We start from the raw sequence: 144,179 nt of genomic DNA, 5'->3' as shown, positions 1-144,179 counted from the left end.
GATTAAATGATAGTGGCAACAACTTAAAAAAACTGGAAAAGACTGAAAGTAATTGCTATAGAGATTTTTCTTTTGCAAGGTGTTACATTATCGGACTCTTTCATCCAACATATGTAACATAAGGCTGCTGAATAAAAGATACATTTGCTATGTAAACGTGCAGTTGTTTTGGTCAGCACACATCATATTAGTGGATAAAAGTGGGTAGTGAAGTATTTTATCCCAGAGAAAAATTCTAGCAGACTGTCTATTTTGAGAACTGTCATGAGGCACAGCTCATGCATAAATAGGCCCAACTTTAGCATATGCTTCACTTGCTACGTTCAGGTTTGGAGATTACAACAGTCTGAAACTAAAATAGTAGGCTAATTAGGAACCGTCATGAACTTCCTGAGTCAATGAGTTCATCAACTCCAGGCATTACTGGCAATGTTATATAATGGCGACATAAAGCAATTGAGATTCAGCTGAAAAATTACTCACTTTTTGTTGGTCTTCCCACACAAAGGATTTCCACAGCTTCCCTTCTCTGATGGTCAATAATTTTTCTTCTCGCCTCCTGTCTAATATTAGATTTAGTTTATATCTGTTTGCTCTTCTGTGAATACTAGACTTTTGAATATATGATTCTTTTCTCCCTCCACTCTTTTTTCTCTGATTTATTTTAAGAGAATAGTTATATGCCTTTTTGACCTTCATTCTGTTAATCTAACAGAGCAAGGCTTTGCCAGTTTCCTCCTGGAAGGCAGTCTTTTTCTCCCCTAATTCTCTCTGCAACTTCTTTGTACTTGCTCACCTTTGAATCTCCCCTTCCTGATACAGGCTGATCAAAATAGTACATAGTAATCTGAACAAGCCTGGCTAAATTTTGTAGTAGAATGATAATACTTCTCTGTCTCTGCTAGGTGTTGTCTTTAAGTCTGTGTCATGTTGGTTAGGGTAAGCAGTAACCCTGTAAGACATTACTATGACTATGCATTTTTCCTCTTAACCCATTTCATAGAATCATAGAATTACTCAGATTGGAAGGGACCCCAAGGATCATCAAGTCCAACCGCAGCCTAACCATAGTACCCTAACTCTAACAACCCTCTGCTAAATCATATCTCTGAGCACCACATCCAAACAGCTCTTAAACACATCCAGGGACAGGGACTCAACCTCCTCCCTGGGGAGCCTATTCCAGTGTTTAACCACAATTTCTGTAAAGAAGTGTTTCCTAATGTCCAACCTAAACCTACCTTGGCCCAACTTGAGGCCACTTCCCCTCGTCTTCTTCCTAGAGGTCATTTTCAGTATATAGAGAAAATCTTGGCATTAATTCTAAACAGTATGGTGGCTGTGTACATGATATTATTAAATTTCTATTTCTATTACATCAACTCTCAGGGTCATCCCAATTATTCTAATACTGCTGTGTCATTTCAGTTCTCTTTGGTATTAAAAATGCCCCTGCAAGCCTCTAGGGAGAGTCTGACATGAGATCAACCCTCAGCACCAAATCCTCAAGGAACCATACTTGTCTGTGGCCATCTAAACATACGATTTTATTTGCAGCACCAGGCATGGTTGCCTTCTCTTTTCATTACATACAGCTCTTGTATGTATCCTCATCTCTCCAGTCTTAACTGTGCTGCCAAACTAACTGGTTTGCTGAGGTCCAGAAATACAATACCTGTTGTATTTCTTTTGTCTCAAAAGTCAACTGTCATATTACAGAATAATGAATATAGGATAATACACCACTAGAAAATTTACATTGAAAGTATTTCATCTCATCTTCAACATACTTGATTCTTCCTAGTGCTCAACCATTCATTCTTCAGATCAAGACATACTGAAACACTGCATGTAAAAAACTTTCAGTGGCTACACCTGTTTTGCAAAACTAATCAGAGTAGTAGGAAAGAATTACAGTGCTAAAGATTTAGATAGTTAGGTTTCAAAAAAAAATGAAAACTTCCCGAAAACTCTCTATTTTTTTAATTCACAACAGACTTTACATTTACAGGAAACCACTTCTAAAATGCACCAGATTGCAATATTTTCTGTGTCAACTATTTCAAGTGTTCCCAAGAGCTTTCCCTTTGCCTACCCTCCAAACTTCCCTCTCCCAGTTCAGCCTGAAATTCCATTATAATTGAGCTGATCCAATTTTTGCTCAAACCACTTTCACCGCTGGCAGTCTCTAGCCTCATATGAAATAAGTTTGCGAAGCTGACAAAACTGGAATTTGATCTCCTATGCAGGTCCATGCTTTCCAAATGCATTCTGGTAAAAGTAGGAAGAGATTGCATCACTAAAGCCTGCAGTCAATTCAGAAGATTTTTCTCAGCTCTGCATCGCACTTTGTAACTTTGCAAAGAAGTGTTCAGAAAGTTCACACACAGTACAGACCAAAGTTACCCGTTTCCTTCATCATCATAGGGTAGAATTAAAAACATTTGGCCAAGCTGCCTAATAGGCAGCTGCTTGCAATTAGATGGAGCGTTACATTTATTTCTTAACTAACTTCACAACTGGATAACTACAGTATGAGCAATATACCGTGAAAATTTGCTTGCATGTTTGATTTATCTGCATTTCTAGTGGTTTCTGTACCTTGCCCTCCTTTTTCCAGTCTGCCCGCATACTGTCTGACTCTCAGCATTCCCATCCTGTTGCAATATGGCTGCTTAATGGTTTAAGCAAGATTTTTGTCACATTTTACGTAGATGTGCATCTCTGTGGTAGGACATAGGTTGCAAAACTAATGCATTTGATCTTACTAAAATTAGCATTAGTGTCTGAGCAGAAAGCCAGCAATATCTTTTTTTTTTTTGTATATACTGTACTTTCATTTCCCCTGCTAATCTGAGGTTAAGTCCTACTCATCTCCGTTAGACAAATAGACCTACTGACGTGGTTTTGCATAGAAAGTTACCACCAAAAAAACATTTTTACTGTTTCTTCCCAGAGCAGAAACAAAGTGAACAGTACATCCAAAGACACAGTTGCACTTGCTACTCCTTATAAAAAAATGTCCCAAATTAAGAAAGAGAAAGCCTATAACAGAAAACACATCTAAGTGTAATGGTATAAACTCTGCAACTGTATGGATACTGAAAAATAAACGAATAGAATTTCTGTTTCCCATTAATTAATATTAGAAAGCACTGATGTGTCAAGAAACATATTATTAATGCAAGTGGCCTGAAGATAGCCTCAAGTTGAATTTCTTCTCTTTTTCTGACTAAGAAAAGAAACTCAATTAACGTCTTGACAATTTTGTTATTTTTGTTGGAGAAATGCAGAGTGGGAAAAAGATGATTACAAACCAAGGTCGGGGTGAAGGCTGGCAAAGATCTCATTCCTTCTGTACAGTCAAGAGAAGCACTGGAGAGGAGACCAGTTCAATTAGGAAGCTGAGGAAAGAAGAAGGAAGAAAGATAACACCAGAGTGGTATAAAACAGGGTAGAGGAAGATCCACACATAGATGTCCTCGGTGGCATGTGAAAGTTGAGAATCTCCTGTATGAGGGAGGAACACTGCTAGGGACCAGGCTTATTGTTAGCCACAGCAAAAATCCTGCCTGGGGGCCAGGCTAGTGAGATAAAGGGAAGAATAAGTTACTCTAAGATGCTGAACAACAAATCCTGGACCATTAATGTGCACCATGGGTTGGCATGCACCCATTCCCATATTGATTCCTGCTGCTTCTGTTGTTGTTTTACTGCTGGGCAACGGCCTTACTGATATGTGGTCATGAGTACTTCTCACGTCAACAGATCTGGCCAAGTGACAAAAAAAAAGGACAAGTCTACCCAGATTTGTCTTGCGATAGGCAGCACTGCCCCAAATGATAAAGACCAGTGGGAAGAAAGAGATAGGACAGGTGAGCTTTGTACACCCATCAATCTCAGGTTTTCAAAGGGGAGTAATCAAGGAAGCATAGTCAATAGGGTAGAAGAACAGGAAACCTTGAAAGCAGGCTGATACTCCTTACAGTTACAATGTTTATTCTCTTATCATCTTTTCTCAAAACTACTCAGGATCAGAAAATTCAGCCTACCTTTGCAGCTCACCTTCTAGGCAAACACACAAGTCACTGAGCACAGCTGATATTTTCAGAGTGTAAAATGTATTTCTGGGGCTATGTGTGGCAAAGGGGAAAGGGAAGACAGCCAAAGCTGTGAGCATTTATTGGTCTCTCATTCATAATTTTGAAGGTTACAGAATAATTCAAAGATAGATTTCCTAAAACTTTCATGTCTAAATTATATCCTTAACTAAGGATCCCAAATATGAGTTCAAAATTTCACCAAATTGGATAGTTTTCAAATTTTAAAGAAATTACCAGTATCCAAACTGTCATCTAAATTAAGTCACTGACAAGCTTGCACTGACAACAATAGGAACAGGAATTAGTTTTTCTAAGAGAACTGGGACAAAGAAACTCTCATAAAAGAGCTAAATTCAAAGGAGGGAGGTCAAGTAACCTACTGTTTCACAATGCATCATTATGTTGGCATTCTCCTTGGTTCTTGAATTTAAACTTAGCAGAAAAGATAAGGATACTAAAAACTAAGACCTTGAAGTTTCCACTTCCTATTAGTAACTGAATGTGCTTTACTGGAAGGAATTAATACCTATGAATGTGTCATGGGATACAACATTAATGCAGCTGGAACAAACCGTCACATGTTTTTCCCTCTCCCATCCTCAGACATGTATGCAGTGTGACAGAATTTTCTTTCTTTTCCTCTATTCAAGAATACATTAAAAGTACTGAATGTTCAGAGCTTATTGGTTCGCTCTAAGAAAAGTCCAGTCTTCAGAGGGGTGGTGCAGAAAAATTTTTAATAATCAGACTGTATTAAAAAGCTTTCAGAATAGCACTCAAAATCACTAACCAACATAGAAAATTTAAAGCAAGTTTCCTTCAGACAACCTACCATGCTCCTCTCCCAGAAGGTCTTGGTTGTCCTGACTTAAACTAAGAAAATTGGTGTCAGCACTTATCTCAGAGGTGAATTCATGTGGCCAAAATGGAAATATATCTCTTTGAACATACTCCTGTGGCTCAGAAAATTTGTATTTTCAGCACTAATCAGACTGCATGTCTCATAGTCTTCCATAAATATGATCATGCCACACTCAGTCCAGCTGCCCAGCAGCATCAAGCTTTCCTGCAAAGGAGCATTAGACAGATAAGGTTAGTATCACAAGAGGGTCAGGCAGTGTATGGCCTCAGTTTCTTAAATTCTATGTCCGGCTTGCCTGCTGCCACCAAAGACACAGTGGCTGAGAGAAGTCCTGTTCTGCTCATAGACTCAAAGCATCAGAACTGATGCCCAGGCATACTCCTTTCACTGACAAAAAATACTGGAGGAGGAAAGTATTTTTCATGCCCATTCCCACTAATTTTAGTATCGTAAGTGCATGGCTAGGGCGTAGATGTAGACTGAGGGTAAGGATACCACGCTGCAATCTGATTCCTGAGGACACTTAAACCTGTTCAAAGCAAGTGCCTAAACAGTGTTCATGGAGTTATTCTCACATTATGGCTTGATGAAAATACATTCAGATTAAAGTAAGAGACGCAACAGGAAAAATAAAAAGATTACCAATGCATAACTTTAGCACTTCATTACTGGCAGCCTAGATAATTTGTTCATGTAACATACAGTGTGCTATGAATCCCACCAGTGCAAGAAGGCAGAGCAGCCTCTGTATTTAATGCCCTACTACAGTCTCACCCAGGGAGACTCTACGGGAGTGGAAGGGGGGTTCTGTTGTTTGTTTCCCTTTAAGTATATGTTCTGACAGTACATATAAGGGACTACAAAGATGTCTGATTTTGGTGTGGAAACCATTACTGTGTGTGTGTTAACCAAACACACAAGCAATGACATATCAGCAAGCTAAAATGCTGTCCAATTGGCTATGGTTCTGGAATGTTTCAATCTCTAGTGTGAAAAAGAAAATGTGCAAAACAGCTATGAGAGAATAAAAGCCAGGGTCAGCTCAGTCCCCATAAAGCTCTCCCTATTTACAAATATAGAAGGAACTTGCAAAAGCTGGAATGAAATTAAATTTGCATTAATGTATCTGGGATTGGAAACTGGCTGTGTATGCACCTCTGTAGAGACTAAATGTGAGGAAAAATGCCCTTTGATAATTATCATCTCTTTGTCAGGCAGCTGATTTCACCACAAAACGTTTGATGTTTGTCACTGGCAAGAAAGATTTATCCTTCTCACATGATGTGACACAACCTTTGGACTCAGACTCAGAATATATCAGCCGATGTCAACACTTTCTCCTTCCACTTTCTAAATACTGCTGATCAGGCCAAGTTTCATTTCACTGAAAAGGCAACTTTCTTTGCTCTTTGGGTGGAAGAGAGAAACTTAGAGGGGCTCAGACATGATAGCTGGGTCTCTCTCTGCTTAGATTGCAAACTCTGCATATTTCAGCTGAAGACTTCCCTTGATCACAAGCATGCAAGGCAGCAAAATCCTCTTCAGGATTGAATCTGATGCTCAGGTACAAGTGCTTGGGCTTATGGGAGATGCTTACATATCTCCCATCCTCTCACTGCTTCTTGATCAGACCTATTCTGCCAGAAGAGGTACTTCTGAAAAGAAGCACAAGAGTGCAAGCAGAAATCTCTACAAGCATTTTGGCGAACTACAAAAAAACTTGATTTCAGGATGCCATGTGCCCACCAGCTTCCTGTGCAAAAGTGTTGAATTAATGTTTATGATAAACATAAGTAGGATAAACATCTTTCAGTTGCAGCTGAAACAGAGCTCAGCCATGGTGATTAATGAAGCTGGGTGCGTATGATACAACAGGACAGCTGCTGGCTTCCAGCTCTTTAGTTCCTATCTAACATGTGTCCTATGTAACATGTGCTCCATCTCAGAGTATTCAGGCCATGCTTCTTTCATGTTGTTAACATACGTATTTTGTTCTTTAACACATTTTGTCAACTAATCTAAACCAAGAGATCTTCAGGAAAAAATCAACAAGAACTTTCTGTACATTTGAAGCTACATGTCACTGATAGCTTTTTTGACTTGAAATTCACGTTATTCATGTTCTCGGAGTGCCTACTTCACACGACCTCTTCCAAATCTTGCTCTTCTTTACTTCAAGTTCTGTCATCTCTTCAGGAGTTACTGGCACTAAAGTGATCTTATTTTTGTCATGACACGAAAAATATTGTGCTCCCCATGGAAAGTCCTTTTGAAAAGAGAGAAAAGTAGGTTAAAAGAGTTAAAAATGTTGGCCCTGGTAGCTCACTAACCACAATGAAGATATAATGTGTGTTGATTGTAGAAATGGTAGTCTGTTCTGAGAATATTTCTGTCCAAACATTTCAAATGGCAAACTGAACATCCTCTAAGTGGATAGAGGACATCCATTCTAATTTCACATTCCATTAAGCTTTTTATTTCAGACCAAAGAGAAAATGTGATTCCATTCAGAGAGTCTTGAGTTGGTCCCTTTGTTAGAGCTGTAGGCATGTTCTGCTCTTGGCAAGAACAAACATGAAGGAAGAGAAATGGGATAGTACAAAAAAGGAAACAGTTTTTGTTGTTTCCAGAAACAAAGGAATCAGGTCAGATACTCTGGGATGGCAGGTGAGCAAGCCATGGTGGGTTTTGCTTTAGACCCTGTGCTGATCTGGGATGTTATCCATGCTGAACAAAATCCCTTCACCATGTAGGCATGGGCAGCAGGGATTGTGGTCTGGGGCTGCGTAACTCGGTAGGCCTCTAAAACATGGCAGAGAAAGAGACGCAGAGAAAGAGAGATGGGACGGCACACAGAAAGTAGGTCATGATGTATGAACACACACCGAAGCAGAGGAAAGTGGCAGGCAGAGTGCAGTCACAGGCATCTAAACTTGGTCTGGGCCCATGGGATGGCTGAGGGGGTGTGTCAGCCAGGCTCATCTGGATCCTGCAGAGGGTGAGGCTTAGTAATAAAGGAAAAAGTCTCTATGGCAAAGGAAGCCTTCCACTGGGGAATTCCCTAAACGTCTATTCTGCCCAAAGCTTCCCCTTTCTCAAGATGCCAAAAAAGGCAGAGAGGGGGAAGGGAAAGGCAGACTTTCATTGTTTCAGTCACCACTTAGGACTGAAGTGCAATATCCAAATTTTGTTCCAATTTCCAGTTTCCACACCTTTTTGTTTGCCAAATAGGAACTCGAAGCTTTGGTGCTATCAATAAATGTTCTCATCTGCACTAATTTCAGTATTCTGGATATAAATCAGCTCCAGATTCAGGCACCTAACCTTGAGCAACCTTCCACAATATTCACTGGAGATCCAGCCAACAGTCAGTGGGGCCTATAAAAGCAGACAGCTCCCCATCAAATGCCTAGTCTTGAACACATCCTTTATCTGCCTAAGCATGCAAGATAGACAGGCAAATCTTCATTGAAAGAAAAAATAAATAAAAATGAAAAGGCAAGTTCAGATGGTTAAGCCTTATCTCTAGTACCCATGCACTCTTACAACTACCTCATGTAGATGCACTCAGCTGTTAAGGGAAGAGAAAATTTCTTCTTCAATGAATCGAAGTACAGATATTCCCTGAACTAGTGCTGTAATCTTCACTGCTTACCTCCCGTCCTTCAAATCAGCAAAGATCAGGTCCACACACATTCCAAGTGTTTTAGAAGACTTACATGCTTTCCTTTTCCTCAGAGTGGCAGGTTTGTTTGCAGTCTCCACTCCTTATAGTCCACCCATACCGCTGAACCACGGACCACTGCTCTGATGGATGTTCAGGATATTACAGACTAAAGCAATATGAGCATTTATCTCTAGTAAACAGGCCTTCATTTAACAAAATTGCATGAGAACTATAAAGTTTTAAAAGGAAATATAAGAAATATATGTTGATTGAATTCCCTGAAGACTAACACACATGTCCAACTTTATTATTCCTGTGTCCAGAAACTACAGTTCAAACTGATCACTTCAGCGAAAACTAAATCCCTGTTGGAAAGTAATCAGCACTTGTTAACCAGCTAAACAAGTCCCACATTTTATTGATCAAACATGTCTGATTAGCCAAATAAAGCTTTTTTGAATTAACTCTGGTTTGGGAAAGAGAAAGTATTTAAAAATGTTTGTTTGTTTGTTTTTTTCCGAATAACATTTACTCCAAAGTTGAAAACAAGTAAAGGGCATGCAGAAGTTATGTTGTTATTCACATTGTGTTTTAATGGAATTTCAGGGGTATTTGTGTGATTGATTTCAAGGCCCAAAAGATCAGTGCTGTTCTCACCTGGTTTTAGGCTCACAGCTGATCCCACCTTTGTGCCTGGGCAGATCTCCTTTCTTTTCGTAAAGCTGCAGGGGAAATCCTGGCCACCCACCAGGCTCTATATAGCCATCCCTACTCCCTCAAAGGAGAGTTTCCCATACCAGGCCCCGGAAGAGAAATGCTAGGAAAAGCTGAGATGAAGAAAACAGGGCTGGAAGGCTGGAATTTGTCATGAGTTTTTATGGACTTCATTAACAAAGCCAAGGCCCAGAAAGGCCAGTTACAGGACCCTCTGCAGAATACATAGCTTATTTGAAGCAAAGGAAGTAAAACACGAGCTGGAAAGTGTTCCTAAAGCTGGGCACATAGAAATGTATAACTGGGTAGCCACTTGACTCTTTTCTTAATAGAGCATTATTTGGTTGTCAAGTGGTAACTAAAAAAGATCTAATGGAGTTCCCTGTATTTTTGTACTGATTCGGGGAGATTTGACAAAATCTCTTAAAGCCATACTTTACAACTGAGAATATCCTTTTCTCAGAGTATTGTTTTTGACAGTAATTTTATATCTCTGTGGCTTCCAAGTCTGCCTCTTTGCCTTTAGGGCAATAGCTATGCTGACTTAAAAGGAATAGTGAGGGAGCAAGATTAAACTTCAGTGCTTTTTTTTTTCTTCTTGTATGGGTAATTTACCTACTTTAAAAGTCATTTCAAGTTGATCACAATGATCAGATTTTTTCAGATAAAGAATTTAAAAGAATTCTTTCAGTCTCTTAAGTCAAAACATTCTGGTGTTCTGTTTCCAAAGAGCCTGAAACGAAAGGGAATTTTGATTGTAAACTACGTCAGGGTTGGCCTGACATACATATGGTCATGTCAAAAAGCACTCTTGTTTTACAGGAGAAAAAAAATGGAAGTATTTTCATAGTGGTACCAACATGCACATTTCTTTTGAGGTATTAACTATTACTGAAACAAAAAAAAAAAAGTGTATGAATAATGAGAGCACGGTTTCATTTTATGCAGAATAATTACATTTGCATTTGAATGGCATCTACTCTTTATGATAGGTGCAAGTTTCCTTTGGTGCAAATTGTAGTTGCACAAGAAGTTAACTAATTATTTCAAACATGTGGTGGGTAAAAGTCTTCCCTTAATTAACAGTATGCTCTATGAAAAGAAAAAAGAAAAAAAGAAAAAAAGGAAAAAAAAAAAGAGATCTTCTGTACTTCCCCCAAATAGCTGCTATACCACCACTTCCATGTCAGAAACATTTATTTATGGAAATTTTCCTATATCATTTCCTATGACTGTAGATGTGTGCAAAAGTTAGGGTTCCCCTACAACAGAATATTTTCCTTTCCAAAAATGAGAACTAGCAGACCTTTGCTAAACAGAACTCTCTCCCTAAAACGCTCTCTGAGGCCATGGGAGAAAGGCATTTTTTTAAGTGGCTTTTTTCTAAATCTTAAAATTTAGATGGAACAAAAAATAGAACCCAATTCTAATTAGGGTCTAATGGCCCCTTGCTGGCTGCAGGAGAATTGTTTCAATTACACTGTGACCAGTGTCATTGCATATCAATAGCTGGAGCCTCTAATAATGCCAATAAACTATTTCTTTTGTTTCTCTTGTTAAACTGTTTGGTTTGAAGCTATAAATTGGGGAACAACAACATCAACTGTCAGTCTATGCTTGTGAAACCATTATAGGACACAGAATGCTCTGGGTTTTTAAATGTCCATTTCTAGTAGGGTCTTTCAGTATTCCAGACAGCAATCTCCTCCTGTTCCTGTTGCTGCCAGTGTTCACACTCTAGGATGGAGCGGAATAAAAAGATTACAGATCCAAATAGAACACACTCTTTTCTCCCATTTCTCTGACTGAACACAGTACTTGAGTTTTAATCCAACCTTATATTGTGACTTGTTTGTAAGCAATTAGTAAATCAAAGTGTGACACATCACAAATATCAAAACCTTAAATAACTTCAGTCACCTAAAAAAAGAACTGATAGGTTTTCCTAAGGGGGAAAAGTACTTACTGAGAAAGCTTAGCCTCCAAGGCCAGTCTAGCTAACTATGGCCTTAGGGCCTAATCCTTGCAAAATCCGTCTGGAGAATGTCCTAATTCTACCGCTTGCTCTTCCCGATCATCCTCCTGCTTTTTTTTCCCACCCTTGCATCCGTTTTGTGTCCTCATTAGCCTTCTAATGACTTTCTAAAGTGAACTCAGCCTTGGTTTCTTTCCCAGATCATTTTTAGGTGGCCTTCCTTCCATGCTTTCTGACATCACCTCATTATTTAATGACCGCATACTCCAAACTCAGAGCACATAACCAGCAACAAAGCTGAGCCACATAGAACACAAAAGTAACTTCCCAAAATGCAGATGGAGCTGGGGTCACATCTGAACTGCTTCTCTTGTGCTCAGAAAATGAGCTGAATGAAACTGTGACCTGTGCTTGTGTGAGCTACTTCCAGTGTACCTTCCTGTGGAACTTGCTTCTTTTCTGAGCCTTTGATAACACAACCTTGTGCTTTAAGACTCAGAGATGAGGCTGTGACTCCTTTCTGGACAAAATCTCATGTTGGAGCAAGGCAGTTTCATATATTTCTCTTTTACCAACCTGTAGGCGCTGTGAAGCCCATCTTCTCACAGGACCCATCATTCATCGTCCATAAGAAGCATCATGTACTTATCGCAAAGCTACTTTCATCAGGAGATAAATGTGACAATTAAAGCCTGCTTTATGATATCATGCTTATTGTTTTACTTTTGGTATATTTCCACTGTTGCTTAATTCCAGCATCTGATTTGGAGATTTTTGTCCTTTTATTCCTTTTCTTTTTCCTGAGAAAGACATGAATGCAGAAGGCACAATGTGCACTCCTGTGTAGTAAATTTCAATCCTGCCACAAGTGGGTGCTTATCTCTTATCTCCCAGCGACCCCCAGAGAAGTCCAGTGATCTCTATTTGTGTTTGGACCATCAGCTGAAAAGCAGGAAGCCAGAAGTGCTCATAGAGGGAAGTGAAAATACTGCTGTGTTGTAATCCCTGTAACCTTACACATACATGAACATGAGGTAAATGAGACAATTTGTCTGTGCTGTGATTCCTTGATACTTACACTCTGGCTTGCAAGTGCAAACTCTTTAAGTAATTAAGTCTTGCAGTTAAAATAGCTTGTTGAAGAAGTCTTGTACTAGCATTAATTCTCTTACGTCCTGACACACTGACCTGAAATACTAAATTCCCTTTATGACATCAGGCTTCTTACTGACCAGGAAATCTTGTTTGATACTGAGGATTTGACAACCTGATCATGCAGCTGGGTTTCCAAAGTGAAACACTCCCTGGGTAAAAATATGGTGGGTTAAATAAATACACCTATGCTGATAACTAGGTACCTGTTTACATTTATTTGTCACCTCATTAAAAATATTAATCTGAATAATATCCTAGTTGTATTTGTTAAACTCATCTCACAGGAAGCTTAACTAAAATGGAAAGAGTCTAAGGAGCAGATTTTAACCTCTGCAAAAGTAGATGGCTAATCAGCATCAGAGCATCTCAACAAGAAGAGCAGAGACTAACAGAATGGGGAATACTTTTTCCTGCTGTGGGAATAATACTTTTCTCCTTATGGTGAGGCTCTTAAAGTATTTCAGTATAGGATATTAACAACTTTGTTTTTTTCTGACTGCTGGTCCACATATGTGGTGCATCTGCAGATACCGTGTAAGTTGTTCCATCTGCCCTCATCCCTGCCAGGGCTCTTCAGTCCTGACTTGCACACTGTCCTATTCCATTTCTTTCCCCAGCAGAGGTTACCAGCTGTGGGATGCACTCTTACATTCTAGGAACTATGATGTTATTACCAAATTTATTTTTCCATGTAATTTGAGAGAAGAATAAAAAGCAGATTCTCAGCTAGCACAGATTATCGCAGCCCATTTATGATGGGGGAGGTTAATCATACAACACAGAAAAACGCTGATCTCTATCAAATGTGAATTTGACCCTCCAAACCCAGACACTGACAAAGACTCCACCAGCCCACAGTCAGCCCACGTCTCCAGGACATCTAGACAGGAGGATAATTCAAGATAAAATGCTTTGGGTACGACATGGGTTGGACCTCTGTTCCATATTCAACACTTGTTTTCTTCAGAATCTTGAACCAGATTCAAAAATGCCTTAATGGACACCAAGAGACAGAGATGGAACTGCAGTCACTAGTCCTGCCATTTCTGCAGCTGTGAGCCGAGCTGTTGGCCAGCAGCCCCATATGGGTCATTGCTTGCAGCATTCCCATTCCCCTCTCCCCTGTCCCTGGTATGCTGCCTGGTCCTGCCCCAAACTGCTTATTTTACTCTTGCAAGGTAAAATTTCTGCTAGGCTATAACTTGCATTAGTTCAGAGAGTCTGATAAACAGCAGAAGGTAAGCAGAAGAAGCATGTACTGAGGATGGGAAGTGGTGGGCGTGGGGAGGTTCAGACAGAACTTTTCCTGATAGTAGTGCTGAGCTGTTATGTTGGCTCCTGGAGCCATAGGCCATATCCAACACTAACGTTGTAAGCTACTTTTCAGCTGTCATTGAAATCATGAGAGGATTTTGCTGGTCTAAAGCTTTGAGGCCTTCAGCTTCAGGTCTCTGTGCAATGCCAGGATTGTTCTGATAGTGAAAGCTGGGCAACCTTGTGCCTACAGCACACCAATGCAAGTAGACTACTGCTTCTGCTCACAGAGGGCTTTGTTAGTAGGGGAGAGGGTACTCTATCCTCTCTTCCACCTAGTTTAGTGTAGTAGCTTTTTAGTTTGAGCAAAGAACTGAGAGACATCTTCATTTTAACTAAGGCAGGAGAGATTCAAACACATCTCTCTCTCATCTTAACAACTCAGCTGCCTGGAAGCCACCGCAGTGCCTGTAAGAACTGGGGAATTCTCGAGCAGGAGAAAACACAGCATCAAACATTGGGGTCAAGAAGGAAGATAATTCAATTCTTGTCTTTGCTCCCAGAACTGTTTCATCATCACTGGCAGAGGAGGATATAAGGAAGACACTGGGATAAGGGATCTCACAGCACTGAAGTGCAGCACCTCATACCTTCTGCAGAATTCTAGAACAAAAGAACCCCCCTTGATCAGCTGCATGAGCCATCACAGGCACCTTACATACTTCTAGATCCACATCCTTCCAACTCTAAGGATTCTATGATTCTATGAACTATGCATGGTGTATTGGCAATAGATGGTCATATACACCCTGTTCTGAGGGCCTGTTCAGAGATGCCAAATCCTCCCCAAGGACTCAAGAAGCAGCCTAAAGCCCTCACCCCGGGGTTCAGAGCTCTGTTCAGGAAGTCAGACATCAGCAGGTGCTGTGCCATTTAACCTGTGGGCAACTGTGCTCTTTATTGGATTGGAACTGTCAGATCACATCTTTAAAGTTATTTGTGTTTGTGCTTTGCTCAGCAGTGTGTGCAAGAGAGCAGAAATGCAAGCTATGTAGATCTCCATCCTGTGCAAGTGCGCAGCTGAAATAATTACCAGATGGTGATGAAAGTGGCCCACAGGAGAATCATATAACTCCATCCTAAACAAGCAAAGATAAAATTATTGTCTCAGAGGTAAAGGGGTAATAGCAGCAGCCTTCATTAAAGGAAAAGGAGGCTTTTAATCTCATGTACAGGGACTAGTTTCTCTTGCTAGAGATAATACCTGTAGGAATAGAAGAATCCTAATGTTCCCATGCTCCCTTATGAAATACTTTAAAACGTGTTGCTGGAGACTGACTTTAAATGCCTGTGAAGACAGCTCATAAGGAGTATGAATCATTCTGATCTACCAGAACAATGAATGGAGATTTTTTTTTTTCAAATGTAGTTGGTTTCTATAAAATTTAGCTTGTTTATCTCTAAGATAGATCACACACGTTTTAACAAATGGAGGCTTCATGTAAGCTGAAACAAATTATTTGTCAATTTATTCTATAAATACTCAAAGTAATTTGTTTCAGCAGATTTGCAACAGGGAGAAAGGTATTGGAATAGCTGAAAGTTTACAGATACACTATATTACTTGCAATCACCCATTTAACTTAATGAAATATCTTAAGTGTATGTGAGTAGCAAAGATGACTTTCTCATTTTCTAAATGGCATCTCAGTGTGTGACACTGCCCATCTGGACACTGCCTTTGCTCTCCAAAATATGATAGAAAAGAAAAAAAGAGACATATAATTATTCAAGAAGACATGGGAAGATGAAAATCCAAAATATCTCTGAGTCTGTCTCTGAAAAAGGTGAATTCAGTAGAGACTGTGCTGTCACTGTTGCTGGTTTTATGTAGAGCATAGTCAGATGGGAACAATGAGGACAGCGAGATTATAAAACCCAGATAGGTACCTAGATAATCAGACAGACAGCTTATTTGTTTGCTTGGTTTTTCTTTTTGTTGATTTGAAGCCAAAGATCCAAGCTAAGATCTCTGCAAAGGCAGAGCAGTTTGTAAGTGGCATTTTCTCACATAAAGTTGTCTGAGAGGCTACGGAAGAAAGATGATGAGAAATGGCACTTTTAGTGCTTTTTTTAATAAGATGTATTTGGACTACATTCTCTATTCATTGTGTATGCAGATCAGCCTAATAATAATGTACATCATATTTATAAATTTCAAAGAAGAAAATACTTCAGAGAAAGGATAGGTAAGTCTAGGGAGCCTTAAACAAACATCTTTACAAACATCTTTCTTTCAGAAGTTTTTTGGAGAAGACACTGAATTTCATCATTAAAACCACATTTATAGAAGTTGACAGATTTAATTTCAAATGTGGTTCTGTCTCTCAGTCCAAGGGCACACACGTACTCATGGTAAATAAGCATCTCATTATTTATTAAATCTTGAACTGTGCAAAATGGGTAAAGATTCAGACCTTTGTTTAAATTTCCCTGTAAGAATTAGGTCACTTCTAATCTTCACATTTTAATGACTTCCTCTTCAGATGAAATTTAAATTGCTGAGAACTTTTGTGGGGGAGAGGATAACTCCCATAATCCATTCCAAGCATCTCATTTGAATAACTTGAGAAAAACAGCATGGGTTCAAGGATCACTCGGTGCAGGGGAGCAAGATTCTGGTGAGTGGCCACAACTAAGTGAACAGTCTCATGTTGTACCACCAGGCTAAACCCAGCTTGCCTTAGATTTAGGGCTAGAACAAGTAGGAACAGTGACACTGAGTAATTCAGAACATCTCTCTGCTAGGCATGAGCATAGATGGTGCATCCCACTGAGGCATCTCAACAGAAACAAGTGGAGAGTTGGCTGTCTCTATGTCTCTGTTATGAGCGTACCATTATGCAAGAGATGGATGAAAAATAAGATCCCCAAAAAGACAATAGTAGATGCGCTTTGGTAATGCCTGGGACATGTAACCTGAACTGTGTGTTATTCAATCCCATTTCCATAAGGAAAATCCACTGTGGAAAGGTAATGACAACAGGGATACTAGCAAATTAAATATTATTCAGTGCAGAGGTCTTCCTCTTGCAGAATGTCAAGGTCTTCAATCAGCCTGGTGTGACAGGTGAGGAGAGCAATGACTTCCCATCAGCAGTGGGGGATGTGGTTCAATTCCTCACAAACTGGTACTTTCTGAACCAGCAAACCTGCTGGAGAAGTTGACCCCATCTAACTCTGATTTTGCTGCTAGGAACCATGTAGCTTTTCCAGTAGCTTTTTTTTCTTGCAGTGCAGACCTTCTACTGTCCCACCAGCAATGGCTGATAGTCACTGAGATTTGCAGTTTCTCTCCCACTATATGGTATTGTAACAGAAAACAAAGCAGCTGTAGCTATTTGCATCTGAGGAAGGTGGACTACATCCTTGTCTAGTCTTGACTAGGGAGAATCTCCACTTAAGCTGATGACTAACCCTTGTCGGGCAGGCAGAAGTGTGCAGCTGAGCCAGCACGTTTTCCCATATTGGACTCTATCTCATTTTAAAAAATTATAAGCAAATTTCACAAATTACTCAGGGAGGAAAAAAAAAAAATCTGCATTAAAGAAGTTCCAATAACACCAATGCCAGCTTGAGGCTCAAGCATGATGTATGTGCTTTCTGAGCACAGAGTGCATTCATCTTTTTCTTCCAGGAAGTTGGTGCTGAAAATAAGTGTCTTACAAAAAACATGGCAACTGCCTCAGCATTCAAATAGAATGAATCAGAAAGAGTAGTGTCTAATTCAGTCAGTTTTTCCTAAATATTCACTCAGTATTCCTTTTCCCATGCTTTTTTTCATTTTTTTCTGTCGAAGCATTTTCTCCTGTTAAACACTGAAAAAAAAAAATGCACATGCTTAGGCTGTCAAAATCTCATCAATCATCACTTTGTATTTATAAAAGGAGAAGATACGATGGATCAAATTCCTTGGAGGCCTTCTGGCATGCTGTCCCTAAAGCCCCCACTACCAGATTGACTACAGATTTTCACTACACATTCTGGAGCATCATACAATCAAGAGAATCATAGAACGGCTTAGGTTGGAAGGGACCCTAAGGATCATCAAGTTCCAACTCCCCTGCCACAGGCAGGGCCACCAACCTCCAGATCTGGTACCGGACCAGGTTGCCTAGGGACCCATCCAGCCTCGTCTTGAACACCTCCAGGCATGGAGCATCCACAGCCTCTCTGAGAAGCACCTCACCACTCTCTCTGTGAAGAACTTCCCCCTGACATCCAATCCAAACCTTCCCTCCTTGAGCATCCACAAGTTGGACCTCATTACTTTATGGGCTGAAGGCTCAGGGAGTGGGGCTCCCTCCCCTCTACACAGGAGGGCCATGGCAGCCTCTTGCCAAAGGAGGAATACTGAAACCTGAGGAGTATGAACTCAGAGTTGCTCTCCAGCATAGGTTACAGGTGAAGTCCATATTGATGGTACTAAATCTATGCTGAGGAACATGATCTATCTAGAAAAGACCATGTTAGAGCAATATCTCATGTCCAGTTCATGTAAATGTGACAACGCAAGTCACTTGGAAAACTTGGAGCAGATGTGCCTTTTTCCACTACCTCCATTGGCTCCAAAACAGCTAACAACTCTTGATTATCAACCTGAGATGCCTTATTTGAGACCTTGCAAAGCCATCAGGACTTCCTTGCAACCTGGAAGCTCTTCTGTGTGATCAACACTGCTACGCAGATTTCAGACTACCTACCCAGCTCAAAGAATGCCCTTCCTGCTTTGTCCCTGTTCCCATCTATTCCAGGGCTTGCAAGGCCTACTTAAATCCCTCAGTCCTCTGGGATCTGCATAAGACCTGCAGTATTCTCTTACCTTGGCTAAGTTTACAAGCCTTCCCAGGTGCTACATCACAGATTGCTCTAGAAGACATCACAATATCCCAAGAGACAATCTTTGCACCACTCTTTGGCAACATCATTATGATGCTTTTTCACTCCTGTTTCATCAGTCCATCCCACTCAAGACACAAAGTGCTAAGATCCCTACACACCCCCAGAAGGCAATGTTGTTGGTGATCCTCCACATTTTCTGAACTTATCTGGTGTCACTGGGAGACTTGGTAGGTAAAGATTATAACTCCTTTTACAAATGCCTGGCTCTGCCACAGCTCCTTGCACAGTACCATGGGTCAGTAGTCAACAGCTACTTGGGCATCTCAAGGGAGCAGTGAGGGTGCCCTATCCCCTTCTTTTTTATACACTGACTCTCCTCTATATCTTTTTTTAATCATTTTTCTCACCTGCAATCACGGCGATCACATCTTTTTTTCCCCTCTTCAGTGTATTCTCTTTGCCTCCCTTTTTTTTCTTTTCATTTTTTGTTTTGTTTGTTTCTGTGTTTTAGTATCTGTTAGGGATGGGCTGCCTCCCATACCTAAAGGGAAGAAAAACATGGGCACAGAGGCCAAAAGTAGATAATTTTGGAGAAGTACAAAACAAGAAAAAACACAGCAACATTTTCCTGGTATGCTTTCCCAGCAATCACTCTTGTAGCCTCCAGCAACTTGCAGATCAGGGATGTAAGCAAACACTTTCTTCAGAAAAACTGTTCACAGAATTCTCCTTCTTTAGTAATTCACAATGGAGCATGTTGTATTATCTCCCCAAATAAATGAATATTAAAGGTTATGTCTGGCTATGGCAAACATTACTGGGTGAGTGAGGCATGCTGCACCATGCCCATAAATGAGAGAGACCCATGATGTCCTTGGAGAGAGAACAGAACTTTTATAAAGCCATGGAGGTTCTTATAACAAGCTTCATTACCAATGCAGACAGTCTGCCCATAAAGCAGTCAGTTCCTGCCAATTTCCTTGTATGCTTCTAGTTCCTGGTACCTTGTGAACCAGAGATGGGTTTCCTTTTAGTAAAGAAATGGAAAATGAAAGAGCATGAATGGGCAGCAATGGCGTGCTCTAACAGAATGATAAATACGAAAAGTAAAATTCTTACCTTCTTGAAGTTAGCACGATGTTAGCACTGACTTCACGGGGCCAAAATTTCACTCTGATCTGTAAAAGCTGGCAGACAACCTTATCAGTCTTTGGAAAGTGCTGCTACGCTTGTTATTTGCAGTATTTTCAGCAATTTTAATGACATTAAGCCCTAGGGGGTGAAACCCCAGGAAGCAGAAGGATGCAGACAGCCTGAGTAATAGTATCATGAGCCCCGCTAAGCCTCCTCACTCCAATCAATACCATCAACCGCTCCATGCCGAGCTGCAATGAAAGGAACAACACAAAGCTACCAACAGGATCCTGAAAGTTTCTGAAGGAAAACAAGCAGAGATCAGTCACAAACAAAATGTTCCAACCAGGCCACTTTTTTTTTTTCTGCCTCGGGAAGTACTGAGAATTCACCGCTGTGTGACATTCTCTGTATCACTCATATTATAATTTATCTTATTTACATTTCTATCATAACCACAATATCTACTCTAACCACAGCTTGTTAAGGAATTGTGGGCATGTTACACACCAGTGTCTTACTGCACTGTAAATATTTACAACAGCATTGCCACTTCAGACTTTAGGCAGTCACTTACATGTGTTTTAATTCTTCTGATATGTTAGAGCATGCAGGTTAAATTTCTCTTTAAAGGTACAAACAGTGACATCAGGTAATGCCTAAATGCTTCAAGTAATACCCATGCTGTGGTGGGATCTAAAACTTTACATATTCTCCGCCTGACTCCATTGTCTATCTTTAGATTTCTGCAGCCCAACACATGGGCTGCTTTCTTTTTTTTTTAAGAAAGTGCTTCCACCTTTTCCACTTCATCCACTGGCAAAAGACTCAACTGAACCAAGTGGAAAAAGAAACCAAAGACAGACTGCGAAGAGAACATACAAAACTGCTTTAATCTTAAAAAAAGAAAGAAAGAAAAAAAAGTGCACACAGCATTTATTGTGTGAACAGAGCTTTGTGAAGGGGCCCTTTTATTATTTAAATTGAAGTGAGATTTTAACAAAACCTTCTGAAGCGTTAAGAAGTGAAGCTGGTGATGACAGAGATTAATGTTCAGTTTCAGGGAACCCACTTATTAATTTTGTCAGGCTGAAAACAACGGTTAACAGTTTCCAAAATAGCTGAACAATGTCAGCAAACATTTGCTTTGACTGAACCGAGACCCTCCCTTGCCCTAAGATCAGCTCCGGGACATTTTCAGAAAGGCTTTCTTTATCTCTTGACAGTGTGAAAAAAAAACTTTACCTGCAAATTGACTTGTGTGTAGAAGGAAGCTATCATTCATGCTAATGGAGCCCATCAGCTTGCTTTCACTGTACCATGATACCCTGAAGCAAAAAAAATGTGAAGCCTGTTAAGCCCTGGGCTTAGCAATAGGATTTAACAACTCTAAAATGCCTACCTTCCTCTGTGCACATACTGTCCACCACTATCCCACACATTTCTCTCTCTTTCTGTGACAGCTGGTCAACGTAAACTAGCTCTTAAAGATTTTATGTTGATTTTTATGCTCTGGGAGCTTAAATAAACCCTAACAAAACTTAAAAAGCAAAAGCACAAAGAGAAACTGGAAAACTATAGTAGAAAACTGAGAAGAAGACTGTGCAGAAAATCCTTTACAAAGGATTTGGATTACAAAAGGATGGTAATGCCATGCATCTTCCCTGCTTGCTGTGTTTCTCGGATAAAATAGTAGTGGGCATGTTCTGAAAGCTTTAGAGATGGTGGGTCCTGCAATAACATCTATTTTATAGAATGTGAAAGTATAAGAAGGGTTAATCCCAGGCCACAAAGTCAGGGAATAAAAGCATGAGCTATCTGGTCCCAACTGCGCTTGATGTAAAGGCTTTGACTCTCAGATGAGTTAAGATGTTCTAGATGCCTCCAAGAGGCAGGCAGCTACTTAGTTAGAGATAATTAACCAGTTAATAGTATCATAATGCTAACACACGAAGAAGCTTGGGTTGGGGACAGAAAAGGGGTGGGAAATGGGTTTAAACCACAATCAACAAACAGGGGGCATCAGGCTGCTCTAAGCTTGGCCTCCTGAAAGCTGGAGCCATGCCAGCCCTGGGATCCAGCACACCCAGTCCTTGGCAAAAGAAGGGTAGAGAAAAAGGGCTCATTGACAGGCGTGCATCTCAGGTCTCCTCTCCAGTAAAAGTAACCTCCCAGAACTGGTCCCATTGGCCGTCCTCAGAGTCCAACCACTTGCACCCAATCAAGCCATGGGGTGCCTAGAAGAGCCAAAAGAAGGGCTGCAAGCTCCCTGCATGAGATGAGCTGAGAGTTTGCTTTCACGTGATAAAAGGGGCTCAGAAGGAATCTCTTTCTGGAAGTGTAAAAAAAAAAAAAAGCCCCAAAGACACAGTAAGTTAAAGGACAGGTAAAAGAGGGTGAATCAACATTTCCAGTTAACAAAAAAGATTATCTTTCACAGGCCACATTTACAATGAGTGCTAAGACCAATTGTAACTTGGTAGTGGTGAAAAAACAATGCTGTCGAACCACTAAGATGCTTCAAATCTCTCCTTACACATTGGTAAGTTGATGGAAAAAGGGAAGCATCTGTACAGAGATGGGACAAAGGTGGATTGCTTTCATGGCAACTGAGAAAGTGTGGCCATGTGCAAATACTTACTCATACAGAAGAAAAAATGCCTACCTGGGAGTATTTAGTTCAGTCACACCTCTCAGTTAAGCCCCACTGAATACACGAAAAGAACAACCAGCACCACAGTATCATCCACCATAGTGTGGCCTGTGACTGACATGGTGCTCTGGTTTCATTTTCTTCCACTGGCATGCACAGTCCTCATCTCCTTCATCTGCTTCAGACTAAAGTGCAGCAGAATGTTGTTAGAGTGAAAACAGAAATAGCAAGTTTTCCAAGGTCTAGAAGTTAAGAGAAAATGTCTGGAGAATTTCTTCACTTGGGATTTTATAGCAATCACCACTTCACATTAAACTTCTGGATGTGTTAATATTGGATCATTGATTACACTCTGGATATCTCAATTAATTCTTAGACCTATGTAACTCCTAAGAGGAGAGCCATTAACCAGGAGATTGGCTCCGCCAGAAACATCTACATTTGTTAATCATTACACTTCTCTGAATACTCAGGATAGCTCTACTCACCTGCAACATTTCTTACCTCAGAAGTTCTATTTCTCAGCTATGAGTATAGATCTGAGAGACCTCCAAGCCCTCAGCCCCCACTACATGCAGTCTCCTGTTTTCTGGATGTGGAGGCACACAGGGTATGGGTTCAACATGTTTTTGGTATTCCAATCCAGGCCTTTCTCAGACAGTCCTATTGTGCTTCTTACTCCATGGTGACTCACCTGTGAGTCAATTCAGTCTGGTCTCAGTTCATCTCATGCAACTGTGTTCTTTTCAGTAATAATAAGTCTTCCCTACAGCTGTAGCCAGCACCTCCATTCTCAACCACTCAGCCTTGGACTTTCGCTTCAGTGCCCATTTCCCAGTGGGTATGGCACCAAAGGACCCTCAGGTTAGACAGGAATTTCAAAGGCAGATTCATAGTGCTTGATGAAGACTACAGAAGTAGTCCTACCAGGAGGATAATAAGTCTTTCGAAAAATGATTTCTTTGCATCCTGTTGCACCATAAAAGTATGTTACAGCCCATAGATTGTCTGGACTTACAAATGAATTCCCAATGTTTAATCTATCTGAATTTCTTTCTTGTGGTTTTTTACTTCACTGTAATCCTTCACTAAACATTTTTCAGCCATTAGCTCAGGACTATACATTTTTCATTATTAAACTGCCTCATGTTTTCATTATATCTGCATGTCAGATTTTACTTAGTGATATATCAGCGGGATCAACTCTCTTATTACTGTACTTGAATTCCTCTTCTGAAAGAAATAGTTATTTCACATGAAAAGGGACTCCACAAAGTTACATTTCCATGAAGCATATTGTCAGAACAGCTACACAGATAATTCTTGCCGGACCCATGACAATTTTTATGAACTGAAGTAATATCAAAGTACCATCAGTTATGAGATGGAAACCAAACCAAAAATGATCTCTTTGGGATAAGGTGCTACGTGTAGTGGGAGGAAACACCTGCTGAGTGGAAGAGCAGTCTAAGTAGACAGGAAGGCAAAAGGTGTGAGAAAGGCAGTATTGCTGCCCCACATTACAAACTGGGACTTGAGTCATAGGGTGAGTAAGTGATCTGGTGAAGGTCACACGGGAAATCTGTGTCACGGTTGGTTATTAAACCCAGATTTCCTGATTTGCCACTGAATCCCATAATTACAAGACCATCCTTCCTGTCCAAACTCTATCCATAAAGTACCTCACCAGTTGGGCAATGCTTTACAGGAAGAAAAAACCTTCCTTATATTCTGCAGCAAGTCTTCCTTACATTCTGCAGCATGATCTCGGGTAATTCCCACCACGGGGTTTGAACCACTGGCCCTAGAAACAGGTTGAGAAAATGCATTTCTTTACTCCTGTTAGGCTACTACCTACCCTCGTGCAGATGTCCTCCCAAACTGGGTCGTGATCCCTCACACCAACCTTCTCTGCTCCATGGCCACAGCTGCTCTCCGTGCGGGTGTCTGAACCAGCCCTGCTGCTTCCTCCTAGTTTGGTGGGCTGTTCTCACCACAGAGATCCTTAGGACTGGTCCTGCAGCATGTACAGTGATTCCATTTGAACCAAGTGAAATGGAACCATAGTCAGCACAGGCCAGCTAAAACCTCACTCCTTATTCTTTAATAAAAAGGAGAAAAAAAGAGAACAGAAAGCTGTCTTGGGGTGAGAGAGAACCTACCCGGAAGATTTCTACCAGCAGGGGGAGGAGACCTGAGGTTGAAATTTCCTGGAAATTTATAGAGCTTCTGGAAATCAGAAGACAAAGGACTTGGGCTGGAACTCTTGTGAATAAGAGGTGGAAAACAGATGTGAGATGAAGCAACTGCAAGTAAATAGTAAGTTCTGAAATACTGAGTTTAACAGGAAAATAATTATACAGTATCACATATTTCCGTAATTTGCTGAAGAAGATTGTTCAGATCTACAAATGAATAAGAATTTGGCTTCATTCCTAATGGTCTTTTGAGAGGTTTAAAATCTGCTTTTGCAAGTGTTAAAGAAATAGGTAGTAGAAATAAAGATGCAGACAGACAGCCTCCTCTATTGAAGGAGCAGCAAACTCATTTTCAAGTTTAAAAAAAACAGTGCCATATGGCTGGATGGTAATGCTGGGCTGAACCCTATTTAATATCAGCATTAACACTATAGAAGCTGTTGCTATAGTAGTGACATCTGGAAGAAACCTTCAAATAGATTACTCCCTAACCTGGATGAAGGATTCTGCCAGCCTGTCTGTCAAAGAAAGCCTTCAGAGCAAATCAATAACAAAGATCTTGTTACCTGAATGTAATGTAATTTAGTGGCTAATCAGTTTGACAACATCAGAAATATAAGGAGAGAAGAAAAGAAGAATGGAAGGCAGGAGTAATTAACTGCTAGGAAGGCAGCAAAGATTCCAGTAACACAAGGAGAAACATTGGACTTTTGCATGCTACTGTCCACTGAACTTGATGAGTAAAATCACACCTAAACTTTCTAAACATACCTGAATACTTTGAACTGTTCCCAGTCTAATCAACACTTAATGTTCACAAGCTCCACTTAACAAGCCATAGCACTGCCAATGGATAGTATTACCAACAGATACAAGAGCTGCATGCACAAAATACTGCCAGTTGCCAGGCCAGTGATGGGTACAATGTCCCGTCTTTGTTTAATGCTGGTTTGGATACCTCTTTTTGTTTGTCCAAGTGAGAAGGTTCTTCTTGACTAATTAAAATGAGTCTGCTCAGCAGAGACTCCTGTCAGCCTCTGGAAATTGTATTCCTCCTTGTAGCTGGTCTCTCTAGCTGAAACAATATATGAAATTGTGGCGAGAAAGAGGATGTTGGTTGGTCTATTTATTGGTTTATATTATACTTACACAAAACCATTTTGGACCTGAATTAATTGTTTTAATACAGAAGAGATCAATTTGAAGTTGATAGGATCAATTCTCATCACTGCTTGCGCCTTACGTAGTCATTGAAATCATAAAAGTGTGCAGGACAATTAATAGTGCAATTCCCATTTTCTTGCAAATTGTACAAAATAGCTACATGCCAGGTGCTCTGATGTGAAATTATGCTTGAATGATAGTGACCACATGGTTTTGGAAGGTAACAGACTCTATGTGGAGAAACACTACTCAACTCTAGAGTTGGCGCTAAAAACATCATGGAAATAGTAACTGACATTTTTCACACTTCTTTCCAAGAATATTGTCCCTGACATCCTTTAATGTAATTCACCTGCTTGCTTCCTGCAAGGATCAAAACTATTCACTGAATAGATCTTGACATTCATTGGAGATCCTATCCCAACCCCTTCCAAATGAATACCTGGCTAGAGTCATTGTACCTCCTGCATTCAATGGAGCAGATCTAGAGGAGAACAAAGGCGTGATGCAACCCCTGACGTGCAGCCTGGGGAGAAATGTTGAGTCCTACCCCTCAAGGACAGGCATGGGTCCACACTTAATGTGCTACATGTATTTACCCATGAAAATAACTGAAGTCTGGTGGGAGAAGATTCTTGCAGAGCTTCCTTATATCATCCAACATGCCCCCTGCAGATGTCTCAGAAAATGAATGTTTTAATAGTTCTCACTGTCCTGATTGTTCAAAAACACATGCAAGTGGGTGCTCAATACACTGTTTTATATCCATAACATTTAATAGCAGTATTACCTAGATGTTAACACAAAATGTGCTATTTCCAGTATGCTGCAGTCTTCTGGCAAACACCAATGGTACTTGCTCATAAAGCAGGCTTAGAATGTACAAGAATGTAAAAGATGAAAATAGACATTGTATTTAGACCAGAAGCCTAATAATCTTTGCAAATTTGTTTTATTCAAATATATATGGGTGATTAAAATTATTTAATACCAGAACTCACCTATTACATATAGGCTAGAGAGGAAGAAAAAGCTGATGGAATACTAGAAAAAAAAATAGAATTTTTGCTCCAGTCCTAAGAAAGTCCCTAGATAGCTGTTCATGGGGTCCTTACTACAGCAAAACTGCCACTGATTTTAATTGCAGTTCACTCTGTTGGATCAGCCTACTAATCAACTAAGCACTTTTCATTTCATGGCAATAAGAAGGTGTGCTGAAAATGCCATCATATCTGTAACCATCTTCAAAGCCTAAAATGTCTTCACACCATTTCATGGGTTTCCCCTTTCCAGTACTAAAAAAGGATGCTATAAAAGTCATGATTTAAATGATATATTGCAATTTTATGGACTTGGAAGCTAATTTTGCTTAGAAGCATTTTTATGGACTTTGGAAGTAGAGAGTGGGGGAAGCAGAGCTCCTAAGATCAAAAACTTTCCTTCTGTAGAAAAAGGTTTCAGGGGGAGCAGTTTCTGCCTTCTCTGGATAGGACTCAATTGCTTTTTGAGTCTCCAATATTGAAAGGGCATTAAGTGAAAAATACACGTAAAGAGGGAATTCATTTTATCTACCTTTCAAACAAAAGAAATTATTTCCAGTTTCTGTTATGAGAGGGAGGGGGAGTCCCTTCCAGGGAAAAGCTGTAAGATGTTTTCCTTAATTAGTTTAATTACAAAATGTACTAAGACTATTAGGTAAACATTAGGCTGTTTTCGGGTTAAAAACAGGCAGATGTTAGTAGGATTAAATCAAAATACTTTATACGCCTTTGAAGATTTTTTTTTTTTTACTTAAAGACTTCAGCTTTTTTTTTTTTTCCTTTTTAGACTCTAACAGCTGATATATTGTCAGACTTTTTTTCTTGATTAAATTTTCTTCTCTTGATTAAAATTTTGTTCATTTAACTCACGCAAGACAGCTTGTATTAACAAAGCAAGCAGGATTTGGCCTATAGTATCACATTTCTAAAATCTGAGGATTTCTTTTGTCTTCATCCATTCTCCCTGCTCTGATCATACTCTAATTATAGCCAAATTACAGCTATTGTCTCACAGGCTGAGTAACATATTTGTGGTGTTTGGGGGAAAAACAGAAGATGTCTGATTTAAAAACAGGAATCACATAAAGTAATACAAGTTGTTTATAACAGTTTTTTTGGAAGATGACAATGGTGGAGAGGGGGAGGATGACTTTACATCCAAGTTGGAGGGAGTGAACAGTTTGGACACTTTGGTGAACTGAAGCTGTCCTTCCACAGCTTCCTTCAATACTATGTCAGCTGTCCTGAGGCATTAAAGAACTAGATATATCCAGGCTAAGAAGGACAAAACACAATGATCCAGAACTTAATGAACATGGAAAATATCAACAGATAAATTATCACTGGAAAAATACATAGCACATACACAAATATTCATTGACATTAGCAAATCTACTACAAATTTACAATTATGTCATACATATACGTACTAACTGATGAAATAAAACAATAGTAAGCAAATATGTAAAGAATGGAAATCCAAGAGTCACAATCCAAGTAATGACAACACTTCTCTGCAACTGTAGGAATTACTTCCAAACTGAGTAGAGGTCAGTGGCATTTTCAAACACAAACATCCTTAACTATAAATATTTTATGATCTAAGACTGACAACCTGACATAAATGCTTTTAAAGTTATGAATGTCATCAACCATTAAATTAAAACAGAACTCCAAATATAAAGAGCGATAAACTATTTGGTCAGAAAGGTTGCTTCCAGTGCCAATATATTGCATTTTTATTTAGTCAGTTTTAAAATCTACTGCTAAAAACTAGCTCTAAGGTTGCCTATTATTGGCCTGCAAATTGTTCCAAGATTCATGCAAAGCCAAGTGAAAGACTTCTCAAACATTCTTGCATATCAATAGAAGTTGTTTACAAGAACAAGGCTAAATGCTGTATATTTTATTGCATTACCCCGCTGGTCACCTCAGTAAGATGAAAATGTAAAACGCTTTTTCAGCATTTGGTTTTCAAAAGGAGCTTTGGGCACTTGGCAGCTTCTTGCTTCCAGACTTGTCTAAAAGCACAAGTGTGAGCTCATTATTTTCTCTGAGACTATCTTCACTAGACTCCAGTGGATAAACAATAACACCATCGCCCATCAGGCAGACTAATGATAAACAGAAAGCTTCACAAAAAAAAAAGAACAACCTATAAGACACCACAAACCTGTATAAGGATAACACCTCAAAGACAGCAACATGCCACCATGTATTCAGTAAAAGTGTGTATTGCAAATACGGACTTTTGCATGTGCACTCACAGCTCAGTGCCTGCCTTTCAAAGGAAAATGCCTTTAAAAGCATTTTATGAAAAAATATTGGCTGAAATCCCTGAAATGTTTTTGCTGCACACAAAGTGAGTTATGTAGTTCCTCCTCAGAAATAACTGTATAAATATCATCAGGTGTTAGAGTAATGCTGTGACCATCAGATTTCATTAAAGGACTAATTCTATTAACTGATTAAATCCTTGGGCACACCAATTTGTCAAGTGTAAACATACGGTGAAACACTTTATAATCAATTACCTGATGATAAATGAATAATCTTCTTACTTAAATGAAAGCAATTAATGTATGTCAGGCCTATGCATTTAAGAGGTTTCCAGGATCAGAACCATCCCTTTGATAGCATCTAAACTCACACTTTCAGAAGTTAAATATTGCTAGCAGATGTTGAGTAGTACTAAAGTACAAGGAAGGCTAAAGTGTGTTTATTCTTTTTCTTCCGGTACACTTAATTCCATGGGATCTCACAACATTGTGCTCTACGCAACACCAAAATGCAGTCATCCATTTCCCTCTCAGCACATTTTTCAGTGCTGGTAGGTGTGATCCTAGCAGGGCAGCTGAGATGGTGGTACTACACTCATACTTCTCACTGCAGCACTGTGGAGTTCTTACAAGCAAGGGGGACATGAGTGACATGTGACAGAGAAGATAGCTCCACATGATGGAGCCAGCCAGTTGTGGCAGTAAGCCCAAGCACTGACTCATTTTGGTATTTTAGGTCCTAGAAATGATATTTCTGTAAAATTCTGCGGCATCATAGCATGGTAGCATTGATGAAGAAGGGAATGTCAACTCCTCAGGTCCACATTCCTCTTCTACCTCAGCCTTTGACCCATCCTCTTTACCATGGGCTTCATAATCAGCAGCAGCATCAGAGATACAAAGCACTGCCATGGCAACAGAACCAGGAACTATCCTGCATACTCAACCACCAAGAGACCCTGTTCAAGAAGAATGACTGAATGCTAAGCATGAGCTCACAAGGTTAGCTGTGGGCCCTAGCTGAAGAGCAATCTTATGTTGGACACACTGAATTTGCTGTGAGAAGCTCATTGCATGTGTGAGAAATCTAGTCTTGATGAGCATGCAACATATAGTGGTTTTGTGTCAGGGCCTCCAGTCCACTTAAGAGGCAGTGATGACTGTGGGTGGTCATGGAGTGTGCTGACACCCATTCTCCTGAGAAATAGTAGCATGTTCCTGCAGCAGCTATTCACACAGCATGTCTTCGGTGTTCCCCAGCATGTTAAGGGCATTGTGTGGGCTTGATATCCCCAGGGTAGCAGCAAGACAGCTACCAGCCCCTTTCATTGCTCCCCTTCAGCTTTTACCATAATGCTGTGTGGGAGCAGTTGCTTTTCTCAGGACACGCAGAAAGGAGAAATTTAAGTTTGCTGCCAACACAAGACTCAAATATTTGTCAAATGAACATATAGTCTCATAGAAGTTAGATTATTGAAGACAGAGTGCAGATAGAGACATGTTTTCAGTCTTAGGACTTCCTTTTCCTCTAGTTGGTGTCTTTGGCACCAGATCCCTTCTTCAGTCACTGTATCTGCCGCATATGGTTCTGTTGATACAGCCTGCTCTGTCCCATTCTTTTTCTTCTTTCCTCTCTCTTCACTTTCTACTTGCACGCCTGTATTTCTCTTGTTTGTTTGTTTGTTTTTTTTAAGCTAGAGTTTCACTGTATCCTTCAACACAATGTATTTAATGCCTGTCTATGTCTATATGGCAAACATAAAGTTAGATGGAGGGAAACAGTCACACTCAAAAACACCTCCAGGATTGTTGTATCTGTTGTCAGATCTCTGGACCTGAGTGGTTTTGTTCCATTCCCAATCTGCAAACCATGCCCAGAAGTGATGCACTGGGCCCTCAGCTACAGCTGTCCACTCTATCCTTGTACCATGGAGTCTCAGTTAACTGCATCACAAATTATGACACCATTCACTTCCATCTACAACCTATTACATAGCCTGGTTGTTCTTGTTACTACATCCTACACCTGAGGTATCACAGAAAAGTCTAGGAGCATGATACTGAACTAGATCCTCGGGGACATCATAGGCAGTGTAGATGTATCATACTGAAGTATTTGACTCAGAGTAGTTTTTCAGTCTCACTGCCTTTGTTGGCTTCTGGAACATCACCTATGACTTATCTCCAGTTTATGGTCTACACAGTACATAATAAATGACAGGAAAAATTTTGAGCTCCCTCCCATTTCTGCTGAACTTCATCACAAATTCCCCTTAAACTCAATGCATAGATTCAAGTTCTCCCTGATGATGAAATACTGCTTTTAAAGCCAGACCAATTTCAAAGCATTAAAACCTGGAAAATAACTTTAAAAGACATTTTCGCTCTTTCCAAATCCAAATAATTGAGCAAATTGCATAATTTCAGAATCTTTCAGAGAGGAAAAAAAAATGTCCTAAGACTCTCTGCACCAAAGTTAAGCCACAAATGCATTTTTACCATGACCATTTACAAGTGGGAAATGTGTGGTTTGTAGTGGAATGACTGTACAGCCTTAGCTTGGGATGTCAGAGGCTTTCTGGTAAGGTGAGTGAGAACACAGCCAGCTCTGATCCTCATGCACACGTTAGGCACAACTGTTCTATTTAAGCAGCTCCTCAGCCCTTTGCACAGTTTTACTCATTCTGGATTTTGTGGGTTGTTTTTTTGTTGTTGTTGTTTTTTTTTATATATTTAATAAAGTATATGGACTAGGGCCCAGCTTGAAACAAAATGCTTGTTGCTTGCTGAGTTGTATGAACTTTAGAAATATGGCAATAAAATGGACACATATGTTCTATTATTATTATTATTATTATGCTTAAGGGCTACAAAAATAAATCATTCTCTGAGCTCACATGGACAAAATGAGCACAGCTTTCTGCTAGTGTCTGCACTTACATGTATCTGTTTACTTAGATGCATCTGTTCTTGATATCTCATGCTAAAATCAAATATTGTATCTTAAGAAAAACCATCACTGAGGCATTGTTCAGAAAATCAATCCTAAACTTGAAGTCCATTAAAAACCTGAATACCTGGGTCTCTCTGCTTGGAACTCTTATTTTTATTAATAGATCATTAATCTTCAATATGGTCAGAGATAAAAATACCTTTTTAAAGTGATGAAACAAAGAGATTTGCAAGTGCTGAAACCCCATGATCTCCCCCTCTCTCTCATCACCTGATACAGGCTTAAGGTTTCAGTTTGTAAAATCAATGGGAAGCTCTCCCCTTGTCAGCAGCCAGGGCCAGCCCGAGTACCTGTGCAAAGAGTTGGCCCATCAAAAGGGGCCATCACCTCCAGGACCCCAGAGTACATCGTGTCCCCATGCCAAGGCCTTTATCAACAGTAGTGAGGTTACTTCTCACCACCAGCTTCCCCTGGCCTGACCATAACCGAAGGGGAATGTGCCTGGGGACAGCCAGTTCTGCTGCAGGTTGCAGCTCCCGGCAGGGGAGTTCTGGTTTCCTGTAAAGGGTTCTCTCTTCAATCACGGGGAGAAAGCGTTTCACAGGGAAACTCCAGGCAGCTGCTGGGCAGCTTCCTTCCAGCCTGTCCCAGGGCTGCTGTTGACAGTTTCCCGAAGACAGCTCCAACTGCCCCTTCTCCTTCTCCCCCTCCAGCTTGTTCAAGTTTGCCGATACCCGATCCACCAACATTTGTTTCCTCCTTCCCTGGAGGAGCTTTGCGCTTCACTGACCTCCAGTTCAGCCCCAGCTAGGCTGGCAGGAGGGCTCAACTGGCTCTCATTTCCCTGCTTGCTGCCATCCCCCGTGTTGGACGAGCAACACCAACATAATTCTCACGGAGGAACCCAACTGGGACACTACAGGCTCTGCTGACAAGGGGAAAGGCTACAGAGGTGAGCCCTCTGCACTCCTTTCATGGAGGCCACCGGTGCCAGAGACATGAGGATGAATACTGCCCCGTGCTCTCACTCCAGGCGCTCTTAGCCCTCCTCCTGCTCTGCACAGCATCACACACCTGTGGCCCTGCTGCACCTTCCCCAGGTGGGTGTCAGTGCTGGGGAACAGCAATGGGATTAGTGGGTTTAGTGGGTGGGTGGATGGATGGATGAATAGATGTGTTACTTCCCTCACATCTCCATCTCAGGTGGTTCCCACCCTACACCAACACCCGCAGCATCAGACCTTTCTTTCTCCCCGTTCTTTCCCCCTCCCTCCCCTTTCCAGCAACGACAAAGCTTTTCCTTTAACCCGCTCGGGCTGCCTGCAGATGAATGGGGTTGGAGGTCGGGGCTCTGCCCCTCACCAGCAGCGCGACGGCCGCCCGCTGCGCGCCCCGGGGCGGAACCGTGGCGTTGCCGCCGACCCCCGCCGTGCGGGACCCACGCGTTGGGGCGGAGGGGAGCGGCACGAGAAGGGTTGGGGAGAGGTGTCCCGGCTGTGCCCCGCCGCGGCCGGCACTCGGCTCCGTAGCCCGCCGGGGGAACGGCGCTGCTCCCCGCCGTGCGGAGCCGTTTCGGAGGTGTCCCCCGGCGCCCCCGGGAGCCGCTGCCCCTCCGCTTGCTGTCTCCGCGACGCTGCCCGAGGAAATTTTCCTGGCACGGCGGCATTCGTTGCTTTCTAATTAGCGGATCTCGATGCCGGCTGCTTTGTCGTGTTCTCCGAGGCGGTGCTTCTATGAAATTGCTATCAAGCAAGGAATTTTTTTTTAAGTATATTTTAAGGAAGCTGCCTCAGCCCTCTCGCAGAAATATATATATATTAAAAAAATAATAATAATCAGGGAGGTAATCTATTCACTTTCTGCTCTTTGCCCAGCGTTATCCGATTCGGTTTCCGCGCTCGGTGTATTTATGGTTACACAGTAGAACTCTTTACGCCAGCCGCAACGAGCCCAAAGATTTTGGGAACGGTGTGAAAACGAGCGTGGTTTTGTTGCGCCGGGTCTACCGTGGGGCTGATATTTACACCGCGCATCTCGTAACGACGCTTTGGCTATGCTTAAAACAACATTAATAATAACAATTACACAGAACAAACACGGACACACGGCGCTCCCGGAGGAGCGGGGCCGCTGCCCGGGGGGAGCCCCGCACCAGGAGGCGGCCCCGGCTCCCCGTTCCGCTCCAGCGGCGGCTCCGCGCAGGTGGGAAGGACCGGGCTCCGCGGTGGAGCCGCTCTGAGGGGCGCGGGATGGGGCGGGGCGGGAGGGAGATGAATGCTGCTCAGCTTGGGGTTTTTTGCCTTTTCCCCCGCCCCGGCAGCTGGGGATAAAGCAGCCGTTCGGTATCGGTGAATGTTTTTATTTCTTTGAAGAACGCGCTGCGATAAAACAATTTTAAAAGGAACTTCTCCGCGGTTCTCGGGCGGAGGGGCGGCTGGGCTGTCGTTGGGGAGAGTGCCGGTGCTCGGGAGAGGCGCCCGGTGCTGGGAAGGGCGGTGTGCATCGCCGGGGTTTTTGGGTTTGGATTTTTTCGTTCTTTACGTGATGCTTACGTGAAAGGGAAAAAAAAAAAAAAATCTATTTAAAGTGTGTTTTAAACGTCACGAATTTCTGATAAAACAGGAAGTCCCTCGGCAAAGGGTTTGGGTTCAGCCCGAGGAGTTCATTCAGTCCTCAAAGCCGCGGTGCTGCGGGCGGGAGGGGCTCGAGCCGAGCCGAGCCGAGCCGAGCCGGACCACTCCTCACATCACCGGCGTCGCGGCCGCCCCGCTCTGGAGCCTCCCGCAGAGGCTGCTTCCCATCGTACGCAGTTAACGAAACCCGCTTCACCTGCAGGCAGCCAAAGGACCTGTTATCCTCGGCTGGTTGCGTTCGCAGCTCGCTGTTGAGGGGGAGCCAGTGGTAACCCCTCACAGTAAATGAAGTGGGGGGTGGCAATCGGATGTCGGGAAGCTGCTGGTGTCTTCCTTGTTGGTCTTTAAATGTCAGGTTTTGCACAGCCTTAGCACCGTCTGATCGTGAAAACAGTGTTAAGTAATTTAGGGGTGGGGGAGGGTTTCAAAAGCAAGAAGGAGAGAGAGCTACTAGATGGGTTTTGGAAGGGGAACAGTGATGTTCCTCCAAGCGAGTGCTTGCTCTTCTTCTAGTTCAACCACAGACCCTCTCAGTGACAACCTGACCATATTACTGTCAGCACAGAGGTGGAGCTGGGTGGCTGGCAAGCTGAGCTGGTGGGTCATGGCTCAGGAAAGCTGGGCTGGCTGTAGCTGAGCAGCTGCAAACAGGCACAGCCTGGCAGAGATTGTTTTCTCCAGCAAGTAACCTTGTGAGATGCTGAGGTTATTGACTTTGAGTGGGGAAAGAGGTGTCAGATAATCAGCTCACTCTCTGTCTCCCTTAGATTTATGGATCAGGGCCTCTCTTGTCACTCCTGAAAATATAATCATGCTGGCAATAAACCCTGAGGGAAGAATGAGGCAGCAAGTGTTTTTCCTCCTAGCTAACACAGTGACCTTTGAGTTGTGTGCCGAAACAAGCCATGAAGTCCCAGCAAGCCCAGCTTCAGGCTCCTTCCACTGCCCTGCCAGGGGCCAGCTGCAGGAGAGGTGTGGGGTTGGGGCATTCAGCACAGCCTGGGGGACCCAAAGCATAGCCCTAGGGCTTCTATAAGGTGTGGTTTGCTTTCTCTTTTGAGATACCCAGTTTGGGTGAGATCTCTCTCACTTTTCCTCTCCAGATGGGAAAACTGCACCAGAGGGGGCTGCTTCTTTTCTTTTCTTTTCTTTTCTTTTCTTTTCTTTTCTTTTCTTTTCTTTTCTTTTCCTTTCTTTTCCTTTCTTTTCCTTTCTTTTCCTTTCTTTTCCTTTCTTTTCCTTTCTTTTCCTTTCTTTTCCTTTCTTTTCCTTTCTTTTCCTTTCTTTTCCTTTCTTTTCTTTTCCTTTCTTTTCTTTTCTTTTCCTTTCTTTCTTTCTTTCTTTCTTTCTTTCTTTCTCTTTTTTTTTCTTTTTTTTTTTTCTTGCATTCTTTTTATTTCTTTTTTTTTTTTTTCCTTTCCTTTTTGGACAGAAACATTTCCTGTCTTCCTTACAAAAAAAAATGTATTTTATGACCATTTTGCTGTGCAGACTTCTCTCTCTCTGGACATTGCTCAGAGTAATGCAACACCTTCAATCTGCAGAACAGATACTTCTGCTTGCCTCAATTTCTTTATCTCAGATCATGCCTTTGTCTCTCTTCGACCTGTTCCTGCTCTTCAGTGAAAACTCACCTTTTTACAAGCTGTCAAATGCAACACTAACAGCTGAGCATTCCTTGAGAAAAGAAAAAAAAAACCAAGAACCATATTTACTTAAAAAATCACTTTGTATTTATGGTTCCTTGGCTTTTTTTATTAGCCTTTTAACAATGTCTCTCACTTTAACACTAATCCAGAAGGAAGGAAGGGGCTCTCTCCCATGCCTGTGGCAGATACATCCAAATGGAGAAGGGGAAAGGAGCTTTTAAGCCACTTCTAATATTCCTAATATTTAAGAGTATTTTGGAGCAAGAAAGAGACCCCACTTCAGTGGTGCCCTTTTCTACTACTCGAAAAAAAAAAAAAAAAAATCCTATTTTCTATCTGGTAATAAGAAGCACAGCAGAGGGAAGGAGGTGATGTGCAAACAGGCTGCTTCCATTTCTGACAGCACAAATGGTTGCTTGGCCAAGAGTTTGGCAGGCTGGGAATTGTAGAAAAGCTCAGGGCAGCTTGGCAAATGTTAAACAACAGACACAGACAGAAAAACATATCCACCAATCTGTCTCTACGCTTGCTGTTGTGATTCAGGATGGAAATCTGTACGCTGGTGTGGATAACAGAGTGCAAGTCTTCAGTCAAAGGGCACTAGCAGTAAAAGAAGCTAATTAAATCTTGGCTAGCATAGGAAAGGGGAGGCAGGCGTAGGAGAAAGGTTCAGTGGGAAGATCCTGCCAGGAATAGGATCTCAGAAAGGAAAGAGCAGAAATGAAATGGCCCAGGAAAAAGCAACATGATCTGTCAGTGCTACGAATAACAGCAGGCTTCAAAAAACAATGGCTGCTTTCTGGGGGGGGGAGAGATGGGTAATCAGGTTAATCAGGGCAGTAAGGTGAACAATGCAGATCTGTAAAATAGAATGGGTGTTACATAAGGTAGACTAGAAAGTTCCCGGCCACCCCCATGACATACATGAGTAATACACAAATGGGGCAAGAGGAAATGGAAAAGAGATCTTAGGAATTTTCTGTGCAAAACACAGTTCACTTGTGGAACTCACTGTCATAAGATGTCACTAACTGCAAGGTCTGAATGGCAGTCAGAGAAAAAAAAATATATGGAGGAAGAGCTATATTCCTAATAAAGACAAAACTGTTTTGTATTATCAAATTTAGAAGCGATGTAGATCATCATCAATAAATCCAAGTAATAGGAGATAGGGAGAAACAAGATTAATCAGGGCTCTTGCAGCTTGCTCTGAAGTTGCTACCTCCAGCCATAACCAGAGGGTGAATACTGGCTTCAGCTTGGACTGAATGAGTATTCCCCTGGTGTAACATCTGCCTGGAGCAGCATTCATCTTTGGACAGCTTTTAGCCCTCTTGCTAGCACTGACTCTGGAACTGGATGCACAGAGCCAACTGGATAAGACGCTTAAGTATTAAGTAGGACAAATCAAATAATGTTCCTTTCCTTTCTGCACGCTGTTATGGCACCTTATTGAATCAGGATGTTTCACTGAACGTCAGAAAAATGTTAACTCTCCGAATTTTTGAAGATGGGGCTTGGGAGCTCTCAAAAATATTACAGTCTAAATAATAATGTATAATTTACAAACAGTTGCCTCCTCAACCTAATCTAAGAAGGAATCTTGACTGTTTTGTTCTTCATATGTGGCAGAATCAGTTTCCTTTCCTTTCCAATTCAAGTAATTGCTACAGGAAATCTTTATACTTGTGTTCCATTTAAAGACTTAGATTTGTTTTTAGTGGAACTAGAAAAGAGCACAACCATGCAATGTAAATTTTCTTTAAAACTACAAAGACAAAAGTTCTACTTTTTTTTTTTTTTTTTTTTAAATACGAATAACTTTAATTTAACACATCTGGACAGCTTGCAGACTATCAGATAGTGCCTGTGTATCTGGTGTTCTAAGTACACTGGACAAATGCACTGGCTTCATGCAATAAAAAAAAATCTAAGGACAAATCCCCACACTTAGAAAATATCCTTGCAGATCTACAGGACCACCAAACACCTACCTGTTTCAGGCAAGGAAAAAAGATGAGGGGTTATACCATGAAAGAAATCTTCAATTCAAGTTGTCTGACGCTTAGAAAGAAAAGAGGCAGCACACTTTTGTGACTGACACAGTTCTCCCTCAATACGGGCTGTTTTTCAACATCTCTGCTAACCTATATTTCAGAGGGAAGGAGATTTCTCAAACGGACTCCTTCACACTTGGGATTGAGCACCTTCTGTGTTACAAGACCTGAAGTCTGCTATCCTTAATCTGGCTGAAATACAGAGGGATGCATGATATGCACTTCACAGAAACAGTCTTTATGTTATATAGGAAATGTAAGGCACAGCGTCCTGCCCAAGGACATGGGAAGTCTGCTCAGCCCAGGAACAAAAAGCTGTTCCCTAGTTCCCACAGCAACAGTGCCTTCCTGCACCGGCCTTCCTGACCCAGCACTTTTGCCACGGGTTGTAGGTACAGGTTGTCTGTATGGCCCAGAGACAAACGAGGTGCAGACTGTCCTGGAGCACTTTTCTGACAGCTCTTTTCTTCAGAGCAGGATGTCACTTAGACTCATGCATACCATTACCATAAATAAACTCAGAACTGCCTAAATAGTGAACAGAGCTTGCAAGCATCTGTAAACATTTTATTTATTTTTTTATTGCTAGGTATACATCTGAATTTGTCCTTTGCTATTTATTTTTTTCCTATAAATGTTGGTAAATTATGATATTGAGAAAACTGCACCAAGCAGCAGCTGTGAGCTCATTCATTCCTCTCTTGAGCATTCTTGGCCCACTCTGGCATGCAACATAGGCTTGAGCACCTCACAGTGTTTCGCTGCTGTTCATCTCCACAGTGCAGTGTTCTGCCAGGCAGCTCCCCTCCCTGTGACTCTGAAGGTAGAAGTTCTTTCATTCAGCTGATCTAAGGATATGCTTCACTTCTTTGAGACCACCTTTTTTGATGCTAAAAAAGCCAACAAGCAAAGAAAAATATAATTCACCTAAAATACCATAGATGCTCGATGGACGATTGGACTATTAACTTTCCTTGATATTCCTTGAGTTCTATCAGTTTGTAAGCAGAACTGATGCTATTTTCATTAAAATATTTAGCATAAAATGCCCTGGAATGAAAGCGAGGTAACAGATTAGTAGGCACACACCTCGCTTTAATCTAAAAAGTTTTTCCTTCCCTCTCTCACTTTCTGCATTTCTCCCTTCCCTTTTGTTTTCTGTGCCTCCAAAGGTAGCAGAGTCGATAAAAATGCTGTGTGTAGGGGGGAGGGCAGATAACCTGATTCCAGCCCCTCACTCTGTTGTGTTAGGGCAGATTTAATCTCCTGAGCAGCACCAGCAAATAGACCTCAACGACTGCCATCTCACCTACCTCCTCACTCTCTCCTCTTTTATCTGGATTACTCTTTTCAGGGAGGAGATCTTATTCTTACTGGGTAAATTAGGCTATTGTTTCCCTGTAATTCTCTTTTTGCAAAATGTTTTCTGTTTGAACTTCAGGACACAGTTTCTGGGCAGTTACTGGGGAGGGCATGTGAGGAGGGATCTGTGTAATTAGGGTCAGGTTGTGTCCTATTTTTCCATTTTGCAGTATCTTGCTGCCTAGTGCTGTTGCCTAGTGTTGATTTCATGGAGATTTCTTACAGAAAACACAGATAAGCAGGATCAAGGTCGGCACTGGGACTGAAGAGAAAATTCAGGAGACGATGAATGCTGTGGGCACATGGCATCAGCTGGGTGTCAGGGTGGGAAGCAGGGCTGAGGGGTACGGGCCACGACCATGACGGGCACCAAGGGAAGGCCAGAGCAGCAGAGCTCACCCCAAAACAAGGCTGCTGTGCCGGCAGGCTCTGCTCTGCAGGCAGGGAGGTGCTGTTGGGTCCTCAGGACTGCTGGGAATCATAGTTCTGCTATGGGGTACACGTGCCTGTGGTGGGCCCCTCGGAGGCAGCCTCTGGGCACTGCTCTCATCACTTCTCCTCTCTGAGCAGCGTTAACTGTCCAGACCTGCGATGCTATTATTATTAATTGCATTTTTCCTAATCGGAAGGCCAAAGGCGGGCTGGCAGCTTCTGAGGGAGCCCCTGCAGAGCTCCAGGCATCTCAACCCCCCTTCAGCCCTCTGAGAGTCCCCTCAGACTCCCGCCAGGAGCTGCATCCCCACGGCGGGGCTAAAGCGAAAGCGAAGCGCAGCCCGAAACCCTCCGGGGGCGGCGGCAGCCATGTGACAGCCGGGAAGCGGCCCGACCGCGCGGGCCGGCGGGGCGCCGGGGGCTGCGCACCCCGCTGCGGGCAGGGCAGGGCTGGGCTGGGCAGGGCGGGCGGCTCCCCCCGTCCCTCCCCTCCGCTCCCCGCGTCCCCCCCGGGCCGAGCCTGGCGTCCCGCAGCGCTGCCCCCGGCGGAGGGGACCGCCTCTCGCTGCCGCTCATTGGGGTGGTCGTCTCTCGTATTGCGCGGTTCTTATTTTCATCCCCAGCCGCTCCTGTCACTGCCGTCGCCGTTCCTCCCGCGCGTCCCGGCCCCGCCGCCCCTTTGTGCCCGGCGCGATGAGGCGGCCGCGGGCAGCGGCAGGTAAGCGGGGCGGGTGGCAGAGCTGGCGACCCTCGCGGCCCCCGCCCCAGCGCAATCCCGCTCCCACCCCGCCTCCTTCGCAGCCTCCGCTGCTCGCTCCCTCCTTCGTCACGCGGGGCTGTACGCAACAACGTGTTTATCACCGCCGCCCGGAGGGATCCCCCCCGGGCCCTTCCCAGGCCGCCCCTTTTCGATATTAAACCTGCCTCCCGCCGCGCACCTCCCCTCCCTCCGTCTTCTCCTCCCCCCCCGAACAATTTGTGCCTACTTTGATTTGTCCCCGCTTTCTCCCCCCCCCTTTTTTTGGTTTCCAAGGGACTCCTCTCCAACCTGTCTGTAGGTATGTTTGTGTAACCAGACACTGAGAGTAGCTGTCTGCCGGGAGCCCCCCGAGCTTAGTTTGCATTCAATAGAGGTGTTTGTTTTGCAGGTTTAAACCTCCAGACGGGTTGAAGAACGCGCCCGAAAGGAACCACTTGGCAGATTTGGTTTCCTCCCTTGAAGCCCCACTGGACGTGGAGCAGGTGGGGGTCGCGGGGTGCCGGGCTGCGGGGCGGAGGGGCAGGGGATGGGCAGCGCCAGGCGTCCGCTCCCGTTTGTTAAAAATAAATCCGACAGAAATTGGCACATTCCGTCGTTTTAGAGAAGTGGATTCTCTCTCCAGGATTAACGTAAAAGCAAAAAAAAAAGCAAAAAAAAAAAAATAGTCGATGTTTGAAGAACTGCTCTTGCTCAACCCGTAAATAAAGAGGAGATGTTGACAGTTTGTGAACGAGAACAACAACAAAAAAAAACCAACAAAAAACCACCAACATTTCGTTTCTTGAAGGACATCAATAATTGTGAGGGTGGGAGGGAGAGGAAGGAGTTTAACCATTAACCTTTATCTGGGATTGTAAAGAAGTTGAAACTCGCGTTTCTGAAGCTTCTTTTATGCATTTGCTTTTCTCTTCCTCCCCTGTGTTTCCCTTCCCTGGAGATGGTGAGAGGTAAATGAGGGCGGTGGTGCTGGCATTACAGGGCGAACAGGCGGTGTTGGGGCGAGCAGTGGGGGATGAGCGCCGTGGGAAGGTGGTCTGTGGTGCAGGGGAGGGTTGGGGGGGGGCACAGCAGCGGGGCCGGCTGCAGGCTGTGCGCTTACATTTGGGGTTTTGCTTTTGTGCCTCCAGATCCTTCGCTTGCAGACGCCCGAGGACGGTTTGCAGAAGGTAAGAGCCTTTCCCCAACACTTCCATCCTCGGGGCCACCTGAGCGTTTGGCCGTACGGATGAGGCCCATCATATCATGTCTGTCCCCATGTCTCTGAACAGTGGTGAGGGGCAGCGTGGGGCCCCTGTGGGCACACTGAGGGCACAGGGAACGCAGCTCTGCACGCAGATAGTGCTGGAGCTGAGGGATTGCTCCCTTCTGAAAATGGGACACCCTTCCGAGGGAAGGACACCCTTTGTTTTATGAGTCGGGATGTGTAAATTTAGGAAAAGCGGAGATGAAGAGTGCAGTGAAAAAGTTAATGCTATGACTGCTTGTTCCATGTGAAAGTAATCTGCCTAATGTAATTGGTTGTTTCCAGCAAATCCGATAGTACTAATTTCATTGTGAACCGGAAAGAAATATCCTTGTGCTTTCTTAATTTTCAGCTTTCCAAAATGTGTTGTGCGCTACTTTGCATGGTTCTCGCCTGGAATAAAAGGACTCTCACTGCTTCTGAAAATAAACCGTGCCCAGGCAGGGAAGCTCTCCTCGCTGCGGGCTGAGTGAAGTGAAAGCAGGAGTTTGCTGAGGGGAGGGGGTGGAGGGAGATACAGGATCATAACATTGGGCAGAGCAAGTGCTTGGGGGGCTCTCTTTGTTTCCTTGTGAGCACTGCAGTTATAAGCTAAATACTCTGATCCAAAAGACGCAATGTTAGGTACTTTCAAATGGCAATTGTAACAATCGTAAAAGGCTTTTCCATTTCTTCGTTAAGAACAGCGTCTTGTCTGTCATTATTTTGTTATTCTTTTCATTAGCAATCGGAAATACACAGACTGAGTAATACTGCTTGTTCTCGTGAGTTACGGTGGAACTCAGCAGCATGCTCAGTCCTGAGGAGTTCCTCTATTGCCTCTCCCCCCCCCCCCCAAAAAAAAAAAAAACTGAATCCCTGCCAGCAACAAGTGTGCTGATACAGTGAGCTGCAGGACTTGGGCACGACGCCAACTCAAGCAATTTAAATGACATGGTTAATAGTGCCTCCACTGTCCTTATCACACAGTAGTTGTCTTTAATAAAGTCAGTGAACTTCCAAGTGATAATCATGAATGACAAATTAACTCAAGCCCTAACCCTCCTGTTCAAATGAATTCTGTTTTGCTCTGACTGATATAACTACTGATTTCAGTTGGACCACAACAATTTGCAAAACATATATCTCCTCTAAATATGTGATTTCTTTCAGGCAAATAAGAGCCAGTTAGTTTGTACGAAAATATTTCTGCAGTATTCCCATGGCTTCTCTTTCTGGCAGTGTCACTTTATTAAGTGTTTCAGTAGTAATAAGTTTACGTGGGGCACTGCATCCTTCAAAGGAATATTTATCAAACACTTCAAATGAGGAGGTAATTTTACATAAAATTGATAAGTCAGTATAATATGTCTAAGAAGTTAAAACACTATAATTCCTGTAAAGTATTATTTATGGAAGTGAAAATGATTGCTCCATCAATTTCGGTTTGAAATGAGTAACCTTTAAATAGCAAGCAGTTCATAGAATTTCAGAAGTATCCACACTTAGAAGCAGCAGCATGCTGTTTCACCGTGGGAGTTTTGAAGTTTTTTCAAGTACCTCTAATGCTCATAGCAACTTTTTCCATTGTAGAATTAAAAGATTACGATGTAATGTGAAACTACAGAGGAGGCAGGGTAGTACAATTGACAGTTTAACTGCAAATTGCCTATATGATTACGTAGATTATGATTTTTGTTTTTTGAGAGATCTCATCTTGGTGATTTCCAAACCTGCTAAATCTTGCCAAAAGCCATAGGAGCACTCATGTTCTCAGCAGCTGTTAAGAACTTGCTAAGGCACTTAACAGTAAATGTTTCATGTCTTGTGCCTATGATTGAAATACAGTGCTGTGTGCTTAACTGTTAAGTTTGGAATACTGTTCCTAATAGCCAGGACTGTATTTTTGAAAATTACTATAATGAATGCAGATTATATCTTGTCACAAATTTGGTTTCTTGTTCCCTTTTTTTTTTTTTAAACAAAATTAATTTATTATAAACTAGTGAAAACTAACTTGACTACTTATGTCTTAAAAGTAGCGATAATTAAATAATAAAAATTGTCAGTTACTTTCCAAAAAGCCTTGTACAAATGGAGCAGTCAGACAAGTTTGTGGGTTTTTTGTTTGTTTGTTTTTTAACTTTAAGGGTGGCCAAACGTATTGTAGCCACAACAGAAGTTATTTGAGTGCTGGCTTTTGTAAAAGTGAAATGCCCAACCTGAGATAGTGCTGAAGTGGTAGCATGAAACTTCTATGGCCTTGAGAATAGGGCAAAGAAGGAAATCTGCCTCTGTGTACAATTCATTGTATATTAGGTATGTCCATTTCAGTCTTTTGCAGTGTGCAACTGTTCTATTTGTAAAAATTAAACATTTGTGGGTTCCAAGTAACACTTAGAAAAATAGCTGGTGATAAGAATAGTTCTAGAAACAATTGCTGATAGCTGATAGGTTACTCCTTCTTTTTGGATGCTCTGAGATTATGTGGCTTTTCCGATAAGCAGGACGTGACTCTGAAAGCGATCGTCATTGTTACACTTTGTAATTTATGAGCTTTCTCCCCCCAGCCCTCCTCAAACCTGATAGCTCTTTCAGTTTCACAGTTGGCCTCATGTTCCACTTTTCTTTTTCCTTTGAAGGCTGGGCGGAAGGCTTGTCAGTATGTGCAGCCACACTGCTCAGTGCAGGGATGGGTGGCTAAGCTTGAAACCATATGGGTGTCGCTATTCAACAATTGTTGCTGCTGTTCCTGATTCCTCTTTCTTATTAAAACCGATGTTTGGGATCTCCTTATTGGCGTTGTATCACATTAGAAACCACATGCTTAACATCACGTACTTACATAATGACATTTTGAAAGATAAGGCCTTTAGACTTGCTCCTTTTGGGGGAAAACTGAATGCGGTTAGCCTACAGAGAAAAATGCTCAGGTTCAGAAATGTTGCCAAGATGCCAAGGTGCATCCTGACCAAATGAGTGCAGGGCCTTTTCTCTCTAACATACATCTTTCTGTTTTATCCTCCCTTGTTTGTCACGTTCACTACTTAAGACCTGAAATCACTAACATGCACAGTGAGCACAGTCTTACTGAGGAACACTACTGGAATGTTGGAGTAGCTGGAACAATTTTCAGTAAAGCAGTGACTGGCCACTGTGTTTTAAGCTCCTCAGGGCAGGGAATTGTCTACAGTGTATTTTCTGTAAAGGGCCTGGCATGCCTGTATGTGCCAAAAGATGATAAATAATAACAACCAGTAGTTGATAATTTATGTAGGCATTTATTTTTTTATTACGGAATTTGCCTATAGGGTGCTTTCTAGCAAAAAGAAAAACGCCCGACTGGCTTCCAGCTGGGCCAAGATGTGCCCTGACAGTGGGAGCAGCTTTCAGTTGAAACAGAGCACACATTTAATCAACGGTATCTTCTCTGAAGATGTCGGTCCAAAGCAAGGGCTGGCGTGAATCAGTCTAACTCCACTGAGATCTGTAGAGCCACGGCTGACTTGCACCAGATGATGTGAGTGTCCTTTTTGGCTTTAGCAGTTTTCCTTTAATCTTCTTGCCACTTAAACTTTTACTATGATCTGCCCACATTCCAGAAGCATGGAATGAAGATGGGATAACGTTTCCCTTACTTTCCTCCTCCTTTAAGCCTTTCGTGCATTCCTATTGCACAATGGTGTATGCTTTCTGAATTATATGTACTCTAATTCCATCTTCAAGCCTGTGAAAATAGCTGTTCCCCTCAAAGTCACACCTGAAAATGAGTGTCGTTATTTTCCTGTCTTGTCTAGCTTGCCAGATGTAGGTATATTATAAATAGTTTCCTGACTGAACTGTTTTTATGGTTAAAGATTCCTAAATTCTGTTGTTAGGAACTCTCTCATTAGAAATCTGTGTGAAGTGAAGAAGTTCAGAAACATTGCCCCCCACATCTATTTCCCAGAATCGTTTTATTGTGCCTGCCAAGTGTCTTAATGTTTTAGTTACTGAACTGCATCATCCATATGTAGTAATTGAAAATGCTAAGTGTGTGCATCTTGTGTGGTGAAAAGACTCGAGCAATAGTTAGGCAGTGAAGAAGAGAAATAAATTATTTTCCTTTCTCTTCCAAGCCACTTATAAACATTTTTCAAAGCAGTGTTAGTAAACTTATTCTTGTTAGACGTTGGAAAACTGTCTCAGAGTAGGGAGGCACTCATTTTCCAAAGTTCAAGTTAAATCTTCTTTCCTATTGAAATATAATGCATTTTTTAGAATTTCAGCACAACTGCTTTTGACAAAACTTGTTTTCTTAAGCAATGAAGTGAAGTAACCAGCTTTGGTAGATAGTTGCCCCAAATTAGAAAGATAGGATACTTGGGTGAGTGTGTGTGTTCAGACTTGGAAGCAAATGAGAAATCATGAATCCTACCCATGCTCCCCAAGCAGCTCTGAGAGGAATGTGATTAACTGCATAATCATACACTTTTGCTGAAACTTCTTCTCACCTTATGCTCATTTTTTTTCCTGAGGTTTATAAACTAATAATATCTTCAGTGAAAAAAAAAAAAAAGCAATAAGCTGAAAATATTGTGCCCAGATGCTGCACTAAAGAGGGCTGCACAGAAATGTCTGTATAGCCTGATAAAGAGTGATTTCTTCAAGTGGAAATGAGCATACTCCACTTCCTTTGAACAATCTGGAAAGTGACTTTCCTCTTTCCAATTTGCCAGTTCTTCCAGAGCTATAAAGGACTGTAGTAAGTAAAGCTTTCACCAAAATTTTACTAAAGCAGGACAGATATGTAATTACAACATCTCAAGTGATTCAATAGAGATATGTAGAAAAAAAACAATATTATGTGCAATTAATTTGATTCTTACATGCGCTCAGATCTAGATTTCATTTGTTGTTAGGAAAAGCTTTGATTGGAAATTGTGCTGCAAAAGGACAAGATGCCAAAATTAATGCACTTTTGCCTTTGATTTTATTTTCTATTGGTGATACGATCTTTGCTGAAAGTGAAAACATTATAACTAAATTTTAAACTTGACTGTAAGGCTGCATGGCCACTTTCAGAAATGTGTTGTCTTCAGTATACTTCTAACTAGTGAGAGAAGAGATGTTTTCAGCCTTTTTTGTACCTATGGTTTTATTTGTTGGAAACACTTTGCATGTCTTAAATTAGTCCTGATAGGACATCACCTCCAATTGAGTTAAGAGCATTAATACCAGCTGAAAATCAAATACTGACTGGAGATTCCAGTCCTACTCAGATAATATTCAATGAAGACAGATTTCATAGCACGTTATTATAAGGAAAAGTTCTAGATTTTTATCGAAGGATTTCCTAAAAATACAAATGTATAAGATGTTTTCATAGGAAAGAAAAGTCCTGTTATTTACTGTTATAAATGTTTTTCTTATATTTCTGTGGTATTTACAAATTTCAGGCAGTGAGGAAGAATCAAAATGCCATACTGCTGCACTGTAGATTTTTGGGCCAAGTGGTGTTTTTGGGGTTGCAGACACTGCTCTGGAATTTAATTCATAGAGAGATACATAAAACAATTTCTCTGTTCAGCTCTTGAAGATTTTACCGACTGCAGTTAATGAAATAGACAATGATTTTGTTAAATATTTTCATTTAAAGTATTCTGAAAATTAAAAAATATATATATTTCAGAAACGTGCAAAACACAAGAAGTAGATGTTGGAAAGAGATTTTGGGAAAGTAAAATAAGAAAATAAATTAATATGTAGAGTTAAGTAAAACTGGAATCTAGAAATGATTGCTTCTGTTTGTGATTGCTTTGTCCATAAAGAGAAAAAAACTCTTGACAGGTTTTTGGTTTTATAAATGTTGCAACTGCATTTGAAAAGCAGCAGAAGAAGTAATATATTGTAGATTGCTTTTAGCTGTAGCTAGGATTTCTTAAGGCTGGATCTCAGGATTTTAAGTTAACTGGAGGTCACTCCCTACCATCGTGCACAAAAACTGCACGATGCCTACTCATGGAAGGTTTTTGTTTTGAAATCAAACTTTTTTTTTTTCCTATAAAAACCATAAATAATTCAAGTAATACACTGTGTTCGCTGCTGTCAGTAACAGAACTCCGTAATTTTGTCAGATGGGGATTTTATCCTTCCACCCTTGCTCTGCAGACACGCTTGCGCAAGTTCAGCGTCCAGTTCTCTGAATCTGACTGCGGTGTGGGGGGAACACATGGGCTGTGCAGGCTGAAAGTTTGCGTGGGAATGCTTGCAAGATCAGAGTCTTGTACTATAAGTCGGCCTGTGTGATTTCAAAATGAAAGTGTATTCAAAGCCTCAGAAATAACCACCCTGACTTTAAATGTGCGTTTGTGGAATCCTGAACTCTTCTAGTTGTTTTTCTGTGACTTTGTATGCCGAGTTATGTATAATAGAACCTACCAATTAAATAATAATTGGGAAAAAAAGAGAGAGAAAAATATGTCTGACCAAAGGAATTGTTAGAAACGACACCGTTTGATAAGATCATCTACTGAAAATAAGGGGGGAAATGAGATCTGACTGAGGTAAAACCAGGTAAATAGCTTTCAGCTCAGCTTTTGTTATTCAAGAAGAAAAAGAAACAATAGGTGCTGTTTAGAGTCAGGAGCTGCCCTTCTAACCTCTGCTGCTCTTAAAATGCCTGAAGGTTATTGCATGGTTCACGGTGGCTTTTATGCTTGCAGTTCAACTTTTAATTTTCTAACAAAAGGGGATGTAGCAGCAGCCTACTGATAAACACTGTGCAGAACAATCGGAGAGAAAAATGGACTGCTGGATTCCTCACGCTTTTTCCCTCCTTTCCAGTTACAGAAGTATGTTGGCATGCCTTTAACGGCAAAAAGCAGTGCCTCTGATGTTAAGGTGTCAAAACTGGAGACTGCTTTTTTAAAAAAAAGTACAAACTGAAACGGGATGCATTTTTGCATTAAATAGCCCCAGCCAAGTGAACAATTTCGTTGCACACTGTTGTGGGGAGCGGTTTGAACATCCACAGGGGCTGCATCTATTTCCACAAGATTTCTAGTTCTTGCTGTGCTGGCAAAACTGAGTCAAGCTTGCCTTAAACCCAGCTTCCAGCATCAGAGCTCCAGCTGCCTGGCTCAGACGCACATTGGCTCAAGCTGAGCAGGAGAAGCACCCTTTCTCTGCAAGTTGGTGCTCAGCATAAGTAACACAGAAGAGCTTCAGGCTGCACGCTGTTCCCCTCCTTACATGCACTGTTTGAATTTGTCGGTGCAGTGATTGCTGGTGTCCAGAATACCCGGCTTGCTAGGATGCTTGTGTGATCTGAGGAGAGAAGGGGTCAGCTTCTTAAGGTATTGTTTTGCAGCACAGCTGAAGGTAGTGGAATGTAACAGTTTTAGGAATGTACACCTGTGGGTATATTATAAGAGAGTATCTGTTTGTGTGTTTTCACCACCGACATTCAGATCAAAGTTCCTGTAGTAAGAAAAAGGGAAAGGGGCCACATGTCTCACCAACTCTGACCTGTTGTCTTGCTTGTTGTTTGCAAATTTCACTAGATAACCAGTCTCCAGCCAGCTTACACAAAGTGAGTTATTTTCAAGGGTTCACTTCATGCATGTGGGTATTCAGTTCAAAAAAGCAGCAGATTTGGATCTCCTAAGTGATTAAAAGAGGAAACACTGTCCACAGGTGTTGCTTCTTAAATATTAAATCTGATGCCCAACCTTGCCATGGACAAAGCTGAAATACTGCTGCAAGTACCTAAAAAAAGTTGTCCTGTGTGGTGATGATTGTTACTGCTGGATGACTGATGCCAGAACGGCTGACAAGTAAGCTGAGAAACATCTTCAACCCTTTATAGACACATACCAGCTTAAGCATCTTCGACACTTTACAAATATATGCTGGCTAAAAAAAAAAAAAAGCTGAGAAGGAGCCTGCTCTTGCCTTCTAGAGGAAATGTATCCCAAATGGAGGAAGATCCCCCAGGCCCTGGAAGTTGTTTAATTAATCATCACTTTCAGTCTGCTCATTAAATAGGTTTTCTTTTCTTGCATGGGCAGATGAAAAAGATGATTACACCTGAGAGAAATAATGACACCTGTCAAATCCTCCTGTATTGTTAAGCACTAAAAATATATATATTTTAGTTTTAGATGGGCAGAACAAGCAGAACCATGCTTGCTTTTTATATAGGTTGTGCTGTTACATATTTGCACTGTAATAATGTGTGCTATTACATCTGGCAGCAATTCTCATCCTCTGTAACTGAACTTGCTTACATCAGAAATACTAGTGCTTTTATTTATTAAGGTAGAGAGAGACTTTTACAGTCAGTGTTTTGCTCACTGCTGTGACATTCGTGAATTTATTTCTCTCTAACAAAGTTATCTCACATTAGAGTCAAAACTGCTCTCATTGCACTTGAGTAGCTTTCTGCCTCTGTTGCATTCACATTTTGGTTGTGATGGACATCTTGGCAGCTTATGATGTAATTTATCTTGTTGCTTCAGCGCTGGGGCCCTGTCAGCAACAGGGAATGTCAGGAAGAATTTTCCATTGGCTCAGCTAAGCCAGGAGCAGCATTGGGAGGGTTTTACATGAGGATCAGAGCATGGGCACGGCCCTGGGGAAGTTACATGTAGGTCTGGCTCTGAGGCATATTTAGTAAGAAGCGAGGAGGCAGAGGTGTGGGGTAACCGTGGTCATGTAGAGCTTAGCTTGCTGTCCATGTTCAATGTGTGGAGGACCTCTTGCAATTTTTTTCTCAGCATGTTGTGGAAAGCTCTTAGCACTTTGATAATACACATTTTTCCCTCTGGGCTCTGCAGCTCCAGTTTGCACTAGATGAATTCCTGAGGCACATTGTTTGCTTAGTGTGTTCAGGCCTGAGAAATCAGCATTTTACCAGTGGATAGGGACTGTTGTTCAAGCAGTTGTTTTTTTTTTTTTAAAGGACTCTTTCAGAGATAGCGAGTCAGATAAAGTTCCAATTTTGCTTTATACTGATTTATTCCATAGAAAATCAACAAGCTGTGTATAATTTGCAAATGTTTGCTTTGGTTGCACAGTTGTCACAGCGTGTTCTGCTAGTCCAAGGGTGGGGAAAATATGCAGTAAGGCCTGTGACACCATTTCACACAACCCTCGGCCACATGGTTTTGTTTTACGTTTGAGTTCTGCTGGCAGGCACTAAAAGCGGTGTTAATTCGTGGCCTGCTAATTTAGCTCGGATGGTCTGTTCAGCTATCTGCACAAAAAGGGTTACTGGCCTTGCCTTTGCCTGTGGCAGCCATGCTACTGCCATCATAAGGCCTACAGCCATTGGCGTTGCCTTCAGTCACAGTTTTCCTTGTTCTGAAAGCAGCGGCATGGTCACTTGTCAGCTTGTGGTTGTTGGCCTCCCCACGCCCCCTCCACACTGCTCAGCCTTTTAGAGGTCCATCTAGTCCATCCTTGGTAATCTGAACAAAGTGGCATTGCTGTAAGAGGTGCTGCTCCAAGATGGCTGAAGCTCTTACTTTCTTTTCACTTCAGCCTTCTCCTGGCATAGCTCACACCCAGCAGAACAAGCCACAGAAAATCAAGTACCTAATGCAGGGTTATCTCTCTGATAGGGGATGGACTGGGGATTGGCTGTGCTCTGCTGCCAGCAGCAAAGATGGGGTGGGAGCAGAAGGCCTAGAAAAGGAGTGGTAGTGCTTCCATAGCACCAATGTCATTTAGATACCTTGAAAGCATTGTAAACGTGCAGCTTAGCTAATCCTAACAAGAACACTTTCCTAGCACCACTGTTCCTACACAAATTTCTAGGAAGGAAAGCTTTTTAATTGTTATAGCACGTGTGTGCACACAAGGAAACGAGAAAAGCAAAGGGCCTTTGATACTTTTCTGTTAAAGGGCCTGAGAAAGGTGTGTGTATGGGCGGGGGGGTTGTTTGCGTTAAATCTTACTAAAAGCCTTGCGGTGGTCAGTGGCTGAGAGCTGCTCTGTGTTGTCATATTATTTTTCTTTCTGTTTGGATATTAAATATCAGCAGAACAGTTTCTAAACTAGGTAAGTGTACCACTTTAACTTCTGTTTTGACAAACCCAAGAAACAAGGGTCCAATCTGTCCATCTTCATGCCTCTGTAATTGCAGTTTTCTACGAAAGACTTGGCAATACCACAGCAGGCATTTTTGGCTGAGGCAAGGAGTCTATTTGCAGTATTTACGTAAATTTTTTTTTTCTGGAGGAAATGCCAGTCACTGTACTTCATACTTAAGGTGATCAGCCAGTGGGAGAAAATGAGTTGCAGTTTAGCTTGCTAAAAAAGATAAAATACTTTCTGCCTAGGTTTTTGCCTTTCAAATATCAGAATACTTTATCTTCTGTTTTGGTGTTTTATTTTTTTTTCCCCCAAGAAAGCCTACAGACCTAAAGCAGGAGCTGTCTCAGTCTGAGATTACATTAGATTTGTTTTCTTATTTTGATCATGAGCTCAAGTTTAAAATAAACAGAAACAAAGTATGAGAGTATGACATGCATAAAGTTTAACTAACAAACAAAGATTAGTAAAATACCTTGTACGATGTTAAAAACCATCAAAAATATGAGTTATTCAGAGAGTTCAAGGAGAAGAGATTTTAAAAAAGAACAGAGAAACGGGGGTTTCTAGTACAAAAATAAACACGGCAAAAAACCATAATGCCTCCTTTCCTCAGAATAAAGTCAAGATGGGTTTGTTTAAGTTTCATCCTCGCAGTCTTTTTGTTGTGTTCCGGTGATTCATGGGATAAAGTGATTTTTATGTCTTTTTCACTTAAATATAAGTGGGATTTCTCCCACATAAACAAAGTAACACACACTCAAAGAATCTTTCTGCCTCATTTAAACACCCCACCTTATCAAAACTCAATTTCCATGAGTGATGGATCCTGGCTCTTGATGGGAGAATGAAGTATTCAATTACCTTATTTTCATGTGCTAATGAAGCAGAATGTGGCTTTAGGGGGTTTCTTTTCAGCAAGGTAACCTGTTTGGTTATGCACATGCAGCCTTCTTATGTTTCCTTCCATGTCTCTGTCTACACTCAAGCGGTGGTCTTAATGGGTGACAGTGGCTAATCTGTCTGCTTGACAACAAGCCGTGGCCTTCTTCAGCTCAGCAGGAACAGTGCTGGCCTGTAATTAGTGGAGCCATCAAACCAACTGTTTGGCTCAAAATGACTTCTTTTGGCACCTCTAGCAACAGCTTTATATGTTGAACATCTGACCAGTTCTTTATCTCACTCTGCATCAGGGAGTGCTGATGCAAGGCTCTCTAAACTCCAAAACTCTCAACCTGAGTGGCAAGTTTGTGCTCCCGTAAATCTAAAAGTCTGTCCTCAAATTGGGAAATGCAAAGTTTAAATATTTGCTATCACTTGTTAAGCTCTGTTTCAGAACACAGGTGTATGTGTGGCTGCGTCAGGTAGTAAAAGCAAGTTTTTTTATATGATTATCACAGTGCTCCTCATCTGAGAGAGGCCTGGATTGAGCTCGGGTACACAGAGCTGGTGTTCAGTGCTGATACTCCCGTCCTCTTGCATCCCCAGCATCACCTCTGTGAGAGGAAGGGTTAAACTGGTGGGTCTGTCCATCCTTCTGAAGCTTTGACTTTATTGCTTAGCTGAAACACTAGATAAATGTTTAGTACACCAGAGCTCTTCAGTACTTTATGTGATAGCCACTTAGCTGCAGTTGTGTGTCCTTTTAGCACTGTATAATGAAAATTAACACTTTGTGGGGGTTTTCCTAGTAACTGTGCTGGGAACAACTGTCAGCTTCACCACAATGGATGATGGAGGGAAATAACCACACAGAGTTACTCACTGCCAGTTATGAAGTTGGGGAATTGGAAAAAGGCAACAAATTTCCCTTTTTCCTTCCCCAAACAGATGAAATAAAGAAGCATTGCAAAGTACTTTGAAACAAATATCCAAGCTATGATTCTTCTTTTTTCATGGTGACTTCTAAGGAAAGTGAGGGCTGACCTAATTAGCCGAGGTAGATGTGAAAAATGGTCATGTTCAGTTTTCCTGTAAAGCACTGACATGGGCAACAACAGACTTGGTAATATGAGTTACACTTTTTTGCCCAACGATTCATAAAGAATGTTCCTAAGAATTACTTATTCAGCTACATAACAAATTCCAGCTTTTGCTGACCTGTGGTAACTGGTAAGTAAAGGGAGGAAGTGCATCAGACACTGAGTAGTAAGCAGAAGTTTTTGTGAGGTGCAGCATGTTGCTGAGTATCTTGGGTTCTCCTGTAGGAAAAAACGGGGAAAAAGAAATCCGTGAAAACAAAAACTGAGATCTTTGGATGCACTTCTGATATAACCTTTCCCAGTGGTAATAAAGTACCTGTATCTGTGAAGTCTTATTATGAATTAAAGCAGGTGAAAACAGAGGAGAGCAGTAATAATAGTTCTTAGCTGTCAACCAGGAAGAGACTTCTATTTAAGGAGAGCTTTAAAAAGTTATTAGGAGTGGAGTTTGTTAAGGCATGATGAGAGTAAGAGGCAACTGTGTTCAGTGAAGTTACCTGGCTCAAGGTTTTAAGTTAGGCCTGGTAAAGCTGCTAGGGAGTGAGTACTCAATAAGCACAGAGGAAAATTAGGTAACACCAGGACACAAATTATTGCTGAAGTAAATCACAAAACTGCACTTGATTAATACAGTGACATTGCTGGATTACAGATACAGGGCTGATACAGTGTTCTGCTGTAGCCATTCAGTATGGCTTTTGTGCAAACACCCCAGCCGCCAGCCTGGCTCCCAGGAAATTCACCTCCTGGAAAGGAAATTCCCAACACGCTTCCCCTCCCTCCAGCCTTCCTCCCCTTGCGGGGGGGATTTCCATGCTCTCTGTTAGTTATCTCTGCCTGTCCTATCTCCAGAGTGATCAGAGTGGAAATAAGGCGCAGTTAGAGCTCTCTCCAATGTTGGTGATCTTTGGCAACCATCCTGGCATAGCGTGATCCAAAGGAAGTCGGAGCAGCTCTTTTATCCTCTGAATTTGGGAAAATTGTCCAGTGTTCTGCAGCTAGAGTTGGGTAAAAAGAGATTTTTGTGACACATACTTTGTTTGTGAGTATGTGCTGTTCTGGAAACCAAAATGATTAACTCGTTTGGTTATGTATTATTTTGTTGTTCTGTTTAGGAGTTGAGAAGTTTTTAGTTGAAACTTTTTTTACACTTTTAAATTTTGTTAATCATTCTCAAAGCACAGCATCTCAGAGTCCCTTTCAAAATAAAACATGCATTTAAAAAACAAAACAAAACAAAAACAAAAACAAACCCTCACATTTTGTTTGGGAACTCTTGATGAGACATGTTCTGTTTTGCATTGCTTAACATTATTCATTCGTTCCAAAACAACACATTTTCACTGCACAGAAAAAAGCCCTCCTGCCTTTTCAAACTGCTTTTGAAACAGTTCTTCTCCCTCCCTTGTCTGTGTCCTTTGCTTGGATCTCTGTATCTTGGAGATGCAGTCTGGTATCTCTGTGTAGCCTGAAGCTACTGAGGCTAACTTTCCAGAGTTTTGAGAAAATGAAAGGAGCAATGTAGCAGAATGTCTCCTGACTCACAAAAGTAAACCGTTGCTGTATTGCTGCACTCTTTACTGTGGTCAGCTTGGCATGAGCAGATGCTTAATGTCCACTAAAGAATTAATAATAAACTGCGTGTCTATTTTATAAAAGTGTTTTTCTTCCCTGAAATAAAAAGAAGCTTGTTATTTCTTCAGTTATGTGTGCTTTTAGCTTAATTTCCAGGTGTTTCTTAATTCAGAACATCTAACTGAAATTGCTCATTTTGACCCCATGTCCATTTTGTTTTCTGATCCCCAAACACCACCACTTTGCTCCGCCATTTATTTTGGCAGTGTTGCAAAGGTGATCATTTCCACAAGCATGCATGCTGAACAGTTTGTTAACTGTGCTTTTTGATAAAATTTCTCTCAGAAGAACTAGGTTTTTTTCAGCACTTTCCATTTTAGAAGCATGATGATAGGAAAGAGGGAAAATATTTTATGGTGGTGTAGAAAATAATTTTTATACTATTTTATATTGAGAAGGAATGCTGAGTTAATTTTACAGTGACATGTGTCTTGTGGACTGTGATACAGCTTTGCATACTTACGCATAATTCCATCACATTAATTTTGTGTGTGAGCAGTTTTCTTACCGCATCTCATTGAACTATAGAGGGAACTGTGAAAGTTGTCTGATTGTACAATGTGGCTTTTGTATATAGTAGGTACAAACAGTGTAAGCACTGATTTTGGAGTTCTGAATGGCAGTAGTCAGTGCCTAACAGTTTGTAAGAGGTTTGTGCATATTATTACTTTGGAGATGCATAGACAAGAATTCTCCTTGAAACAAAAACAGAAAGACAGATCTCTCTCTCAAATGAAATGAGTATGAACCTGAGATTAGCATTTAGATCATGCAGTTTCTTGCCTATCAATAACCTTTTGCAGACGTACAGAGCCATTTAATTATTTTGTGGCAGTACAGGCAGACATACATCTCAGGAAACCAAAAGCATTTACGGTTAAAAATCCATACTGCTGTTTTAAGTTCAGCCTGCAAACCTTCGTGCATAAATAGCCTTAAAGCTACCTTCAAGGCTGCTGGACGTTGGATTTTGCTTCAGATTCTCAGTAATCTTCAGGAGCAGAGCAAGTAAGGCTTCTATAGTAGCCTGTTCTTAAAGCAACCAGAATATGGTAAATGTCAGAAATCCACATCAGAAATAAGAGGTTGCACGCTCTTTACCAAGCACAGATGAAGAAAACGAGCTCTTTGATGTGGCTGTAGTGTAGTATCAACTTTGTCTCTAGCAAGACTTCTGCACTGTGAACTTGATTTGTGTAAAAAAGGCTGCTGTGCTACTTGGACGTGCTGATACGGGCTTATCCTCCCAGTCGTCTGCTTCTCCCCCTGCCTTCTGCACCTCTTCTGTCATCTCTCTTTTGGCTGTTTTGAGCCTCAGACAGCCAGTCTTCATCCCAACCTAGCCACCTAAAAGCCCTAGATAATCCCATTTCGGTGCATAAACCAGAGCAGCTAGAACCATGATAAACAATTGTGCAGCAGCTGCTGGTTGCAGGCATATGCTGGTTGGAGATGGGTGGGGGGACCTCAGATGGGCTTCAGGTGGCCAACAGTGCCTCCATGTCTCACTCTGGTTCCCAGTGTGGTGTATATGGCAGGTTCTGCGCCTACAGCAATTCCTACTGTTGCTGAATATATAGCTCTTCTCAATATTAGCATTATCACCCCACTGCTACTGCAACCCACTTCTGTGCCTGGGCCAGGATCTCCGTGCAGTGCACCAGAGAGTGTCTGTTCCATGCTTTCCTCCTGCACCATCCTCCTTTGCCCAGACACGTCATTGTACAGGAGCTAATTTCAGGGTGTGATGTGGTAGCTTGAAACAGCACAGTGCCCCTCTTTTAGTCATAATTATTTACAGTTTGATTCATGTATGTAGAGATATGAATATTTTATATCTTCAAATACTGCCTTTTTTAGACAGTGGACATAGTATGAAAATGATAGATGAAAGATGAAACAGCGATGAAACTTAAATAAAAATATCTTTTTTGGTTCAGTTCTCTATCATCTTCATATTATTTGTTTATGCCCCATCTCTATCTCTGCCCTTCTGCTGCACTCTTTTCATGCTGCCACTGTCTTTTAAGTAGCTTTATGTTTTGGACTAAAAGCAGCTAGGTATTGTACTCAGTAAGAAATGTCCTTCCAGTCACATTGATGTAATTATGCTGTTTCATGGGTCATTGGTCCTTGTACTTCATCCTTGAAACAGCACTGGCTGGTTTGAGGAACGATTCCCAGCTCCTGAAGACGTGCCAGCTCCTGAAGACATGAGTTAGGGCAGTCACTCAGGCATGTGCATGAGAGGGTTTCACTTCCTTCAGCATTCAGGCTGCCTGTAAAGATGGCAGCGAATGCAATTTAGCACTTAGTGAGGGACACAATCTGTTTGACTTCTGTGAACCAGTGGGGTCCCACCTATCCTCTCAGCGGAACAGCCATCACCATAAGAATGGTCGGTGGTCTGCTATGCTGCTAGCATAGCTGCTTGAGTGAAACACATACATTTGGTGATTCCTGGACAAGAGGAGGCTCTGGCTTCAGGGTGCCTGTTGTGCTGTCCACATGGGCAGAAGGACAGGTAGAATGGAGACAGGTCAGGCAACCTGCTTGTGGCCTGTCACATGTTCCAGCTTCAGGAATATCAACTCTTTGAAAGGTAGATAACAGCAGGACAAGGGGAAATGGTTTTAAGTTGAGGGAGGGAACAATTAGGTTGGATGTCAGGGGGAAATTCTTCACAGAAAGAGTGGTGAGGTGCTGGAACAGGCTGCCCAGAGAGGTTGTGGATGCCCTGTCCCTGGAGGTGTTCAAGGCCAGATTAGATGGGGCCCTGGGCAGCCTAGTCTAGCATTAAATGGGGAGGTTGGTGGCCCTGCATGTGGCAGGGGTTGGAGCTTCATTATCCTTGAGGTCCCTTCCAACCCTGGCCATTCTGTGAATAGCTTTTTGTTTTCCAAAGCATATTACAGAGTATTTACCAGGCCATACAAAGTATGTGATGTGGAATTATTATACATGATTGCATCTGCAGCTGCCAACATGCAAAAAAAAAAAAAAAAAAAAAAGTGATTTTTGTGAAGCTTGTGGTGGTATCTTTAGATGGAAGGGAGTTGTTTTGGGTTATGATGCTGTGATGTTTACATGAAGTTTGACCAAAGCTGGTGTAGCACACTGGAGCTGAGGGCCTGTGGCTGAAAATTCACCTGCCTGCTACCTTTCAGTGTTCCTTTGAGGTGAAAGCTTAAGCTCCAGGTGCTCCCAGAACCCAGACCCTCTTTGCTGCTGTGTTGTGTGTAGGGTGACAGAGGCTGCGGATGGGTACAGCTACCAAAACAGGACAGGTGGGATTATGGGAAAGGCAGACCTTGATTTATGTCCCCTGGTCTCCTCCTCAGCCTGCGCATCAGGTCTTGGGTGTCACTTGTCAGCCAAGCAGTTGTGGTTTTTTCCAAGCATTCCTTAGGGAGCAGCACATGGTATAAGATGACAGAAACTGTATGATTTCTTCTTTCTCTTTTTTCTAACAGATGATTGCAAAGAAGATATTGTTTTGGTTGGCAGTCAAAGGAGATTCATGGCTTCTGGCAAATCATTCCACCCTGCAGCCTTTTACTTTCGGTTGTGTGGCTTAATACCTTTGTATGTTAGAACAGTAGCTGTATCACACGTTCACTCTGTGGATCAGTTTGCTGTCCAGGCACTTCAGGCTACAGCTTTCATGAGGGTTTGTTCCTCCACACATTGCCTGCTTGCATTGGGAATCTCTCTTCTGTGCATCAGAAATGTGGGCTGCCTCCTGCTCTGTGAGAACAAAAGAGGGCCCAGCAAGTGGCTCATGGCTGCTAGCTGGGAAACAGCCGTGACCTTGTTTGTTTTGAGCTAGTTTTCGGATGAAGAAAGCATCGACATTTCTTTCCCCTCCTTTTAGATTGATGGGTGGAAGCAGTCCTTGGGATTTGGCTATTTTCAAAACAAAATATTTGACCTGAAAGGTAATATTTATAGCAGGCAGCTAATAGAAAACACTCTTGCCCTCTCTCTGTCTCTGATTCTTATGCGTATGTGTGTGCATGCTGCTGGTTCCCTTTTGGGTCTGACCTCTCCTGTGCACGCCATAGCTTCGTTGCCTTCACCTCCTGAGGTCCCCTTCTCCAGAGACATGAATCACTGGAGGCGGCCAGGGTTGGTATGCGGGAAGCAGGGTGCAGGAAGTTCACGGCAGTCCTGTGCCATGCTGACCCTGTGCAAATGTCCCCTCCTGCTGGGGTGATGGATGGCGCAGTGGCTCCGCGTCAGTCACTTCTGAACCTTGAAGGTCATCCGGGAGAACTTATTCTCTCTTCAGAAAAAGCCCCTGAAGGGATGTTGATTTAGTGACATCTAGCAAGGACTGACCCTGTCAGTCAGTGTAATAATGTTGTAGCAGGGAATGATGTTAGTGTCAGGTCACTGGGTCTTGGGCGAGAGGAAGCGATGGCTGGGCTCCACAGAACCGCTCCTCCTGGGTGGCTGATGGGATCTGGCAGGTGGGATGGGATTGTTTTGGATGAGGTATCTAGCTGATGAGCAGTTGCACTCCTGGCTCTACCGTGGCAGCAAGCACTATGTGTTTTAAGTGAGCACAGGGTGAGGCCTTTTCCTTTCCTTCTAAACAGGCACTCTCACTTTTTTTTCCTTGGGGAGAAAAATGTTGTGCCAGGAAGGCAGTAAGAGCTCCAGGGAGCTCAGAAATGCCACGTAAATAGAAGTGGTGCCTGCAGTTTTTTAAAGTTCCGGTTTGTATGAACAGACCATCAGGGGGATGGAGCAGCCACGTTCCTGACTTCCCTTCCCCATCTCCCACAGCACAGATAGAGTCAGAAAACAGCCCCTGCCTGAGATGCAGTGCCTATAGGCCTGCCACAGAGGCTCTCGCAGTTCTTTACTCTGACGATTGCTGCCAGCATAGCTAGACGTGAAAGCATGTAATATTTTTATCCAGCCCAAATTGGTGCTAAGCCAAACAACAGTGACTTAGTGACCAACTTAAAGCTGGAGACCTAACACAAAATTCAGCATTCTGCAAACATCGCGAAGTTCCAGTTTTCAGACCAGTTATTATGGGTTCACAAATAGAGATCATACTCCAAAAAAGTTGGAATTTGAGTGAACTGAAGCTTGAGTATTTATTAAAGCTGTATTTAGACTGGGCTGTGATGAGACTGGATTGCAGAGCTACAGGCTGTGATCAACACTCAGCAGGAGGTTATTTAGATTAAATACCAACTGTCTTGGAATGGTGGGAAAAGTTTCAGACAGAAGTTTTATTTACTGTTTTTTTTGTACAAAGTTGTGGGCTTATAGTAATATTTCAGGAATTTTGTTTTACAGATAGTTTTTCTCCTTGAAGAAATGTCCTTTATGCTCTGCAGTGTTCTTGAATTCAGCTCCTCCCTTATATATCTGCTGATGAAAACAGTTCATATCCAATTTGCTCCCTTGCTTTATCTCCTTACTGTGAGACTGTAATCATCCTTTTGTTTTCTTTCAGTCTTTTTTTTTTTTTTTTTTTTTTTTTGCCAAGAGGGAAACAAGACAAACAAGACAGAGAACTTTTATTTTAAAAAGAAAAAAAAAAAATCTGTGGTTTGTTCTTCTTGAAGTTTTTCTCTATTCTGTCTTTCCTTTTCCATTTTTCATGTTGACCTTCCTTCTCACCTTTCCTTTTCCTGTGTCTTGTCTTACGGGTGGGCTTGCTCCTCCCTCCTCATCTACTCTTTTATTTTCAAAAGTAAGAATGGTGACTGATTGTTTTTTCCCCTCATTGTTTATCTGCTTGTCCACACCTGTTTCTTTCACTCTGATTTCCTTCAAGTTTTAGCATGCATTTTCTCTCACTCTGCCTTTTGCTCTTCATTTCTCCTCTGTGATTATGCCCTGTCCTGCAGCTCTTCCTCTCCCCCGTTCTGAGCTGCCAGCTCAGGTTTGCCTGGCCCTCCCCTGCTCCAGCAGTAATCTTTGCAGTCATGGTTCTGCTGACATCCCCATGCCTTCCCATTTCTGCCAGCACACTGGCATTCAGTTTAAACACTAGTGTTATTTGCATCATTTTATTTTGGGGTCAGCCTTTTCAATAACTACTGCGTGTAGGAAGCACCATAATGACTGTGTTGTAGAGCTAGGCTCGAACTGCATAAAATAGGGTCCACTGACTTACTTTCAGAATGAGTGAAAAGTGTATAAAAATCACAGAGAGGAAAAATGATACTCATGCAGTTAATGTCCCTATAAACAGAATGAGTGATTCCGTAAACAAATGTGGCAAGCATCTCCCTAAAATGAAAAAAAAAGAAAAAAAGAATGTTTCCTGTAATACTACTTTGTGTTTATATGGGGTCTCTAGTCTATTTCTGGCTCCATAATGTGAGCAGTGCAAAATACTGGAAATTATAGCTAGACTACTAAAAGTCTCCAGCCCTTCTTACTTAGTCGAGTAAGTGAGGTTTCCTGTTTCTTGTTGTCTGGCTACCATGGTGGAGGTATTCTGCACAATCGCTAATTATATCTAAAAGTTGTTTGTTTTGTTTTTTTAAGTCGCTCGCAATTGCTGCAAAGATTTCCAGAAAACAGCTCTAGTAATTGTTTTATATCTTTTGCCCCCATTACTTTGTGTGGCATTGTGGAAGTTCCAGGTGAGACCGTGACTACCAAAATCTAGCTATGCTGTCCCTGTCACACAGCACTGTGACATAAATCACCGTCACAAAGAGTTTCGGTTTTGCTGGGCTAAATTTATGCAACTGCTCTCAAAAAGCCATAGGGAAAGGCACGAGCACATGAAAAACAGCTGAATGCTGGAACAAAACAAAGTGTCTCAGTGGTCAGTGCATGGCAGATGGGCAGGAGACTTTATCTGTAGAACAGAGGCTGATGAGTGACCAGTGGTACTGCTCGGCATAAACTGCTCAAGCAACCTGAGTTCTGGTGAGAACCCTGCATGTCCCTCTGAGAGCTGTGCAGTACAGGCTTGTGGCATCTTGTTAAAAAAGAAAGTGACACAGATTTTGTACAATACATATACTTTTCAGTAATGATTTCAGCAAAGTTCAACCCTATAAAAATTGTAAAAATTGTTACAATGAAAACCTTTGATCAGCATCTACTTGGGCTCAAACTGAAACTATCTTGTTTGATTTTCCCCTGTCGGAATGAAACCAAATACTCATTAAATCACTGTAACAGCATTTAACATCCTCCTGTCTTTTAAGTAGTCTAAAGAAGTTTTTGTTTCCAGCAAAATAATTTCACCAAAGTCACATTTATCATCTGAACTTTGCTAAGTAGGTTAATCAAATCGTAATTTAATATCTGAACCACAAACACAGTGTCAATTGTGCAGAGCTCTTTCATTACACTTTCAGGCCTTACATCCTTGCTATTCCTTTTCCATCCTGCTGACTTAAAAATACTGTAATGCTTTTTAAGCTAAGGGCTTTTTAGCTTTTAGTCAGAAACCATAAATGAACTACCTCAAGTTAATTAACACACTTTTAAGCAGCATCTCCTTCAGTCCCTTGCTGGCTGTTTCTTACTGCACCTATCTCATATGAGATTTTGGGGAGGAGGATCCCATATAAACGCAGTTTCATCTCCATATTCTGACAATGACAAAACTGGCAATACATTTCCCGTACGGTTTTAAAAATGCCAACATCATTGAAGGAGAAAAAAAAATTAAAGAAAGTAGCTGCACGAGTCCTCAGTTCTCTGTTCTAATGCTAATACTCTTAATATTGTAGGTTAAAATGTGAGAAAGTAGAAAAGGCAGCAGTGAGCTTCTGGTGTTATCTTTCTTATGGGTTATCTTTTGCAGGATAGGGAGGGATCAACCCTTGGCTCGAGTTCATTGACAATGTGGCTTATGCTTCCCATGGTGCTCACTTGCAAGAATTGTACCTGATGTCGCCTAGGCACAAGCCTCCAATGGGGTGTACACCATGGCAGCTCTGTTTTTTGTACAGTCAGGTCCATATTTGGAGAACGTCCCAGTTAGTGTACTTCTGTGTGAAAATGTTTAAACAAGAAATTTTAAAGCAGTTTGAGATTTTGTGCCAAGGTCTATGATACTCTGTCAAAATCTCCTATGAGCTGGGCCACTTTAGGAAGTCTGCTCCTTCTGCTGTTGCAACATCTCTGTTTTGCAGAAAATTCAGCATAAAACTGTAATTAATAGGGTTATTAAAGCAGACAAACAGCCTCTCTAAATTCTAGCACAAGTTCCTGTTGCTGAGTTGCTTATTCATCAGCAATTATAATTATATATATATATACACATACACAATATCGCTTTCTATTCTGCTAATCTAAAGAGAAACATTCTTGCTCTTCATGTAAACAAGGGAACTGTAGTGACCTTCCTATTTTGGATTTCATCAGTACGTCACGCAGTTTATTTTCCAAAATCTAATAAAAAGGATGGGAAAAATTCTTTGAAACTCATTAAGATGAACCCTAACATATATGATTTAAAATGTGGTTTCTTTGCTTCTACCAACTGTTCGCATGCTATGCTATACTACTGGTTTAATATCTCTTACATCAAGAAGTGGTGAATAACAAAGCTGCAGCTCTCGCCAGAGTAGGGGTGACTCTCCAAGCAGAGATTTCTACCAGCACAAAGAGAATTCCTGAGAAAGCTTAAAGCTGCTATTTCTTGTGGTAGCCTCTCAGTCTAAATAACGACTGTGCAGCTTGAACCTAGAGTTCCCAAACTGCTGCCCCGTAGTGATTCCCAGGAGGATATTTCACATCTCAGCTGAAAACAAAACTCCAAAGTTTTGTTTGCCGTGGCTTTCTGCAATATGTGTCTGTGTCCTCTCTTAAAATTTTGGTCCTGGGTTCTGACTCTGAGCAAATGGCAAAATCACACTTAGAAAAATTCAGGTTTTAACTTGGTTTTGTATTAAGCCCTTGAATTTTATTATCAGTCATGAGATTTCAAAGCAAGATCATGGGTTGATACAAAGCTTTATGCCATCAACAATTTGACAACCTATTCCAGAAGGCAATTTACAGCTTAGCACTTGCAGCACAGTCAGGAAAGTTTTATGTGATCCTGTATTTGTTCTGAGCGCTTACTGTAGGTCTGAACAGCACAGCCTCCAACATAAGTGTCATAAAAGTAAGAAAATACACATTTCTCTGTCACTGTTAATTTTATATTGAGTTGTGATAGATTTATGAAAGGAGCTATGCATAAGAAGCACTATTTCTTTCTGTAATGAAATACTATGGAAAATGTGTCAAAAATGCTATGGGGTAACCACACTTTGATAAAAAAGGATGAGTTTAATGTATTAAATATATAAAGGTGGTTAGGTGATTTTTTTTTTTTTTATATATTACTAATATATTTAGATTACAGGGGTATATATGTAAGATACCAGTTCTCTAAACACGGACTGAGATTTCCCATGGCAGCAAAACTAAGTATGCCCATTTGCCAGATAGGCAATTTAGAGAGAGAACAGGATTTATAACCAAGTTTTTTGTTTGCTTTCTCCTTGTAAATGGTTTATTTTGGACTAATCTCAGGTTGGATGTGTGTGGAGGGCACCAAGCCATGTTCTGAGGCAAACCTGCTTTGTTACGTTTGGAAAAAGTGGTTTGGATTATAGTTTCCCCTCAAATGATTAACAGGCACAAATGATGTTTGATTTTTACTTGCCTTAAATTTAAACAGTGTTCAGTGACAGGGTAAGTCAGAATTAGTTTGGAAGTCATACAACTGTTTGTGTTTGACCTGGTTTCTACAGTTAGATGAGTTTCCTTTTCCTGCATTAAAATATCCATAAAAACATGCTGAAAATTTCAAGTCTCACCTAGTTACTCACTTTGTTGTGGCTGCTGCTATCTTTATGAGTTTGATCATACAAACACTTATGTACCGATGTTCCACTTGATGGCCTGTTAACACACACTGTACGAATAAAATCACTTCTGTTTCATCTAGTTTTAATGTGGCATTCTCCTCGGAGAATAAGAGATGGAAAGATTGACTTGAACAAGGTTTTCTGTCGTGTGTTTAGGACTATTCCCTGAATTCCTGACTCTCACTTGGCTTTCTTTTTGACTATTTTTATTACTTATCAGCTGTCTGTTACTTAATAGATCATCAGATACCACATGTTATTTAGGTAGGTGCTTCTTTACCCCTGCAGCTCGAGCAGTTAGTCATGTTATTATTATCCACGGAGCATGTTTTTCCTATGGAAAGACTGGTAGCTACGCTGTTTATAAGCTGGCTACCAAGAAGGCGTAAAACCCCATACAGTTCTGACTGTTCCTCTATACATGGAAAGTACAAAATAATTTAAGAACTGTGTTTCTCTTTTTTACTCAGTTGATGTTCCGAATAAGATTTCAGCAGAATTGCTTTCGTGATGCAGCAAAAAAACTGGCCAAGGTCTCCACTGTTTTTACTCTATCTTTCTTTCTCTCTGTGCCCCCTTTATGTCTTGCAAATTGATATTGTCGTTACCTAAATTAACCTCTTCTGAATTTGACTCCCCCCCCCCGCGTATTTGGATCAAGCTCCTCTGTGGGTGGGGCAAAAAGTGAACTCGCCTAACATACAGTACAAATTAGGTCTTTTTAAAAACAAAGACTTCTCTTAAGAATAGCTGTATTTTATTTCTGACAAAAGAAGGCAAAACACAAGTACGCAGTAAATCACAAAGTCAAATGTGTGTAATCTGATGCCAAGCGTAAACATGTATGGACTTTACAAGGCTTGCTGACACTAGATACTCTGATTTTCTTTCATTCAAAAAAGTGCTTTTGAGTTTTCACAGTAGTGCTTGCAAGATGCAGTCAAAATCACCAAGTGAATAAGAACAGGTCTATACAACTAGATCATGTTGAATTGAGCCATTTTTAATTTTTTTATGGACAGAGTATTTTCTGCTCAGAATTGCTAATATAAATCTAGTAGCTCTAGCTAACTTTGCAGGGGTTTTTTTTTGTTTTTTTTTTTTTTTTGTTTTTGTTTTTTTTGGCTTGATTTTTGGCAGAAAGTTTCTTAAGTAAATCCTATAAAAAGCTGCTAAAGAGTCTCTATACACATACTAACAAAACCGTTTGATTTCACTGGAGGTTCAGCACATACCTACCCCTGGATATTGGCCCTAAACATCACCTGATTGCTCTATTAGCACCGAAGGACATGCACACATTTCTGTGTTGAATAAAGGAGAGCAGGAGGGAGCGATTTAATAAAGATGTTGTCTTGTCTTCACTGCTGTTATGTCAGGCCACTCTAAGAGATCACAGGATTACTGCATTTGTGCTAAAGCACTGTAAAATTGTAAATTTTGAGACTGCTTAACATTTGTACTGAGCAGTACAAGCTGTGTTAATTATCGATCTGTAAGTTCTCCAGTACTGAATGTTGATGAGGTAGCTCCCAGAAGTCTGCCAAGGAATTTTTAACATAATTTAAATGTTTGTATTTTACAAAAAGTATTTTTGTAGCCGGGTGTTTATTTTAAGCGTATCACAAGGGTTTCTAAGTATGAAAAAGACTGCAGTCAGAGTTGGTGAGTGAGAGTTCTGTTCTTCAGCCCTACCTCAAATTATACCATGTGACTGTGAGAAAGGGAGTTTCATTTTTGCTTGTTCATACTTTACAGCAGCTGTTGGAGTGCTTTGGTTTTGTTACAGGGAAGCAAATATAATAACTTTTGCCCTTTATGTTTCTTCCAAAGATGGTGAGACATGATAGTCCTTATTTCTAGTAAATAGAGAGATCCTGATGAAGATGTACTTACAAGATTTTTTTTGTGCTGAAAGACAGCATTCTTCACAGGTGAGCTGAGCCTCCAATGTCCCTGCACACAGGGAAAATGAAAGACCAGGGGAGATGTTGCATTACCTTTCCTCCCCTCAACTCCTCCTCTTCCTCACTTGGGAGGTGGCTGAGGGCTGGTTTACCATGCAAGCTATGGCTGCCACAGGACTGCTTCGCCCTACACCAGCCCACACAGTCCTCATTTAGGGATTCACGTGCTTGGCAGTTCTGGAAAACTGGGCACTAGAAACCAGCTGAAAACATAGATGGATTTTAGCTCTAGAGAAGTAATGTGCCCAAGGAGCTACACTGGTAGGATTGTCACACTGCAGCAGTGCCCTTAATGGTGTCTGTTCCATACATAGATCTGCAGGCAAAGAACACAGCAAAGTGCTGGGTTCACCTCACCTGGGAGATGCCTCACAGCAGGCAAACTCCCACTCGCCAGATAGGATAGCACTGCTCTGAAGGTGTGGCAAATGTAGCACAAGCCAAGTCCCTAGCCCTCAAAACATCTAGGGAGGGCAAATCAAATGCTTCCCTCCTCATTACTGTCCCCAGACACAACTCTGTCAGTAGGTTGTGGTTACTCCTCAGTAAAGACTGGAAAGAAGAGGCAGGATGGTGTGCTCCTGTCCCACCACAACCAAAGGACAGCTTCCAGTGAAGGATCTAGAAGTATCTAGATGGACTCACAAAGTGCTTCTCTTTCCCTTCTCTTTCCACCCCCCAACATTTTTCGTGTAAGGAAACAGAACTGGCTCCTAAAAGTCACTTGGATGAATATAAACTCTTGAAAGTGTCACGTAGGCCCTGGAATAATTCCAAATAAACCCTGGCTTATTTGGAAAAATTTCTTCGTGGAAAAAAAAAAAAAAAAAAAAAAAAAGCACAAACATTGGTCTTTATCCAAGGCCGTGAAATCAACAGGGAGACTCATTTCAGAGGGCCTTGGATCTGGCCCATTGGTGGCTATGACCAGAATGATGGTCTGGTACAATAAATCATTTTTAGATTCCTGTCTTAAAGATGCCAGCAAAGTTTGGTGAGAGGAGAAAGAAAAGAACAATCTTCAGCTGCATTCAACTGAAATCTCCTTCCCTTTTCCAAACTCTTTGAAACTATTGTTTATGGACTGTCTTATTCTTCTTTGATTGTAGTACCTTTCTTTCTCATTTTTCTTTTACAAAGATTAGAAACATTTGGAATGAAAAGAGTGAATTAGCTGTGTTAAGGACTTCTAATGTTTTGAATTTTCTTTTTAAACTTTTCTTTAACTGCTAAGTTTGTTGGATTATATTAATACATACGTTATCCCAGCTATTGTAAATACCCAAGAAATGGAAGAAGAGACAGGACAGGATGGACTGAGAGAAATATCAAACATTTGGCCTAAATAATGTGTGAGTTTTTCAATGTGCTTTGAGTACTAGAAGCTCAAAGCTGTCTATTTTTTAGTATTATGTGCCTCGCATCCTTTTTTTTTTCTTTCTTTCTTTTTATTTGAATCTGAGAACTGTGAACACACTGCACTTATTTTGTCAGGAAACCACAAGCTTCAGTAGAAGAGCATGGCTGCTAAATGCAAGAAAGAGCAAAGCATTGGTATAGAGGTTGGAGAGTTTATTATGAGGAAGACAAATCTTTTTACCCACAGAATAGCCATGAGAAAAATTTAACGTCACTGCAAAGAGTACAGGGTCTTTCTTTAGACTATCACTTGTAACACAGTCAAACCCCAGCTTCTGCAAATGGTAAATCAAGCTCTAATGTCTGAAGTCGGCTTAAAAATTACAGACCGTGAAAGTAACATTCTGGGTTCTTTTATTAGTCTTCTGGGTTTTATGCTATTAGATTTCAGTTTCATGCTTTTCTGTCACCAGGAAGACTAGACACTTAATTTCTTTCTCTCGTGAAGGACAAGATTCCCACAAAATTATATGCTTTTTTAATACAAGAGTTTAAAAAGTACCTGTACCCAAAGTTCCACAGTAGGATTCTAAAGAACTCGCAGCACTGGTCTTGCATAAAGTGTAAGCTGATGATAGATAAGCAGAGTCTCCAAAATGACTGTAATAAATGCATTCTGTTCCTTGCCTAATCTGATAGATACCGTCTTAATATCCTTAAATATTGTGCTCATAAAGTGTTAAGGAGTTCCTGCCACCTGGAACTGTACAGGATATTTCTCACTAGTCCTGTAGCAACAGAGATTTTCCATCTCCTAGGCTAGGATGTAGCTTCAGGTGTGTCCTCTTCTCTCCCATGTGCTAAGCTAGGAGAAAGCAAGGGAATAAGAAGTGCAAAAGGGGCTCTGACTTTCACAGCAACTTTAATTAGTTGTCTTTTCCCAATGGAAATTGTGGAGGTTGACAGTAGTAACAGGTTTTCCTTTTGGAAAACAGTTTGGGAAATTGAACAGAGGCTGAATTTTTCAGATCATTCAGAAGAACGGGTAATAGTGCATCAGAATGAAATTATCCACTTGGCAGAGAAGTAGCACAGGATGCTCTACTGGGTTGAATTGACCAGCCTGCTAGGATTAAAAGTATGATTGTATGGTGTTTCAGGGAGATTAATTAACTTCCACTCTTTTATTAGGCTCACAGTGAAGAAAGCAGCTTTCGGGGAGCTAGGTCAGATTTACTAATAAATGCCACAGTTATTTCTTGGTCAAAACTTTGGGATATTTATGTGATAGCAAGATCTTACCAGTGATCTCTGGTTGCTTCTTCCAGAGGAGGTAAGGAAGCAGAAGAGAAAAGGTGATCCTTAATTTGAGCCCTTGATTTGAAAAAGAATGACCATTCCAAGTAGAAAAGAGTTGTAGGTGGTAATGCAGCATGGCAAAATGAAGTTGTCTTACTGAATCAAATGTGGAGGCTTGGCAGTTCCAGGGAAGAGATGCAGATCGGATGGGAATGGGTGGGCCATGCCTTCTCTTGTCCATCAATTCTTGTGGCTGGAGCAGGGCAAGTAGCTCAGCACTGTATGTTAATTCATTAATTCCTGAGTTTGCTCATCAATTCATCTTACCAGCTCCTTTCTCTAAATTCACATGACCAGGTGGACAAGGAGCTCTGGCACTGAGGTGGGCACTTTTATGTGGGAGGTAAAAGGCCTCTTAGTCCCCTCCAAGCTAGAAATCCACCCTTTGCCACTTCTACTGCCCCAGATATGTAGAAAAGGTTGAACCAGTGTACATTAGTTGGTTTGTGTGTTTGCTTGTTTGTTTTTTAAACTTCTGAAAATATGTTTTTAATGTTGAGTTTGTGTGCTATCATACACAAAAGTTGATACAATCTCTTTAATACTTTGCATTCCTGTAAATACAGAATTATTTGCTGTCTAGTTTCTGAATTGAACAACAGTATGTATATATGTGTGGTTGTACTCACTTACAGTAAATGGGAAACAAGGGAGACCTGAGAAGGATAAATGAAACCGAAGTGAATCACAGAGGAGATAAGTGGTGAAAATGGGTAAACAGAAAATTCCACTTCTGTGGGAAAACATGGAGGAACAAAACCACAAGCAGGAGAGGAAGCAGCCAAATCTAAACAATGAATTGCAGCAGCAAGCTACAGCAAATGTGATTTTAAAGAACAGAGCGTTCACAACAGATATGCATCACTGCTGAAGATCAAATGTGTGAGCACTGCTTTCTTGCTTGCCCATCCCCAGTACCTGCATTGGAAGCCTGGCCTCTTCTGTCCACCTTATTTGTTCAGTAGTGGACTTCATATGACTGATTCAGTTCTCATTAAACTGATTTACTGGGCTCGCTGGCTCTGCTCAGCTTCAGTTTATTCCTACTTTGTTTAAAATTCGGGAAGTGCTGGGGGAGGGGAGAGGACACTAATGGCCGTTCTCGTGCAAGTGGAGTGGTAGCTGATTTATTACAAAGGTTATAAAGGAAAAGTATTAAGTGTGTTCCATTCTGCTTGGCAAAGTCATCCTGCACAATGTCCAACAAAACCCTGAGAGCGCTGTTTTGTACAAAAAAAAAAAAAGAAAAAAAAAAAGAAGAGAGGGAGGAGGGGTGCGTGTGTGTGTGGAGGGGGGGACGCTCCACCAAAGATGTGCTCTTCTTCTTTTGAGCATTAATTAAGACTGTAAATCACAGGCAACATGAAACAACTGTATTCGACGGAACGTGGACAGTTCTGGAGTTCTGCTGTGCCTGTGTGATCAGTTTGAATACCTACACTGAAACGCTAATGGGAGAGCAAACATCAAAGAGAAATTTTGGCACGAAGAAGCAGTCTGCAGGACCATTACATGGATAAAGTTGTAAAATAGACTCCTCCGTGCAAACTGGGAAGGGAGGTGGAATGAAAGCTTGAAAGGTTTATAGGAACTTAGACTTCTTTTCCTTTCATGCACAAAGTCAGTCCCACGTTAATTTGGTCTTGTCTTGAAATAGGCTTGTATATCTGTGTTCCGAATAAAAGACAGGAAAGGAAGGTAACAGAATAGAACTTGTTCTTAGAATATGAAAAACTCTAGTAGTCTTTAGTAGTCTTTAAAATTCATTTTCCTTTTCAGATAAGTAGTTCAGGGAGTTCTTTTGTCACATCATGTCATAGAATCATAGAATGGCCTGGGTTGAAAAGGACCATAATGATCATCTAGTTTCAACCCCCCTGCTATGTGCAGGGTCGCCAACCACTAGAAGGAAACTATAAGGAAAGGTGGGTCATAGTCCCAAGTTTATAGAATTTTTTAAGCCTCAGTTTGTTATGATCAGGTTTTATCTTCTGCAAAGCAACACGTATAGAAACTCACCCAGTAATTCTTTCACAAATCTTAAGTCCTCTGAATGTTTTAGAGTTTGTTCATAGGAAGCCACCTAATCTTGATTTAAAGAGATTAAGTAATGTGGGATCCTCACACTCATATCAGGTTGTTCATTCTGTTATTTCTTTTTAAAATAAAACTTTACCTTTAAAATTCCATTTTTTTCTCTGTGATTTCATCAAGTTTCAGTTTCTTGCTAATGTGTCCATAGCAGGTAATTATGCTCCAGTTGTGTCGAGTGCAGTTGAGACAAAGATTTGACCCACTGTAGAATGTAGTCCATTTGTTCCTCATTTTACCTTGGTTTAAAGCTACTGGATGCAAGTAACCTCTTGACTGAAAATGGCCTGTCCTTAATAATTAATTCACAAATAACTTACTTCCCAATATGACATATTCTCATAATTGTAAGTAGACTTCTGTCCAACTGCTTGTCCAGGATTTCTCAAAGTGATTTTGGTTTACACAGTGTGGTTTGTGATGTAATTCATAATGTGGAGGATTCCAGAATGGTCAATGTGGTTAATTTTCCTTCTTGTAGAATATTACATTGTAATAGAGATGTTGTCTTTAAATACACAAGATGTACAGAAAAAAAACATTTGTAAAGAATAACTTTGAAAAAAAAACTGGAATGTTTCATATTTTAAATATTTCACATCTGGGATTCAGGAAACCTGTTTGTCACAGTAATCCCCATAAGGCGGCTTCTTTCCCTGAGCTGGGAATTTTATTCTGTCAAAAGATAACCATTTGATGTAAAAAATATTCATTAATACTGATACATTGTTGCTATATTTGAATACAGTATATATATATATATATATATATATATATATATATATATATATATATATATTTTTTTTTTTTTTTTTGCAATAAGCAGGGGAAAGGAATTTGTTCTATTACAGGAATGTGCATGCTAGAGGGTTTATGGACAGGAAAGAGAATTCAAGTGTCTTAAACCAAAGGTAGTGTTCAGAGTAATTGGACTTGTCGTAACTTGCAGAAAGAGCCGATTTATCTGTACGCTACTTATGTTGTCAAGAAAAGTACTTGATGTAAAGCACAGGTGTCCACTGCTTCGCCTCTGTACTAGTACTTCAGAGCAGTACTTTTCCTTTGCTTAATGATCAACTGGCCTTCCATAACATTGAAGACAGCGTCTCTTTTATTACTTGGAAACTAGAATTTTGATGTCTTGGCATGCAGTGTCTTGCGGAGATACCCAGATGGTCATGAACAGGAATAGAAGCTTTCTTCTTACTAAAAAGAGTTGAATTGTAGCATAGTCATGTGTTGGGAAAGGCTTTCATGTGTGTGTAAGGCTTACACTTGCATGTCCAGATGCAAATAATCTGAAGGGCACACATTCTTGAACTGTACCTATGCTGGAAAAAAGACCTTGTCAAAAAGGCTGAGAGAATAGTAGACGTGTCTGTTATTTCCTTGCTCCTAGCTCTCTGTTGAAAAGGGAGACACATCACAAACTGTATTAATAATTATTTTTTTTAAGAAACTTCAAAAAGAGATTTTTAATCCAGCCAGTGAAGAGCTGTGCTCTGCTGTGAGGGGTCCCTTCAGAGCCTGCACACAGAAGCATGCTTTGATTCTGCAGTTGTCTTTCTGGCAGTGCTGTGCCTGGTTTGGATTGACTGTGGTTAAATATGTGGCCACAGGAAAAACCTTTGTAAAACCTTCCGACTTGTAATGATTGGCAGATGCAAAGGATCTGTCCCAAGCTCTTTAAAACAGGCATACTATAACATAGGTTTCATAGTTGCCACAGTGTATGTGTTCTGTCAATTGCTGGATCATTCAGGAGGCATACTTGTCCGTAGCCCAGAGGTTTATGTCATTTCACAGATACTTTTTATGTACAGGAAGCGGGTAAAATACTTCTGAATGAGAGGTGGTAAGTAGAAGTGAGAACTGAGGGAAGTGCTGGGTTTTCCATCTCATGTTGATTTCTGATGAAGGAGCAATGAATTGCTGAGAAATGTGCAAAGAAAGTGCATGGGATTGCTAGCCAAATGGAAAATACTGGCCAATGCCATGTAAATGAGTGGGTTTCCCATACTCACTGACTTAATCTGAACTAGCAGAGCATTTGTTACCAATGTGGTTGCTGTTCCCCAGTGATCCCATGTCTGTAGGTACGCATGCCCTAAGGCTGACTGGGTAAACGTGCTGGCTTGAAGCGAGAGCATCAGAATTTTGTGCTCTTCCCTCATCTCCAGTTTGATGCTGGGCAGTACACTGGGCTGGCATATCTCTCACCTGGCGTCATGTGCCTGAGCTCTGTTGGAGCTCCTGTGACTGTCCATGGAGAAAAACATGTTTACAACATTTATCACTTTCAGCCATCCACCACCGGGAAATTCAGATGTAATTGAATGAAACTAAAACTTAGCACAAGTCTTTGAAATGTATTAAGATGTGTGATGATGCAGGTGGATAAACAGTGGGTGTATCAAAAGGCACTGGAGATTTCTTACACTGGGAGAATTTTCCTCTTCACACACAGCTGTACAGATGTGTGCATCTGGCTGCGGGGGGGAAAGGTAAAGGTGTTCACAGACCTCTCCCACCCCTCCCCAGAAGCTCATTCTTCACACACTCCCCGTTGCTTCACCTGTCAATCTACCACCACCTTTTGCATAGCTGTGCTGGCTTCAGGGAGCCCCAGAACAAAGTGCTTTCAAAACTGAACCCTAGCTGAGATAAAACTCCTAGTCACGCCCCGGGGAGTTTTGCATGATGGAGGATTACAGGACTGTGTCTCAGTTTTGCAGTGCACACTGCTGGTAGCTCCTCGTCAGCTGTGTGGATGAGTAGTGAGGCTGTGCCCACTTAAAGGGAAACTTGGCTTCCGTTTGCTCCCACTGCATTCACTGGAGGCTGAAGGGGGGAGGCTGCCATGAGCCTGCCGGGGAAGAGGGAGATGGCAGTGCTGTGGGTGAAAGCAGGGAAGGCAATCTCAGCGGGCTCTGAGCAGCTGAGAGGCAGACTGTAGCATCTGGGTTTCATAAGATGCCCACACTCCCCCCACACGGCCCTAAGGTCTTGTGGGTGAGCTGCCCAGACCTGGCAGGGCTCAGCCTCGCGTCTGCTACGTGCTCGGGGATCTGGAGACATTTTTTTTTATCCTTTCTTTCCTGGCGTGACAGGTATGCTGCATCATGCCTTCAGTTCCTCTGATTCTGCCATTACTCACTGTTGTTTCGTGTTAGCAAAGCAGCAGGTATCGCAGTGCCCTCCTCTCCACACACCCCGCCAGCGTGCCCCACAGTTTCTGTTCCCTTGCATAAGCAGTAAAGCAGTCACCCGAGGGCTGGTGAATGCAGCCTTGCTTCATCAGCTGGAAGGTGACTAGTTAAAATCTAACTAGCAGTCTCACACCCAGCGCCTGACAGGAACAGTCTTGGAAGACTATTAAGAAAATAAAAATTCCCCGCTCTGCCATATAATGGAAATGAGTATACTTCAGCAGCCATCCGCTCTAATCTGTTAGCCAGCCCTTAGCAGCTTACCAAGCCTGTATTTAACCTATTTCCCTAATGGCAATTAAGAAATGTTTTCATTTCCCAGGGAGAGGATTGCCAATGAAATCCCCCTCTCCTCCCCAATCCCATCCCGAGGCCCACGCTCCCCTCCTCTTCCCCACACCCCAGCTTCTTCTTCCTTAGCCCGAGGCATCCAAAGCATTCCCAGTGTGTTTGGGTAGCATGCAGTGAGGAAGAAATGATTAAGCAGCTGAATGTTTGAAATCCAGCTAAATGCACCGATTATTATCTGCTTAGGGCTTTCTTATCTTGAACTGTGTGGTGCTTAATGGCAGGCCCATTGTTTTCAGCTCAAAGGTATTAATGAAGGAATCAGGGCAGCAGGCTGATGTCATAGGTGGCTGAAAGGTGACTTGCTGTACTGATTTCTCTTACTCCACCCCTTCCTAAGGCCCTTCCAACTAGTTCACTGGACGGGTTAGTATTTTTAGAGTGGAGGAAAAAAAAAGTCAGGTTGCATGTGTGTGTCTGGTAAAGGGATTGTGGAGGCTCCTAAATATCCTGCTTAGAAGATGTACTCTTAGCTACTGCTCTACTTTCCCACTTAATAAAGACACGGCGTTGCTCACCCAGGTCTCAGTGTGAAAGCAGTCGGCCCTTGCTCACACCAGAGACCCTGGCAACTAGTCTGCACTTTATATTCTGACCTGTATCAAAGGTGAGGATTTTAGTTTGTTTTTCAATGTGAAGAAAGAGCTGGGAATAAGTAACTACTACCGAGTGATACTTTTTTAGGTGAGCACAGCCTCTGAGGTGATGGAGGGCATAGGAAAGTATTTCTATAATTGAGCATCACTTGTGCTTTCTGTCGTGTTTCCAAGCTATTTATTTATTTATTTATTTATTTAATGTACATCATTATTAAATGCACAGGGGTGTGCATTTAATAATCACTTGTGTGAAAAGAAACCTGTCTCTCTGGGGTGGGATGTGTATTAAGTTTTCCATAACTTGGCACAGGCGGTGAAAGAATTGAAGATGCGAAGTAAAATAGATTTTGCTGTGATTGTGATTTAATCATATATTGTTTTTGTAGCCCTTAACTTAAAGCTTAAGAATTTTTAGTACTGCTCTGCACTGTAAAGCTTGGCATCACATTGCCTATAGAAATGGTCAACGTAAAACTCAATTCATCAGCTATTTATTACAGGCTCAGCTAAGAATTTGAAGAAAAGCTTTACTAGAAGATCATTTTTATGGAACAAATGGCTTTTATAGAACAAGAAAAGAAAAACTGCTGTTAAGCAATTTGGTGTGCATACAAATACAAAAAGGTCTCATGCAGGAATCAGAAATTATTCACTTTTTTGCATTTAAATGAGACTGTCCTTTTATGTAGTCTTTTTGATTACAGGTAAAATTAATCTATTTGCTGGCATGTGATTAGTAAGGTAGGGCTTTTGTCCTACCTATACAAATGAGTGAAGAGCCTTCTCCTTTTTTATATTTCTGATTGGTTTTGTGTATTTTTGTCCAGTTTAGTTTGGTTCTGTCAAACATGTAGTTGTTGCTGTTCACTTAAGTATTTCATGCCTATTGAAGGAGCCGTCTGAATAGTTCAGTAGCAAAGACTAGATAGCAGAAGAGAAAGCAGGAAAGTGGCACTGAGCACTAACACGTGCATCGAAGCCAGCTGCTGAATTTTTTTTCTCTGTCTTTAGAAAAAAACAAACGATATACCCCTAGAGTTCCTTTTTTTCCTTCACTTGCTCATGCAAGTGTTTTGTTTTGTTTTGCCACTGAAAACAAAATCTAATATTCTGAATAAAAACAAAAGCAAACAAACACAACTGAAGAACTTTCTAAAAGCATGGAACTGAGGTGTGCCAAAAGAGCTGAATACACTGACCGGCACTTCCAGTCCCCTCTCTCCCTCTCGTTTAAGCCCACAGTTTCTATAGGTTCAGCAGTAAAAACCTATTGAAATGTGAGATTAGCAAGCTGAGGTAATCAGTCTGAGATGATTAGGGAAGATGACTATTCTTTTCTTCAGATGACCAAAAGTCGTCTTCTCAATTTCCTTATCTTCAATTTGCTATTTCGCAACTGTTCCTTTCTAAATCTGTATTTCCTGTAAAAATCTAATACTTTACCCCATAGTTAAGTTTGTATGTGTATACCACCAATATTTGTCATGACTAGTGAGGTCTGTCTTTTCCATAAAATTTTTGAGAATTTTTTTTAAAGGAAAAAGTATTTGTTTTTTTCTTCAGCAGTTTGGCAGATAATGTGTCAAGCCCAGGGTGAAATTTTGTTTGCTGAACTTATCTTAAACCTAAGAAGGGGAGGATGGTTCCGTTTAAAGGTCAAAGTGTTTCAGGAATTGAATTAGTTATATTTTTCTTACCTTTAAAATTTTCTCTTTCTCCATCCAGACTTCAGAAGCTTTACAAATGCCTCACTCGTGTTCATTTTATACTGAATTATTTGATTAAATCCCAGAACGGTTAAATATCCATATGCCTGTTTTTATCACCCACTGCACAAAACATCGCTCTGGGAAGAAATGCAGTGTTTGAGGTTAGGGGAGAATGCTGGAGCTGACAAAATTCAGATGCTAATGATAATTAATTTATATAGTGGCAAAGATAGGTGCGCTGCCAGGTGCTTTACAGGCAGATAAGATCTGGTTTCTGCTCCAGTGAGTTTACAATCTGAGGCCCCGGTGTTGCAAATAGTTATGCACATGAGTTATGCCACTGAGCACAGTGACACTACTCATGCATGTGGAGTTACTCACCTGTAGTGCACTTATCTGTATACAGTTTCAACTACATTAGCTTTGCAATTGATTTCACTGTGAGTCAGTAATTGTTCAGCATAATAATTGAGGTTATTTAGTAGGTTCTGCCAGTCAGAAGCTGAAAGAAAGAAAGGGGATGCTTTTCCTTAAGGAGATCGAAAATTGAGATTTTTCTGGGAAGTTACTTAGTATGCAAACAATTTGTGTTAAGCGCTTTTAAGTTGGATTGACTGAAATTGTCAATTTGCTTACCAATCACACGGGAGAAAAAAGCACGTGATAACTGGAAGGGAAAAGTGTTACTCCCCTTTCTCATTTGTCCTGATGCTGATGTGAGGCCCCATTAAGAGTGCTTCCAGTGAAATTACTTTCAAGTCTGGGAAAATTTAATCAACAAAGGCCTTGGTAGCTGTAAATTTGTGGCAACAGTCCCTAATTCATCTTGTAATTCTATGACAGGCTCTGAATTCCCTGTATTTGGCCAGAGATCACCTCAGTGGACAGTTAATGAAAGAGTAGAGGGAACTTGAAGGTCAGTTGAAAGAATTCTTCTTTCTTTGTGGATGCATCTTTTTGTTGTTGTTGTTGTTGCAACTCATCTTTGTCTAATTTCTTAAAAAGCACTTTGTTGTTGTTTTCTGCAAAGGCGGATTATTTCCCGTGTTGCTTACCTGCCTTCAGCCCTTGGAGTATTTACAAAATATCTCATACTGGAATTCTCAGAATATATGTTTCTGTTGATGTTACTAGACAGAATTACACTTCAGCAAATTTGTATTTCTTCTCTGGCTATAAGTTTGAGAATAAAACTTCAATAGGTGCCACAGACAGATATGTTTTTGAGAGTGGAAAAGTAAATCTGATTTCAGTATAGTGAAAACATTTTAGTTGTTGGCTCAAGACCTGTAGTGCCCCAGTTAAGCTCATAATAATGAATCTGAACTTCAGAAGACTGAGATTCTAATCAAAATCACACTGGAAAGCACACTTGGGTCTGCTGGATTCATACTGGCCAGCAAACAAGTTGAAATAGCTTTTGTTTATTGAGGAACTATAGTAAACAGGTGCTGACTTAGTAAGAGGATTTTCTTGTGACTTGTATAGCGTAATAGATATGTTGAAAATAAACTGGAAAAAAATAACACATGGGCAGGGAAATGGAATAGTGGCCTCTTTTTTTCCATCCTTCCTCTTTCTTATTTGGTCTTTAATAAGTGCCCATTAGCAATATCTTCTCTTTCAGAATCTTTTGTTTCTTACTTTTCTCTCTTTCACTGTCCCCCTTGGATACCTTTGTGTCTTAATCTTCTCTTTCTCACTTTGTGCTCTAGCCTTTTTGTTTTTTCTTTTCCTCCTTCATTTCAGATTGCATTCCAAGTACAGTATCTTCCCACTTCAGAATCTCTTCCCTTCTTCAGTCTTTGTCAGAACAAAATTTGTAGTGCTCACCATGATTTGGCACTTCAAGGTCAAGCGTCTTGAGAGACCACTCTGGCATCAAAGGGAAAGGAGGTGTTGCTAGATGAAGTCTGCCAGCTTCAGCTGGTAGGTGAAGTGGTTGTTTTACAGCACTTCAGCTCTTAGCATCTTTTCAATCACAACAGGATCGCTGCCACTTCCTCTGAGGTTGAATTCAAAATCCTTTCCAGATTCTGAGAAGCTTCATTTACTGTTAAATTAAACCTACAAGCTGGGACGTCTTCCTTCTTTAGAGACCCACGTGATGAGCAGAGGCATACAGTACCAATAGCGTCAGCAGAAGGCCCCATACCAACAGGTTGGCTCACTGTCTGCTGAGCCCAGCAGATATCAGTGCGATGCCTGAGCAGCCCATCCTTCCTTTGCCTGTACCACGCGAGGAGAAGGCCTTGCTCTCTGAGCTGCTCTCTGTCTCTGCCGCCTGGCCGTGCCCAGGAGCCCAGTGCTGCAGCCAAACACAGCTGTGGTTACAGTAAGTAACAGAGCGGTAGATCCCTCGTGGACAGTGTGTGACTGTGGCCACTACTTTTTATCAGTACTGGGGGATTTCCAGCTTCAGCACTTTTACAGATCACAAGTGCAGTATGGTAAGCAAGGCGATGCCTTTTAGCTCGATCGTGCTATTGTTTCTGTGCAGATACCAGGGTTTTTGCTCGTATCGAAGCCTTTCAGAATGACTGGGTGTCTGAAGAGTGGCTGTGGCCTCAGGTAGGAAGGATGTGCTGTTTTTGAACCATATGTGAAATGCTCACAACATAAAGTACTTAGGACTGGGTTAAACCGTGTTAGCCAACACAGTTGCAGGCAGACCTGCAGAACAAAATGGTCATTGTCTTTGCACAGATGTATGGGGGGAGCAGGAGCCTAACCTCTCACAGTACTGGCAATTAAGCATTCCTGTAAGTGGTGAGATTCCAACTTTTAGAGAAGAAGCCCATTTGAGAAAGTCAGTGGGAAGTGATCAGGACCATTTTGCATCTTGATTTGGCAGAGTAACAAACTTGCTTGAAGGATGAGTTGAAAATCTTATGTTTGTTTGTAGAAGACTATTGTTAATATAATCTGATGTCAAGCTTCAAAAGCATCGTATGTGTTTATAAAGTACTTTTATTAATGATGTAAAAAAATTTAATAACAACATAAGAAAATTCTCATTGTGAGAGGAGAAAAACAGTGCCTCTCCTGACAGTGCTTCTTGTCAATGGGGATTCCCCTGTGGAACGCTAACCAAGCCCATTCAGAAAGGCCTTAATTAATTTAATTAAAATCTGTCAGATCAAACTGATTAGCCTGACATTCAGCCTGGCAGGGGGGAGGCCAGTCCCTGTGTCAGACGGGTACTGAGGTGGGCTTGCTTTCTGCTGTCAGAGGCATGCAGGCATGTGGCCTGAGGTGCCTTCTTTTGTCAGTGGACTAAACATGGTGGCTCTTCAGGCCAGCCATTCAGTTGTTTTTTGTCAGAAAATATTTTGCACTCTCACAGCTGTGCTAGTTGAGGAAGGGATGGCAGGTACCTTACTCTGATTGCACTGAGTGGCCTTTCCTAACCTTTCAAAATATTGGCCATTCTGTGTCTTAATTGTTGTCCATGGCCACTGCCACCTGGCAGGAGAGAGGCACAGGCTGCATCACATGCTCTCCCAATGCAGCTGCTGTCTCAGGCAGCTTGGAGAGCTGCTTTTTAGGCTGTGAAGGTGGCACAAGTGTCCTTGGTGAGCAAAAGGCTGCCCAGCACTACCAAATGCTCTGAAGGTCCAAGTCCACTTGGGGCATCTTGGAAGGAAAGGCACTTTCTGTCACCTGCAACTGTCGTGAAACTTTTTATACAGTATTTCAGGTAAGACTGGCTGCAAGTGTGTATGTTATTGTAGCTGAACTTTCCAAAGAACAGTGTGACCACATGTGGCATCATCCTTTCAAAGACTAACCTGAGGTGGAAACTGAGAATTTACACCCTCTAATGTCTGACTGTGCTCATCCAAAGTATGAGGAACCTCCTTAACCACATAGGCTTCTTAATCCTACAGCTGCTAAGAATGATGTGGTTTCTATGGCAAACATCAGGACGGCCAATGCAATCTGTGTCCCTATCCCTTTTCTCTTTCCACTTCCTTTACCCCACACATGTACTTACGGAGCATTTCTCATCTTCAAAGCTTTTTTGTAAACACTTTTATCCATCATTATAGTGGGACGGATGCATCAAAAGGATAATGCTCAGGTTTTTAGGCCCCAATCCTGCAGGCGCTTAGGCATGTGTTTTAGCTTTGTGTACTGTAATTCATGTTTCAGTAGAACCATTCACAGTGCATTAAGCATATGTGTAAGTCCCTGCAAGTTAGGAACTGCAAAGATTAAATAGCATTCCAGTTTGCTAGAAATCAAAAGGTAGATGAACATGGTGACCCCAGCTACACAAGAACAGCAGTTCCTGAAGAAAGTGCTGCGGCAGCTGACATGAAAGACTTGCCAATAAAAGATCTGCTAATAACCTGTAAGAGTCTGGCCTTTATTTATGAGAAGGATCCCTCTGACAGAAGACTAAAGTGCCAGTTTCTCCAAAGGGTGGAAAGCATCTGGGCATCCAGCCCATCATGTAGGGACACATGTACCAAAATCATCTTTTTTGTGGTGTTTAGCATCATGTGTCCCATTTTAGTACTCAGAATTGACCAAACTTTTTGCCAGTGAAGTTAAAGAGATCAATTTTTGGCAAAACTAGAACGTATATTTCATTTGTGAATATTTTTCCCATCGCTTCCCAATTTTTATTGGGTCAGTTGAATAGATATTGGTGTTCTTGAAACGGGCATGTAGACACATTTTCCACAAACTCTGTAGGCTTCTTTGATCCTGATCAGATTGCAATCTTCCTGCTGGCCCAAGGATGAGACCTTATTGCAAGGGAAATATCTAATACCGAATCTGCATGATCTCTGTCAATGATGTTCCAGCAGTTTCTTCCCAGATCTCTTTCCTTTCTTCTTGCATTTTGACACAATGTCCCTTCTTTGGCGTCTCCCCAAGTTCCCCATTAGTTTTGTCATACGATAATACAGAACTGAATTCTGTTCCAGTGCGCTCATTACATTAGATTCTGTTCTAAATTTTATTTTATACTTCATCATCAGGTACCTCGCTTGAAAAACTTTAAGATTCTGATCATGCAACAGAGAGTGAGTGGTTGGCTCAGCACATTGCAATAATGTAAGTTTATAGACATAAGAGGTCAAGAAGAAGGACTTTTTGAAGAGAGAACTGTTTGCAGTAAAATTTGTCTCTTCCCATAAAACAACTGTACTAACTGTACTATTTAATTTTGATTTTTTTTTTTATCTTTTCAAACGTTAGCCTAATATTCATGAGGAAATAACACATTATTGATCTATTTTTCCCTCCTGGATCCTAGATCACAGTTTAGGCCCTACTTCAGCAAAGTACTTAAGAAGAGGCTTATCTTTAAGCACATGTTCAAGTCTCAGGGGAGTAAATGAGAATTAAGCAAATACTTAAGTACTTTACTGAATAGGGATAGAATTAAGCATGTAGTTGAATGTTCTGCTGAATCAGGGCCTTAAAATTAAAAATTAATCTTATTTGTGCTGCAAAGATTGAAAAGCTAGGCACTAGACTGGGATGGTGCATTAATATAAACCAGGAACAGGATAGTACCAACTGTCACAAGTGGAAGGCTGTATGGGTAGTGTATAAGGGGGGCAAAGCTGGTGGCGATCAAGTAGTGGGTAGGGTGCAGGAAAAGGTGCATTCAGTTCCTAGGTCTGTTTTAGACTAAATTAATGAAGTTGGACTGTGCCTGCTGCTTCAGTCCTGGCACTGTTGAGCCCTAGCATGTATAACAAGCCATCTTAATGAGAATAGTTGCTATACTAATTCTAAAGTTGCAAAAGGGTCTTAATCTTTCTAAGTCCCAATGCAGACCCTGCAAAGTAAAGGCAACACCTCCTTCCCTCTTCTCTTTGTGCCTCCCTTCTCTATCTCATTGCAGTCTCTTGGAAGTGGTGAAGTTTCCATGTGTTTATGCAGTTCATAAACTGGCACAGTGCTGTTCCTCAGGACTTCTAGATACTTGTGTAATAAAAAATAAAAACTTGTGCTTTATATGACATGATGGGATATCACTACAACTGAAGTTTTTGTCAAAATTTAGGTAATACAAAATAATATCAGCGCTAAGCAGTTTTGTGACCAGCATTTTTAACCTGTGAGAGGAAAAGAAAAAAAAAGTTTGGAAAAGTTAACTTCCACTTAAGAAGATAGCTGCTGTTTCTTTTCAGTCTGTAAAGCTGAGTTGCTTACAGATTCATGTATTGAAACAAAACTTCTTTGTATGGACAGTCCTTAGGGACGTCACATATACAGATCTCTAGTATGATATTTTGGTGCTTTTTAATTCCTTCTGAGCAGTTTTTGGTACCAGTAATAAACACTGGAGGTGTATAAGCAAAGTACTTGAGAACCTTCTTTTCTGCAAACCTGGAGCTTATGCCCAAGCCTGGCTCCACGTGTGGGGTTGCAGCAGTCAGTGTTACCATTCAGCAATGCTTGGAGAAGATTGATTGACCAAGTGCCCATCTTGAACTAGGCTTCATTTAGGAATACTTAACAAGTATTCATAGTGAGTGTAATATGATCTGCATGGGCACTAGCTAATGGTTAACTGTCTCTGTTGAACCCGTGCTCTTTAAACAAACACTGCAAGTGTGGGATGAGCTGTCTTATTTCTGCAGAGGCATAGTGCAGGTTAGGAGGCTAACACTTTCTTCCAAAGAGTAGAGGACAGCAGGAGGGCTTTCACTCTCTGCTTGAACAGGGACGGAAAGCATCACATTACTAGAACTTCTATTTTCAAATAAAGATGGGAGAGCTGAGGGTAGTGGGGTCTCTGAATACGTCCTGAAGTTCATAGCGTGGCTGACCCCAGCTCAGCTGTTAGCTTGCTTTTTTAACTGACTCTTGTCTGAACAGGTGCTTGATGCAGTATAAAGCTTCTCAGAATAGCTGGCGTAACTGCTTTCACACTTCAAGGCAAGTGAGAGAAATAGGCAAGAACATGCTTGACATAGGAGCATACTGTATGGAGATACTCTGTATGGTGAATGAAGGGGCAAGATAGTGCTGAGACTTTGAGCTTTCTGTACAAGCCAAAAACCTATTAGATCAGGTGAGTCAAAACTCTGGATCTTGCTTATATGCTGGGGGCTGTGAAAACTTTGTGGAAATTGCTTGTCCTAAGACATAGTGGGATAATAGTTTTGTTTTCTGAACTTATGGTGGTATATCAAGGCAAAAAATGCATATGTGGGAGAGACCTCTCGCCCAATTTTTGCATCACATCATCAGCTTGATTAATCCTTGATTTAAAAGTGTGATGTGTTAATTTCTTTTGTCTGAATTATTCTTTAACTGTTAGAATTCCTGATTCTGGATCAGTTGTAATTCATTAAAAGAATTTTTTTTTTTTTAAAAAAAGCAAACACAAATATCAGAAGTAAAAAAAAAAACAGAAAAAAAAAACCTGGATCTATTTTTTTGCATATGCAGATTTTTCAATCCTAAAGGCAGAAATCCAAAACTCTATATGGGAAGCTTTGAATGCACATCTAGTGCAAAACCAATATGCTTTGGTCTTTCATTGTTATTGTCAGAGTAAGATTGTATTTCAGCTTTTTGACATATTTATTACTTCAGAAATTGTCTGTTTTGCATTATTTTTTTCAGACTAACTTTCCCTCCCTTGATGAGTTAAGTGACCTGTCTGAACAGACAAATGAGATTCTTAGCTTTGAATAAAGGAATGCGTTCATACTGTGTAGCATCTACTGCTCACAACAGAAGCCTCTGCTCAGGACAGAGGTTTAAAATGTGTTTAAGGTATTTTTATTTACCAGATAAAACTGTTAAAATACTGTTGGACTCTCAACTCCCTCTTGCACTTAAGTACATTTAAGTCATTTAAGTACATTTAAGTTCCATGTGACTTGGAGCATTAAGCATCCAACAAGAAACAAACCAATAGTAAAATACTAAAATAACTCTCTGTCTTTTATTTTTGGATTGCTTATTAGTGATATACTTCACTTGGTTTTGTTTCATTTGGCTCTGTCAATTAAGTTTGTGTCACTTCCTAGCTAACATATAATGAAGGCCTCCAGAGTACATAATGATTAGTTTAAAAATCATTCATTCCCAGAATAAATCTGTAGCTGTAAATCTTTTCTTATTGAGTCTTTTTAAATGATTGTCAAAGAGCAAAACCTTAATTTGTAGCCTGAAGTTATTTGTTAAAATCATTTTTTCTTGACAGATTTATTTATGAGTATTGTTTAATAGGATAAGTGAATTGTTTTATACTGGAAGTGAATGTGTATTTTAAACAAATCAGTGAAATACTGACAAGTCTGAAACACAAATGATTTTGTGCTGTGAATTTCCCAGTGACTTCTCCTAGGCATATTTAATAATTAAAAAATTGAAGTATTTCAATGAACCACTCTGTTTAGGATATAGAAAGGCTGTGATGATAAATAATTCTTTTTCAGTGAATCTGAAATTAGGAATTTGGAATGAGAGAATGCTCAGACTGTTTGTTAAACAAAAATGCATTAGCTGTTTTGCTGGGAAATTCCCTTCTAAGCATAGCAAAATATGTGTACCCCTAATATTTCTTTGGATCAAAGTAATGCGATCTCATATCATTTGACGAATGCAAGTTTCAGAGTTTTCTTGTTTTGTTTCACTAACATCCATTTTATGGGAACTTTATGAGTTCCAGCGCACCTTCCAAATATTTACAGTGCTGTGGTTGGATGGAAAGTTCAGACCGAATCTTTAACCTCCTCGTGTTGGTTCTAAAGACTGTCTGGAGTCCAAAGGTTACGAACTGCTTGTAAACTATCTCCAGAATAAAAGCCTATATGCGAGGACATCGGTGCTGCTTTGTGTTCTCTATTCTTCTCGTAATTTCCATTTTCTCCCCGGCCTGCCCCCCGGATTCTTAATGGTGTGAATTGCTGCAGTCTGTAGCATTCAGTGAGGCTATGCTAATCGGTGTCAACTGAAAGCCTGTCCTGAGGCTTTGCCAGAGATGTTAATTCAGTTAGTACTACAAAGCTACAAAAACAAAAAAAACTTCGACATCGTCTGCTGCTGGAGCACAGATACCAAAACCCTCGATTCAGCAAGCTGTTGAAGTGAGCACGCAGCTTTAATGGTACGGATTTAAGTGAAGTATTCTCTGTAACATTAATCACTTCATACAAACAGGGGGTAACGGATGTAATTTGTTAGCGGTAAAGCGGCTCTTTGCAGCGTTTTTTTTTTCTTTTTTTCTTTTTTTTTTTTTTCTGTTGGGTCTGGCATCACAAAGATCACAATTTGCATTCAGAATGCTCTTTACGATGTTGTAGCAACTGCAGAATTCGACGAAGGTCTCCCATGAATCCAAATGTGAGAGTCTGCTTTGCTTACTTCTGCAAGGGTCTGCATGCTAAATAAGATCATTTCTGTTCTAAATGTGGGGCAGTATGACAGTGCTTAGCCTACGGGGATCTGTTTCCCAGAGCAAGTCTGGACCCTTGAGGTAGGTACCTGGGGGAGAATCTTCAAACGTGAGTTGGGTGCTGGGTCTCCCAGGAGCCAGCAAGATCACCCAGAAACGTCCTGACTTCAGCAGTACAATTTGTGTGTTTTTGCAAGTGGAGGATAGGGACATTGTCCTACCCTCTCCTTCCTCCCCCCAGAATTGAACTGCTTGTATATCCCTCGGATATCCTTTGAGGAGCCAGGCTTTGCCTCTCAAGCAGAAGCACAAAATAGTAGACTTGCTCAATGTTATTAAAAAAAAATTGGTTGTAAGCGTCCACTGCTCCCTAAAGCCCTTTTCCAAATAAATACTTTTGCCAGAGACAGGGCTGTCACTTACAGATTTCCACAGGCACAGTATTCTGCTCCCAACTGTGATAAATTTACCTCTGTGGTAGTTCATTAGAGAAAACTTCAGCAGGGAAATGTGATTCCTCCTCATTGTGTAAACGTAACATTGGTACTTACCTCCTTCTACTGGTTGTTTTTCAGAAGTGGAGTTAAATTGATATGATTTATGTGATTTTAAAAAAATATATTTTTCTGTATTGGTATGTGGTTTTTATTTAATAACAGAATATGCAGCATCTCTGGTTCGTCAGAGTGATCAAAGGTCCAATGAAAGCAACTCGAATGGATCTTTAAACTCTGAATGGGTTCTCATTGATCAACTTAAACTCATGGCTTTATTTGCCAGAAATAACATCGTTTTACTAAAATGGGTTTACCAAAAACATTTTTTGTATAAAAAAATAATGGTATGATGGCATGTTCTTCAGGGATATATTTTAAGTGCCCTTAGGAACCAAGTGTGATCATGATGATGTCATTTTACAAGGCTTTGGATGTCCTTAATTCTTTGTGAGATAATCCCAAATTTAGTGTGTTAAATATTTTCAAGAAATAAGCCTGCTGACTTCAATCTGCAGGTCTGTTCTGTACAGCATGCAGTTTCCAGGTACTCAGTATCTCTCATGTTGTATAACCTGCTTTGTTTGCGTGGCTATCTAATCTTGCAGCAGGTGAGAAGCTGCAATTTGTAGGATGTCTTATCAAAATACAGAAAGCTGATGTGGAAAAAAATGGTGATTAAGACATATTTAGCCTGTGCAATTTAAATTCTGCTTTGAAAAATAGGCCATAATGAATGATTAATGCCCAGTGGAGTATGAAAGCTTTTTGAAGAGCGCTGGGCAGTGTGGCATGGATGAGCCCTGCAGAAGACAAGCCTGGGGCATCAGCACTGCTGGTTCCTCAAGGGGCTGAGCGTCCCCGTCCCCCCCCAGCTCACCTCTATCTGTTTGTCCAGTGATGCAAGAGTTTGCTAATTAAACAGTTCACAGTGGTGTTTGGGGAAGAACCTGTGGACATTTAACCAATTGAACAATTTATTGCTGTAATTGAAGGGTCTAGCTGGTGTTTATTAACTAGCCTTCCTGTCACGTTCGAATTGCTGGACTAACCCTTGGTCCCTGACTTTTGTTTTTAAGCACTCCACCGGTATCACTGGTGCTTGGGCCGCCTGCTGCAAGGCCACAGCTTTGCTTAATCCCATTTCGTGATTTCAGCAATGTGATTTGACTTTATTTTTTTACCTTGCAAGTGTGATACCATAAATTAAGTACTGCCTGTTTAAAGCAAAAATTTAGAAAAAAATGGGTTAGTTAAAATGACCACTTCTAGCTTGAAAGTGAGAGTTAGCCTGTGCAGATTCAGTGTAATGCTTGCTTTTTTTCCTACTACAATCATGGTCACCTCTTATCATCTCCATCATCATTAAAGTAGGTTTGGGATAGGGCGTACAGCAGGACTCCTGTCACACCTCAGAGATACACACAGCACTGCACACTGTCCCAGGAAGAACAAGCCCTGATGGTGAGAACAGGCTGCTTCTCCCTCTTGCCCAAGAAAGTTTCTGTAGCTAGAACTAATCGGCCGTTCCTAAAGTGCAATTAGTGGGGATATTAATCTAGGCCTGACAGGTGTGAAAATGTGTCTCTTTTGAGTCCATTCAAACAACACCATATCTCATCCACCATAGGGGGAGCCTGGAGCAATTGTGTCTGTAAACTTGCAAGGCTTCGTTTGTCGGAACTGAACAGCCCGCTTTTATTAATGGCAGTTGAGTCTGACAACATAAACTCAACACAAATGGATGGGAGGAAGTCCAGTGAATACTGGCATAATGCTTGCTATCAGTTCCATCATTGGTAAATGAAAAGCTTGCATCCACCATCATTTGGGGAAGAAAAGGGAAGACATCTGTAGAAAATATTTTTTAATTAGAAAGGTAGGTGTGAATTAATTTTAATTCAGTGGATTTTTTTCCTCAGTTCAGTTCTAGTGGCTTCTGGTGCAGTTTTATAATCTGCAATTTTAATGCTTGTTTCTTCTTGTATGTAGTTGTTCTGTGTCCCACTAGGCACAGCACATGGCAGTGACCTTAATCCAGAGGTAGCATTTCTATGCTCACCAGCAATGCAGATATTAAATAGCATTAATGTAGCAGAACTTGTTTGAGGAACTGGGGCTGGATGCATTGCCACAAGTTCATCTTCTTGACAGGTGGTGAAAATGGACACAGCTCAGTGGAGCTGCACTGATCTGTGCTGGTCTGAAGATCGCAAACCCAACCAGCAGACACTGTGGGGTGCTGAAAGGGTTCCAGCTGGTTCTGCTGGTGGCCCCTTATGCTAGTGGCTTTCAGGCTTGGAAGTAGACAAGGAAATTTGTATTTCCTGCTTTATTTACAAGGGACATTCATGGTGTGAGACTAAAAGACTAAGCCTACCCCAAAGACATGCATCTGTTTTACATAAAATAAATGCATTGTGAGAGTGAGAAATTGCTTGAAGATGGTCTTGATATTGAAAATAATGTTTGTGCACATGCACATACATTTATACTGCACAGTCAGATAAAATTTTCTCCAAAGGTGGAAAGCTCTGTTTTATTATTTATGGTGTGCTTTGAAAAGTGTATGCATGAGGCTGTACTAGTTCATCTTTCTGGAAGTATCTGGGTATCTAGACCATGGTGATGTTTCCTAGAAGTATCTCAAAAGCATTGTCTAGAAAAGGTATGTGTAGACGCAGTCTTCCTTGTCACTCAGCCCAGGCATATGCTGGGAAAGACAACTTCTTCAAAAAATCTCTTTACTAATTAACAAGATCTATCTTATCAATGCTGGGATTTTTTTTTCTCTGCTGTGGTTACAGAAGAACACTTCTCAGACTGAAAGACTTATTACTAGAACTTGCAGAGATCAGTTTTATTCTTGTGTCAAAACCCTCAGCTGCAACAGCTTTCTTCTTCCCTTGCTGTTTACTCCATGACTTATTTATAGAGCACAGCCATATCCTTTCCCAACCTTGGCGAAGCCAGAAAGCAAGGAAGATCATGCTTGCGTTGCATAATGGAACAAGGTTCAGTGGCCTTCAGGAGCACGAACAGGGTCTGAGGTAGCCGTCGAAGCAGTATAAATGTGTCCCTGGATTTAGCTGCATATGCCTTCCTAAGTACTAAGGCTCGTTAACTTGGCTGCTGACGTGCCTATTGCTGCCTTAATGTAGCCATGCACCTCATGACACTATGCTTTTCCGTGGTCAGCGTGCTTGGAGCTGGCTCTGAGGCTGAGTGTGCTGCACAGTGTAGACGTGCCCTTTTGTGTTTTTTCTGAGAAAGGTGCTGTATTACCTAACTTACTGCCATTGAAATTGATCTTAATTCAGCATGGATGACCAGCACAGGAAATGATTTCCTCCTTCCGGAGCTATAGCAAGGCTTGTCACTTCTTTGGAACTCATTGCCTTTCTGTTAAGACGTCTGAATGTTCTATGTGATTTATAGGTTTAGTATTCAATTACTGATTTATTTGGGCATAGCAGTCCTTTTCTTGATTACCCTAGATGGTGCAGAATGCACAAGAGGAAGGAGGGTCTTGTGATTGAGACACAAGGCTGTGATTCAGGATGTGTGTGTTCAGCTCCTTGTCTCTGTTCTCAGCTTTCAGTGAAACCTTGGGGAAGTCATTTAATCTCTTCCTCTTATGCAAAATCTCTGACTCTTTCTGTCTTTTCTATTGAGCTGGTAGATGCTTTTCACCAGCTGCACATCTGTGTGGTCCCCAGAGGGGCAGGTTGGTGTATCGCTGGCCTGTAGTGAGGCCAGGCAGCCTGCCTTCCCACATCTGGGGACAAAGGTTAGCATGTGGCATTTCTGCAGTACCTTCTTACAGTGGAGAGCCCAGGTCTACTGTTGGGGCTCCTGCTTGCCCTTCAGCCTGTCAAGTGGCTAGGGCAAAAAGGGTTTGTTTTCCCTCTCTTTACTTTGGAGACAGAATGCATTATCAGTCCTATGAACTATGCAGGACAATAAGATTACTCAAATCAATGTCAACCAAGCACAAGTTATGCAGTTTCCCAATTTGGTGATTATAATTGTTGGAATTACCCTAAGTTAAAGGATTTGTTATAGCTGAAAATAGGGGTGCATGTAGTGCTTATTTCATGGTTAGTGGTGGAAGGGTTCTGATGCTTCACCTCTTTGTCCTTTTTATGGAAAAGAAGTGTGCACACTGGAGATGTTTGTTCATATTTGTCTGACTTCAGTGGTCTGGGCAGTTACGTTCTTCATACTTTGGTTATATTTTCACTCCTGTTCAGAGTTACTATTAGTAAATTAGCTACAGAGTGATGCTAAATATTTGCATTGAGATATTTTTCTTATAAATCCAAGATGCAGCAAGGCAGTAGAACCTGCTTTTCTACGAGAGCTGTTGTACTCTGGCACTTGGTACCCAAGTAGAAAAAAAACACTGCTTAAAATAAGAGCTAAATAGGCATTAATGTGGTATTGATAGAAAGCTGCAGCTCTTTGCTCTGTGACTGGTCAGAAACCAGAGAATGAATAATAGCTACCAGTGTCCCACGATTGAAAAGCCAGAGGAAATGGCAGCAAGCAAAAGCAAATGAAGATGGATGAAACCCCAAAAGGGTGAAGGGAGACGTCGCCCATGCTGGGCGAGGATGGGAGGCTGACTTCTGGGTCACCTCTGCTGCTGCTTTTTGGAGTGGTGTTTGGAAAGGGCAGTGTTTAGGAGCAGAGCTTCCTGGCTGTGACCGCCGCACAGCACTTACACATGCTGTGTGTGGGTCAGTCCGAGGTCATGGCGAGTTAACTCAACACCTCCAGTGAGGAGAAAGCTCTTGGGGATAAACTGCCTCACTATCACCGTCTACACAGCTCCGGGAGGATTTGCAGATGGTTCGTTTGCCCATCTCCTTTGTTCTAAAATACATTTTCTTCACATAATCAGTGCTGTGAGCTAGTACATCTCCTTTTGCTAAATAAAGCAGACCCTGAGCACTGGTTTCTCCAGGTAGGTGTTTCTCCTGGCTCGCTGTGCTGTGTCCAGGCCCAGTCTGGTCCCCAGCACTGTACAGGTGCTTGGGCGATGCTACCAGGGCCCAAACAAGATCCAGACTGTTGAAGAGCAGCAGTATCTATGTGCATCTGGTGCCCCAGAGCATCCTCCATCTGTGTCAGATAAAGCCTAATACAAGGCTGCCTCCTTTTGCCATGGCTCTCACTATCCCATGGCTTAGGTCAAAGGGAAGAAGCAGTTTTTACACCTTCATATGTATTGTAGCACTGCCAATAATTAATTGATTAGGGTTGACGTTAGGAGTTGGTTAGGCTGAATGTGAAGGTGGATGGTGTTTGCCTATCAAATGTTTTTTAGTCTGAGTACATTCAACAAACTGCATCTAGTTCTGTAGCTCTCAAGCTGCAAACCAGGAGCACAGCAGTTGTGTTTAAATCACCGAGATCTGAAAAACATTAAGATGAAAATAAACGACGCAAATAGCGCGGGAGCCTGTGTCTTATCTATTCATACACGCATAGGAGAAATCAGTGTATTTTACGTAACTCCCACGTCTTTGCTTCCAAGAGATTTTACAGAGCCCTGTTCGCTGTTAAGCGTGAATGCAGACAGCCCCTCTTGCGGCGTGCTCGGGCTGTGCTTCCCTGCATATGAGAATTTGTGGGTTTTTTTGAATATCTGCATGGATTGTGAACAAAAGCTTGGGAAAGGTAATGTGCTGAGGCAGAGGGAGTGAACTCTGCAAAACCTCTGCAGGTTGCAGGCTGCTCTGGTCCTGTCCATAAAAGAATTTAGTAGGCATGTATTTTATGTATATGGGTACATCAGTAGATACATAAAAATACACGTGTCTGTTTTCAATAAAAGTATTCCGTGATCTAAACCTCTTCCAGATAACATCTTAAAAATCTTAGGCTTCACGTTTTCTTGAACAGGCTTGTTCGGGGAAACGAAAGAGAGTGCTTGACAAGATTATGGTGTTGCTTCTATACGTTTCCTTTATTCTTGTGGCTAAAAGGAAATTACAATGTGTTGTTAAGTCAAAGCGTGGTCTGTGGAGCTGAACCAAAAAAAACCTTTAAATGGACTAAAATTCCCCTTCTGATAAAAGGGAAAACTACACAACAGAGAGACAGGATATCTTTAATTTAAATAGCGGGTTTAAGTATATTAATTTGAGTTCAAAGCATCTTTCAAAGGGTATGATGCCCACATTTTTAATTTTACCTAATACTGAGCATCTGGTGTGGACTGGTTTGTGGTACTGAGAGCAAAAGGAAATACATTACTCATAGATGAAAGGAGTGAGGGGGAATCACTGTCCTGACTAAAAATAGCCTTTTTTTCTACCAGTTAATATCAGCTGGAGGTTTGATTAAATAGTAATTGTCTAGAAGAAGACAATAATTGAGTGCAACTGTTTCCTTTCAGGGGCCAGGCCCAGGTGGTGAAAGTTAAGTATTGTCCTTCAGATAGGGTCCTGAAAGCAGTTTTCCTGGATGTCCGCTGAGCCCTTCTGTAAAATGTCCTTTCTGGGTGCTGAGCTGCAGACAGACGAAGTCCAGGCCTGTTCACGGGGCAGCAGCGGCTCTCAGGGATGCAGCGCCGGAGGATTTTATGGCCGCGTTGCAGATAGGAGCTGGCTCACCTCTTTGGCTGGAACTCTAACCCAGAGGCGCAGAGATCACAGGAGACAAATGGCTTGAATTAAGAAATGGAGTTGACATCTATAAAAGTCAGAGCACGTCTAGTAGGCAACATGTGTAATAGGACTATAACATTATATCTAATAGGGATATTGGAAAGCTGTCTAAAAGCGTAGCTTCCGTTCGGAACATTTAAAACCAAAATGCCCCAGATTAATGCTTTTTTGTCCAATTTCTTGATCAGGATCGTACAGTTTTTTCCTAATAATTGATCTTTGTACTGATAACAACCACGCTTAGCTTTTTTTACATTAATATGAATAAACGTGTATTAATGTATAAGCCAACAATATTTTCCTCTAAATTTCTGCAAGATTATTTTCTCTGAGTGACCCTATTACTCTTCTTTGTATGAATAGCAGTCTGGGACTTTACGCATCATAAATATCTGAGCGTTATTTAATTAACCTTTGCAAGGGTCCAGGAGACCAAAGAGCCATGAAATGGAGCCAGGCAGGAAACGCTTTCTCTGCCTTGTGAAAATTTTCAAAATGCTACATATCTTGAGTGGAACAGCCTCAAAACTTTGGGGAGTTTTTCAAGGAGAAGTGGAGGAGGAAAGAGCGTGAGAGACCAACCACTCTGCTGCAAAGTAGCCAAAAGTTAAAGTGCTCCCCTGGGGAGGGACATTCGTCCTTTCAGTCCTTTGTTCTGCATGTTGCAGATCTAGGACTTGAACCTTACGCCTCCGCATGCTGAATTAGAACCATAAGCACCAAGCCAGGGCTGGGCCAGCACTGCTGGGTGGCTTGGAGACAAGCATCTGAACAGACCACGGCCTGCTAGGAGAGCAGATCTCCAAAGCCTGTATGGCCATTGCTCAGCCCTGCATTTCCCTGCACCTTGGGCCTGCAGCCTCACTGCAAGTGAGGAGTTCTCATCCCTGCCAGAAGTGCCAGTCCCTCAAAGAGCAGTGTCCCACCACGATGCTTCAGGCACTTGAGATTTTCCAGAGGCATCTGATCCCTTGCGTAGGTGACTGTAGTCACCTCAAAGCCACAGCTGAAATTGATGACGTGTTCAGATAGAGAATTAGGATGTCTTGATTCTGTGGTTTAAGCCACTAGACCACACTTTTTCTGAAATAGGTAGGAATATTTGCATTTTTATATAAGGAAACTGAGGCACGGAGGGGGGTACGCGACATGCCAGAAGCCACGTAAGAGGCCTGGGGTAAGGCTGAGAGCAGAGCCCAGGTTTCCTGATACTTGCACCTGTGACTTGGCTGCAGCATGCTGTGACGGCACGACAGGAAGGAATGGAGTTAAAAATTGAATTTGTTCTGAAAGCGAAGACTCTTCTTGCTTCAGCTGGTGTTTTCTATTATACCCAAAGCAAAGATAAAGTCAGATTCTATGTCCCTATAATCTCTTTTTTTTAACTCAATGATGTTGAGTTTAACGATGGCTATCACTTTGGCTCCTACCTCAGGAAACTGCTGGCCTTCTGCTAACTGCAGATTGGAAGGCTTAAATAAGAGACTGCCCATTGAGAATATAATCCCTGTCTGCAGGGGGCATAGAGATTTCTTCACCTCTGGGACGCAGCTTGTAGTTTAAGTAACCAGAAATTCCTTATTTAGTTAGAGCACAGCATACCAAAAATTAACCTGAAGTTTAAAGAGAAGGAGAGTGGTCTTTAGCTGACAAGAAAGATGGCCAGTTTGCTTGTTGCCTCCAAGTACATAGAAAATATAAAAGAAAATTTAAGGATGATGGTAACAATGATATTGAGAAAACAGATATTTTTCCATCTTCCTCTATTGCAAATGCAGTGGAAAAATTATATAATTCTATCTGTGTTTACTCGTATGTTTTAATAGAAAAAAACAGGGTCATTAAGTCCTCTGAAAATAGGCTAAAATACAGGAAGATTGAGAGTTCATTGCTTCCATATTTTGAGCCTATGACTTCCAAAATCAAAGGCCTAGTAATCCTAATGGATTGACTTCCAAAATTCCTTGGATTTGTATTGCTGGACTTGTCTCTCTCCAGGGCTTAGCTGGATCCCTGCAGATAGATTTTCAGGTTTATATGCTGTAATTCCACTTAGTCCAGCTGTAAACTAGTGGTGGCTGAATTAATACATTACAGGGAGGGTTTAAAAAAAAAAAAAAGAAAGAAAGAAAAAAAGAGTATACCTACAAAACCCTTAGCTTGTATATCAAATCCTGAGGGGGGAAAAATGGGCATTTCAATTAGTTGGTTGTGTGGCCTGATTGAAGAACAGGCCTGTGGCTAACAAAGCTTTGTCTGTAGTATCAGCTTGCTCCTCATCCAACAGGACAAATGGAGTGGTTGGTCATTAACGGGCTAGCCATCGGGTAGGGGTTTTGTTCTTAAATGGGGGCTTTGTCTTATCCCTGCTGTTTAAGCCCTCTCCAAGCACTCCTCACCTGTCATATCTGTCATACATTTAATTCATCACGCTCTCTGGTCAAAAGCTACACTGATAGTATCAAAAGAAGAGGAGGGGGCTTCTTATAACTTTAGCGATCAAAGGAGATTACCAAGCAAATAAGATTTTAATGAAGACGGCAGGTTTGGAAAGGAGAATTTACTACACGGTGCATCGCTAACACATAAAGGTTGGGCTTATCTGTACAGTGTTTGAGAGTGCGGTTCTGAACTGTTACAGAAAGAAGGCTGGATAAATGTTTTGGTTTGTGGTTTTAATTACAATCACAGAGGAAGGAGATTGAGGGGATGGGGGTGGAGTTCCTTTTATTTCACTTTTAAAGGTCATATTTTTAATCTGTAAATATGATAAGCCTAGCAGCCTCCTTAAACATAGCAAGCCTGTTGGAGTGATGACGGATACATCCACTGATTTTCTACTGAGCTCTTATTGCAAGGCCAAGGCTTCCTGTTACTTGGCCCAAGTTTCTGAATGCACATCACAGCACTGTAATAGGCTTGGCCTCACTGCAGTTGCTTCAGAGGCAGGGCAGGCAGGCTTTTCCCAGCCCCAGGCCTGCACACCGAGATACTCTTGTGAGCACACATACTGGGGGATGCCCGCCAGCCCCTCGCTGCCCCATGGCACCCAATTCCCCATTATTTCATATTAAAATGGCAGCCTTCCCATGGACGAGATATCCAACGGGGGACTGGCAAGGACTGGCCAACACCTCTTCTGTTTTCTGATAAAGTGAAAACTGAATTATTTCTGTTATTTCCTATTGCTGTTGCAGTAGTCAAGTGCTTGAAGAACCAGTCTCTCAGAGATTCAGTTAGCAGCAAACATGCCTTACCTCAAGCATAAAGCAGTGCTTCAGCAACCAGCCTGTATTTGTACGTTGCATATGGCCAAACCTGCGCTGTGAGCAGCACAACTGGCTGGCTTTATTTTTGCAATTTTTCCTTGTGATGAAAATAGAGGCTCTGCAGTTGCTGGAGCCTTTGATGAAAGAACAGGTAGCTGTATTATTAGCCCGGATGTTAACTTCTTTTATGTAAAGAGCGGGGAAGTGGCTGCCCAGCTTTCTTTAAATTGAATCAGAAACTTGGGGTCCGGGACAGAGGTCAGAAAAACATGTCAGGACTTGTCAGCCTTTATGGTTTTGGGTGGAAAACTCCAATTCTCACTTTCCACTGAGTAAAACTGAGAGCTGATCATTTGTGTGGTTTTCAGCCTGGGTATGTATGATGAATTACTTATTTAAAAGTGATAAAGCATAGGGAGGTTTCTACAGCTGAGAAGTTTTATGTTCAGTGAGGAGATGGGTCTCAGCACTCTTCGAACATGGGAGTTATTTTCTTATTTTTTCAGTTGAGGCCGTCATCCATCCCTCAAATTTGCTCTTCTGTAGCCCTCAGCATTTGCTGATAGGCAAGGCACAATGTACCAGTTTCACTGAGAGAGAGATGAAAAATCACATATTGTCATCTGGCAACATGAATCTAACTGAAACAGAGTTGAACCCAGATGTATTCACTAGCAGGGACAGGGTGAAGAAAGAGTCAGCATCCTGACGATAAATAACGGTAAAACCCAGGTTTGGCTGTATGCAGTGTACGCGTATTGGCCAGCTGCTGAGGTGCACTGCTTTATGCTGCAGTGGGGCATCCATTCAGCCTGAACCTTACTTAGAGTAAGCGTGCTGGCAAATGGCTTCTAAACTCATCTACTTGAAGCAATAATGATAAAACTCAGATGTGAATAGGGCCTGTATTTAAATAATGCCATCAGCAGGCAGCGGGCCCAGCTCCGTTCCAGCCGGGCAATGCCCAGTTCTCAGTTGGGGAAAATACTGGGAGTGCCACTGGGAAACTAGGAGCTGAGTCGTGCCAGTCTGCCCTGTAAATGTGTAGAAGACTGAAACATTTCAGTTGATGGTTGATTCAAGGACCTCCATGCTATTATTCGGCTGGAAACTGCCCCCTCTCACCCCTTTATCCTTCATAGTAGATTATGGGGGCTGGAGGCTGTCTTATAATGTCATTTTTCCTTTCACAAATGAGAAGCTCTGTGAAGTTACTTGGGTTACTCGAGGTATGGACCAGCTGTCTTGACTAATGTGTTCTGATTAGAGATCTTGAGAGGTATTTGCAGAACTGAAGCACTTATGTAAAGAAGTGTTTTTTAAAATAACGTAAGTCCACATGACAGCGTATAAAAGTCAAATGACAGCGCAATTCATGGGTTATTGTTACAAAACCAACTTTTCAAATGAGTTCCCAAAATACTCTGTGGTTGGACTCTCTCTTGAGGAATTTACTTTTAAGCCACTTTCTCCAAGTTTTAAATCTGCCGACAGAAAACTTCAAAAACTTTTTCATATCACTCCATACCTGAATAGGGGAAAGAAAAAAAAAAAAAAGAAAGGAAATCTACCTTTTGAAACTGGGCATCAGTTTTCTTCGACAGCACAAAAGCCACTGTGCCGACACTTAGCAATGCAACGAGTCGCCTGCTCTTGCAGCTCATACTTTATTCTCTGCATCAAAGCTTTGAGGGGGGGGGAGAAAAAACAGAGAGTGAGAGAGCGAAAGAGACAAGCTCTTCAGAGCCTCTAATGACGCGTGCCAAACACGTGGAAGGTAAATCCCCTAATTCAGGCTATTCTTTCAGCATTCCCTGGCGGGTGGCCAAGCTAAATATTTCTGCCGGATAAAAAATGCACCCTTGCATGCAGCACTTTCTTAACAGGATGGCTCTCGGGCTTTGATGGAGGGGGCTTCTCCTGGGGAAAGCCAGCATGTGTGTTCTCTTATCTATTTATTTATTTTATTAAAAAGGAGCTTTATGGACTGTGATTGGATTAACTTAGCGAACCCGGGAGGAAGAGGAAAAACAAACTGGGAAGCTGGTTTAGCACCCCCACCTTTTTGTCATCTTCTTTTGGGATTTCCTGGCTAGCTGCCACCTTGAGCCTGTTGAATGTTCTTTAGATCAATCAATTAAAAAGGCTTTAATATTTGGGTGATTGGAACGCAACATATGGGCTGCTGGTGCGGATGTCATGTGGTGCGTGTAGTTAATTGAAATGATTAATAGAGGTGTTAGTTTCTTCAAGACTAATTGAAGAAAGAATATAATTGGAAGCATCGGCTAGGCATTATTGTTGACTTTTTTTTTTTTTAACGAATTGTGTCTCTTAGACACTTTTAAGTGTTTATAAGCATTCAGATGGATTTTGTTTGGATCTTTCCAGCATGGTGATTGACAGAATCGCATTTACTGTATATCCAAAAGTCAAATTTGTCTTTATGCAAATTAATCTGAAAAAAAAAAAAATCCACTTGCCTTGTAGTAACCACCACATACTCTGAATTTCTGGTACCTGTTTGTCTTTAAACCAATTTACCCTGCCCCCTTGTTATCTGTGTGTTTACACCATCCGTCCTCAGGAACCGACTGTGAGTCTCTGAAGGGCTGCTAGCTCACTCCTCTCTCTGCAAGGAGTTGTGCTGATTTCCATTTTTTCTGGTGTCCCGGCACACTGCAAATGTGCCAGGTCTTTGGGGGAAACTGCATCTAGAATTGTACTGCCCCACACCTACTCAGCCTGACCATACTTCAAAGGGATCCAGTTCTCCCGGCTTTGATTGTCAGAAGGAGACATTCAATGAGAGAAATTCAGAGGATTTAGTTGCAGTCGGATCTTTTGGCCTCTCCACTTTCTTTAACAACAGTACACGCACTTTTTTCAGTAATAACAGTCCGAACTTTTACTAAAATTCTTAAGCGAGCGTGAAGTACAAAACCAAAGCCGTGAATTGGCTGCAGAGGACATCTGGCAGTAAGGCGAGTGTACAAAGGATGTGTCTTCTGAAAGTCACCCCACCAAAAGGGCAGCTCTCAGGTTAGAAATGTGGAAACTGAGAAAACATGAAAATCTCTTGTCTGTAGACAGAAAATAGGGGCTGGGCAGCGCAGCACTGTGCTCGCTGTCCTGCTGTGGTTGTCGGTGCTGTGGGAAGCCTTCAGCTGTAGATTTCTTAAGACTGAAGATCACACCAAAATAACATATGAATCTGGTAGAGGGTAAGTGGTTGCCTTTGGGGAAAGAAAATCAAACAAGATGTGTTGGAGATATAACCAAAAGGTACATTGGTTCCAAAAGGGAGGACAGTGAAGCTACATTTTGAAGCATGGTATTTTCACGCTAGCCTTCTTGTTGCCTGCTTTTGCTAATGGAAGAAAAGCTTATACAGAGTTGTAATGTTTTGGGACAAAAGTGTCTTTTTGGAAAGCACATATCACTTTCTCTCTGTTCTTTCCTTTCCACGTATGGTGCAGCTTTGTGTATTTGTGCATCTTTTTCAGTAATCAGAAATTTTATTCTGCAACCCAGAATAGATCGAGCAGAGAAGTGATAGATAAGTGCAGAGGGGCTTGTTGCTGGCTTAGAGGAATAGAGTATCTAGGATGGTTTTAATATTTCAGAGTCTTCCCACACAGATTTCCAGCAAGGCTTTGAAGGCAACTGTGTGTCTGCAAAGGCTTTGAGCCTCCCCGGAAGATGTGGCCTGCCTTGTGTACAGATCTGAGCAGAGCGTTTGTAGAAAGGAAGTGGCTGTCCTGTACTGGGGGCTGAGAGGAAGGGAAGGCATTAGGTTAGGTCTGACTGCAAGCTTCTTTTTCTCCCTGTTGCCTGATTTGTGTGTGCATGGTGCTGGTAATTCTAAATGAGGAGTATGCCAGGGCAGGTTGGTGCAAATTAATATTTCATTAACTAATTTCAATAATTCGGACTTTTTTCTCATTGTTATTTGGTGATGGTTTTATTATAGCAGACTAATACGATTAGATAGTCTCTTACATATTTTTCTAATCTTAACAGTAATGAAAAAATAGTCACAGATCATCAGCAGCATTTTTGTTGGCCTATTGCTCTTTAGGATTTAGTAAATGAAAAGAGGCACTCTGTAAACTTGTTGGAGCTGAAGCATCCTGTCTCATTTTGTGAAACCTTGTCATTTTTTATAATGGATACAGTTCTGGTGCGTTTGGTGTGGGACACTAAAAGAGTAATGCAGCCACAGAGATAGGATTTAAAACTTTGTACTTGCTTTATATGTGATTTTTGTGTTATGTTCATGTTTTCTTTAAAACACAGAGGAGAATTGTCCCTAAAATTAACCTCAGGAAATTAATCTCTAGTGTAAGTAGGGCTGGTTGCATCACCTGCTGTTAAGACAAACTGATCATTTGCATTAGTAGACCCTACTACTTTTAGGTGTTCATAAATCTACCAAATTCTGAACATGTGTTTCAGCTATTTCTTACATGGCACTTGCTGTGTATTTCTCCCTGAAGCCTACTCTGCCATTTCCAAGAACTTGTCCATCCCCATCTCTGACTTCAGCTCCCATACCCCGGAGAATTGCTTTCGAGGTCAAAGCCAGCCCAGATGACCATCAGGCAGCACTTCAGGGCTGCTGGAGGACACCGTGGCTTTCTTCAGAGCATGGTTGCACCTGGGACTGAGTGCCTGAACTGAGAGTGGATGTTTGGTGCTTGCTTACTGCAACCTGTCCTGAGGCCAGAGAATCACAAAAAGGAGCAGTTCTAAAAGCGTGTGGCCAGGTGTTGAATCTGGAGGAGATTATAAAGTAGGAGAGACTGTGCCTAGAGATCTGCAGTGTCAGGAAGGAGGGAAACTGAGAGTAAGGTTGGTAAAGGACTGAGGGATTTATCTTTATGGGTTATTGTGGACAAAGATGAGCAAGCTCGGTGTTAAAAGCGGGTGGGATGTAAGCCAGCTCTGATCCAAAAGCTGCCTGACTGCATTAGCATGGTGCTAAGCCCAAGCTAATATATCCGGCTTCTCACCAGGGCTTATTAGCTCGGGCTCAGTGCCATACTAACATAGTCACAGGACTTCCAGTTGGCTGGACACCATGTCTGCTTCAAGTGTGAATGGTGCTCAGTGCTGAACGTCTGCTGAGAAGCACTCGGAGGGGCCTGGAGACCTGCACCTTGCTGTTGCTCAGGTGCTGCAGACCAGGCCTGCTGAGCAGCGGGAGGGCAGGTGGGCATGGGGAGTGCATCCCATTCACGTGGAACAGAGGGAAAAAGGTGAGGAACCAAGAGGAGATGAAACCTGTTGGGAGGACCCAACACAAGGAGCCTGGGGGAGGGAGATGGGAGTGACTGAAAAGGGAAAAACTAAAGGAGTGGACAGGAAGGGAAGATGAGTACTTGCTGGGCAAGGAGTCTGATCAAAGGTCTGTGCTGAGCTATGGAAGATGGGATGAGACAGAAAGAGAAAAAGGGAGGAACAAACTCCAGACCAAACCTGGAATACAACCAAGATTCCTGAAACGAGTTGTTTCTCTGCTTCCAGCAAGTTAACAGGGAAAACCCACCAGCAAAGTGTCCTGTCCCAGTGCCAGTGCCAACCTTGCAAAAAAAAAAAAAAAAAAAAAGCGTATCATTGCGCAGATAGCTCTGCTAGCTGCCTTGGCAGAGCTCTGTCCATGGCAGACAATTATCCAAGCTCCACTGATGATCTGCATAGGTGTCAGTGTGATGCCAGGTTTCAGGTTTTCCAGTTTTGCTATTTGCAGTTTTAAAAATCAAGAAACTGCAGAAAAAAATATGGAAGAAAATTACTTCAACTCCAAGCTCCAGTTCTCCAGAGTTGCTTGCCTAACCTCGCTTTGATCCTCTTAGGCATTATGATACAGTTTTTAATTACTCATCTAATTACTTTTTTGCCAGTTACCTGCCTCATTCAAGCATCAGACAAGCTTGCTAGGGAAGGTGAATTGGGGTGGTGTATTAAAATGTTGTCTATAAGGCACCTCTTGCCCCCATTTCCTTTGTTGTGACGTAAAGAGATTAAGTAAGCGGCAGCTGCAGGAAGAAATGTTGCTCTTCCCCAGGGCAGAGGACCTCTACTCTGAGGAGCTCAGTTCTATTTCTGCCCATGATTGCGAGTAAGATTCATGGCAGTTCAATTCCACAAAGTGCTTTGTATATGGTCATCAGTGTTCACATTTTCTGGGTGCTTCATTTGAAGCCCTGCAAATCAAGAGCCATCACAGATGGCAATAGGAGAAACACTTTGAACTGAGAAAGGAATGCACACTGCTGAATAAATCAACTGCTGCATCCCCACATTAATGTATACTTCTGATGTCAATGTCGTCGTGTCTCCATTCTTCTTCCACTGAGTGGCAATAGCAATAATACATTCATGTGTATATGGAGGAGGGACTGAACATCAGATTAGTCATTATTTGATATTTGTGAGGCGTTCAGGGGGTGCTGTTATGAAGATCAAACTGGAAATATACAAAGCTACATTGGTTAGTTTGCCTTCCATTTGAATGGTCTGTAGTAAAAGGAAGGAACTGGGCCTTTCAAGGAGGATGAGAAGAGAAAAAGTTTGGAAGATGACTTTTTGAAATCAGTACCCTTCTACCTAAGCACTGAATCAGGAAGAGATCTGGTGGGAAAAAGAAGGTAGCGCTTCCTACGTGAGGAGGGCAGAATGAAGCTTCTGTTTGTAACTCTCCACCCAGTATCTCCTAACACTAGAAAGGGCTTACACCAGAAAAGCCTCCATTTTCTATAGTTTTGGAGCATTTATCTTGCTGTGCAAGGCATGCCATCTTAGTGAAGATGTCATCTTGCGTGGCGGAAGGCTTGCGCTGGATTTTTATAGAATCTTGACTCAGCTTCAGGGAAGGAGGAATGAAGAAGCAGAAGAGTGAACTGGCAGCTGAAACCCTCCTTTCCCTGTGTTTGAGCAATCTGTGCTCTTATGAAACCTTTTGAAATCTCAGTTGCTGATGTTTTTCTGACCCCCAAAATTATTCTTGTGCAAATGTTGACACCCAGCAGAGACGAAATCATTGACTTAGGAAAACACGTCCAGCTTATCAGAAGCTGCAGGATTCCAGCAATGTACTGGCAACACCGGCCTTTCTTTTTTTTTTCTTTCCTTTTAAATGTTTGCAGTTAGTAGACAGGTGGCATTCTGAATTGGGCTGTGCATACCTGAGGGAGCAGAGCAGTTCTTCAGTTCATACAGAGCTGAGACCATGTCACGTATCAAATGGTTTTGTGTCCTGATCTTCTACTTGTGAGTTTTCTCTGAGCTTATGATTTTGCTCTGTTTAGTAATTGTATGTTGACAGTTTTAATTACATGCTTGTGGAGTGTATAAACAGAAAAAATACTAGATATGACTTAGAAGTGGGTCTCAGTGCAAGCAGGCACACTTTCCAATTGCATGCAGGCTTTGTGTAAATCTTCTGTGTGGTTTGGACCTGTAGCTCATCAAAATCAAAGGACATAAAAATTTCTCCATTGACCGCCTTTTCAGCTGGTCCTTTATTGTAGATTTCTTGCTGATTCTGACACCAGATTTCTTTGTTTTGATTGCTGGAGGAAAGTGAACTGAATGTGGGTGGAAAAAAAAAAGAAAACATCTAAAGAACATCTAAAAGCTTTGTCTTCCCATGTCATGCCATTAGAGAACAAGCAGGGGAAAAAATTGCAGCTATTACAAACCATTGATTCGTGGACACACACAAAGCCAGGAGATGCCTTTAAACTTCATTTAATATCTTAGATTTTTAGGGCTATTAGGTAATTCCAAAAAGAAAAATCTGCTTATATAGAGTTGAGGTACTGCTGTGCAGGAGGAGGGGTGAGCCCTCTAATAAACTCATGAAAACCCACAGTAGTCTCCTTGGTCCGATTTGGAATTCTGCTGTTCAGAGTTTGGGTTTTTGCTTTTTAAATTAAAGGCGTGGCCAAATGTTCATTATCCCTATGCTAAAAGCTGTAAAAATAGGTGCGAAACAGCTCTTGTGCAATGTTGTAATTTACCTTTATTTTAAACTGGCTTACACATCTTAATACATTATGACAATCAGAATTATCAGGCCACCAGGCGGAGAGGAGTTTGTTTTGTTAATTGCTCTTGTTAAGCCTAATTACGGAACGGGGTGGAGTGGATGTGAGGGGAGGGAGGGAATTCTCAAATCCTCGGAGCGGTTCCAGGCAGTGCGTGTCGGGGAGTGAGGGCGCGGGTGCGTGCTGTGCGTGCACGGGTGTGCAGCGCTGGTGTGTGCGGCACCGGGCGGATGGCAGGCTTTCCCTTGGACTAACATCCCAAGATGCGTGAGCTGGAGGTGGGGAGCCCGCACTGTGGGGACACGTGAAGGTACAGCTGGACAAAGAAGTGGGCTGTGTGTGAATTAACTCCTTTCTTTTCTCTTTTTTTTTTCCTCATTATTTTGAACGACGTATATTGCTTACTTTACTGTTAATTTTTTTGAGTTTCGTGTTTGGTTGGGTGTCAGATTGGTCTGTTGCTGTGACATGCCGTTCTCTGATGTTACGGGCTTGTAGGCACGAGGTTGGCATACACAGCCGTGGGTCAGTGTTCTGCCTCTGAACTCTTTTTCTTCTTCCCTGCGACTGAGGGAGAGACAGGCCACCCCAAAATGGTGTTGTTTTGACTTTTCAGTGGAAAGTGTCCACCTGCCAGAGCTCTTCTGCTTTGCAGGACTGGGGTTTGTTTGTGTGCTCCACATTGCGCTGTCTGCCCGTCGGCATCCTCAGGAGCCTGCTGGCCAGCAGTTTCTGTTAAGGCAGCTTTTGAGCAAGCAAAACGTAAAACCAAGGTTGATATAACAAATCTGTGATCTTCTCTGGGGTATGTTACCTGACTTGTTTGCTGCCAAGGTGGTTTTATTGTTTTGGCTACTGGGCGGAGGGAGGAGACTTAGCAGAGCAGAGGAGTCACGCTTTTGTTTTGTTTAATTATAATGTATGCTTTTAATAAAACCTTTTAGCTCCGTGAATTAAATGGCACTGCAGCCCCGCGCAAGAAGAAAAATGCTACTGCTGTCGTGGCTGACAGCTGAGTGGTGAGGTGGCCGGCTGGGGCTGAGCCTCGGGAGCCTTTCTGTGCTGCCTGCAGATACTGCTGCTTAAATGTGTTTACTTTTTCCGTAGTATTTATACTAGTTAATGTGTCGCACTAGATAAATCTACTTCCTGAGTCCATCTTTCAGCTCACTCTCTCCCCTTCCAATTGACAAATGGTTTGAGTTTGACACCGTTTTATCAGTTGAGCCCCTGCTGGGTGCTGCATGCCTGCTTGGTTTTGGTTTATCGTGAAAAGTGAATTATCTGCAATATTTTGTTACCGTCTAACTAGCAGTTGGCAGGCTTTCCTATAGGAACTGATTTGGGTTTCAGCAAGGGGAGGCTGTTGTCTTTCTCTGCAAAGCCCCGTTGTTGCTCTCTGGGAAAACAAAAGATCCTGGAGCTTTCTGCACCGCAATCTGCCGCTGTCCCACTTTCAAGGAGGTGTTTTGTTTGTTGCGGCAGCTTCCTATCTTAAAATGATAAATCAGGAGAACGTGTGCACTGCTTTAAACCCTTGTCTCCAGGGCTTTATGTTTGCTTAGTGTAAGATGCATTATTTTGTGGTAGCCTCTGATGAGATCTAAACTTCATTTAAAGGTTACAAAGCAAAAGGGAAAGCATCAACATCTTTAGCAGGGGTAGTTTGATGGAGAATAGCTGTCAGGAGAAGAACTCTACTGACTTACCTCAAGTGGGTTTCAAATGCATTAGGGATTCATCAATATTAATAGTAGAATAGACATTTCCTGCATTCGTTTGGCATCTTCCATGCTCTTTTTTTTTTTTTTTTTTTTTTTTAAGAGCAACTTAGAGTGCAGTTTTAACACTTACTAAAGTTAATACAAGGGTGATAAGCTAAAGTTAAACAGAAGGAGACCCCTGAGTGTGTGGGGTCGGTCTCTAGGAGTCCTGGAATTTGGTGCTGTGCTTCAGAGACAGATTGTGGTGAACTCCTGGGTGAGGCTTCCACGGCAGTTTGCAAAATGGGTCCACTGGGTCCAGTTCTAATCAAAAGCAGCTAGGGTGAGAATCCAGTTCTTGGGGGGTGACTGGGAGTTGCTATCAAGAGAAGGGTTAAAAAACACATAGATTTCTAAAGCAACGGTTTATTCCTGTGTTCAGGGGTTAAAAAAGAAAAAGCAAGTCCTTCTTCTGCCTCAAAACCTCTTGTAATAGTTCAGTATGAAAAATAAGTAAATCCAAGGTAATTTGTATTTGTCCTATATCTTTTAAGACTAGTGATGATCTTTTAAAAAATAGAGAAAGGAAATTTGAGAAGAAGAACTCCAAATTCCTTTGAGACGCAGGGTAAAACCCAGAACATTGCCAGCACTCGAAGTGAACACGTACTGGTGAATGATCGTTTCCCAGTGTCCTGCACAGCACATTTCTGTGCGACCCACTGAGCCCTTTAATTCAGGTGAACTCCTCGAAGCGAAGTGAGGCAGGGGCTGGCTTTTTATAGAAAGCTCAGCTAAGAGCTGCAGCCTGTAAAACGTCAAAGTCTGCACGGAGAGCCCAGTCTGGCAAAACTGGTGATGCAGCAGCTACACATAGAGCAGCGCAGGAGTTTGGCAGCTCTTAGTGACAGGGCGATCGGGATCGTCAGCGTGCGTCTGCTCTACTTGTTGATCCTAATGAAAAGTACAGTTTAATCACTGGTGTGCCAAATTGAGCATGATTAGCTGTTATTGCAGATTAGTGCATTGTCTGGGGCTCCAGAATTATCGATCCGGGTGCTGTGTGCTGATGTTTTCCGTGCCCTCTTCCGTAACCTCTTCTTAATGCCTCGGGGAGGGAGGCAGGGAAGGAGAGGAGGAGGAGAGAAGTCCAGATGGGAAGAAAACAGGTCCTGAAAAGACCACATAGGAACTAGGTCAGGTACTCTGGAGATTAAAGAAGCATGCTTCATCCCTGGACGCAGGAGGCAGGGACAAGTAGCATACAATTACGAGGAATTAGAACGGCAACAAGTAGTGCAGATTTATCAGCTTTAATTGTCTATTGTCAGGACAGAGCCCTTCTTGTAGATCAGGCGCTGCCAATGCTTTAATACCTCTAATGGACTCTCTATTGTGGGATTATCTCTCCTAAGGACAATGTCTTTCTTTTAAACTAGTTGTTTGGGGTGAGCAACGAAAAAAAAAAAAGAGGCGAAGGAGATGCAGCTCTAGGTTTTCCCTTTGGCTTGTCCCATTCTGCAGGAAGCGACTGGCAGCCCGTTGCTGCTCTTCTGTCAGCAGCCCTATTCCTGCAGGGGAGCCCAGAGACACCTATTGAACATTAACCCCCTTTGCTCCACCTTCCAGCCAGCTCCTCCAAGAACAATAGGTGCTTGATAAAAAGCAGATAAGCAAGGACACAGGGCTTAGGAATCTCTCGGCTATCTTTATTTTAAAAGCTTTCCTGGGTTTTGCAAAGTAAACATTACAACATTTAAAGAAGGATAAGGTGTCAACTGTTTAATGAGAAGTTGTGTTTAATAGCAGAGGAATTCTTCCCTCCCCCACACAACACACAGGTATGAAAAGACTGTTATTTCACCACTCTGAGGTAGGGAAGGTGGAGAAGTGACAACTGTACTCTCAGCAGCTTAAAGTGCGGTCGCTCAGCCCGCCCCAGCCCGATTCCCCAAGCAGCTCTGACCTCACGCTCTCTGTGTCGAATCCTTCTATCCCAGATGCGTGGTAGCAGCATCTCTGGGTCTGTGATAATCTGTGGGTAAATATTTTCATTTCCAACACACGCACTCCGTCATGGTGCTGAGCTGTTGTTTTTGTTAATCTGTTTTGCAATGCACTCCGTGGCCAGTCCTTTGTCTGAGAGGTGGTGAGGTTCCACCCATGGATCACAGTCTCCTGCTGTGTGCACCAGCCCCTCGCCATTGGCAGCCTAGGGAGCTTTCAGATGGAACCAGAACAGGGTTGGATTAGAATCTGAGGCTTCACCATGGTTCACATCATGGTTGTTTGCCCAGGAGGTTGAGGAGAGGATACCCCAAAAAGTGTCATGCGGTTTAGAAAGAGGCATGCAAGTTGAATTCATTCAATTCCTTCTGAGCTGCCTTTGGTATTTCACATTGCTCTGAGGTGGGTGTTTGAAATATTCATAGGAGTGAAACTTCTAATACACATATGTATGTGTGTACATATACCATCACATCCCTCCTCTGTAACAATCTGGAAATCAGCCTATCTTAAAGGAAAATTTCCCCAGATACACACCCTTTTTCAAGCTTGTGCTCTGGGCACCAAGAAGACTGGAAAGTGGTTGAAATGGGCTGGGAGCTCTCATTCATTTTCCACAGACTTGGTTGCTACAGGCAGAACATTGAAGAAGCTGTAAATGGGACGTGGAAAGTAGATTTTTATGCTGAGATTTGCTTGCCCAGGATAAATTTGAGTTCGCAGAAACATGCAAAGACAATACAAGGGTTGTTGTGTAGGGTCCTGGTCATCATCCCTACCTCTCATAAGTCCACTGTTTCTGAGAGTGCGATGGAAAGGCAAGAGGGGATCTTCTGTGGTCCCTCTATCCTTCTCATAACAAACAGGGAGATGGCTCCTTCCATGTCAGTTGTCCTCCATCAGACCCCAAAGTCTGTTGCTTTCTCCTACTCTGAACAACAAAAAAAAAACAACACACCAAGAAGTGTGATGACAAAGCTGCCTCAGCTGTTGCAACTTTCTCAATACCTTCACCCTAGCTTGCCTCCTGGGAAACAAGAGTGAGTGTCTTCACACTGTTACGTTCCTGCTGCTGGGCTGCGCTCACAGCAAAGAGAAGCTGAGCTTCTCACGGTGACTTCTCACTCTCCCAGCAGCACGCCCAGACAGCCATTTCCTCAAACTCGAGGAACTAAACGTGCTTCTGTGTGCTGCAAGACTATTTTATTTTATTTTTTTTGTTACTGTTGTTGTTGTTTTTCTATTGGAAGAGGATTGTTTGAGCTTATTCAGAGTCATCTGAGCAGCATTTTAATAAGGCCTAGCTGGAAACAAAAAGGGAAATGGCATCTTCGTTCGGCTTCTTTTTTTCTCTTTTTAGGGAACATTTCTTTGGAGGATCAAAGAACATCGAAATCTAAGGAGCCATCAAGGCCTGCAGTAGAGTGCAGCCAAAAGGTCTCCTCTTGCTCTTGAACATCAGAGACCAAAATAAACGTACAGGCATTTGGAACTGCTAGGAGGCAGTGGCCAGGGTGCTCTGTAATTAAAGGCAGTCCCTGAGAGCTGCACACGTTAATGTAAAAGCCTCCTGGCTACAACATACACCGCCCCAAAAGCCCTTGCAAAAACCTTCATGTAGATTCAAGTGTGATTTTAATTTCTCTCCTTATAAGCAGTCCCGTGCTGGAGTAGTCCAGGGCACAGAAAGCCTCAGAGATCATATCTGGAGCCCATAGGCTGTGTTTTGGAAAGGTCAGGTTGGTGTGTGGGCAGAAGGCTTTAGCTCACCCTGTCGCTCAGCCATCAGAGCATGCCTTCACTTTGGCACAGGCCACATTCTCAGAAGCACGGCCCTGAAACGTGAGTGTATCTCAGCAGAACTGGAAGGAAGCTCTTCTTTGAGTGCTGCCTCTTTTAGAAGAAGTGCAGTCATGCAACTCCATCGCCTACCTTCTCTGAGTGGTGACCACAACTGGTCCCCAAATGTTTACTAGCACCAACATGCCTACATACAGGAAGTGGGGAAGGGGGTGGGTCTGGTAGTGACTCTTGATGTGGTCAATCCGGCACTGACCTTTTTTGGGTAAGGGGATGGGGAGGATGTGAAAATGAGACTGCGCTTTAATCTCTCGTGTGCATTTTATCTCTCCTCTGACTTTCTGAAGAAGTTTCGTAGGCTCGAGGCGGCTCCCTGCCCTCCTCCTTCCCCCGACGCTTCCCGCTCTGGCGGGGAGAGCGGCAGCAGCTGAGCCGAGGCCTCCGCTTGTTGTTGAGCTGAGGTGGTGATAGCATCAAAGGAAATGGATGGGGATTTCTGAGATCAGAGCCGCTAGAGCCATTCATGATTTGTTGCCAGGCTGAAAGCTGCTGCAGAGAGAGCTGCCTAAGAAATGCTGATTAATACGGTAATTGAGGTTTTCTATGAGCGAGAAGGAAAAAATGAAAATATGACTAAAAATGTTCTTTTTTGAAATGAACAACATTTTGAAATTGCACATTCCAGACAATAGCGGCTACTGGTATGAAAGATTTTTATAAAAGAGCAGACGGCTGCCGGTTGAGTAGGGCATCTTTTTATGTTTCTCTATTAAAGAGGAAGGTCAGAAGGTCAATCTGTGTATTTCTTTAATAGCAGAGCTTCCTTTATGATCTGGCTTCATCACGCATTCTTTACAATTTGTTCTCTCTCTCCTTGATAAACTTGCTTTTATTTGGGATCGGTCAGCACTGCATGCCAGGGAGATCCCTTCCCCTCTGCAGCACCGGGGGCTGATTTTGGGCCGACTTCAGAGTGTGCCAGTTATTGGCAGCTCATGTGCTCAGTGAGCTGCCCTTACTCTCCTGGGCTCTGGCAGAGTTCTTGGCATTGGCATCCTCATGTCGTCCCAGTGAGTGTGTCACTTCGTCTCACCTGATCTGTCCTCTGCCTCTTCTCCCTCCTTGGAGGAAGGATCTGATCTTTTCCTGCTTTTCTTCGCATTAAGATCAGCCCCTGAAGGAGATACACCAACCCTATTTTTCTTGTGCCCTCCTCTTTTTTTCCTGTCACTCTAACAGGGAAGTGAAAAGCTCTGAAACAGCTGCCTCTCAAAGTGAGACTATTTTTTGGTAAAATAATCACCTTCAGTATGACTACATTGTTTTTCTGCTCTATGCGGTGTGACTCAGCATCAGTTAATTAACCCAATCAAGTAGGCCGGATTTCTCTCCTTTAATGAGTGTCTCTTCCTCCTTCAGAGCCTTCCTAGCCCTCATTTTGTCTGTGCCTGGCTGCTACCCCACGCAGCCAATGCCATTCACACCCCTCAGCCGAGCACCGGGGCCACCTCTGGCAGAGTCCCTCAGGGTGACGGTGACAGCAGGACACCTCTCATAGGCAGCTGCCCCACTTCTGCCCGCAGCCGTGAGCCCTCCGTGCCAGAGCACATGAAGGTCTTTACACAGATGTACTATTCTCAGCACCTCGGGCCAAGAGTGGCAAAGTAATCCTCCTCACCGTGCTTTATCGGGAAGGAGGAACAGGCAGAGGGAAAGGGCTGGGTGTGCACCTGCCAGAGAGGCAGTGCTGGGGCAGCAGCAAGAAAGGTGTTGGAGATAGATGAGGTTTGCCTCAGCCTATGCCTGCGATGGGCTGAACGTGGCTGTAAATGGAGCTATGCATCATTGTTCCTCTGAGCTGGAGGATTCCTTGCTGTGGGGACAGGACCACTGGAGGAAGTAAGGCATCTGGCTGTTTTGCAATGAGAAGCAGGAATGCTCATAATAATAAACAAACAGGACATTGTATGCCATCATCACAGGATGTCCTTCCTTTAGCCAGCACATTGGCTTGGGTTGGGGGAAGAATTTGGGTTCGGGGTCTGCTAATGACTCTTGAAACTCTCCTCCCACCACGATCACTTTCATATTACCCAGCACAAGGACCAGTGCTCATTTGTTTATTATTATTATTATTTTTAATGCTGCAAAAGAGATGTCAAAATTTGAAGTGCTGCCTGCTGTGCATTTCCCTCCTGCACTTCCCTGTTATTATATGGGGAGAGGGGGGTTTTATTTAAAGGGAGAAACTGAGATGATTTTCCTCATTCCTTTTACAAACCATTAGAAAGAGACCCCATGAAGGAATAAAGCAAAAAAATAACAAGACTCCTGGACGGAGCTTATCAAACTGCTGTAATCACCGAGATTTGGAAGTAGGGGCTTTAAATCAGAGTTGCAATTTGGTACTCTGGAAGTCATTTTTCCTTCTAATTTTCATAGCATCCTAACCACTTAAATCGGCGGGGGAGGGGGGGGGGGGGAGGGAAAGAAGGGGGGGCTAGAAACGGAGACCTTTGACGCTCTGAGCTTCAGCCAGCGTTAAAACAAAACAAAGCAAACACGCATTTCGTGTAAAGGGGGGATTAGCAGAACGCGGTGCCCTCCCCGCCCGCCCGGAGGTGCCCTGTGGGGCTGTCCCCACGGCCGGGACAGGCGGTGCCCTCGCCGGAGAAGAGCAGAACGAGGCAGAAACGAAATGAAAGAAACAAAGTTCCCCCGCGTTGCGTGAGGGCCGGGGCCGCAGGTACCGCCCCACCTCCCGCCCGGGCATCGGCGGGGCGCCTCATTGGGAATCCGAAGCGGGGAGGGAGCGGGAGCGGGCTGCAGCCTTTGCTGTCTCACTCAGCCCTCCAGTGTCTCGGAAAGGCAAAAGCAGCGAGCGCGTAGCACCTGTCTGCGGCGGGAGGAGGAGCGGGAGGGCGCGGAGGCGCTAGGTGTGAGTCAGTCTCCCGGGGACCCAGCGGCTGGAAGGAAGAAGCAATGTTTACTCGGTAGATATGAGCGAGATCCGCCGCGGACGAGGGGCTTCTGTGCGGAACCGCTCGCCGACTCAGCCCCGGTAAGCAGCGCCGCGCCGCCCCCGCCCCGCACCGGACCCGGGAGCCGCCGGCGGAGCCTTCCCGGCCGGGCAGCTCCGACCCCGTGCTCGGCTCCGGTACACCGGAGCCCCGGACCACGGCCTCAGCCGGGAGGAGGCTGCAGCCCTGCGCTCCCGCAGCCCGGCGTACCGCAACGCCGTGTTCCCGCAGCCCGGCGTTCCCGCAGCCCGGTGCCCCGCAGCCCGGCGCTGCCTGTCCCCGGCTCGGAAGCCCGAGTTCTGCACCCCCCTCACCCCCTCCCCGGTCCTTTCGTTTTGTCGGAGGAGGGATGCGAATGTCGCGGGGCTGCGTTTTCTATACGGGATAAGCGTAACGAGGCTGCGTGCCGGGTGAGCGCCGTTCCGAGCGCCCGGCGTGAGCGCGGAGCTGGGTCCTTTATTTACCTCGGGAAAGGAGCGTCCTGCTACCTGCTTGGCGCCGTGTTTGTTAACACAGCTTTTGTCCCACACAGAAAGAGTGGCTTTGGAGGAATTTCTCACGCAGGGATCCTAGCCATTGTTTTGAGAGAGTAATTGTTGAGGTGCCATCCACATCACAAGGGATACGAAGACTTGTTTTTATTTTTATCTTTTTTCCAGTTTCCCCCGCTCCTTTTCTTTGCCTTTTTGGCCCCCGGGAATGCGTGGCAGCGCTTTGTGCGGGGCGGTGGGGATGCTGGCAGGATGTCGGCTCGCTCGGCCGCCCGTGCCAAAGGATAAGGGGACGGCAGGAGGAGGGGGTGGGGGGGGCAGGTTGTTTTGAAAGTTGTTTGTGTGTTGAGAGCCGGTGGGAAAGTTCAGGCTTCCCCATTTGGAAAAGGCAAGGCTGGGTTCCGCTCTTCCAACATGCGCTTTCCATTTTTAGCTTCATTCAGACGCAGACAGCAGCTCCTTTCCTCTTCCTCTCCTTGTTTGTGTGACACTTTCTGAGGCAGCCTTTCCACAGGCAACCAAGTGGTCGTGCGGCCGTGACCCCGCGCTTTCTTGGGCATGGAATATTTTTTTTTTTCTCGGAGGCATTAAGGAAAGGCTCTGAGAAAGGTACAGCGGTTGTCAGCCTGGGGATTTTTTCCTCTTTGTTTTGGTTCCCTCCTCGCTATGACCGAGGCTGGCATTTCAAGGCGCTGCTTCAGCCAGCGCAGCTTCGTTTACATTGCTTTTTGGCTATTACTCAACTGTACCAGCTATCCTGCATACGCTTTTAAAGTGTCACAGACTGCTGCATTAGTCACGCTGTCTCAACGGAAACCACAACACTGAAGGACAATGAGGATTAAAGGCTGTTTTCTTATTTTCCAGGCTGCTACACAGTGTAGCTCGGACGCTGTGAGTTTCAAGAATCTGGTGAAAGGGAGAGAGTGGACAATGAAAATGGACATGGAGGATGCTGACATGACCCTGTGGACGGAGGCCGATTTCGAAGAGAAGTGCACGTACATCGTCAATGACCACCCATGGGACCCCAGTGCCGATGGAGGCACCCTCACTCAGGCAGAGGCTTCCTTGCCAAGGAACTTGACTTTCAAATACTCATCAAACTGCAAAGAGGTAAGTGGCGGTGCCCGGGGAAGGTTGGAGTCAGATGAGCCAAACCACTGCGCTTCGGAAAGTGTGCGCTCGCCTTGCCTTCCATTCTTTACTCATGCACGCTATGCCACCATCAAGTGCTGCCCACTGGCTTTTAAGATGGGATTCTCATAATACTTTTAAGAAACAGCGAACGGGGCATCTGTCATGTGGTATTTGCACTGGGAATCGCGTCCAGCCTGTCTCTGAACCCGGCTCTGAGCCAATTCACAAACAGTTAAATTTTCACACAATTTGAACAGCATCTGAATAAGCATATTTAAACTGCGGGGTGGTTCCCTGTGCCAATTTCTTGACTGCTGTTTGCCAGGACCATTCATTGCTTCTGGCACAGAGATTAAAGTGCCTCGGTTGTCCAATAAATAACTTTAAAAAAAGTAGAGGGAAAAAAAAAAAAAACAACACAAATTCCTGGAAATGTATTTAATTATTTCTTTTTGTTTTCCCTTTGGTTATGAAATTGCTTTATTCTTTTTGTGAGCTCGCCATGGTCCCGACTTCCTAAATTCTTCAATTCGGCGTATCGATTGAGGAGGTGACTCAGTAAGCTGGACAGCAGGATAGCCATAGCTCAGATTGACTTGTGTTTATCTGGGACAGCATCTTCACTGGTAGCTGGCTGTGCGAGTCCGTCCTATCCGTGTCCCTGGAGTGGGTGCATTCTTTGTTGTTGTTTCAGAAGGGCTGGAAAGAAATGAGCCCGGATGAGCAATTTGGTTTTGTGTTTACTCCTTCCTATAGAGTAGCTATTATAGCTAGGTGTGATGTTCAGCAGGGTAATAACCCAAGGGACAACCCTTCATTTCTCCTTGTGCTGAGACTTGTGGTGTGGCAGCTATTACCTGTGCTTCTGCTTTGGCTAAACACACTGACCACAGAGCTGAGGAGAAATACACTCATCTGTGTCTATCAAATGTTTCCTCCTAAAGCAGGTACTTGTTTAGTCCTGCATACGCAAATAGGGCTGGACCCCCAGCTGGAGGGTATTGGCACCATGGAATCGAGTTTGGCAGTGCCTTGTACAGTGCCTGGTAGGTTTGCTAAGAGGTTAAAGCTAAATTCCCATGTAGAGTCTCTCTTCTCTTCCCATCTGCCCTGCCCTGCCCCGCAGAAGTTGGCAGAGTAAGGACGCGCTCCCAAAAAAAAAGCTCAAAACCTTGTTTTGCCTCACTGTATCATGAGATGCGTCTGACTTTGGGGAGAGATAACACCGCAGCTTCACTGTGTGATGCAGAGAGCTCTCTGGGCTGAAGGATGGGCTTGTGGCACAGGGCCCAGGCAGCTAGCCAGGGACTAACTGCCCAGCTCAGGCTTGGATCTGCAGCCACGGTAGTGGTTGTCCGAGCAGCTTTCAGAATTCCCAGCACTGTGTTGGGAAATATCAGCATGCAGTTTTCTTGTGCTATAGCTGAGCTCAGTGAATTGAGGTGGGAGGATTGCTGTGATTGCTGTACAGGAGGTGGGGGGAAAGAGAAGTTGCTGAAGGGTTCCAAGTTCTTCCTTGTCAAGTATGACCCGCACAGCTCCTTGCTAGTGGGAGTCTGAATATAGGACATCCTCCTTTTGTTCTCCAGAGCTCCCCATGCTCGTTTATTTGCGCTGAATAGCACCTACTGGCAAGAGCAATAGGAACTCAGGAGCCCTGTCTATTTCTAACGTAGCTCTGTAAGAAAGGGACTTGCTCGTTTTCTGTGAAAGGTCTGGTGCTGTCACTGTGTGGACAGATCACTCGTTTGCTTCTTGTCTGCGGGGTGAGATAGCTGTGCGTGGCACAGCCCCGTTTGTCCTCTCACGGCTCCTGACGAGAAGCATTATTTTTTTTGTATCTACCTTATAAGTCTTGATTTTGTTCAGTGGGGTCGGAACTGGGTGTGTGTTTCTCTTAGGCACTGGCATCTGTGGGGTCACAGAGGGAGCCTGGCTCTGGTTTTGACCTCATGGAAAACCACCAGAGTCCTGACAGCGCTATAGGGTGGGATTTTTCACTTGCAAAAGTCTGAGGTAAGGTATCGGGGGATGCTTGCGTGCGTGTTTGCCAGCGGATCTCAGATGTGAGCTGTCTTAATTGTTAACTTTCAGGAGAACTGCGGCTTCATCTGGTTGAGAGTTTTAAATGCTGAGTCAATTTATTGACAAAAACATGTCTAATACACCGCTTGTGAAATGCTAAATACTGTCATGATTAGATCATGTGGTTGACATGATTAGCATTGTATCTCCATTTGGAGAAGGAAAAGTACTGCGTGCCTGCCTAGGAGGGAGGAAGTACTAGCGCTGCTGTTTGGGGAGGGCTGCTTTTTGTGTTTCTTTTCCTCGCACGCTTTGTGAAGTGAGTAGTGCCTCTGTAAGAGCTTATTGAATTTGCGAGAGTCCATGACACATCATACTCTTGTTTATTCTTGGATCTCGATCGGGGATTTTTCTGAAGGACACATTTTTCGTTATGAGTTCACAGTATGTGTCAGCATTTTAAAAAATGAATTACTACTGCTCGTAACATTCTGGGCTGCTAGATTTACGTGAAGTCATTTATTTATTCCTATGCATGAATTATTTATCTTTGTTCCAGTTTTAGTGCTTGTCAAAAATGGACAAAACACAGTGCCAAAATCACACTCAAGAAGGCCATATGTGAATAATCTTTTTCATTTTCAAAACATTTTTTTTTTTCAATAATTTTTCCCTTTGGCTTCACTTATAGCCCAAACAGCCCTTCTTGACATCAAGTGACAGTTATTCGTCTGCCTTGAATACTGCCAGTGCCCCATCCTGGCATCCCATCCTGTGCTCTTGACAGTGAGAACAGATCTCAGTGAGCCAATAACTTGTTGCATGTCTCTGCTAAGGATGCTTTTCAGCAATGGACGCTATTCTGAGGCAGTGATTTGGAGCTGTTACCAATGTACCTCACACACTTGCTGTCAGGCTTTTATTTCTTTTGTATATGATCAGAGAGGAAGCAGTCTGAAAACATTTCCTCTTGTGGCAGTACTTTTAGAAAGTGTTAACTGAATGAAGGGTTAAATTGTTAAATTTAAGTGGGTTTATGCAACTATAGACCTATGAGTTAAGAAAAATCACCATTATTCTAAAGCACATGATGGCTTGTCCTGATTTGCGTCTGGAAAATACTGTTATTTCACAGTGCACTGGAGCCAGTAAGATTTTTTTTTTTTTTTTTTTTTACATTTCGTTGTGTTTTTGTTATTCCTTTAAAGCTATTGGTCTCGTTGTAAAACATCCTGCTTTTTAGGAGTCCATCAGAGTTGTCATTTATTTCAGTGCTCTCACTACAAACAAGCTATAGGAGCGCTGGCCTATTAAAGCCCTTGCTAACAGTGAATCCTCACTCAGAGCTGCTCTGTCCTCTGCGGGAGCTGCGGGCTGGCCGTGCTGCACACTGGCCCGCTGTTGCTGACAGAGTGCTGAGGCAGCAGTGAAGCCAGTGCTGCCCATAAAGCATCTGCTGGATGGGCTCCCCTCAGGCCAGCTGAAGAATGAAAGCCCCGCCATGCCCGGCATCTGGCCAGTGGGATGATGGCAGCTCAGCCCTCGCACCGCATTAGGACCCTGGTCAGTTCCAGGGCCGTGGCCACTCTGGGCTGGGTGCTCCCCTCCATGCAGCCCCCAGCTCCCCACAGCCCCACGGTGCAGCCATTGTTCCTTAAGGCTGGCAGGGCCCTTTCTATGTGTTCCGTCCTGCTGGGACCATGGTGAAGGAGGGGAAGCTCCACCCAACTTTGGCGAGTGCACTAAGATCCAGCATCAACATCATCGTATCGGATTTGGTTTAGTCCTCACAGTACAGATGATGTTTTACTGGAAGGAAGGATGTGTCTGTGGCACAGTTGGGAGAGTGCTAATAGTTGTTAAGTGGCTATAGCTTAAAGAGAAAGGGGATAAGTGTCAGTAAAGAAGATAATATTCTGCAAATAGCATTTTGCTCGCTTACTGCATAGGTTAGTTTGGCATGCTTGCAGGGACTGTGTAAGGGTAGAAGGCTTATAACAGCGCAAGCAGAACTCAGGTCACACTCCTCTCTGGTTCCCTGCCATGAGACTGCTTTGGAAGGTCTCACCAGACGGAGAAACGTGCTGAAGGACACCTGGTGGACACAAGTCTGAAATGCCTCTCTGCAATGGCTTGTTGGCAGCCTGCAGCCAGCTTCCCCTCAGTCTGACCACGCAGTTCCTTTACTGTTTAGCTGCAGTTCTGAGCAGCTCTGCACTCTGCAGGCTCCTGTTAAACTAATCCCAAAGCCACACCCTTTTGGCTGTGCAAGGGTCTGATGGTGGCCTGGAGCCTGGTGCTGGTTTGGCACGATGATCCCCATCCCCCAGAAGGTAGCCCTCCTCAGCACCAGCACTGACTCCTGGAGACACTGGTATCAGAAAGCCACCCTTGGTTCAAGATCAGCTGGGCAGCTTTAGTCTGATTCAGCAGAGCAAACACACACATGTCTGGAACTTCTGCCAAAATCACCTTCTGATATTAGGGAGTGAGAAGCTGTCCTCATGTTCTGGGGAGGAAGCAAACACTCTATGGAAGTGGATATCAAAAAGCATCTGCTGTGTCAGAGGTGCCAGTGCACAGCGAGTGTTTCAAGTTGACTGGTTCAAGGAGTGATTTCTAGAGATTCTGAGAATTTCATTAAAGTCATTTTAATTAAGGGCAAGATATTTTAAAACCGTGAAAAAAAAAAAACTGCTACCTTGCAGTCAAACTGGTAGAATATGCTGTATCTTGGTAGTGAACTTCTCTTGAGAGGGCAGATGGATGTAAATGAAGATATATGGGGAAGATGTGAAGAACATCTGCCTTTTTCAGCTCTCTATGAGAAAATGTACAAGCAAGACAAAAATAAAACTGAGCCACTGAGCTTGTTTCAGCTTGTGGTAGGTGTAGGAAAATTTCTGGAAGTCCCTTTTTTGTCTCTTCAGTCCAGATGCACAGATCAATGGAGCATTTAACTACCTCTACTGTTGACATTTAATTTGTTTTGTGGTGTTCTGAAACACGTTAAAACATAGACAAGCGTGAACAACAACCACGCCACATACACCCAGCAATCTGTTTCCGGGTGGATTATCTCCTTGATGCTTGGGCTGTTATTTGTTCCCTTTATTTTGACATCTCACATGAAATTATGCCAGGCATTAGTTGGTTACTGGGATTTTTAATCTTAACCAGTACATAGACAAGTACTTCTCTATCTCTCCCTTTCTCACACTGAAGGTGATGCAATAGAAGAAAATGTACCATGAGAAAATCACAAGGCTTAGCTAATTTGTGAAGTGTTGTCTGCAGTTCAGGGTTTTTACCATCTTCTGCTGTGAAGGACTGTTAAAAAGAAAATGAAATGCTCTCTGAAGTGAGCTAACTGCGGGGTTCGGTGACTGCTAATCTGCTTTGGTACAAATGTTTATTCCTTGCTGGGTATAGACAGCAGTAATCCCCATACTCAGTGTTTATCAACAAACTCTGCTATTGCTGTCTTGTTCTGAAATCCTGATGAGCAAAAAGACAGTTATTAAGTGGCAAGATGCATGAAGGGAACATGATTAATATGTTTTGCCATGAAGGTTGATGGGCTTTTTAACATCCTTTCTCTCCACTGTCTCAGCAGCAGGATCAATCTTGCATAGTCTTGGGTTTCTGGTTTACAGAATTGCTGTTTTTAAACATTCTTTGGATGTATTAAATTTAGGAAGATTGGTGAGAAACAGAGAGGAACAAAACCAATAACTCAGCAGTGTTTTGCAAAGGGTTACTCCAAGGCACGTTCTTCTGAATAATGATGAATTGCTTCCTGATTTGTGGTCAGTGACTTTTTTTGGTATAATTACTGTCAAGAAGGAAGCTGAGCAACTAGAGTACATTTCTTAGACCTAGCAGTGGAGCATTTTCATCAAAACCTTTACGCCTTTTTGACCAAACCCACTTGTCATATGTTACCGGAACTGCTGCCTCCTTTTTATAAAAGAGGGTGATCTGTGAGTACATGTTACACTGCCATTTCGTGTTCTGTTTTGTATGCCACTACTGATGAGAGAATTGTAGGTCTTGTTTTTCTCCTTTTAGCTATAAGGAGGGGTGTGGAGTAAGAGGAGTAGGGGTAAAGTTTCGTTTTGATCTGGAGAGGCAGTCATTCCAATTCCTAACAGTAACTGGCTGTGTAGCAGCAAAGAGATTGATAGTTCTTGAATATTTTTATTTGCTGGAACTAGGCTTTAGAGGTTGCCTTTTAATAGGAAAAGTAACTTATGAAGTTATTTGACAATCTCTATATATTTTGCTTACTGTTTCTTTTTGTATTTCTACAAAACACATTTTTCAGGCAGTGTTCATCTTTGGCTTCCCTATGTCTCGGTAAGACTTTAATGTCTAACAAAGCTGGTCATCTCATATCCAGTACAGTTGCTAAGTAATTCTGTTTTGCTGACCTGCCGCTAAAAAATTTCATGTATTAGTTGTTTAACTTTATAAGTTTGCGGGGCAGGGGAGAGGAAGGAAGAATTACCAATTTTTGCTGGCAATGGACTGATCCTGTGCTGCTCTTCTTGTAGGTCACTGGAGTTATAAGCAAAGAGTACATCCCAAAAGGAACACGCTTTGGACCCCTGGTAGGAGAGATCTATACCAGCGATACAGTTCCCAAGAATGCGAACAGAAAATACTTTTGGCGGGTAAGCAGGAAAAAACAGCACCATGTTGTTGCAGTAAGCAGATCACTAAATGAGTACAGCTGAAAAGCTGGGTCACTTCCTGCTTCAGACCTGTGTGAATGCAGGGGGCAACTTTTGTGTGCTGCTGCCACAGAGGAGCAGGGTGAACATGGCAAGCTAAGCTGAGTAAGAGCCTGCCTGCCTTGAATATAGGGACTGTGTAGGTGGAGAGAGCAAGGAAGATACCCAGACCTTCCTGGCTCTGTCCTCTGAAGCAGTTCGGTACTTAATGGGATAAAGAAATAATTCTGCTGCTTGCTGTAGGGGCAGGTTATCTTGAATTTCTTCACAGTAGAAATTCATTCTTGTTTATGTAAATGTCACGTATACCTGATTTTTGCAACTATGAAGAAGTTGTGAAAGTACTGCATCATCTTTTTCTCTGGAATCATGGTATCTTTTAGGGTATTTTTTCCTGGTATTGAATAGAACTGCTGTTCTATATATGTACATATATATTATACTCATAGCACGGAGGTGGTGATCTTCAGCATGTACAATTCAAGCCGTAGGCTTTTCTAGTCTGCTTCAGAAAGAGAAGCCATGAATCCTAGTGAAGAGAAAATTCATTAAGGGCAAATTCATTAGAGGCGATGCCTAATTTCTGTTCAGTATTATAAGTTGGAAGGGAGCATCAGCCAACTTGTTTTGGCATGAAACTCCATGCTGAGGAATATGCCTCCAGTTTATCAATTAACATAATCCTCAGTTTCCTTAGCAGACCCATTATTAATTTTTAGGGAACATTCTTTAAGCCCCTTTTCTTCCACGGATTTGTTTTGCCGCCTTTAGCCAATTAGGCTGCGTCTAAATCAGTGGATTTGGGAGTACATCCAAGCCTCTGTGCCCAGGTGCCTCCCTGCCACATAGCAACATCGCAACCTCACATCCAGGTGAAACTCAGGGCAAGCACAGTTCTTCCTAGCTAATTGCATCATTTTGGTTTTCTCTGATCATCCTCATGCAACGTAATACAGCATTGCACAGGCAGTTTATTTGCATGAGTGTTTGTACAAAGCCTGCAGCTGCTTTTGCATTCATTGGGCTACAGCACTTTTCTTTTAGCTGAGGTTTTTGGAGCTCGTGTCTGACGTAGGAAGAAATCAGTGTGCTGGCCCTAGCCCTGCCAGTGGTTTGTAATACAGAGGACTCTGGGATCAGAGCTGCTCACCATCTTGCTTCATTCATACATGGCAGCAGGGAAAATGACATCATTTTCATGATGTGATTTTAAGCGAGGGGATCCTTGGAAATAATATCCTAGGAGCCATCTAAGCATCATTAAATTCTCCGCTGTAATCTCTTGATTCATTCAAGATATACTGCTGCACTGAAGATGAATTCTTTCCTATGGGGCTGAAGCAGGCCTGCATATGCAAAGGAAATTGTGGGAGATAACTTCCCACATATTGCTGAAGGCACGCCTGGCTTGCCGGTGGGAGCGGGAACATCTGCAGCGCGCGGGGGGATGCTCGAGGGGAGCGGGGCCGACGTCATTTCTGGGAACCGCGCTGTGACTCAGCACATCTGCTCTCTTCTTACCCAGAAGAAGTGGGAGCCCAGCAGGGCAACTAGGCCAGGGTGGCGGGGGCGTAGGCCCTGTCCCATCCTGTGCTGGCCTTGGGGAGCAGTCAGGGCAGGCGCCGAGCGCTGCGGCCCCGCGCTGTTCCTGGAAGTTTGCGAGCTGGGGCGAGCGGAGAAAATTGACGGCTCCTCTTGAGACAGCAGAAATTCACCCATCTCCCTTCCATTTTCTCATAACAAACACACCGCAAAATCTCTCGCAGGCCGCTTTGATGAGGCCACATGTATTTCCCCCTTCTCAGTTTACAGGAAGTTACTCTTAAAGAAAGTGATTCTGGTGTTTATGGCCCGTGTTAAAGGGCCAGGCTGCCTCGCCCCTCATCGCTGGCGGCTGTCAGGGTGGCGAGGAGAGGTCCAGGTGGGCGCAGGCCCGGCATGCCCATCCGATGGTGTGGGCGCTAAGGCGGGAGCAGGCCGCCCAGCATTCTCCTTCTCGCAACAAGCTGTCTCCCCCCTTCTGGAGGCATTTCCTGCCCAAGGAGACTTGTCACCGGGGCAGGCTGCTCCCTTTCATGTGCCCAGTCATTTAATTTGCAAGCTGGGGAACTCCGTTTTATCCAGTATGGAGCCAGTTCTCCCTGAGAGCAAGGGATGTGTCCGGAACAGACGTGTCTCCTGGGTTTTTTTCCTTTTTTCTTTTCTTTCTTTCTTTTTTTTTTTAAGTACTTCTCCTATTCTTCCCACTTTAAGAAACAGTAGCTTCTCCCAGTGGCTGGGACTTTTTCTCCCCCAAGCTACAGAGCAGTGTGTAGTTCCACATTTTCATTCCCGTCCATGGGCAAGTCAGAGCGTGTCCCTTGATAGGAAAAGTGACTTCTCATCGACTGGCCCCTTTCCAGGTCTTCGCTGAGTTATGGCAGGTGAAGTTCATCTCTGCCTCGCCCAGCCTTCTTACAAAAGGGCTACAGTCCAACTGTGAGCAAGTGTTGCTTTAGGACTCTGGGGGGGGTGGAGGATGTTTGCATAGTTTAAACCTTTGGGCGGGGGTGGTAGGAAACTGCAAGTACAGAGGCCATAGAAAAAGGTGAGAAAGACTCTGACGTAGCGCAGCCAGTCAGTCTTATACACAGGTGACTCAAAGCATTAATGCAAGCATGCACTCAGACCTGCAATCATTAGTATCACCCAGTTGTTGATCATAGCACCGGGAAAAGGACTCAGGCAGGGAGAGTACTTTGCATTTCAGATTTTGTGTCTGATTTGCTCATGCTAGCAGAGCTACACAAGCTGAGCAGAGATGGAAAAGGTAACTGTGTACTTGCCTTTGAATAAGCATTTCTTTTCTTAAAACAGAGAATATCATAATTGGAATGGGAAGAAACCCAGCTTGAACTCTTACTTCAATAATATCTGCTCAGTTTTTTCTTGAGAGCTTCTTCTTTTTTTTTTTTTTTTTTTTTAACTTATCATTTTTCCACTGTGGACTCTGTGCACGCATGTTGAGTATCATGCATATATAAATATATAGATACTCATAGGCACTTCCTCTCTGTTCCAGATCTATTCAAGTGGTGAGCTTCACCACTTCATTGACGGATTTAATGAGGACAAAAGCAACTGGATGCGTTATGTAAATCCTGGCTACTCAGTTCAGGAGCAGAACTTGGCAGCCTGTCAGAATGGAATGAACATCTACTTCTACACTATCAAGCCCATCCCTGCCAACCAAGAGCTGCTTGTGTGGTATTGCCGAGACTTTGCAGAGAGGCTGCACTATCCCTCCTCCAGAGAGCTGACAATGATGAACCTCAGTAAGTGCATTACAGTATAAACAAAGAATGCTAGTAATGTCTCTTCTGCCTATATGATCTAATAGTAAGTTCTATAATTACACAGCTGCATCATCTGTTGTGTCACAGTAGGTAGCTTGGAGTGGAAAAGGGGAATTAAAAAAAAAAAAAAGCACAGCAGAATGAGTTCCCTGTGCCTATACAAATGTAAACAGATTACTAAAGATCTCAACAGTTACTGTTCTTTATAGAACAGCAACTGAGTATTATCTGAAATTCTGGACAAGACAACCTGAAGATATCCTCTGCCTTAGAACCATAGCTGTTGGTTCACACATAGACTTTCAAGTCCAGATCTCATAGAGTATTTAACAAAAATCTGCTTTGATAGCATATACTAAAAGCTGTCCAGTCATTTTCTGAAAGTGCTGCCCTTACTGTACAAGGAAATGGCTGTGTGCCATGACTTTGTCTAGGTGTCTGACAAAATATATGTTGACTATATAATGTTCTTCAGGCCTGGCATCTAAGGTTACTTATCTTCTGGGAGCAAACCTCATGTGTTCTTCTCATCTGGTTTCTCATATTTTAAGCTTGGTATATTCTGTCCTCATTTCTTGGCTGCATAGTGCAGCTTTCATTTTCTGTTCAAAAATAATAGCACGGGGGAAGAGGTATTTCCAGGAGTTTATCTTTGGGTTCCGCTGTGGTTTCTTACCATTTCCAGCCTCAGTGCTCTACTCATAGCATTAATCACTGCATGGCATCTCACCCAAAGTCCCTTGAAGAGGAGTAGCGATTCCTGCTGACTTCTTATTCAATTCTTAGGCATCCTTGCCTCCTGTTAGCTGCTCTGAGACTGAGCAGAGCATTCTTTTGTCCTTCTGCCAGCGCCAATACTGAAACTTGAAGCAAAAATGAAATCAGTTTTTTTTTTTTTTTTTTTTTTTTTTAATACAAAGGGCTGTTTACTGTTATTTGGCAACAAACGGTGTGTTATAAAATATCAGTGTTACTTTGGGGGTCATTAGAGCTAAAATACATCCCCGCATCATGAAAATGACATCAGATTGAAATTAATCAAAAGTACATCTGTCGTCTATGAATGTCTCCCTTTCACCAGATTTTGGTGTCTTTCATTACTAAACATAATACACTATAGAAGAAAATTTGCTTTCTTTTAAGGAAGAGGAAGAGAAGGGAGTGGGGAAAATGTCTTGTGCTGCTATATTCCCTGTTCAAGAAATATCTCACTGATTCTGTCATCTTTGCACGCCTGTCATTTTGTCAATAGCTGTGCAAGTTTATTTCCTGACGTGATGAACTGTTGGATTTCCAGTGGGGCCTGCAGGTGGGACGAGTCAACAGTATTGAGGGTTCCCATGGATGGGGAGCTTGCAAAGATCTAGCCAGAGCTGGTTGGTCACTAACTGGGTGGATACACAAATACAACCATAGTTTCCTACATCTTCTGTCACCTTAGGTAACCTTACAGAAGTAGTAAGGAATGTATTATTTGCTAAGTGTCAACACATTACCCAGTTACTCTTACTCATGTCAAAATGAGGTTTGTTTGAACAGATAGAATGTCCCGTTCTAATAAAAGTAGGTTTAATACCTAGAAGTGACTGGATCTTGAGCAACAGTTGTATTGCTCAGTCTTAACATTAGCAAGGGTCCCCTTTCTAGATGCTGAGGTTAAAGCATCCCTTTTACAGATAATTATTGAAACTACTTATTTATGTTAATCCCTTCACATAAAGAAAATGAGAAGAGAGCAAAAGTTTATCAGCTTTTTAAGCATCTTCCACTGACAGTAGCAGCTCTCTCAGTTTTATCTTTTTTCCTTCGTCTTTATGATGAGCACACTCAAGCCTGAGGCCTATCGTTTCACCAGAAACTCTTCACGTACTGTAAAGAATTGAGGACCCTTAGCATTTTGGTGCCCTTTCTTAAGAAAAACACAAAAAAAGTCCAGAGGTCTCTCAAAGATGCTTATTCACTGCAGGGCCTGTAGCAGCCGTGCGGGTGGGGATGTTTTTCTAACATTAATACTGGAACCAGATGAGTTTAAAGCAAATGTCAGCACCGTGCAGCTTTCTTCTTCCCCTTCCTCCCAGACTACTTCTTGTAGTTAAATTTAAAATTAGCAAGCACCCCTGCTGCCTCTCCGGCTTCTCTTTGTAGCGTGAGCTTGGCCCAGGCCTCCTCACAGTGTGTTAATATGACTGGATTGCAGGCGGCTTGTGCCCGAGTTGTTCACATAACACTCTGGCTGCAGATGGAGCTTTGCCCCATCAAAACACTTTAACACAGTCGTGGAGGCTGAGATCAGTCATTGAGAGACCCTTCCACTGGCCACTCCCTCAGGAAAGCTCTTTCCAGCTAAGGGAATCACTAATAATTTGGTGTTTCAATTGGCATGGCTTTTCTCAGAGGAGCATCCAAGCATCGCCTCTCTCCCACCTCCTGGCTGCTGGTTTTGGCATCCTCTGAGGAAAAGAAAGGCAAAGCTGAGGTGCAGATCCCATCAGGGTTCCTCTCTGCTGGGACACGCACTAGTGAAGTGTAGGACAGTGGCACTGGTAGACCACAGTGCGTTCAGCACCCGTTTCATCCCTCTGCCATGTTTTGGTTGTGCAGAAGGCTTTGGTGGAGATGAAGGGTGGCCTGGGATACACACTAATGGAGAATATCCAGTGTCACCTCAGTTTTACTGGCTTAAACTATAGGCAGATGCTTTAGGTGCTGCAGGGGCTTTGGGATCACAGCCCTAGCCTTCAGCACCTCAGATCCTCTCTAAGTACCAGAGTGGGATGGACCTCCGGGGAAAAAATGTATCAGAGAATTTCTCTGGCATTATTTCCTGTAATTAGTGGCCTCAAAAATGAGAGAACTACCACTTTGGTGCATAAATATATTTACACATCCACGTATAACATCTACTTGCCTCTCTAACAGCAAACTTCCAAATTAAAGGTAACTTCTCCAGCGTTAGTTCATTTGCACCGTAGAAGGAAAGCATCTAGATCCAAGACAGCAATTAGGCATGCTCTTAGTTACGGGCTTAACCGTGTCCTCTGTGTTTTCATGAACTGGGGCCTTTGACCCAGTCCTTCAGACACTGAAGCACACACCTACCTTCTCAGCCATGATTAGCTCAGATTGAAGCTACACAACCTCGAGTAGATGCTGGGGTGCCTGCAAGGGTTGCACAACTGTGGTAGAAACAAGACTCCACTCTGTCCTGGGGGAAGAAACTGAGTCTCGTTTCAACACATTCCCTTTTCCTTTTTGCCTATTTTGAGGCTGCTAGTGTTATTTTTCATCAAGATTTAAGACATCAGACATTGTCATGTTGTGCAGTAAATTGTTTTAAGTGTGATGGCAAGTTTACTGTGTCCTACAGACCAAAATACTCAATTTTGATAGCTTTTAGGTGTGCTTCGTAGCCTTATTGCATTGGAATCGACTGTTTATCCATGATATTCTAGGTGTTTGGATTAGCGAACAAACTGAGGAAATTTGTTTAGGGATCCCACACAACCTAGCATTTCATTCCTACTTATCATAACAGCTTTATTTTGAAAAGAAGGGTGGAGAGGGCAATAGTGTTTTTTTATTTCTAAAAACAAAATACATTTGCATTGACTCAGGTCATGACTATTTGATAATAATGTTCACGTATTGCAATCATGTGATGCAACTTCCTGCTATTCATGTCATATTTGTCTCATCAGTCAAGCACAGGCAGGTGACATCTTATTTTGGTCAAGTTTCAGAAAGAAGTTTGAGTTCAGGGGAGTCAGTTTGCATATTTGGGAAACACTTGACAATTTTTTGTATTTTGTGTACAATTTCTGTGAGATTTTACTGAATCTATTATATTCTTGGTTTTAAAATGCAATGTATTCTTGCTTTCGTTACGCTGACCCTCATAAATTTGTCATTAGCTAACGCATGCTCTTTGCTTTCCCTTTTGTTTATGGTCAGTTTCACTTTCTGGTTTTAAAGCTTTTCTGTTTGGGTCGAAAGGAAACATCTGCATTCATTTAAAATGTGCCTACTGGAATCTTCAAACAGGCTGAGGAAAATTATTTTCAAGTTGTATACAAAGTTTTCTCTGCAAAACCAGAATTTTGGGGCTGACGTTGACTTAATACCGAGGATTATTTGAAGGCATCTCTGAAGTCCTTCTTTGAGCAAAACGTTTTCAAAGGCAAGTCACACTGCCTTGGACACATTTAGAAAACAGATGATCAAATTATAGACTTCTAAATGTTGGTCTCCACTCTCATTTTGAGTGGAAACACTCTTTGTTTTGCCTACTTCACAACTTCGAGGTTCTCTTTCTACTAGCAAAAGCGTTCTTAATTTAGATCAAAAATGTGAATCGGCGTAATTAAGCTTCACCACTCAAAGTGTTCAGTACCATTTCACTCCTGAAATTACTATTGAAATTACTGTCTACCTACAACCGTTTTTCAAGTTTTTAGAAAAAACAGATCACTGTTTTTATGAAGTTTTTCTCAGGCTTATAGCTAGGAGCTTAAGTAATGAGCAAAACCGACAGCATAGCAGCTGTGTGTGACTGGAACACCCACATTGAAGTGACTTCAGGTAGCCCCTCCGCTCACATTTCATTAATACTTAAAAGTAACAGGATTTCTGTCCCCTTTCCTCTCGCACGCACTCACAAATCTCAGATCTGAGCAAATAATCTGTTGACCTCAGTGAGAAGTGGATCAGGCTCCGAAGGAGGCATGTCTGTTGGTTTTTTTCCCCTCAGATCAGTAAGTTGCAAATGCAACTGCATTGTTCTTCTTTTGTCATTAACTTCTTTTCTGTGTGCCTGCCTGACCACAGAAACAATACAGATCTTGGAAGACTGTATGCCTTTATCTATTATATATGGGTGTGCTGGGAGGAGTGGGGTGGAGAGAGAGGCATGGTAAGAGAGACATGGTGATTAATAACAACTTAAATCTAAAATCACAAGATAAAAGAAACCCATTTGTAAAAAATAAATACCTCTAACTTTGAAGTATGGCTCCTTAAAGAGCAGTAAGAAAGGTTATAAACCTCTCAATCAGTTTCAGCCCTGGTTTAAATCCATGTTCAGCATAAAACATCAGAACCTCTCTTTGGCTTCTGACATTACCTTCTCTTGTTTTACACGGTGCTGACACACTTGTTTGTATTTTGATCTCCGGTGTTCCAATTCTTCCTCAGGCTCAGGTAATAGGAGAAAAAGTCAGGAGGGGATTTATGGAGCAAAGATGACCTCCAAGCTAAAGAGAGCAGTTGGAAAATGATCTTTAAATGTTGCTATTTCTGTTGCATGTGAAAATTAATAGGAGGAAAGGCTTTATTGGGAACTTAGAAGGGAAAGAAAGAGCCACTATCTGTCTGTCAAGTGGGGCCGTTGGACAGCTGTGCAAGTTAAGTTCTCCACGTGAGCTTCCTCTCTGTGACTCGCCTCACGGGCTCTCTCCAGCACATCAGGCACGTACCTCCCCTCCCTCAGCTTACCCTTGTGACAGTGAGAGAGAGCCCTTCCTCCAGCTGAGGCGTCTGGGTTTCTCTATCACTTTTCCAGCAGCACTGGCACTTCTCCTTCCTCTTCCCCTCCCCCAGGACTTGTTTTTTTCTTTAAAAAAGAAAAGTGTCAGTTTGAACTTCCTGCTTGACAGACCCCATGGAGAAACCGATATGGGCCTGATAAGGTGATATTTATTTATTCTGCTGTGAGGCTTCACAAGTCCCTCCCTCTCCCAGCCCACCCCCCGCCCAGCTTTCAATACTTCCGATCCCGTTGCTGATAGCGTCACTGGGAATGTTTGCTCGGAGATGCTGGCGTGGTGACAGGCAGCTGATAACGAGATGGAGATAACGTTATCCACTATGCCAGTGTGGGGTTCTTAAACCTAGCAGACCTAGATGTCCTACCCCAAAACTTGAGTGGGCATTTAGAAGAGAGTACAGACAAAATGACAGAAGAAAAGTGGATGATTTCTAATGCTAGACAACACGACCTGTTGTCAGTATATTTTTGAAACAGCTCTGAATTAAACATTAACATTGAGTAAAGTAGTTGGGAAGCCATCTGCACACTTACGCATGTGCTTGCTCTACAACACGTCCTGTTTTTGATCATAAATACTTTAATTGACCACGTCTATGTTTGATTGCATTCCGTTGCAACTTGAACACAGACAATCTGCCTACATATCTCAAATTAGATATGCTTGCTGCCAGCAAAAAAGATGCTACTGTAAAAGCGGGTTGCTGTGAGCAGGAACATGTTTTGAAAGCAGCTGTTTTCTTGGATACGTTTAATAAATGGCTGTTTCTTTGCCTTATAGGGTAATGTTGCCAAATGATAGATTCCGTGAGGGTAGTGAATAGTGAAGCAAAGAATCTGCGTTGAAAGCGGTGTGGTCATTGCCTGTTTCCATCTTCCTCACTGGGTTTAGCTGGTCCGTCAGAAATTAGAAACAACTGTTTCTCAGCCCAGTTAGCAAAGGAAGAGCTGTCAGTCACAAAAGCAGAAATTTGGCAGAAAGGCTGTGATACGTCCGAGTCACGTACCTTCAGCACTGACTTGCATCTCCTGATGGAAAGCCTTGCACGTAGCTATTCACTAATATGAAACTTTCTTATAGTTTTTCCCCTGTAATAAAACATCTTACAAGTCATCATTTTGTGATTATATAACTATTAACTTTGGGAGATTAGATACAAGTAGAATTCTTTTTCTATCCTCCAGTGGTCTGTACTATATTGTGTCCAGATAAGAAGGTAGAGTTTTTGAATACAAACAAACAGTCTGTGTATGTGCTGAACTGAGCCAAATGGATGTTAGCTTCTATTTCCTTCTAAATGCACATTTCTTTTTTCTTTCTTTTTTTTTTTTTTTTAAGTACATTTCAACTTAAGCTGGAGCCAACCAGTCTTGCTTTCTTTTGCTTTGCTTCAGCATTTTTTTTATAAAGTACAGCTGTAAGCAGAGGAGTTTTGCATAGACTGAATGCCACAGAAATCTGCAGTAAATAGTCTGCTTTGTTGTAGATGTTCCTAAGCAGTATATTTAATGAGTAATGATCTGTTTACTGATGGAGAATACCTTCTCTTTGAAGAAGGCTTTCATCCTAGCCAGCCATGGGCTTTTTGGTACTGTAAGTAATTGAACTGGCTGGTGAAGTGACTGCTGCGGTTTGGCAAAAGCCAATTTGTCATGCCTTGTTATTTTAGTGAGGAACATTTCTGGGAGCTTGTGTTCTGTAAAGTCTTTCTGGTAAACCTGTACTGTGAGCAAATGCTTGTTACCACATTTGCTAGAAGTACAGCTTGAAGAGATACCAGCAGTGAAGATGGTCGAATTTAAGGGGAAAGTACAGAGAAATCAGTTTGCAAAATGGACACTGTCGCTCTGCAAATGAATCATCGTCCAGATCTGTACAAACTAGTAGTTGTCCCTTAAATTAACAGTGTTTTGTTTTGTTTTTTTTTTTTTGTTAATGCCTTCATACCAGCAGGCATTTTTTTTGCACAGAAGTTATTTTTTTTGTGAACTAAATGAATTTTTATCTCTGGAAGTGGCCCGTCCTTCCCACTAAGCTTGTAGGAGTTAGATTGTGTTTTGAAAAGAGATAATGAAGGTGGCTTATCTAAATAATAATTACCTTGTCTTTGTATTTCAGCACAAACCCACGTTAATCCAAAGCAGCACAGTGCTGATAAAGATGAGCTCTATCAAAAGAGCGTCCCAAAGAAGGAGCACAGTGTGAAAGAAATCCTGAAAATGGAATCCAGTCCTCCAAAAGGAAAAGACTTCTTCCAGACCAACATTTCACCGGTTACTCCAGAAAAGGACTTGGATGATTTGCGTAAGAACTATAGCCCAGAGAGGTGTTTCTTCCCTCGCGTTGTCTACCCGATCCGACCTCACATTCCAGAAGACTATCTGAAAGCTTCCTTAGCATATGGGATGGACAGACCCAGCTACATTACTCACTCACCTATCCAGTCATCTACTACACCAAGTCCTTCCGGGAGGAGCAGTCCAGACCAAAGTTTAAAAAGTTCAAGCCCTCACAGCAGCCCAGGGGTCACAGTTTCACCTCTGGCACCAACTTCCCAAGAGCACAGAGAGTCATACTCATACCTGAACGGATCCTATGGCTCAGAAGGATTGGGTTCTTATCCTGGATACGCCCCCCCTAGCCACCTCCCATCTGCCTTTCTACCATCCTATAACCCCCACTACCCCAAATTTCTGTTACCTCCGTTCAATATGAGCTGTAATAACCTGAGCGCTTTGAACAATATCAACGGCATCAACAATTTCAATCTCTTCCCACGGATGTATCCCCTTTATGGCAACCTGCTCAGTGGAGGTAGCCTTTCCCACCACATGTTGAACCCCACCACGCTCCCCAGCTCATTGCCCAGCGAAGGAAGCCGTCGATTGCTGCAGCCTGATCATCCAAGGGACTTCCTCATACCAGCACCTAACAGTGCCTTCTCTATCACGGGCGCTGCTGCCAGCATGAAGGACAAGCCATGCAGCCCCACCAGCGGGTCACCCACAGCTGGTACAGCAGCCAGTTCAGAACACATAATGCAACCTAAACCTACCTCAGTGGTGTTGGCTGCCACCGGTGGTGAAGAAGCCATGAATCTAATTAAAAGCAAGAGGAATGTGACTGGTTACAAAACCCTCCCGTACCCACTGAAGAAGCAGAACGGGAAGATCAAGTACGAATGCAACGTTTGCTCCAAGACCTTTGGCCAGCTCTCGAATCTGAAGGTAGGTGGTGGAGACTTAAGACTAAGGCTCCGATTTCTCCCTGTAGGTTTTCTAGGAAAATCAGGGAAAAGGCTCTTGTGCTTGTCAGGCTATTGATCAGTCTGGGCTTAATACTGATCCCCCACCAAGAAAACACGGCTGCAGAGACAATTCCTTAACATTGACGCCACCTAATTAACTAGGTAGCAGTGCATTTTGGCAGTAAGAGGCTTCTGCTAACTTTAGGAAACATCTGAAAGTACTTTCATTGCGTTACTGGAAACTGCCAATTGTTAATTGCTTTGTTTCTCCCTAGGTGCACCTCCGAGTACACAGCGGAGAGAGACCATTTAAATGCCAGACTTGCAATAAAGGCTTCACACAGCTGGCTCACCTCCAGAAGCACTATCTGGTACACACAGGAGAGAAGCCCCACGAGTGTCAGGTATGTAACACATACAGAGAGAGCTTCCCTTGGAGTCTGATGGGACAGCAGGGGCCGTGCCCTCCTTGCCCTGTGTGCACAGCCCGTGTGGTGAGCTGCGTGACAAACTGGCAACTGCTCAGGATTCACATCCGTGTCACAGCTGTTTCCAGCCCTGATGTGCCAGTGTCTGTGAAACAGCATGGTTGCCTTCAGCCTGCTAGGGCAGCATCTGCCTGATACAATTTTGCCGTCACCACACTCAAAATGCTATTCAGCAGTATTTAAAATAGAAAAGCTGGGGATTTTTTTTCCCCCGGTGAGAAAGTGTGAAGATATAAAAAGCCGCCGCTTCATCCTGCCATCTCCTCCTAGGTGTCTGATTTAAAGCATAAAATCCCCTCCCACTCACTCGGTGTTTCTCTGCCACCCCCCCTTAGGTTTGTCACAAGCGGTTCAGCAGCACCAGCAATCTCAAAACCCACCTGCGGCTCCACTCTGGAGAGAAGCCTTACCAGTGTAAGCTGTGCCCAGCCAAATTCACCCAGTTTGTGCACCTGAAGCTGCACAAACGTCTCCACACCCGGGAGCGTCCCCATAAATGCATCCACTGCCACAAGAGCTACATTCACCTCTGCAGCCTCCAGGTCCACCTGAAGGGCAACTGCCCTGTCGCCCCCGCCTCCGGCCTCTCGATGGAGGACCTGAACCGAATCAATGAGGAGATCGAGAAGTTTGACATCAGTGACAATGCAGACAAGTTGGAAGAGGTGGAGGACAATATTGACCTAACGTCCATCGTGGAGAAGGATATACTGACCGTGCTCAGAAGGGAAATGGAAGGAGCTAATCTCAAAGTATCTTTACAGAGGAACCTGGGAAACGGACTTATCTCCTCAGGATGCAACCTTTACGAGTCTTCAGATATGTCAATTATGAAGTTGCCTCATGGTCACCCACTACCTCTGTTACCTGTAAAGGTCAAGCAAGAAACAGTTGAACCAATGGACCATTAAGACTTTTTGGCAAAGTGATTTTTTTATTTATGACTTGGCAAGTCAGGGTGCCTGTAGCAGTTGCTTGTACATAGTTTCAATGCTGCAAAGCAATCTTGGCTTACAGTAGTTTCCCTACGCTCTCCAGCTGAAAGAAGGAACTCCAAAGTTACTGTTTTCTCAGGGCATAAAAAGAGGCAAAGGACTGTGTGTTGCCTCGCCAGTTACTAAAAGACAATCATCTATCCATAATTATTTTTTCAATGATAGTACTTCATAATTTATTATGCAATTTATCATTCTAAAAGCAATAATTAGAAAAATGTTTACAATGACTGGAAAATTCATTGTAATTTTTACTTTAAGTGTTTTTATTTTTTGTTTTATGGCCATTCTCCATAGACTTTTTTTCTGCACATCTGTTTTAAGAACCTAAGATTGGGGTTTCAGTAACCATGTTTTATGTACCAATGTCTTTTAAACAAATGTGTTTTTTTCTTTTGCCAAAGTTGGACATTGACATACAGAATCCTAGATCAATCAGTCTGAAAAAAATGCTGGTACTTTTATGTGCAAATCACCCCATTGGGATTGAAAAGGAGAAAAAAAAAAAAAGGTAGCAGCAAGCAGAGAAGAAACTGCTGCCCCGGCCTCTCTGAGGGCAGGAGAGGTGGTTCTACCTGCAGCTCTACCCAGAACAGATGTGACACAGCAAACACCTGCATGGACAATACCATAGGTTTTTAGAGAACAGCTATAGCCCCACACTCTGTCACGTAACTTTATGACCAAAGGAACACATCAGCTTAAAGTGGCTCTTCCAAAATAAAATATCACTTACATGCTTTTGTTTCCAATAACGATTTAAAAGCAAATACACCAATATTCTTAATATTCTGCCTCAAGGGAGATTTTCGGCAGGATTCTTTCTTTTCTCTCTCTCTCACTCTATTTTTTTTGTTTGTTTGTTTATTTTTGGCCAGAGCCTTCCAGGGATACAAAAAATGGTCAGATTCCCTGAGAAATAAGGGGTTTGGTTTTACATGTGTTTTTTCTCTCCCACTTTGCCTGGGTGTAGAAATGGGGAACAAAGTCCTTTTCTGGCACATACATTTTTTTTTTTTTCCTTCCTGTACAACTCAGATTTTTCTCAGTATTTGTGTTTGTACATTTTGTGGTTAATTTAATTAAAGAAGAAAAGGGCATTGCAAAGTTGTTGAACAACAATTACCTCAGTGCTTGTGTCCAGTGGTGCAGACAATGCTGTTTTATCTAAATGCTTTGCTACTTTAGAGAAGAAACCAAAATGTGCACAGGGAAAGATAGAATGCACGTCCTTTATCTTTTTGTTTTGCTAAGCCCAAAGATGATATGGTGACATTTGAGGTGTAGCAAAGAGTACATGTATATTTATAGATATATTTATACCACTATACTATATATGTATATGTATATATATTTATACCAGTTAAGTTGTGAGCCAAACCATGTAATAAAACCTATTTTTCATCTAAGTGTGAAAATCAGATGTTATCCAGTTTTGCATATTACCAATGACCTCAAAACCAAAAGGTTGTACAAAGGCATTTATCGCTTGCAAGTACACGTGCAGGGCTGTCCTTGCAGGGCCCGAACTTGCAAATGCCTGATGTGAAAAACGTCACTCACATGGGGAGTCTGGGCAAAGTCAGGGGGAGGAACCGTGTCCACAGGATTGGGGTCCTCGGTGCCCTGCTCTCCTGGCAGTGTGTACTGGGGGGAAAGAGGTGGGTGGGCAGCGAAGAAGCAACCAGAAAACTTTAACCAAAAGAACCTGAAAAGAAGCCAAATACTACGCACGCATGGTGTGAGCGCAGAGCACAGTGAAGGGTAGGCTGAAAGTCAGTGGGGGTGAGCTCTAAGTGAGCACCCTACTCTCATTATACCCTGCCATTAACGAGTTGCATCATCAACTCGCATCAATCTCGGTAGCATTAGCGCAGTCTTCCCTTCCAGGTGTATCTTTTTGTTTGTTTGTTTCTGTTATAAACTGTAAGGTCTCCCACTTCATCAATCCAGTATTTGGTGATTTTTTTTCCCGTGGAATCTTATTTTAAAGCCTTTGGTTAAACAATCCTGACATACACACAGCTTTTGAAGGACTACAGTTCATTACATTTCCACTCCTGCAACTTGTGAGGCTGACATCTTTTAAATGTAGCAATAGTTCATAAATATAGTACTTACTTGTAGGATAAACCAAAGTATCATTACTCTGTCACTGGACACACACTTTTCCTATGTTTGCCTGTAGTGCTTTCTTGTATTTGATACAAATTTTACAAGAATTTATATGCATCAGCTTTAAGAATTGTTACTTCTCTTTACTGTTTCCCCCTTCCCTTAGAAGTTTTACATGTGAATGTAGCAACAATCAACAGTGTTTTGGGGTTTTTTTTTTGTCTCTCTTAAGAAAGACTCTGACCAAAGTTAACAGGCTTTTTACTTTGCTAGAACAACAAACTATCATATGTTTACGTATTGGTTTACATCATTATTTATGTGCAAATTGTCAAATGTAAATTAAATATAAGTGTTCATTGCTTTACTGATGCTTCACTTGTCTTCAATGTCTCTGCACTGAGTGCGTGCACAGCCGCGTCGCAGGGTGCCTTCCCCTCCCGGCCGCAAGCACACTGTGCGCTGATGGCGATGATGTCTCCAACAATGCTGACTCCTGCTTTTGTGGGCTCCGATTTTCCATGATTGAAAGTGGTGAACAACAGTGCCAGCACCGAACACCCTGGTTGTGTTTCATTATGGCACGCTCCTGTAGCCAATACCTTAGAAAAAAGTTGCTTTTTTAAAATTTTTTTTTCAACGTTTCAATGGAAATACTTGAACACTATCTGCCTCTAAGATATACGACTAGTGTTCTCATTTACATTTTTCCAAATGATTGTCATTTCTGGCCTGAAACTGTAACCACTGGGACCACAATGACACACTCAAAATGTCAGCATGAGACCACTTAGCCCTGTATCAGCGTGGTGGGAACAGCATTCAAAACAAATGTGGATCTGTTTCTGCTGCTCACCATTGAGATGCGAACATGAACCAAACCTAAGGGGGAGGTCAAGTGTCCAGCCCCAAAACCCCCAGCCAAAAAGTAATGACATGTGAGGATGCCTCCAAAAGCAAATTTGACATTTGCTACTCCCATCATTTGCAGTGAGATCCGAACCAGAAAGGCCATGTGCTGGCCTCCTCTACCTGAACATTACAGGAATAATGTGCCGTCTCATATTGAGACACTCAGTGCCGATATGATGCTTTAAAAGTATTTCACTGTCCTCTTAAAATTCATTTAAACATCTGTCTCAAGAATTTGACATTCTGCCAATGCAGAGCTGTGGAGTTAAGAAAACCAGAGCCCTGTTGTCATAAACGTGCCAAATGCAGCATGTTATATTCCTATATTCGACAGAGCTATTGCTGTAATAATTTAAAAAAAAAAAAAACAGGATAACCGTTACCGCCATAAATCATACTTCATTACTTGGCAAGGCAGTACTTTGTGCTGGAGAGTTATGTCCTGGGGACACTTGTAAGCTTTAGAAGATGTTTAATAAAATGCATTACATAAAAAGACAATGCACGTTATAGATCACAGCCTCATGAGGCCGAGCACGGCAGCTGGGCTGTTGTTTCTGGCTGACCAGAGCCAGCTAGAAGTCACCAAAGGTCTGTTGTCATCAGAAACTCGAGGTCAACAATGGACAGTGACAACACTGGGACAGCTCACAGTCTGGGCAAAAACTAAGAGCTTTTGGCTGCTTTTGGATGCAGCCCTGCAGAGCCCGTGTGCCACTTGAGCTGGCTGGGGCTGGCAGACTTGAGGCCTACCTCAATGCCATCCCCACAGAAATGGGGGACCAAACACAATGTAGCGCTGCCAGCTGAGCTGCCTCACCATGGGAGCTGAGACTGTATCAAACACAGCTTTGAGGAGGGCCCCACCATTCTGGCCAGCTAATCATGACCTGGAAGACCAAATGTGGACAATTACACCTGTGAGGTTGAAAAAGATGATGTGATTCACCCATGGGATGTGAGCCCGTCATGTTCAGTTAGCAGCTGTGGGTATGTGGAGCCATCCCAGCACGTGCTGGGACCGTGCTCCTTGTGAGACGGAGCCCAGGCCTATGCTTTTGTGTGGAGGCATGACATTAGAGGGCAATAGTTTTGACCATAATTAAAGACAGCCAGGAAGCACTTGGCTAATTACTGCATGAGCTGGGGCTGAGTGGCTGTGGCGGGGCTGCGGAACGCACCCGTCACAGGGCAGGTATCTGACAAACAGAAGCCACAATGGCAGCCTCAGAAAAGCTCTCCGATGTGTTGGAGGTGGCTGACAAAAATTCCCCAAAATGGCTGCCCCATCCCTTCCCACAGCGGCACTCCCTCCTGCACTCAACACTGCAGTGAGGCCAGGGCTGGTGGGAAAAGGGGCTGCGATGTGTGGAGCACAGTTGGACACTCAGAAGGCTTTAGCTGAGAAGCACTGACCAGTCCTGCCTGGAACAGAGAAATATATATTTTGTCAAAGCCTCGATACTTACCCAGAAATGGCAGGTTAGTTTGTCATGAGATGGTGAGAAAGGGACGTCCTATATGCAACACAGCTGCTGCAGTTCATTTCTCACGTGGACACGCTTCACATCCATTGTGGCCATGGTGGCAATAACTGCAGCCTACGGCTGCATGCTCCATATCATCAAGCACCAGCTACAGGACGTGCACTGTGATGCACAGACACCAGCACCAGGGCCTGGGGCAGAAACCATAGCCCAGAGATGGAAGGGCACACCCCTACGTGGAGAAGCTGGCCTCTGAGAGCTGGGCCCCTGCCTGGCTGCCAGGGTCAGGCAGCCCAGTGCCACGTGGGCGTAGTGGGTGGCCCTCGCCTTGTCAGGTGTGCAGGGACATGGTTGGGATGCCGAAACACTTAGGTAGGTGTGACCAAATAGCTCAGTTGAAGGGAGCCAAACCAGTATGACTTCCTCATTGTGCAATGATTAATAAGGGCCTTCAGCTCTTTTTTTTTCCCCCATTAATTGTGACTAGGCAAGTCCTTGATCATTTCCTTATCCCAGTACCAAGTGAGATTCCTTACAGCATTCCAGCCCCAAAGTGGCCGCACTTCAAGGGGAAGCACAGTGATTGGGTTCACACTGAAACATGCACAGCCAAATAAATGCTGGAGGTCTCATCCCTGCTTCCCCTGTGCTGAAGAGATCACTTGTTGGGGTGGGATGGGGGACCTGATGCATCTCCCAGATGAGTTACCCATTAAATCCAAGTTTAAATGAGTTCTCAGCAGGATGATGAGCATAGCAGACAGAAACCCACACAGGACTAACTGGGCTGTGGTCCTTGTTCCCAGATTCTTTCAGGTATTCACGACAAAACTTTCTGCATGAGAACTGTCCCTCTGCAAACCACAGGTAGCATTTGCTTTCCCCTGTCCTTAGCCTACTCAGGCAGCATTTTTCTAAGGGCAGGTTCTGTATATTCACAGGCTGCTGTGAACCAGACCAGTTCCTTGCCAGCCTCACAGCCCTCTGCAAGCACCTGTGGGCCTCACCACTAGGGAAGGACTGGGGTTCTGCTGCTGTTGGCTCCTTGGAGGGCCGTCACCTGGCCTGCAACTGGTCATGAAACAAACAAAAGTTAAAAATGGTGCAGAAACTGTAACCAGGTGCGAAAAGGAGCGGGGATACACGAAAAGTGAAAATGTGCCTTTTTAATAAGCCATTAGAAGACAACTGAATGCTGAGGAGAGAACACGCACCGGTGCTTGCAGTCACCAGCTTGTCCATGTATGCTGTTTTTTTACTTTCCTCTAATGAGACCCAAGGGTGCAAGACGAGGCTCCTCTTCTAACCTGTCCTGCAGCAAATCGTGCACGTCTGTAGCTGTGGGTGTTATGTGTTTTCTACTTTGAGTGGTGAGTTTCAGTTTGATTCTGCTCTCAGGAGCCACAGGGACAGTTTGCTCTCGCCTTATCAACACAGCATCCAAACAGCTTCAGTGTGTGCTCAACCTTCCTGCAAGCTGAGAGAAGGTGCTTTGAATGCAGCCAAGTGAGTGGGATGATGGCCAGGGACCTTTCCTCAACCAAGACCCCCAGTCTACAGCAGCCCTAGTGCTCTGCGGGGCCCTAAACTCCTTCCAAATCTGCAGCCTCAGCACTGCCCTAAGATGCCCTGAATGAGCCCAGCTGAGACCCTGCTGCTTAGGCTCTTCTCCTACATCCCCACCATCCCAAACTTCACAGCACACTATCAGGGCCTGGGGCTGGAGGTTGTTGGGCTGTACTCATGTTTTCCACCCCTGTTTCTCCTGCCTGGGGTCCTGCATGGGCACAGCCCTGGTGCTGTGGGTGTTCAGAGCCCCCAGAGCCTGTTTCCAACAGAAGGCAACCCCATGCTGCTCCATGAGCTCCATGGTTGTGGCCTGGTGCCCTGCACAGCCCTGCTGGAAGTTCTGTCCTCACCAAATCACCAGCAATTTTATCCAGGAGTATGATGGCATGCCAAATATTTCTTCTGGATCTGCAGGAGGTCAATGCAGCACTCCTGAGATGCCCCCCCCCTCCCCCCATTGCCTCTCTCCTTCAATGTCAGAAAGCACAGTTTGCTGGGAGGCCTGTTTGTAAAACATCTGAATGGTTCTCAAATGAAGTTATGACCTACATTCAGCTAAGAGCGATATGCAGATTTCTTCCCTCCCTCAGATCTGCTTGAGGTTTTCAACCCCCCCCCCCCCCTCCTCCCGCAGCTACAACATTCAGGAATGACTGTGTCGGTTGCTTCACAGTCACTTTTCACACTCGAAAGCAAGCCCGGGGTTTGGGGCAGAGCAGCCCCCGCAGCACGGCTGCCCCAGCATGTGTGGCTACTGCAGGGCTGGAGAGATGCAGTGTGGGTGATTCCCAGTGAGCTCCCAAAAAGGGGAAGGGAAGTGCTAGCGGCATAGAGGGCTCCTTGGTGGCTTTCAACACCTCAGCTGCTCACCCAAATTTAGGTGACTGGAGAACAAGGGCCTCCCCTGACCACCAACCCATTCTCCTGAAGCAGCAGGCACTGCAAAATTCTTCAGAGCCCAATTAAAAGCAAACATCCTAAATCCTAGTTCTCTTTCGCCTGCCTCCTGCCTATGGACTCCTTCTGCACAGTAGCCATGAATACAAGGAAGGGAACATCCCAAATTCACGTGGAGTCTGTCTCCAAAAAACACACACTCAGAGGTGAGCCCAGTCACAGAGTTCAGCTACAGATCTTTGTATCAGACCCCTGGTCTGGGGTATCTGAGTCCAGGAATGCCCATTTCTAATGCATTTGTTTTTCAATGCAGTTGTTTAGACCAACCTAACACAGTGCTAAACACCTACACATGAGAATGTAGTAGCCAAGTTTAAGTTTTTCTGCTAATGGAGATACAAAGACAGACTTTTTTTTCTTTCTAGAAATTTCA

General features: G+C 42.7%; 1 protein-coding gene and 2 long non-coding RNA genes across 8 annotated transcripts in view; 1 reads left to right on the top strand and 2 right to left on the bottom strand.

The window, feature by feature from the left end:
• The window catches only part of LOC116240781 (uncharacterized), a 7,116-nt gene extending 3,711 nt beyond the window's left edge, over window positions 1-3,405 (bottom strand). The window contains exons 1-2 of the long non-coding RNA XR_004169401.2: window positions 3,318-3,405; window positions 484-563 (exon numbers count right to left, since the gene is read on the bottom strand). This is a non-coding gene — a long non-coding RNA (uncharacterized LOC116240781). The remainder of the gene's footprint in view (window positions 1-483; window positions 564-3,317) is intronic.
• Window positions 3,406-15,920: 12,515 nt separating this feature from the next.
• On the bottom strand, window positions 15,921-19,827 carry LOC149919092 (uncharacterized). The gene is made up of 3 exons (XR_016464760.1): window positions 19,752-19,827; window positions 19,040-19,173; window positions 15,921-17,608 (listed from the first exon to the last, which is right to left on the bottom strand). It is a non-coding gene; the product is annotated as an uncharacterized LOC149919092 (long non-coding RNA).
• A 20,791-nt stretch (window positions 19,828-40,618) lies between these two features.
• Window positions 40,619-139,213, top strand: PRDM1 (PR/SET domain 1). Of its 6 annotated transcripts, XM_090135929.1 has the most exons (10): window positions 40,788-40,904; window positions 41,220-41,244; window positions 41,335-41,428; window positions 42,074-42,112; window positions 116,125-116,373; window positions 122,979-123,098; window positions 126,220-126,472; window positions 134,155-135,263; window positions 135,559-135,687; window positions 136,107-139,213. In XM_090135929.1, exons 1-10 carry the CDS (start codon window positions 40,880-40,882, stop codon window positions 136,680-136,682), a joined length of 2,619 nt encoding a protein of 872 aa, XP_089992055.1. In that variant the 5' UTR covers window positions 40,788-40,879; the 3' UTR covers window positions 136,683-139,213. The 6 variants fall into 6 exon arrangements, with proteins under 6 accessions (XP_089992056.1, XP_089992055.1, XP_089992057.1 ...); XM_090135930.1 differs by lacking the exon at window positions 41,220-41,244 and having other exon boundaries at window positions 40,619-40,904; XM_090135931.1 differs by lacking the exons at window positions 40,788-40,904; window positions 41,220-41,244; window positions 41,335-41,428 and adding an exon at window positions 79,204-79,276 and having other exon boundaries at window positions 42,081-42,112.
• The last annotated feature ends 4,966 nt before the right edge of the window (window positions 139,214-144,179 follow it).

The sequence above is a fragment of the Phasianus colchicus genome, chromosome 2 (assembly GCF_987193195.1).
Source record: "Phasianus colchicus chromosome 2, bPhaCol1.hap1.1, whole genome shotgun sequence".
Taxonomy (NCBI): Eukaryota; Metazoa; Chordata; class Aves; order Galliformes; family Phasianidae; genus Phasianus; species Phasianus colchicus.
Note: the sequence above shows the minus strand (reverse complement) of the source record. Positions and strands in the feature narration are given on the sequence as shown.

Bases quoted from the DNA above. Each gene is read 5' to 3' on its own strand.
- PRDM1 (XM_090135929.1), top strand. From the start codon at position 40,880: ATGAGGCGGCCGCGGGCAGCGGCAG. The intron at 41,245-41,334 runs GTATGTTTGTGT...TTTGTTTTGCAG, and splicing joins CCTCTCCAACCTGTCTGTAG to GTTTAAACCTCCAGACGGGT. The intron at 42,113-116,124 runs GTAAGAGCCTTT...CTTATTTTCCAG, and splicing joins CCGAGGACGGTTTGCAGAAG to GCTGCTACACAGTGTAGCTC.